Raw genomic sequence first — 144,179 nt, forward strand, 5'->3', positions numbered from 1 at the left:
GACCGCTAGTTTTAAATAAAAGTTTATGCATTAAACATAATATGTATACATAATAGTATGTAGACTTATTTTAAGACTTACGTATAGTTAATTTTTTATTGTCTGTCAAATCTATTCATTTGACTTAGCAGTTACCGTAGTAGTTTGTGGCCTTGACTGTTAGGTCAGGCTATCAGATTATATTTTAGTTATTTATACACATTAAAATAAGTATTACCTACTGCTCTTACCTCAACAGTACAAAGGCGGTACATAGTGTTTGAAAAAAAAACACCGTTTTATGAGCCCGTATCTTCTAATCAAAAACTACATTCCTTTATTATATACTAGATTTCCGCCCGCGGCTTCGCCCGCGTTTTCAAAGAAAAACCCGCATAGTTCCCGTTCCCGTGGGATTTCCGGGATAAAACCTATCCTATGTGTTAATCCAAGTTACCCTCTATATGTGTGCTAAATTTCATTGTAATCGGTTCAGTAGTTTTTACGTGAAAGAGTAACAAACATCCATACATCCATACATCCATACATCCATACATCCATACAAACTTTCGCCTTTATAATAGTAATAAGACTAGCGGTCCGCCCCGGCTTCGCCCGTGGTACATATTTCGCAATAAAAGGTAGCCTATGTTCTTTCTCAGGGTTCTTTCTCTGTGCCAAATTTCATCAAAATCGGTCCAGTAGTTTATGCGTGAAAACCATACATACATACATACAAACTTTTCCTCTTTATAATATTAGTATAGAAAAGAGCAGTTCCATATAAAATAATACTTGTCAGCAACAATTAAATGAGAATGCAAATGGATAAAAGGTCTCTGTCGTCTTCAAGTTGCTTTTTTAATTTTTCAGGTACGTTAATTTTTCTCGAAATCCTGTGCGACGGAATTAATAACTATAGTTACATATAACATGCTTTAAGAATTAAAGTCACTTAGTTACGACTTCCAAGACGCGAGTATTTCAAGATATTTATGTATTATTCATAAAACAGCAATTCTGATATCAATAGGCAAGTTTTTTTGCGATTTTGCTTCGTTGAATCATTACATAAATCCAATAAATGTATCATAGAATTATTGAATTAATTGAGTGTGGCTATGTAATGTATAGATAATGTATCATGTCGAAACGCATTAGCCCTCTTTAAATGCCTATGTATTTGTTAATTTCTTATGTTTACAATTTAAACACAATTCGCAACAAAGAAGTATATAAAGCATTCATTCTTGTGCACACAAACAAAAAATATTTGCTTTTGGTTATTTGTACTTTTATATACATTATATAATAACCTTAAACAATTTTGTTTGAGTGTGTATTGCTCTAAAAACAACAAAAATCAAATTAACAATGTAATTAGCATTTTTTTATAGAATAAATACATCACAATGCTAATACAATAATTAAAACAATATAACCAGCTTACTAGCCGTAAACTATTTTCACTACAACATTAAAGAGATTCATACTAGTTTCATAATGGCAGTGATGTCTCTATATTATTAATATAAACTTGTCACATAACTGGACACAGGCTACTTTCTCGTGACAAAAAACGTCACAGTACTCCATCATGACGAATGAAAGTGGAAAATCGTTGCTTATATATATTGATAATGATAAAAGAAGCACAAAACGGTCATAATGGATATATTTCATCATTATTCTTGACGGCGATAGTTTCTATTGAATTTCTACGTTCTTTTTTTCAAGCATAAGGAAGTTATTTCACGAAGATTCAATTTGAAACTGTTACGGCATTGAGGAAAATGCGCTGCGTAAATTTTTTCGTACATAAATTTATTACTTAATCTCAGCAGTACAAAGTGTTGAATAATGGCCGAAATATTGCTTAATTTACAAGAGACATCAGCGTAAATCGTATGCAAAATATTTATCATCAACAAGCAAAATAAAGTCTTGAAAGATGTGTAATAAATCTATATGTAAATCAACAGTAGTAAAGGTAACGCCTACGGGGTCACGCGATGTACGCACGTCTTTATTTAATTGTTATCATCCACGACAATCTGTGGTAATTGTTAACATAAATCTTGGACAGCTTTTTTACTTAAACATTTACTCTACACGAGATCTGCTTATTTAAGCTTGCGGTTTTAAGACCTCGACAGTGTTGTTGATTAACACCATTCTTGAAATTAATATAAGTCACGAAAGCTCGTATTGTATTATGTGTTAATATCATATTTAATTACGAATATATTAATATTAAAAAAATTGTTGGGTGTCAAAATGTATTTAATGGTGGCAGTACACATGTGGCCAACGTGTTGGGCCAACGGGTTGGGCCAACGTGTAGAGAGCTACTTGGCGGTATGTTGGCTTCATTAGCCTAGTTGGCGCCAATATTGGCAGGCCAACCGAATGTTGTCGGTTTTTTGTGCACACATCAAAGGATCTTGGCGCGCTCCGCAAACAGCGTTCACACGTTGGCGCCGATGTGGACAAGCAATGAGGTTTTACAATTCGTAGAATTGTATCCACATGAAGGAATAATTTGGAATCCACGGCATGAACTACTTACACAAAAATAAAAACCATATGACTCAATAAATTAGATGTTTTATTTTCTATTTATTATATTATTGTAGATGTTTTTCTTATCTCACTTTCATACAATGAGATAAAAAAATGAATATACATATTTATAAAATGAGTAAAATAGTATTAATAAGTTACTTGTTCTTAAAAATTAAATAACAATATACAATGAGTATGATGTTGATCAAATTGTGCTTTATTACATAAATAATATTATCATTTAATATAATAATATTATAATCTTTAAAGTTTCGTTTTATAGGTAGTTAATATTAAATTAAATGGTATCATCGTAGACGGGAGAGTACACTCATTATTATTGGTGCACATGTACGTAATAATTAAACGCACTGTATAAATAAATTGCCGCGGCTGCAAGAACTTCTACGGACTACGTCCATCTTTGAAGCGCCAATGCAGAATGATCAGTACGCCAATGTGTGAACAGGAACCTTGATATCCTTCATTTTTTCCCAACACGTTGGCCCAACGCCTTGGCCCCATGTGTACTGCCGCTAACATTTTGCAAACTTGTAGTAACAACTTTGTAATTATGTTATGTGTTGTAGACTGTAGTAAAGGCAAGCACGCTGCAGAAAGTATTTGTTCATGTTCGTAAGACGGAAATAAACCTTTCGTCAGGATGTTCATATCCTACTATTATTGTGTACGTGAAAGTTTGTGAGAACGGAAAGATGTAAGTATGACTCTATCATATTATACAAAAAATGGTGTATTCAACTAGAATTTGATATGGGCTGGATTTTTAAATATAAATATCTAAATCAGAAGGCATGTGCCTTCATCAGAAATGGGATCAGAACATAAAATGCTTATCAGAATATCTAGAAGACGTACAATAAATGTACGCCTTTTTCTATATCAATAGTTCACAGAAATAATGTAACCATCCACAATTGACAACATTTCATTTTTTATAAGGCCATGAAAGAAAAAAACTGTTTCTTTATTTTGCTCTTGCGATTACAGAAAAAAAATATTTCATTTTTTAATCGCATATTTTAAGAGAAATTAAATAAAAACGATAAATGTGATGATGACGTCATACATACGGAGGAATAAAAATGCGCCTTAGCCTAATTTAAAAAAAGTTAAAAAAAAAAAACTACCACTGACATTTACATGGTATGGCATGTGTCAAATTTCATATTAATGTCATTTTTGTGAATTATTCATGTAAACAAACTTTTAAATCGTGTTATTGTGTTTTGGTTTTCTATTTTAATCTCATTAGCGTGATGTTTGTTTGATTGGAGTTGGACTAATTCATTTATAGCATACAAATAGTGCCTATAGTGTTCATAATTTTCTTGAAATAAAAGACTTTGTTTACTTACTAAAAGTTGTATTTATTTAACACTTTCCAACAACGTTTTATATTTGTTTCCCAGAAATTTTCAGCATCAATTAACAAATCCTGCATAAAGTCATCATCATTAGTACTTGTGAATAAGTTTTTTTGTTTAAAATTTGGATCAACAAATAATAAATAACAATATTTACAAAGCTTGATGAATCAAAGTGACAAATGTACCAAAATGTAAACTGTCAAGATTTTTTTTTTAATTTAAACTAGGTATGTGGCAAAGGAAAAAATGTATTCCTCCGTATGTATGACGTCATTTGGCGCTTACGACATTTTAGAATGAGATGATTTTAAAACTCAAAAAGATGAATGAAAACTTCCATATTTAGAAAAAGCAAAAAATACGTGTATAATAATTTTTGATCTAGTTTTCATTAAAATAAAAAAATAAATAGCTTAAAATTTTGAAATGTTGTCAAATTACATCCTAACAGAACTCCACACAACTGTACCTACAATTTAAAACTGTACTCCATGAACCCACATTCACCAATATTGATATCCACACTTGAACTAGACCAGCACACGTACGAAGATCAGCGCATAGGGCTGCGAGATAATCAGTTTCATTACACGCTGACTCGTGACTAGCACGATGCTGCACGGTCGGTAGGCGCATATTTATGCAGCCAAACAGCATCAATCATCCTAATGAGCTAGCTAGTAGGCAGATACGAGCGGCCGCCGCGAGGCCATCGCGTGAGGAGGCTGTAGTGCTGCCACTGATACCCCAAATTATCGATAGCGATATTTGACGGAAACATAAATCATACCGCAATTGAACGTAAGTTATTGTGCCATTATTTTGTAACCGTAGCGAGAATTCTTTTTAGTACCGATATGGCAATGAATATAAATTGTTTTACAATGTTTAAGAATGATCGAAATGTAGTGTAATGAAAACTTTATCAAACTTTTAAAATCGCGCCAACATAATCTAACAACATAATATTCACAGACAGAAAATACCAAAAAAGTAATGTTGAGATATTAACTAATTTATTAGACTCATTACTTATTCAGTTATTTTATTTCATGTCCTTTTGCTAATTCAAGTAGAGCACTATTACTTATGTAAAAATTTAAACTGAACCATTTTGTATCAGAAAAATCGATATCGATAAACCATGCTATACGATATTCAAAACCCTATTCTAACACAGTGATATCGAAGTAACAAGTTTAGCAATGGAGGAAAGAAAGCTGCCCGAAGCGTCCGGCGCTATTCACAAATTGGCACGAGCTAGGCACGCGTTCTCTCCTCAAACCATCGCGTTATATGTATTCCATCGCTTTAAACGAACATCTTCCCTATTTCTATCACTATTAAGTATGCTATTGAATACCAACGACGTTCACTTATGCCCTCTACGCATATGAAATGAGGTACAGAGATTGAATGGCGCAGTGCAATGATACCACAGAGCCATTAGTAAAAGCAAAAAGGATAGGATTCTTCCGATTCAATCATGTTTGTTTAAATGTAACTTTTGAATTGGGAATACGAATCTATACTAATATTATAAAGCTGAAGAGTTTGTTTGTTTTAACGCACTAATCTCGGGTACTACTGGTCCGATTTGAAAAATTCTTTCGGTGTTAGATAGCCCATTTATCGAGGAAGATTATAGGCTATATTTCATCACGCTACGGGCAACAGTAGTGGAGCCACGGGTGAAACCGCGTGGAGCAGCTAGTCTTATATAAGTAACATCATGCTATCATAGATCTATTTAAGTTGCTCATTTATAAATTATATCGTACTAGTCATATAACCTATTAATATTTAATTTTCTTTTGAATCAACACAACTAATGGTTCTCAAACCAAAATATGACGATTAAAAATGATTGATCTGATTCTCAGAATGACATGACATAACTGAAATATTGGCCATGAATACATTCAATATCAAATTATAATGTTAGCACTTATGTTACGCTTCTGTATAATTACGTGTGACCCCCTCACCTATGTATTATATACCTTTATATATTCGTACGTCAACATTCAATTAGGTATAATCATCTCATCAAATGGGGCCGCGGGCACTACGCAACCGAGGTGCCGTCAAAACAGTGAACCACGATCATTTTTCTACTGCAATTATTGTACCGACAACAAAATAATGTTTTTTTTGTAAGCAATATACGAGAGCCAATATCAATTACTAGCAGTGATGAATGCGAAGCACGGATAAATAAAATTACATATTACTCTTACTTTAACTGCGTTTTATACACTACTAGCTGTGCCGCGCGGTTTCACCCGCATTGCTCAGCTTCTGTTGTCTTAGCGTGATGTTATATAGCCTATAGCCTTCCTCGATAGATGGGCTATCTAACACTGAAATAATTTTTCAAATCGGACTAGTAGTTCCCGAGATGAGCGCGTTCAAACAAACTCTTCAGCTTAGTATAGATTAAATGAATTATACAGCTATTATAATTTCAATTGTTAAATTATGGTATGTTAAGACATGCATACAATTTTTACATTTAAAATTAAATGTTTATTAATAAATACAAAATTATGGTTAGGACATAATTTATGTTTATGTAGAATTTATTTATGTGTATATAAATTTCTCATTAAACTTTTATGCATCGCTATTTTAATAAGCTCGTGATGGCTAAGATTAAATCAGGTAAATCGTGCAGCATTAAATCTACTTGTCAGTAAATTTAATCACTAATTTACATTTTAATACAAATACCATGAACCAGTCTTTCACACTTTTCCTTGTTAGCATAATTAGCTCTGAAAGAAAAGCAACAAAAAAGTTATAATGCATATCTTATAAGCTATAACATTGCATAAAAAATTATGAGTCTAATTCTAGTATTTAGAATACAAATACAATGGATGAACTGTCCTGAAAAACACAACATGTTTTTGTATTTCGTATAATAATTCGCACATAGATAATTCCGTAACACCACACACAAGTCATAATTCCGTATAATAAACACTATCATATTTTTTGCATTTTTTTCTCGGAAATATTGGATCAATCATATTTTTTCTCCTCGAAAGCTTCCTAGTACCTTATAAATAGGCCTCGCAACCAATTCAAACCTAACTCTATCTAACTATCATCTCGTAGAAAGCTCCGCTTTGTTTTCCACATCACAAATTGCCCCATACATTTTCCAAAGAAACTTTTTATAGATGTAATTATTGTAATCGTTCTATCATGATTACTATGTAAATTTATAATGGACTGATCATCGTCTTGTTATCATCGATACCATTATTCCTAGAACGGTAGTTTCATCCCATCAATCTTGGATTTAAATGTTACAAGCAAAAGCTCTCAACTTACCGTGCCGTAATAGACGATAAATTTTATAAAACAATTAAGATGCATCTATGTTTATGTTCATATAATAATTTTATGAGTATATTCGCTATTGTGTTTATATGCCGAATACTGTAGACTATAGGCCCATGTTCAAAAAGTTATACGGCACCTGTGTCATACTCTTTTAATACTTTTAATCCGGGACAAGGGGAAAAATCTCTACGTGTACTTTCGAATTCTCATCTGCACTCAGTTGGACAGCTTACAAGTGACGGCATAGTGCTGAATCTTATTATTTTATGCTCTTATATCGTTCTAGATAGGTCACCTGGTGGTTTAAATGACCCATAACTTTTTCAACATGGGCCTGTAGTCTACTGTTTTCGATATTTAACCTTAAAATAACTGTTACATATTTATTGTGAAACATAAATCAAAAACATAAATTATTTATTGCTTTGCACTAGCAAATGAGATCGAAGGTATATATTTTTTCATTTACATTTGGGCAAAAGCAATTAACCGTAGTGCAATACAATAATTACTCAAATTAAAAACAAGTAGGTAGACTTATTTTACCAAATCATAATGCAAACACGTATTTATCTGTAATTATAATGTTTGAAACACTTTACTCATATATTAAACCTTTGAAGTAAATTATCCCACGTAAAAAAATAAAAAGTAAAGTACTCCAGTGATTTATACACATAAAATGTCGAGCAGAATTTGTTCAATTAGCCCCTTTCTTTAATTGCTACGGACGACGGTCACGTCCCATGAGAAATAAAGTACGGCTTATTTGGTCAATTTATAACTTATCACGTTTCACGTCAGCTTCCGTAACATGGAGGATTATGCGTTTACTCGTTGCTTTAATGATGTCAAAAGGCAGAACATAATGCAATGTCCTTAAACGGCATCCGCGCTTCGTTACTGTCGCCCCGGCCGCTCTGACATCTCCGTCACACGTATTAACATCATCAGGGCGACTCTGAATAAAATATATCAACTCGTTAAGATATAAAAAATGGGCCGTTGGAACTTAATCCGCAATCTCGCTCCGTCGACTCGTAACTCGGTGGGTTCACGTAAATGCCCCAAAAATTTGATTGTCGATATAAAAGTGACGTTTACCAAACAGCTGATAAGTATTCATAATTCATCGTGTCCTCTTGCAACGCGCGGTAATAAAAGAAGTTTTTTATTATAGTCGATGGTGAGGATCGAGAGAGAGGGGTGACCTCGCACCGACAACCTCCAACCGTACAAAACGAAATTAATTTGTCCGTATTTAGAAGCAGAGCAGATTGGAAACGTGTTGGAGTATTTCAGAGATTTTGACATGACCACCGCAAGATAATATGACGGCCGAATAATATCCACTATGATTTAATATATTTTATCTTGATTTATAAGGCCGCTCTTTTTAGATTATGTCGATCGTATGACCTCGGGCGAGACAGTGTCGAAAAATTTTGCGTCGCATTATGCAAGGATACTCAAAGTCGCTTGCCACTACACATTAAATGTACTTTACATTAAATTGCTGATGTTTATCGGAAAAATTCTTACTGCAGAGCAACATGAATAATTATTTTTGATTTGTCGAAATAAAAAATAAAGTAAACAAGACCTTCTGGTGTTCAAATACCTTTCAAAAAAATTACGTATTATTGCATTAATTATAAGCGTAGGTACTATAAGTTTTAATATGTTCAAAATATATACTCAAAAATACAATACTAAGAATAATAATTTAATTTGCCTACAATTTAATACATCAACGCTTTTGCGTATCATTTACAAAAATAAATCAATTTATTTAACTTTCAAAGATAAGAAATAAGGAGGGGTTTATAGGTTAAATAGTTTCGGACAAAGAATCACGAGTAAATTGTGTCCAACGCAGTTGAAAAGGCCGAAAGCGCGAGCTATCCATTGTGCACACGCGTCCGTTACAACCATACCTTATAATTAGACGATATCAATTCGATGCGATAGCGTGGCGGTTCCTTGCGAAACTCGTCCAGTTTCTAAGGGACCATATCGATTCCTACCACGCAAATAAACGACGTTATTGAATTCCGCTGCGCAAGGAAAGCGACTCGTATTCCGACTGAAATAGAATCGCTTTTCCCCTATGCTCTACATAAGTATTGCCCTTTCTTTGATATCTTCAATAGCCACCTTTATCGAATTCTATCTCGAAAACTGTGGTTTCGCAGTGCTACAATGAGTGCTCTCTAGCCAGTGACGCAGGGTCCGTATTCGAAACGTCGATATTGCCACATACAACATTTGAGCACGCCTCATGAATGAAGTATGAGTTAGAATCAGGATGCTGTAACAGTCCGGACGCGGGTCTAATTACCGCCGCCACTCAATATTGCAAAATGAACGAAGCCTATTCTAGTACCCTTCGGCTATTTCACCCGGTCTATTGTTACACAAAACGCATTTAACCGCTGAATGGTGTCTTGTAATGACCTGGGTGTGCCGGTTCATGCTACCGATGTCGGCTAATGTGCAACACAATAAACAATATGACGCTTATCTCGATCATCGCTCCGAACAATTTCTAATTAATGTACAACACAATCCCAATCAATAAATAGTTGTTATGAAAGTCAATTTAATATTAATATGCACTGTGAGAGTACACGAGTTACGCAACGACTTTGATACGTGACAACTTCGCTAGAATAAATTAAAATCGAACTGTGTTTGAAATTAATGCAGCATTTTATCCTTCTATATTAAGGAGATATTAAAAATTAATTTTATTATAGCAGCTCGTATAATAATCATATAAAATTAGCACGTGCTGAGGAGGTGTGATGATCGTTGGGATAATTTATTGCCGTGTCAAATTATTATGCGTATATTATATCAATTTATATTCAAATAACGCCATAAATCACTAAATGTTTGGCACAGTTCGATCGCTATTTACAGATAGGTATATTAGATTTTTTATAAATAAATATTTAAGATTCGAAAGGTAGAGCCTTGTTGCATTATATGCTAATATTTTATGTATCTTAATGTAAAAATGGTAATTTATTTTAAAGTATTGCATTGTTATCCACATTTAAATAAATATAAAATTATATAATATAAATAAATATTAATTTACGACTTTCAATAAATGATAAGATTTACAAATAAAAGCCTAACTACCGAAAAACGTGTAGCTTTGTCGGGAGGGTATGTTGGATTTTTTGGCTAAGATTTTAACAGAAAAAAAAACCATACCCATAAAATATTTTTATTCAAACGCACATTCCAACCTAACCTAAATCGCAATTCGCAGTATAATAAAATCTCATCATAGTGCACCTTTAATAAGATAATAGCACAGTCCTTGCATAGTATAAAGTGTGTATGTATGCGCTATGCAGCAGAAATGAGTGGTTCTGCCGTTACAAGTGATACAATAATGACAGGAAACAGATACTCGCATAAAATCGATCTGTATTGGTAATACGCGTAGAAGGTCAGCCTCACTTCCTTTTTACCAACCCACTATTAGAGAATAATATATATGTAATGCATTTTTTCTGAACACTTTTGTTTCTATGAATATTTAGGAAGTTGAATGTTAAAATATTTAAATTGGATTGAATTGTATTTAAGTTTTGCATTCGAATTTGAATTAAGAAAATCTTGTTTGCAATTTTATAAGTATGACTACGTAGTTCAAATTAGGGTTGTAACGGAACTCCGCCTCCGCCTCCGTTACTGCGGAACTTCCGCAAAGAATTTAACCTCCGCCTCCGCAAAATTTATGCGGAGCCATATCGGAAGTTCATTTACGATCACAAACAACGCGCAAGGAGCGACACTAGGCGACGCGGCCGCTCGGCTGCGTGTTTTCAAGTGAAATGGTCGAGTTTGCTTAAGCCACGGGAACACGGCCAAGCGGGTGGTGGGAGTGTGAGTGAATGAATAACAGGAATCAACTTGTCAAAGCGTTCGGTACCGCGATTGAGCCGTGATTGTTTTAACTTTTAAGTAATTCTGTGCGTAATTATTAGTTACTAGCTGCTCCGCGCGGTTTCACCCCCGTGGCTCCACCCCTGTTGGCCGTAGCGTGATGTTATATAGCCTATAACCTTCCTCGATAAATGGGCTATCTAACACCGAAAGAATTTTTCAAATCGGACCAGTAGTTCCCGAGATTAGCGTGTTCAAACAAACAAACAAACTCTTCAGCTTTATAATATTAGTATAGATGTTATTTAAATAACGTGATGAAGCCGAAAACTAGTGAAATTTGGCAGTACTTTGTAGAAGTAGACGATAATTATAAATTTTCCGTACAAATTACACCTCCGCCTCCGCCTCCGTTAACCTCCGCATCCGCGGAGGCGAACCTCTTCACCTCCGCATCCGCCTCCGCCTCCGCTAAGTAGGCCTCCGTTACAACCCTAGTTCAAATACATATTTATGCACTAGCACATGCATTTTGTACCAGCGTATATTGAATTTATTCCTCGAATTCGATAAAAGAAAATTTAAGAGGTCAGATACTCAAAAGTTGTGTTTACAAACCATACAATCCTAATTAAATTTTATGACGAATTATCAAACAATTATCAAGGAAGAATACGGAACGAGAAGCGCGTGATTCAAAAGCACAAGCGAAATTCCGAAACTGACAAAAGCTCATTGGAATTAATAAATGACAATTACCCGAATAATTTTATTTACTGTCAATTACCAATATGGTTATGGCTTAATTTTGGCAAATATAATTCCGTCAATTTGCCGAAATTATCAATATGTTTGTTCTTACTTCCGAGATTCGACATCGAGTGCACAATTTTCGAGCAAAAAACGTATCATTTTCCCAGAATTAAAATGATGATGTACGCAAATTGCTTAAGCAGTATGGCAAATTATAGGATTTCGTATCGCGTATCAATTTTATGGAATCGCGAGAACTCAATACTCGTTGTGTCTTTCGGAGTCACTTGTATCTCAATATGTAGGCACTGTTGAAGTAAAATAAGTACTGATGCATATTTCTGTCAAGGTACTTTAAAAATAGACTAATTTTAACACTTATTCGTCTATTACATTTCAATCGAAATAATATTGTAATCGTCCTATTTCCAGTATTTTACGAGTGCATAAAAGTATTTCCAATAATGTATAATATATACTATATAGTTTTAATTTTATAAAAAAAAATCTTAACACGTTCATATAAACTGCTTAGATATATAAAACACCTATAGTGTAAACGATCCAAGTGCATATAATATTTCTCAGTAACCTTAAATCATTATACCATATTTATCATACCGAAATCGTTCCGCTAAAATTACTTATGGTTCTTTAACAGCGAAAAACCTGCAAAATATATTAACACTTTTTGGTACTTATTAAATTATGTTAAGGGCGCGTTATATTAAATGCTAGCGGCAATAATCAGCAGCATGTATGGGCACACACGGCGCGGGCGCACGAGCGCCCATCTCACAACCACCAAAAACGTAATTTATAACTACATTTAAGCGAAAATCCAGCTGGACGACTTCGTCCAATATTAATATCAGCGTCAGCATCATTAAGAAATTCCTTTTATTGCAACTTTAAATAAGTTCGTTCGATCGCCTTTAATATGAGGCTACCTTTCTCCGAGGTTTTGCAACATCGCCCTTCTTTTAAAACGGTTTAATGTATGACCGAGCGTGTAACAAAGAGAATTCTTATCAATTTTCTGCGGTAATTTCAGATACATTCGAGCATAATAATCACTTAATCCGTACTCCGATACAATGTTTAAAGCATTGCTCCTTGTTTCAATACAATCCTATACAGTGTATCGTCATCCGATGTTGAAATTTATTAAATTTAAAACAGATATTTTACTTTGTTTTGTTCTTCTTTCCTTCAAAAGTAATAGAGTTTGATGTGATTATATAATATGTATACTATTTATACCATATACATTGGCTCTTAGTAGATAATTGATTATTTTATAATAATCATTGATCGCTTGCAATTCTGTGTTGTATACCTATGTAAATTGATGCCTTCAGTCTAGTTTATCTGATCATCTATATCCATAATATTCGCTAATTATCCATACACATATAAAATTTAACGTTTTTATTTCCTTTAAACACAGCCTTGTACATAATAGAATCTGAGTCAAGCACTTGTATAAAAATTACCGCATCAAATACAAGGAAATCAACAGCCGTATTAAACCATTTATTTATTTTTAATTGCAATATCGAGTGTGTTCTCGATTTATGTTCGGAACATTGATGAGGTTCAAAAATGAATGCTACAAAAACTAGTTACTTTGACCACTCAACGCCCTTGAATCTTAAATCAAAGTGACACCTTACGACATATAACTCCCACAAAATACTTCATCTTATCGGACAAAAAACATCTCTCATAATTAATTACGTCAAAGCATTACGTGCAATGATGCATGAACTAACAGATTTTAATGTAACGTTACGTCGCACCACATAAAGCTCCAGCTCTCCGCATTATTACGTAAAACGGCCGAAATTTTATGAAAATTAAACGTCAATTATTCTTTTCTCCTCGCGAGAAACAAGTGCAACGACTCTAATAACCACGTCGTAAATGAAATCGGGCCACATTATATAAGCGAATGAAATAAGTCAGTCGCCACGCGGACGAAAAGCCTACCAAGGTCCGACGAAGATATTTTTGTGCGTCAATTTATCGGTTCATATAATTCGCACAGATTCGCGAGAGGTCATTTTGTTTAAAGTTAAAAATTTGTGAGCTGAAGTAAAATCCTTGGCACGCAATAATTAATTAAGGCCTCCCAAGTTAATAATTCGAGCAAATAAAGGTTTTTAATGTCTTCCCACAGCGGTAGCGAGGCTGTGATGCGAGCGATTCGCGGAATTTAAACCAATTTACTGTTTGTAAAACATCGCTACCGTTTTATGTTACCTTTATGGTCTAAAGTCTTGAGAACTCTTTTCTAATTTACGTATTGCTAGAAGCCTGCTCTTCCCTCATATTGCCACCAACACCTCAATACTCAAATTTGCAATTCTAATCTACACTAATTTTATAAAGAGGAAAACTTTGTTTGTTTGTTTGATTGTAATGAATAGGCTCATAAACTACTGGACCGATTTTAAAAATTCTTTCACCATTCGAAAGCTACGTTATCCACGAGTAATATAGGATAGGTTTTATTCCGGAAATTCCACGGGAACGGGAACTATGCGAGTTTTTCTTTGAAACTGCGGGCGGCGCCGCCGGCGGAAAGCTATTATGTATTTCATACAGAAATAATTCAGAAGAATAAGTTATTCGATTCATTGGTTTGTTATTTTTATGCAAATGCAAAACATAAAAGTTACATATTCAGTAGGAAATCATTATTTAAAAACAAACATCGCCTTTACAAGTGATATAACAAGAATAATGTGTTAACAAGAACAATTACTTAAATATAAACAAAACACAACGTTAAATATTATGACTTCCTTCATAAAGCAATAAGAAATTTTGACAAAATAATTATTCTTCATGGTGCATGACATAAACTTCAATCACCCACTGATGTTCTTTTCATACAGGTACAAAGATAAATTACTGCAAGCACCTCCATTTGAGCTGTCATGTTGAATACACACATTCTCTTAATATTGTGATTTTTTAAATAAAGTTCGTCTTGAAAAACTTTTAGAAGAGCTATTACAGCTACTACATTGCTATTTTTCAAATAGATCAATATGTAGATATTATTTTTCTAATGTAGGTCCCATTTTATTTTTACTTTAAACGTGTTATCTGAAAACACATAGGTAGGTACTTTGGTGCTTCAGGAGAGGAAAATTTATCATAATAAATTTTTCTATACTAATGTTGTAAACAAGCGCGGATATAAACCGTCCGTTAAATAAACACCAATCTGCGCATATCATAAATACTTCAATAGTCATTATTATAAGAGAAATTGATGACATTACCAATTAAGGTCTGTCCATCACCGGTTGGCGGATTATAAAATCCGCTTTGATATTGATTGATATCACCTCAAAACACACTTGTACGAAGACGCAGTTTAATCCCCCGCAAGATATTAAAATCAGAACGCAAAGGGATTATATGTGACGTGCGTGAATTGACTTTAAAACGACCAGTGATGCTTGCGATAAGCGAGAGGAATCGACAGATTTTTATTTAATAACGAATTAACTTGACAAATTAATATTTATTTTCAGTAAATACGTGCAACGGGATCTGCATACCACATTGTATAATAAATAATTCATGTTCGAATTTTTAATAGAGACGTTTGACAATGAATATTTAATTAGTATTATATACTGTCGCTTTTTTATCAGTAACGGTATCGCTTGTTAAAAGTAAATGAGGAATAGTTTCTAGACCTAATATTTATTAGGTATCTATGTACAAAATATTTTAAAAAAATAAACACAATATTTAGATAGTAGTTGATATTGGTACTCGTAGTACACAGATTTATTCAGACAAATGCTAGCGTAATGTTTGCAGTTGAAATAGTACCTCAAACTATGACAGATATAAGCTCATGAGCGCCGTGTGTTGGCTAATCATAATAGTCTCTTGAAATGTGGTAATGTAGTGCCCGTCACATTAGAGGCATGTCGAAGTTGGAGAAAAGAATATAGGCAATTCATCTCGATTTGTCGGCGAGGTCAGAAAGGGGTGCACCTTCGTGACTCCCAATCGTACACGCGCGCATAGACTAACGACTATTGTAGAATTGTCTTTGATAAGAGCTGTGCACTCTGGATGTTAAAGTTCTTACAGTTTTATGTGGAGTCGTGTTAGCTTAATTAATTGTTTACGTATCAACGTTTTGTGTTCTTCTTGTACTTATTTTGTTGCACAGCCGTGACTTTTACAAAACTATTGGTACACACAGCCCTGAATGTACATATTTTTGAGCTAATAAAGTATTCAGAAAATAGTGATGACGTGATTATTATCATTGTGTTGAAATTTTTCGTATAAATTGTGTTTGTTTACATTTTAACGATTAAATATAACAAGATCTTATAACGTCATGTGCTGTTCAACCAATTAACGCGAAAACGAAATATTCTACAGCTGCTCATTATAAATAATAAGGTCTTGGTGCACTTAATATTATTGATATTACAAGTCAATCTTTCCTCCAATTTTATCTCTTTTATGATTATTGCGTATCCCAAATTACAAAAAATAAAGCAACATATATATTTAATGAAAAAGTGAAATATTTATAGGTCCAGTCTTCATGATTTATGGTCTATCCATCAGAGCGGGAGACGACTCTTTTGCAAAATTACTTACATATTTCCGTGATATACCACCCAAGACAAATACTCCCGAGTACACCAGCAATGTGAACTCTATTATAAGTGCAGGAAGAGTGAATTTTGCATTTACATTGCAACAAAGAAAATAATAACATGATTTAGAGGTCCATTTCTGTCAAGTAGGTACGCTCGATTTTGTGAATCTGTACCTATATGCAAACAAATAGGTTTATTGGTTAACGGAGTAATAAAATTGTCTGATTAAGTAGCATTGCGGTAAGCAAATTTTATCGACATAATACAGTATCAGGCCGCATGAGTTAATATCAAGTTTTGAACATGACTGCCTGTTGAACGAAATTCACTTGCATTCATTATTATGGTTTTGTATTATTTTTTTCTCTCCCTTTTTAATCTTGTGATAATTAAACGCTTGTCAATTACTTTTTAATTTAAATGTAGCTACAATTTTGTTATCGATCGTTGGAAGTGAAATCGTAGTTAAATTATTGATATATAAATATGTAATGCTAATGACTAAGAATTAACATTATTTATATCGAATATTAGAATGCAAAATAATTGATTGTAATGCCTTTTCAATTGTTTTCTTTATATATGTGATAAGAAATTCTCAGTTACATTCGAATTTTAATGTATGCTCTGCTCACTATCATCGTCTCTATATTTATTAATTTTTAAATAAAATCTCTACTTATCTTATAATTGCGAAAATGCTTGGAACGGATTTTTGAATGTGGAATGGACAAGTAAAATAGGGGATGGGATATTACGAAATAGTACAGCTTTTACGCGACAACGTGAAAATGTACGCGAGGGAAGCCGCGGACGAAAAGCTTGTTTATATCACTACATAGTATAAAACAAAGTCGCTTTCTCTGTCCCTATGTCCCTAAGTATGCTTAAATCTTTAAAACTACGCAACGTATTTTGATGCGGTTTTTTTTAATAGATAGAGTGATTCAAGAGGAAGGTTTAAGTATATAATTTATTATGTTTTAGACAAAGTGGGCGAAGCCGCGGGCGGAAAGCTAGTCTTTAATGAAGAAAAGTATATACCAACTATTTTGTGCATATCTCATTAGTAATCTAAATTGAATAGTTATTAAATTGATTCAGTAATTGAAATCAATCGATAATAAAATGGAACAATCACAACACGACCCTTACAACGACCTAAAAGTATTCTTGTCATCTATCTAACCTTCCATTCACGCTACGTCTTTCAAGCATAATTATAACCAATTCGATTGTGAACTTTTTGCATCATTTGCTAGAATTTATGACTTAATTTTATCATTCGGAATTGTGCAAGTCACATCAGAACCCCGTCCGGGAGCCGTCGCCAAGGTTTTGCTCAGTCGTGCGTGGCGCTACGTGCATCGGTTGAACTAAATTCGAAACAAACTAAATCAGGTCGCCCATTGACGAGTTACATAAATTTAAATAGGCCCGATTTCTCGCAATTATAAATCATGAGACTCGTGGATCTCATTTTTTCACAATAATTGTATAACATGGTTTATGGTGACCGTTTTCACCTGGTTACTGTAATTTTTATTGAATGCGGACATGATTTCATACTTTTAAAGAAATGTTTTTTTTTTAGTTGAAAAGATGTTCTTTTTCAAATGTAGTACCTAAATGTTATTAATAATTTAAGGCCTAATTTGTAAAAAAGATGGACTAGCAAAGTTGCTGAAAAACGTTTTTCTCTCTTAGAGTGAAAAAGCTTAGTGGGAAAGCTTCTAAACAGCTGCAGCGTCATAGGAGGCGCGGAAAATTTACCTGTAAAGATAGGGGTCTCCCAACAGATTTGCGCATTTTTATATGATTATAAAATAAACAAACTTTCGAAGAAAATATTTAATGCCACGTTGTTATTACAAATCACAATATTGTTCAGTAACTCATGCGCATAGGAATTAATTTTGCGATCACAAATAGTAGCCAACTCTGTACGTACATATACAAGTAATCAATTATTAAGAAATAAAAAAACAGGTACGGTATCAAAGCAAACGTTTAATCAGTAATAATTATGTTATTATGTTGACTCATATCGTATAATCAATTTATGATTAAGAAAAGGACGGTGCGCCCTCGACCCAATTACTTGAAACAGAAATTATACTACCATAATGAGAAGTTTGCAACAACTATAGAGTCCTTTAAATCCTTGTTATATTGTAAAATTTGTCAATTAAATATCGTTAAAAATATAATTGAATGCAGTACTTTCAAAGCCCATAATGCGAATAAAATAGACCTTTTTGTATTGTTGAACTTTTATGTATAAATAAGTTTCCATATTTTGGATTTTTTTTTTCATGTTTCAGTAAGATGGGATCTTAGATGTCTTCATCACATGATGTAAAAGTAATTGTTGTTCCTGAAATTGAAAAAAATCATCATAAAAAACCATTTCACACGAAAGCAAGTACAGTTAAAAGATGAAATTGCCGTCTTTCGAAATTTCCTTGACAAAACTGTATTTTATTGGTGTAATACATAAATATACAGAGTCATATTACTAAGAAGTGAGTTTTGTGCAGTGACCACAAGGTCAGGGCGGGCCAGCAATGCAATCTTTTATTATTGAACGGAATATTTTTTGCGCTGTCATAACGTCTTTAGATCAAGTGAGACGTATATGAATCTGTTATGTTTTGTTCCAATAAGAAAGACCACACTAATTGATAAAATATGAACAAAAGTTGAGGCTTGTGTCTCCTTGTACGTCTGTTTCACTGATTGTTTATTTAAATAAGAAGATAGGTCACTTTAATGTTGTAAGTACTCTGTCAGATTGAGACTTTTACACGGTTTTCTTAGCGGGATCTAAATCTAGGACCTTTTTTTAACATTGGGCAATGCATTTACGCATTCCCCTTGTAAATTTTACCACGCAAGGAATATATGGGACTCGCACGAAGCCATACCCACTAAAACTCATCGGTGGCCATCATTTAAATCAGGTCCTGCTGCCAAAACAGTTATATGCTAACAATGAAGGATACGTTTATATTATTAGAATAAATAAGACAAACGTACCATGGCTTGTGTTTCAATTGCGGCTCTACAATTTACAATTTTAATTTATTTTAAAGATTTCCGTTATATAGTTCGAAGTAAGTGATCGTCTACAATTATAGACCTTATTACTTATTGTTGCAGGATGCAAGTACTCGTATTTCTCATTTGTTCTTACCACAAATTACTTTAGTGGAAAAGCTCTAATTTTACGCAAATTATAGCAATATTCCGGTCTTAATGGAGTTCCAGAGAAACTGGCCTACGTCGGTAGTTGATGTCCTTTCTTAAGATACAGTTAAATTTTATTAAAGCAGTCTAATGAGTAGCTGAATGAGTATCTTATAAATATTGCGACAATTATAAGTGGGTGTAGACGTAGTTTAACATATTATTCATTTTTATCTACTACTGAATTATTATTCGTAAGACTTCTATATTTATTGACTCCGCGATGCTATTTTAAAAAATGGTTACCTACTTTATATTGATACTAGCGGTCCGCCCCGGCTTCGCCCGTGGTACATATTTACGTTTTCTCTACATAAAAACCATCCTCGTACTTCAAGGAATATAATAAAAAAAGAATTATCGAAATCGGTTCAGCCGTTCTCGAGTTATGCGCTTACCAACACATTTTGCGATTCATTTTTATATATAAGAAAGAAGAAGAAGATGTCATGCAGAAGAGGCATTTGATTGTTTGTAATGTAGGACTCGAAAACTGAAAACCGCATCCCGGAGGAGCCTGATCGAGAGAAACGTTTGAAAATTTTAAAAATTATGCACGAATATAATTTAGATTTTATTATTTAGACAAGCTGGTGCTACCATATTAAAATGAGAAGAAATAAAAAAAACAAACAATTAATGTGTACCTATGAATTTTTCAAATGCAATGTTTTTTACAACGCAATTATCTCCAAATAATGTTGTCATTTTTCCTTGTTACAATTTTTTTGTGACTAACACTGACCTTGAAAACACGGAAGACTTTTCGAAGAATATTTTTGGCAACACTTGCCTCTTGCAACTTGACACCTACAGATAAATAAAAATAAGTCTCCAACACAACAACGTTCAATAAAAACACAAATGTAGTTACTTTCGTTAGTTGAACGTTCAATACAACTTCAAATTACATCAACTTGAAGAATTTTTGAAGAATACGATATATTATAAGTTAACGTATTGTTTCTTTATTGTTTTTAATAATTATTATTTATGATGCTTCATATTTGGTAGCACGTACGCTTGCTATAACATATTCCGATGTTAAAAATTATAAACTATGCAAATTAGTAATTATGAAGGTGTGGTTACCTACTAATGTTTACTATGATAAAATTCAAATAACAACAAAGCTTTTGCATAATATATTTATCCTTTCCCATTCTAACATGCAACAATTAGTACCATCACCTACCAGTCACTCGAGATCAATAAAAAAAACTCCAATTTCACGCGGCATAAACTTCGTGATCGTTTTTTGCCTGTTATGATGACAAATGCCAATTTCCTACTCAGTGAGGCTAATTGTGCGGAGGCATTGTATCGCTCAGTTCATCGTTTTTGCTATTTCTCATATCATTTCGGTCACCTTGCACTTTCCATTTCACATTATGCGTGTTGAATGGTATTCATTGATTGATTGTAATATGAATTGTAACGCTTTCAACTATGCTGTTGTTTTGTATCAGTATTAGAACAGTTATTTAATGAACTTTTTGATTCAATCGCAAATTATAAAATAGATTGTATTAATTGATATTAACAAAAGAAGCTTGCAATGCTTTGCTTCATAATTCAAAAGATAAACACCGTTTGACTAAGAAATTTTTGATATTTGATTTATCAAAAAAAATATATAAAAGAGGGTGTGTTCCGACCACACGTGTCACAAGTGAAACTTCTTTGGCAAGATTAAAAGATACCATAATCGTTGCTTTACTCCATGACGTGAGTCGTGACGGTTTTGCCATGACGCGACTTTGAAATTTTAATCTCATCGCCCTAAAGAAGTTTCACTTCAAAATTGATAAAAAATATATTTCAATGAAACAAAACAAGCAATCACGTACCTATTAAATTACATACAACCTTACAGTACATCATAAAACGTGTCACAAGGGGATAGTACGAAGTTAGCCTTGCTATGGAATTTAATAAAAACAACAAATACTTGAAACCATATCAGTACAGAAGCCGTTTTGAAAAACCACAGGCTCTTGGTTAATGGTGAGGGTGACACGGCATCAATTAATTGCTTCTGACCGCCCATGTCCTTGATGAGGAAACCTTATTGTGTCCTCGCTAATTACTTTCAATGGCCTTGCACCTCTCGAAACGGGTTTTTAAATCATTTGTAATCAATCAGATGACAAAAACAACTTTGCAATCTATTTACGATTCAAAGAAAATGAATCACCCTTCAATTTTCTAACTTAATATAATACGCAGATGGCTGATGGTCTTATATAATTATTATAGTAAAGTATCTTGGTAAATGTTATAACGTGATAGCTGAGTACACGTTTATGATATACCCATTCACACTTACCTCAGCTAATCATAACTTTACGAGGACCATAACGATACGCGTATCGAGCTGAAGATATTGAGCGAATCAAATTTTAATTATTACTTGGAAAATAATCACCGCAGCATTGTTTAGCTTTAATAAATTTGTCATAGAATTACAGATAGTGCGGGAATGCGATTCGCGGACAATGAGCCGATGCTGAATTATTGCCCAGATAGTCCATTAGTCTCTCGAAGCAGTAGAATAATGGCTCCGAGGTTGATAGTATCTCTTCAGCTGGACCTGACGCGCACTCTATTGATACACGTTAATTGTTGCCTCGCTATTTTTGATTTTATCGATTGCAATCAGATTAAGAATCCGAGATTCCGGGAATCTTTGCGATATTGGAATATTTGACGTTCATTTATCTAATCTAATAAGCGTTTCAGAGTTATAATATTTTTATTTATTTATTTATTTATTTATATTTACGATTGTAAATACTTCTTGTAAAGATATCTTGCTTTTTATCACTTGAATAATTCACTGCGTAATTATGTAGGTATACATAGATATAATTAGCACTGAATATCTAGAACTCTACATCAGTGTTGCTCAGAGCATTGAGCATTAAGTACCTAGTAGCTGAAAAAAACGAATCCAAAAGTATTATTTTTAATCAATTACAACAATAATAAGGTTATGATAGACTCTGGAAACTGAGACGAATTCTGAAAAAGAATAAAATAGAAACTTTGTTTTACTTTCAATTTTCAAATACTTTAAAGTCTAGTTACCTAAGGATTACCTTATTTGTAATTATATCATATTTAAATAAATAAAATAATAAGTCTACCTACATCATAATATATCGGGAACTTATTAACAAACACAAATATTCTCTATGCACTTAAAACTCTGAGTCACACACTAACCAAGACATTAATAAATATACCGTCTACAACAGACTTGAAATTTACCTTGACGATATTAATTATGCATGATACATTTATAATTATTCAATCACTCGCTTCCAACTTTAGAAATTCCGTCGTGCTGCTATCGACGGCGAAACCATATATTATCACCGCGAATCATTATTATAGACAGATCACCAAGTGCCAAGCCACGCGCGCCGCCGGCCAACTTCACCGAGGACAAAAGTATGAAAAGTTTAAAAAGTAATCTATCAATGTGTAACATAAGATAAATGTCAAGGATTTCCTGGTGACCCTTGTTAGCGTTTTGTTTGAACACATTAATTATCTCCCAGAGCTTTTAAGTGTTTAATGTGCTAGTGTGCCTAATGTAAAAAATACGTGGACGCAGCGCCAGTCCTTGTTATTATGAATGTTTAACATTATAATAATTAAACTATGGATTTCAAGATGGTTTTCAAAACGTTTTCAATTACATTAAATATATATAATATGTACTTACGTATAATGCTTTTCGCTCTACTAACACGTGGATAGAATAAGTTTTAATATTATAATAATATGGAGCCAGGAAATGTTACAAACGTACTTTACATCAATAATCTTTATTATAAATGAAAATTAATATTAATTACAAAACTGACAAGACCTGTTAACTCACATAATCCGTATTTTTCACAGCCACACAACATGGTAAATGTTAAACATCCAAGCGCAAGTAAAAACTCTCTTCATGGTTAATTGAATGAAGTAACAAAATTAATGGACGTATCTATTTCGGATGGTATTTTGTTCGAATCGAGTGAGATTCTTAATTACACAGTAACTCGTATAAATCATCGATAGGTATGTAGCGTAGGCGCAACATCTCATGTCTTAATTAACCCATCGGTTCTTACTCTAATTAATTAATTAAGACGCTGTAATCGAACATGTAATTGAGTTAGATCTCGGCAAAGGTCAGAGGTTCACAGTTTGGTACAGAGGAATTTAAGACTGAATTAATTTGCTAGATCGTGGTTCAATGTTGAGAATTGAATTATTCGCCGTGCGTTGTTTTGTTACAAAAGCTTCGTGCCTACTTATTTAATCAAAATTGATTGTGGGCAACTTTGCAGGAATTATTTAAACAAAGAGGTAAATACAGTTCTTTGCTTTATTTCTTAGATTATATTAGATTATTTTTAATAAAATAATTCTTAATTATTTGTGTTTATGATTTTAAATTACTGTTGCAAAGGTTGAAATTATGCAGTCTACCTCTTGACAAATTCTACCTTAACTTTTTGCCACAAAACTTTTTCTTTCGTTTTCAGAAACACGCAACAATTTTAATAGAGGTAACTGTGTGATATAATTTTAAAATGATTTAAACCTAGTCAGAATAAACAAGGCTTTAATAAAGTACGAGTATGATGAGCTTAAATACGTGAAAGATTTACATCATGCTCTTTTTCTGCAATACAGTAGCTGCTCAACATCTGAAGCTACGCGTTTCAAAGTTATGCCGTAATATTCAATAATATTACAAAACGACATTGCAAGATCTATCTCGCAGTGAGCTTAACAAAATTCTGTGTAAAGCGATCTAGTAGCGCCATGTCAGTCAATTGTTTGACCGCAAAACTCATTTCGTTCTGTAAACATGGAATGTGAAATTTTGATTGTTAGGAAATAATGTCAGCTACGCAATTCGGAGCTTACTATAGTCTATGGCTCTATGCTCTATTTCCAATCGAATACCGCAGTACAGTGCCACAAACTTATCTGACCCGGTGGCAAAAACTGGAACTACGTGCCGCCATTTTGAAATATCACATTTTCACAGACTTTTCATACGGAATATTTTGTTTATATAAAAAGAAAGCGACATCAGTGACACTGTCACCGGGTCAGATAAGTTTGTGGCACTATACGTGAATTTTGTAATCGATTGTGATAGGTTATTTTTTTTTTAATAAATTATATAATGTTGTATCGATGGATCATAGATTTCCAGTTTATAATGAACTTTGTCAATCATTATTAATATTAACTGGTTGTGTCATAGCACTGAAAATTTACGTAGCGCGTATACGTAGTATATTATTATTAGTCTGTGGTAGCGCGTGATCCATGTACATCATTTGAGTGTTTAGGTTTGAATACTGTTATCTATTATAATTATCAGCATGGGCTGAACGTATATGGATACGTTCCCACTGTTGGGACACGGGCATCCTATGAGGATACAGGCCATAATCAAGCGGCCAAGTGCGGGTTGGCAGATTTCACATGTTATCGAACTTGTGATTCTTCGACATATCGGTTTCCTCACGATGTTTTCCTTCACCATTCGAGCAGTGGTGATGTTATAACATGTGCAGATAAATTTAAAAACCAATTTATTTCCTGCACGCCGACCTGGTCTCGAACCCCGGCCTTATCGTATTGAAGTCCGAGGTACTCACCACTGAGCCACCACTGCATATCTATATTAGGTATATTCAGTACTAAAGCATTAAAAATATTATTTTAGTCTCCGTCAATTTAGTTTCCACGTTACTAAGAATAAAATAACTCTATATCGTCCGAGTTTTTATCAATGGTAAGTTGCTACTTCAGTAATTTTAAATGTAACGAACGATTACAAGATTTATTATTATTTATTTTTGTCTATTGACACTTGTTTCAAACCGCCCCTTTCTCTAAAATTATTCAAATTGTATTCAGTTTATTGAATCGAATTTCGAAGAGCCGCACCTTTCCTAGGTACTTCAATGTTGAGTCTAGCTGGTATTTGACAAGGGCTGCTATCGTCAGGTGTGGCCGCTAGCGTGAGTCACAGCGCCTGCGCGAACCGAATTCCGTAGATAACCGACAACTCCTTTATTCTCTCTGCTATATCGAGCATTAGTATAATTCATGATGCCCTTTACGACTGCGGTCACTAGATGTTGTCTGTGCTTTACGCTCAGAATATATTTGATGGTCATTATTTCAAATACAATTATTGGATTTAATATCGAACGTTATGACTGAACTTAATCCTGATTAGAGTGGTATTAAATATCATATATTATCTACGTTTATTTTAAAATTATTTACCAATACGGAGGTTTAAATTCAGTATGAAATAATTGCATTTTATGTATAAACATTTCGTTTGGAAAAAATTCCTTGAAAGTATTAAGTGGGTTTTCGGCGTTTCAAAAACGTAAGTGATAAATTACATAGGAGTGGTTTCCCACAGTGATTAATTTGCTTTAAATGTATGGGACGATTGACCGATAATACTTTAATTCGAAAAGTCTCTTGTAATTGCAAACTGGATACCAATTATCCAAGAACGGATATTAAAGCCGATTCGTTTACATCAGTAGGCAGATATTGTCTAGAAATAATCCATGTATGATATCAGAATACTACCAGAATAGCATATTCAAACTGCATATCTATACATATAGGTAATTTTTGATATACATATATATATATTATATGTTTGCTGCTAGTATTGTAGATAGATCTCCATAAAGCTGCAACTGCTGGGCCCTTTTAACATGCAGTTTCGTATGGAATGATATCTAAATTAAAATATCGTTTTCCTTTTTTACTGAAGATAACGAGAAATATTACGAGTATTGCACCATTTATAACAATATATCATAAACAATCCCCATATTGGTCGTATTAACATCGTACCATGTCTGTGGTAATGTCATATAACAGTAGTTCGAAATGAATACTCGATACTAATGGAATAAAATATCGTCGCCATTAATCATATGGTCCAATTTGGCCACAGCCGGCGAATGTAATGAAATGCATTTATTTAATACGCACCTCTTTTATTTATTGTCCTTAATATATCTTCGCTAATTGGTCATCGTTAATGTACTTTCACTTAGATGGCACTTAAGTTTAAAAATTAAATTATAGTAGATGGAAGCAGCGAGATTTTGCAATCAAAAGGCTTATAGAGCCACTATGGAGTTTCTTGCCGGTTCTTGTCCATAGTCCATACTGCTTTCCGAATGGGCGGTAAATGTTAAAAATATGTTATGAGGATTCAAAAGTGCTTCTAGAAGAAGTCTAATTGAATAAATAAATGTTTGAGTTTGTTCTACTTATTAAATGAAAACAACCATTGATCTTATCGCGAAGAGCTTTCATCTTATAACATTTTAACTGTAACTTTTTTTAAGCTTTTTTGTTTACTGTCACTAATGCCGTTTGCCCCGGCTTCGCCCAAATCTACATTGAGTTAAAATTGACCTTATCACTTTTGAATAGTATTAACGACGTTAGATACTTAACCTCTCAAAAGTATGTAATTTACGATTTGCAGACATGCGTACAACAACAGAGTATTATACATAGGTAGGTATATGTTAAAATTACAGAACATTATTCACTATAGACTACTCTAAGGGTGCCTTTCTACCAGAGATGTGCCACCAATTAAATTCATAATTCATTGATGCATATTAAAAATGGTTATATATGTTTTTATATGGAAGGATATATAAGACGTGCTATGGATTTGTACTATGAATGCTATAGATGCTTGCTATGAATTCATGCTGTGGATGATCACGAATAGTGTAGCTGTGCAGCCCCCCTAGTCAAGTGGCTTTCTGTTAGCGTAGCGTTCAATAGAATAGACTACGAATGTATGAGATTGACGTAGGCTGTAGATAAACGTATCTACAGGTTACGTTAATCTCATACATTCGTAGTCTATTCTATTGAACGCTACGCTAACAGAAAGCCACTTGACTAGGGGGGCAGAGCGGAGTCTACAAACGATACATCAGCTGCGCACCTTCCTTCCTCATCTTTTTCATCATCCTTCATCAGTGGAAACGGTCACATACTTAGAGTACCTATATTAAATTATATACCCACTCTAAGGTCACATAGTTCTAGAATCACTGGTGGAAAAGCACCCTAACTCTACATGTAATTAATATGTGTAGAAGTTTCATCCTTTATCACTTATTACACGATACTATATCTATATTGATAAAAAAAAATTATAGCATTATAATTAACTTTACTCCCTTCGATCTTCGGTATAGTTCAAACACCGTGTACTCGCATAAGTTTCAATATCATTCTTTAATTATTCATAATAACCGTAACTTCATCATCAATAGCAGCGCCATCTTAATGTTATACAACAAACGTTTCAATTTAGATTGCTTCTTGCCCGTATTTGTTGACGACGTAACATAAAATGTTAATTAACCCCAAATAAATGAAACGTATTGCGAAAATAAATTTACCGGAGGTGCACAGTCATTGCGAAGTAATTTAAATCGTCTGTCTTTGTCGGGACCCTGAGATCCCTATCAAGTATTACGTAAAATTTGATCGTGCATTACATTTGGGCTCGTGTTTGTTATGCTGTCATAACAATATGCATCAATGAATGGAGTCGGTTTTATTGAGATCAAACAAAATAATTGCATAAAAGAAAAGAACACTGAATCACCATTCGTGGTTAACAAAATGAAAAGGGGGGTGGAATTAGGTATATCAATGATGTATCAAAAGGTGTTGTCGTTAAAATGTGAATTTATTCATTATAATATAAGAAACAATCTTACAGTGGAAATAGGTAAACCAAATATATAATGTAGCTATTAAAACCATCTGGAATAAACTCTACACATGCACAAGAATTAGGGTGTAGCCCGAGGGTAGAGCTGAAAAAAAGTTGGCCAATTTGGCGAACTTTCAGTTTCTAAAAATTTATTCAAAAGTGCTGTATCAAGATCGAATTGAGTATAATAAATAAATATGTATTGCACACAAAGTATAAATAATAAATTTTATAATAATAACTTTTAACTTATCTATTGAATATAACTGTGTCACTGGGCATTGAATGGGCACATAAAGCATTATTAGTTATTACTCTTGTTTTGTTTACAATCATGCCAACTCATAATTATATGGCATTTTTATAAGATCTATTATATTGCTCTAGTTGTTACTTCAAGGTGGTTTTAAGGATACTAGGTTTTTACACCGAATTATGTGAGGTAATAAAATATTCTATTCATGAATGTACTCAGTATTGAATAATAAGAACAAAATATCATACAGAAATAAATAACACGATACACGATCAAAACAAAAAATTTCTAGTTACTTTTTATTTTAAATGTTTACGTCGAATAGTAAATATCTATTAAAATAAATTCAAACATCAGTAAGCGAACAATTTAATATACTTACCGAAACAACAATGCATTTTTTCTAGACCTAAACGCCACTAAATTCTCCGCAAAATCTAATTCACCAGTCCATAATCTCTTATATATAAAATTCTCGTGTCACAATGTTAGTCTGCATACTTACTCCTCCGAAACGGGTGGACCGATTCTCATGAAATTTTCTGTGCATATCGGGTAAGTCTGAGAATCGGCCAACATCTATTTTTCATATGTACCACGGGCGAAGCCGGGGCGGGCCGCTAGTTAATTTATAATATTGTATTCAGTTCCGTATTGTCAGTATTGTTCTTAACCTTGAGGATTGCTGTCATTTTCGTGTCAGATTAATGTATAATTGTTTAAAAACATTGATTGTCGATCATTAAAACAGATGTAGGTATTGGATCATTTTATTGTCCGTTTATCTCTTGTTTTTATTATATTTACAGTCACAAACCACAACATGGTATAATATGGAATTGTTTTAGCCACATATCTGTTGTTTGATTTTGTGGCTTAGTAACTAATTACCTACTTACTTACTTACTCAATAGTTTTAGATTTTAGAAGAAAGATTAATAATGAGATAGAGAGAATTGTAATAAAAAATCATTCTAATAATTAAATCATACTCTTTCTTGAACAATTACCTTTCGTTTCCCCAGGTAGCATCGGAAATCACAATGTAAGTTGTAATGTTGGTTTGTATAATATGTGTATTGATGTAATATGCGTGTTAAAAAAATCCATTCAACATAATAATTTTATTTTCGATTACTTCAATTCCATTATCAAATCGAATTATTTCAAATCCAAAATATTATTTGTATTAAAATTTCAATTTAAATCATCCTTGACACTCGCCTAAATCAGGCACGTGCGATGGTTCACTGATTGAGGTTATTCGTAGTTCAATGATTATTGTGTTATTCCCAAAACTATTACAATAAATCTGTACGTGATGGTTTCTACCTTGCTTGTTGCTACCAGTAATGAGTTTCAAGTGGCTTCCAAGTTTCCCAATAACAATATGTTAAAATTCCTTTACTTCAAATTTTTTCATGTTGTAATATGAAAATGCACCGTGCATTTACATCAAACGAACATAGAGCTAGAGCTAGAGCAATCTTTTTGAACGCATCAATAACAACGATAGGATTCTCTACGCCTGTTTACACTAAAATAATTTGACAGAGTGGAGTTAGAATGAGCATTCGCTCGTTCGATGTAGATGCACCGTAATACAAATTAAAGTAAGAGTTTTCACGAGTTAAATTTTCTTTCCGATGTAAATAAAGTTATAAATTGTAATGTACCTTATTTATTAATTTTGTGATTTTGAATACCTACACATTTAAAAATCGAGTGTTGTTACGAACAATGCGATGCTATGAAGCGATAGTTTATTGGAGCTATCTATACCAAACATAAAACATATAAACTCAAAACTCAAACTCAAACATTTATTTATTCAATTAGACTTCTTCTAGAAGCACCTTTGAAGTCATTAGGTACATATTTTTAACATTTACCACCGCTTCGGAAAGCAGATATAGGTACACAATACGTCCATTTCTAGAATAACTTCCTAGCAATGAAGTTTATTAGCAATGCAATGTGTTAATTGTTAAAGCAATTTCAGTAAGTGCAGTATATCTACGTAATTCGTATCTATTAGTTTACGATAGTATTATAATTTATATCAGATATGCTTATTAGCTTCATATTTTATGCCGTGTTTTATTTTAATCAAATAATGTTCAAATTATGTGATGGTGGCGAGTTATATTAGGTACGTAATTAAAATATGTAACTATACTAAAATATATAAATTGTTACAATTTCTGTTTTACCACAAAAAACTTTAGACAGAGTTTAACTTTAAGCGCGGGTTCTCTTTAATCTGGTTTTGTCGTATTTCACATAAATGTATTTGAGGTGCTTTTTTTACACCTTTGTTACCTGTTACCTGTCAAAGTAACTACTACCCAAACTACATAGTCGCTCATCGTTCTTACCTGTGTTGGTGACGTGCGCAGACAAACTTTCTGGTTTTATAAAATATTGTGCGCCTGGCTGAAGCGGGCTCTTGGACTAACAGATCCCTGGTTTAAAGTTAGACTATGTTTTAATTTTTTTGTGGTAAGGCCATTTATTAAAGTGAAACTTTTATTACATCGTCTCAAACTTTTTGGTCTGTGTAGCGCATGTCGCGTGACGGTCGGCTGCCGAGTAGGTATAAAGCAGTGTTCGGAAAGTTTCACTTTTAAACCGTGGTTTCATAAATTTTTATTTTTAAGGTTTCTAATTAAAGATAATTTTACACTTACAAAATATTGTAAACTAGATTTCCGCCCGCGGCTTCGCCCGCGTTTTCAAAGGAAAACCCGCATAGTTCCCGTTCCCGTGGGATTTCCGGGATAAAACCTATCCTATGTGTTAATCCAAGTTACCCTCTATATGTGTGCTAAATTTCATTGTAATCGGTTCAGTAGTTTTTACGTGAAAGAGTAACAAACATCCATACATCCATACATACATACATCCATACATCCATACAAACTTTCGCCTTTATAATAGTATTAAGATACATTTTAATTAAAGCTTAAAAATATTATACCTTTTGATATTGATAGACATCAGGCAGCAGCATATCATAGCAGGACCATTCGAATAATCTTACCATTCAACTTGCACAAAGAGGCAAAAAATTCCAAGTAAAACGAAGTGAAAATACTATCGCTGTTTTTGTACCCCATAAACTTCAACGTGCAGCTGCGATTACAATATTATATTATCTCAGACAACTTTTATCGATACTTTAAACAACGTTCCAATCAATTTTCATACCACCATTACTTATTTGCGCTTCCCGAATTCAATTTAACACGCTTCCTTTTTAGGGTTCCGTACCGAAAAGGTAAAACTGGACCCTATTACACGTAGTATATTATTATTAGTCTGTGCTATTACTGAGACTTCATTGTCTGTCTGTCTGTTTCCAGGCTGTATCTCATAAACCGTGATAGCTGAAAGCTGAAATTTTCACAAATGATGTATGAAAATATATATTAAGGAGGATAAGGACCCCCCCCCCCCCAAAGTACGGAACCCTTCGTGCGCGAATCCGACTCGCACTTGGCTTTTTTTATGGGACGTATCGTGTTTACAAAGTGAAATTATGTTTATTACATCACCATAGAAGGCAGTGGTAATTCTACTGATTTTGATAAACCAACAAGCTCCGTTAATTTCGTATAATCGAGTCGATAAATTGTCGATTGAACCATAACTGGAGTGTGATCGGATGGTCGGGTTCTTAGAGCCATTATAACTCCTCAATAAATATATCAGATTAATGACTGATAGAGTTCTCTGTGAGACTGTGACACAAACATTCACTTTATTATGATTTCTAAGTTATTTTTATTAGTTTAATGATATAAGCATAATCGTATCATTTCAATTAGGTACACCTACATATTATGTACTTCACATCGTTCTACATATTTTAAATTTAAAGTATTTTGTCAAAGCTAAAGAAATATATAGGTAGGTAAGTATATATCTTACATTTTATTATCTCAAATACAAACATCGACGAGTTCCATTTTTTTTAATCCATCTATGTATTTCCACAGTCCTGTATTGCACGCCTCATAAGCGAAGCGTTGAGGTGGGTACTACTGTCACTTCGCGCAAAACATCTGATTTTTCAAACTTAAAATGTCTTTATGTATCATACATTGCACTTGTAAGATAATACATACACACACATATTAAGAAAAAACACTATTTTTAACATTCATGATAGTTTTGATATCATTTTTGTTATTTAAACTAGTTAAAAAACAGTTTAAAAAAGTTCTGTCTTGGACGTCCGTGTATGTGCGGAGGATTTTCTTGTTAACACGATAGCGACCGAAATACTTTACTAATCGAGTCTTTTTTTTTCTCTTACGCTTGAGTATGCTCAGGAATAGAACCCTTTCATTTTTCAGGGTCTGATTCGATGTGGTTTAATTGTTATTAAATAAACAAAAATAATTATTAAAAAAAAATTATGAGGCGTGCACTTTTGGATTTTCCAAATTATTTCAATATATTCTCCTTAAAATAGCATAGAAATGCGTGTGAAAGCAAAATAAAAATTGTCATAAAGTAACGGACCAGACCTGAGGGCAGCGCGGACGTGCTCAGAAATATCTCACGCAATCCCTGTCCGTTCGCCGATCGCATCTTCGGGTTACTATGCCGGACATGTATTCCATCGAATTATTTTCTCTTTCTCTTTATTTTTACGAAAACTACTGTTAAGTTATTTAACAGAAGTTTTAGACCGTATTATTAAACAAAAACATTAATATCGCCAAACAAATTTGTAAGTTTTTCCTTCTCCCCAATAAAATAAAATTTAAATATTATTCCAAATTACAATTATCTGGATACTCCCTATCCCTATATTTGTTATATTTGTTATCCCTTATATTTGTTATGCAGTTATTATTCCTTTTAAAATCATGAATCAAACGTAAGGCTGTGAAAGAATTTAACTTGTTAGTATCAGCTAATATTCATAAAATACATCTTCATATCAATTTTGAATGATAAATGAGTTAAAGGAGCAAATTTTTAATTTAATCAAATTTTTACAAAGTAATGACATAATTTATCAAAAATGTATGCTTAAAAGGGTTTTAATTAAACTGAATTTTACTAAAGGAACACCAAAGACACCGCACCTCGTACCGCTAATCAAGGGCGGTAGCTCAATCAAATGACAGTCATAAATCTCCAAAAACCAGAAGATTCAATTACACGGCTACCGGAAGGCAACAAGAGTGGCAATAACAAATTATTCAAGATAAATAAAGCCTTTTTAATGTTCAGAAGAAGCAGCTAACTGGTTTTACTTATCAACTCTTATCACAAAGATTTTTAATAAATCGGACACTTAAGATGTTTAGCCGGTCTTTTTATGATAAGCCTGAAAGAGTCGTGCTACCACACTAATGCTTCTTAATTACTCTAAATACATGCTCATTAAAGGATGCCGGTAATAATATTGAAGTAAAAAAATGTATAAACAATTCTATTAATCAGAGCACGTACTCGCATTTGAACTAACGCAAAAGAAAGCTTCGAAAAAGCGTCATTTTTTTTCACCAGAGAAAGCGTCAATTCTATATAAGGTATCTGTTTAATAATTTGATAATCACGTGGGCTGAATATAATAAGTTCTAGCGAGACTACATCTTGAAATCTAATGTTATCAATTGAATACATCCAACGTGTCGCATGCCGACACGGCTGCGGCCCGGCGTCAAGCGTCTTTGCTCTGAAGCGCCGCTCTTATCTACGTCACTATTTTGCACTTAGCCCAAAATCTAATAAAATTATACCTTAACACTACAAAATTACGACTCACTTTTCAGTATCCCCTAATAAAGGGGTATTAAACGGTCAGTTTGAGATAGTTTTTGACTTGATCGATGAAACGTGCTTTTAATGCCATCAAAAATTTAAAAATTGAAACCTGAGATTGAAACGCGATTGCGTTAAGTGGGCCGCCTCAAGCGGAGAAGGTACCTACCAAAATCTTACAAATTTAAAATGACATGAAATGCTTATAAACCATAATAAGTATTTACAGCTGTAACATTAATTATTGTGGCCGCGCTCGGTGTTCTTGGAAAATAAATAATCTTCAAATATAGGTACAATTTTATTGTAAGTAGGTAGTTACTTACCTACTCATATTTGTATTCTTAATTGTATTGAATATGAAAAAAATACAGTAAGTACAGTTTAAAATGAATTATAGTTTTAGTATAATATGTACGCATAAAAAAGGAAAACTTAGCACACTATTTTTAATTCTACGTCTTATCAACATGTAGGGAACTATAATTTGCTCGATGGGTTGCAATAGGCGCTGTAAAATATTAAGATCAAAATGTTACCACACCAGCAAATACCAGCTCGGACATGGAACTAATTCAACATTGTATGCCCTCTAATGACTTTCATTTGACAATCATTAGATTTGAAAGATCTTTATCTTTATAATGGGGGTATAAAATGACCGTCTAGACTTAATAGACCTAATATTACTAGTAAGTAGGTACCTAATATATAAAGTAGCTATAAACCTACACATTGCTGTTTCTTTTACGAATTTTAATTATTATTCTTACATTTATTGAACGACTGGTCTTTATGTATGTGGATGACCTACAAGCTAACTTAAATGCCAGTTGTAAAAATATATAATATATCATCAATTTCGGCTTCTTTGAACCATCATTTGTGGTGAATACCGAAAATGTTTATGTAAATAGCTATTTGCTCCCTCAGCCCCCGGAATCACAGACACAATAGAAAATCTATTGTGTCGTGGCCCGATCGGGCCGCTCGGTGGTCAAGGGGATAAACCATCGAATGTCGACAGATATTTATAACTAATTTTTATTTTTTAATGAGCTTAAAGTTTAATAAAATGATCTCAATCATAGCTTAATGCAAACATGCCTGCCTTACATATAGATCTTGAGACTATGTTATCAATAGTTTAATTGTAATTTATATGATACTATGCAAAATAATATAATTAATTATTGTAAGATATAAAATATAAAATCATTTTAAGTTATTGTATTATAGGTACAACTGTGTAAGCTGAACCGACAAATTAATGTAAGACAAGTAACTAATGGCTCTATTATACATAGTTAAAAACGGTTTTCCGTGTGCTTTTCATGATTTTCTTTTAACATCAATAAGCATGTTGTTTTTAACAGCTCACTTTTTATACTTTACATTTTTGACGAAGATAAATCGATATTTCTTGCTTGCTTTTGAGTTACCTATTAATGTAAGTATTGATACTGGTAAAAAGAAGTTAAAAACTAAAGTAAGCATGTATATTACGGTGCTAATGATATTTACGAAAATTACTGAAAGAATTTGGGAACAAACAAAACCGGATTTACGATATGTTTACGCAAACGCAAATACGCGTGTGTAAATATCATCTGTTTATTTTCGTCTCCAATGTGCCTATTCATAGTAACCAAATGGCCACAAAAGATAGTTCGGTATCGGAAAATTCTGCTTTCAAATAAATGGAGCCAGCGAACTTTTTCCACTAGTTATGTCAAAATAATTTATTATACTGTGATAACGGCACATAGAAAAGATTACACCGTTTCGAGTGCAGATTAGTTCGATAAACGGTACGTGTATGACAACAGTGTGCTTCTAATTTGCCTCCATCGAAATAACGCAATTGCGCCTTGTCACTGCAATGTTGGGATTCGTTTTATGTATTGCTGGAATTATATCTGTTGGTAAGATCAATTTCTCATCATTCGTTCCTGTGTATGTAGACCTAGCTAACTTTTCTCTAATTCGTGCCTTGGTAATGTCGAAGAAGTAGTAGTCTCGAAGTACTGCGATTCGAAATTCAAAGTAGAACAATGTTAATGGTTGTGAAATGAATAGTTCGCAAAACAAAACGTTACATCATTGAATTTATGCCTGTTTGTCGTTATGAATGAAGTTGAGCGGTGTCCGGTTGCCGCCCAACGCTACCACACAATGGATCCCAGGCTCATCTCGCTTCGCAACTACCGCTTAATAAATATTTATTCGATCCACTGTTGACAATCGTATTTACATTGTCATAATATATCTAAGTACTTTGTGTCGACACGGCGTCGCGCGTGGGTTTCTTTTATGTTGATCATCACTTGTTTTAAATTTAGGTTAGTATGACTACAGATAAGCGATGATATCGTAACAGCGACAGATTTGTACGACAATAGTTTTTTCAATGAATGTATTGTCGGATATAACACGTACGAGATAGCTTTACCATAGGCAACACTTTTTATCATACATAAATCCATACTAATATTATAAATGCGAAAGTAACTCTGTCTGTCTGTCTGTTACTCAATCACGCCTGAACTACTGAACCAATTTGCATGAAATTTGGTATAGATATATTTTGATACCCGAGAAAGGACATAGGATAGGTTTTATCCCGGAAATCCTACGGGAACGGGTTTTTCTCTGAAAACGCGGGCGAAGCCGCGGGCGGAAAGCTAGTTTACATATAAATATAATAAGACAAATCTTTGCTTCTTGCTTATATTCCATGGCTGTTCTTTGTTTTGTTTACGTCCTCAAATCATTTTTATTATTGTGTGATAAAGAATTAAAATTATCAATAATGATTTTTCGAGACATGATAATTGATAAGATATGTACGCTTCATAATATTTATATGCGTTATTATTATAATTATACTAGACGTACCTATGCCACATGTTGCAGGTTGTTATCGATTACGATAAAAGAAACATTGAGTAAGATAACCCAATTTAAATGCGCTTTAAAAAAAAAAACTCAAACATTTATTTATTCAATTAGACTTCTTCTAGAAGCACTTTTGAAACGTCATTAAGTACATATTTTTAACATTTACCACCGATTCGGAAAGCAGTATCTACGGAGAAGAATCGGCAAGAAACTCCATAGTTGCTCTTTTTAATCATGTCAGATTTACAATTTTACAAATTACCTAAGTAATATCATAATATATTATCATAATATGCCAAAGATTATATTATCATAATATGCTTTAAATCTATGCATTTAGTAAAGTTTCGGATAACATACAATATACCTATTTATTAATCTTATAATGTCAGAAATAAACTGACCATCACATAATAATTATAGTATTGAAATTGTATTATACCATTGAAAGGTTATAAATTATATCTTTACTTTCATCGAAAATAGGAAAGCTTTATTAAACTGTCACTTGCCAGCATACCAAAACGTGAAAAACGGATCGCAGTCCAATAATTACAGTCCGATACGAACGTTCCGAACGTCGAATTGATGATCGGCAAAATTGCGCGAAACGCGGGAAAATCACATATGATTGCGGTGTTTAAACAAACGCGACGTGAAGCGAGCTCCAAAGTGGTCATTACCCGACGTATGTCGATCAGTTACGGCCGAGAAGCTGCTACTCAAAGCGCTACCATAATGTCATAAGTTCAGGTCGTGTGTAGCTAATCTGCCATTTTATTACCTAGCAAGATTAAAATTGATTTACCCTTTAACGTCGCTTGCGAGCGATCTGAAGATCATACTGTGATAACGTTTTACCAGATTATTACCTGTATTCATGATATGTAATTTGTATACCTTTTTTATTACCGTTTAAATAAATAAAGATTTTGCTCAGTGATCTACATGACTCTCTAGAAAAATTACTCTTCTTGGACTTAGACTTAATTAGAATTCTAATTTTTTGAGGCGCATATCTCGTAAGAAACTAAAAAGTAACTCACATCAAAAGCTAGTTATCTTCGCTTCTTAAACTCTTGCTCTAAAATGATTTGTCCTTGCAAAAACTTGCCCTACATAGACCATTATTTTAGTTACAGCAGAAAGCTGCTTCCACCAACGCTGTCTGGGTTGCCATCCCCAAGAGACCATTTGGCCAGGAACCTCACAAGAATGCACTCCCTCCAACTGGGTGACAGCTCAATGGCTACACAACTTAGGCCACCCACCACCGTCTACAGATTCAAAAATAAATATAGAAATGCGCTGTTTGAAAATGGTAGCAACACCGGATGATAAATCATGTAAGTAAAATAAATCAAATATTGCAGTTATGATCTAGAAAAAGTTTCCTAAATAAATATGGTTAGGGAGCCAGGTGCAAATTTGGTTAACTATTTCCTCTCAAGAGATAATTCGTCAGACGCATGAGAGTATAGTATTATAAAGCCTCGTGAACGTCAGCTGGCGCTTGGTTGGGGGGGTGAGCGGTTGTAGCCTCCCACGCACATAGGAAAAAAAATACATTCATTCATTCATTTCCTCTCAGCTAAAAATTTGTCAAATTGTAGCTAACCCAATATCTCAACGAAAAAAAATAGTCAGCTGGTTACAACATGGTGTATTATACGTCAGCTGGTGTCTCGAACATGAAAGTTAAATTTAAATAAAAATTTATTTTCCGTTATTTCCTCTCAAACAAAAATTTACCTGATGATAGCTTATATGTAACTGTGGATAAATATATATGTCAGCTGGCTGTATCTTGGTGGAAAAACCGTCAGCTGATACGGGAGGCTACAACCGCTCTTCCCCCCAACCGAGCTCCAGCTGACGTTCACGAGGCTTCATAATACTATACTTTGATGCATTTTACTAATTACCGCTTGAGAGGAACTTGGTCATAAAATGAATGTACGGTGAAAATACGGTCTGCGGTAGCCGCATCGCAGTGCGCATAGAAATGAATATTACGTACATAATTGTGCTTGCGGTCAGCCGGACGGCTACCCGCAATGCGGCTACCCGCATAGTGCGTATACGCTCTAAGATTGTTCTTTTAATGATTTGTTTTTCATGTATGAATCATATTCAGAGTTAATATTTACAAAATTAAATATACTTAATAGAGAATCTGTCACCTAAATAATTATAATAAAAATTTCCGAAAGTAAAACCAGGTATTTATTTCCGGAAATGAGGTAAATGTTTTATTAAATATGCCAATACATATGTGTATGTTTTATCAAATATACCAATACATAGTGTGAAAATAATTATTTAAGTTTAATAATTACATATTAAAAAATTTTTCAGTTGGCAACACTGTAGACGTTATACGAGGATGCGTCCCAAAGGTGCAAATAGACTCCGTCTGTCTTGGTTTAGAAGCAGTTGAACGTGCTCGGGGCCACAGCGACGCAAGATGTTTCATATGCAGAGGAAATGACTGCAACTCCGCTACAAGCACGCACGCTAGTTTTGTGTCTTTAGCTTTACTCACATTGTACCATGTATTGAGATGAGCAGTTACTGATTGTTCTAGAACTTTTATAAGATAATGTCTGCACATTACACACTGCACATTATATAACGTACAATAACAATATTATTATATTCGATTTTAAAATAAGATGGTAAAGAACTTAAGAATGTAACAATGACATTAGATATAAGTAATGCGTACCTCGTATTTGAAGCTCTAAGTACCTACTTAGAGCATACTACTACGTATGTGGATCCCTGTTCCCCTTGTGATGATAAAACAGCGCTACCTTTTTCATTTGTTAAGCAGGTTCACACCGCATTATAATATGTTAAACTAGTCTACTAGTTCACATAGAGCGAGCAGCCTCGCGAAGCATTTTCCTCATGAGGCTTTCTCGGTGTACGTGAACGCGACTCAGCGAGGAAAGCGTGTGCACTGTCATTTTCTTGGCGTAAATTTAGGGACTTTTATTTAGAAGCTTATTTTGTAGCTAATTGTAAGCTAGTCTAGTAGGAAATACAATGTGAATATTTGAAGCTCAAATTGTTATGTAAAACGTAAAATTGGGTTTTCAAAATAAATGGTTTTTACTTGAGTCAAATATCTATTTTATTACCTTTATAAAATTATAAAAGTGCACAAATATTTAACAACCTATGTACTATTCGAAGCACCGTGAAACATCAATATTATATCCCTGTTTATCTTTTAAAATACACAACCATCAGGATAAACATAAGCGCAATTAATATCAAATATAATTAAATTACTGAAGACTAGTAATAATAACATAAAATAAATGCATAGGTCAGTAAAAAAATATAAAAAAGTCATTTGAATAAAAGTTAATTAGAAATATGGGAAATTGCCGTAAATTATACTATAATCGAAATTATCCTAATATAAATGAATGTTGGAGTTTATCAAATTATCATATCATATCAGTTTATCAAATTTTAATTAAAAAAAGTATAAGTACTACGACATAATAAGTTTATCCACTGATAATCACAGACAAATTAGTAAATTCAGTATTAGTTGATTATTAATTTATTACATAATATCATCCAATAAGTGATGCAATTGTTATTTAAAATGTAAATATTTATAAATTACAGTACCTACAAAAATGATAACATCATATTATTATCAGATCAATTCATAGTAAAAATCTTAACTAGCTAATGGCAAATAATACATAAACATTTTTAATGATCTTTATGATCAATTTATCTCCATTTTCTATCCCAAAATGGAAACTAAATAGTAATTTAAAAGTTTGCACCCTTGTCGGTTTTCGGTCCAATGTTCGAATTAATAAAATATAAATCAAAATTAAAGCTTGTTATCAGATATCGAAATTTACGTATCCTAGCGAACATTTAATTACCTAAATCTATTGTACATTTCCAGTATAATTTTGTACCATAAATATTTATCACATTATCGCCAAGGCACTCGTTCAAAATGCCAAATCTGTCCATTGTCATTTACGCATCTTTTTGTTGTTAACGGATCAGTGACGCCATCTTTACTGTTACTTATTAGTTGCGTCAAACATAAACCTTCAGGTGTTTTCAATCGCGGTCCCTTTTGCTTCCATACTTGTTTATGACTATTATTACAACTCTTCCAAACCGCTCGACCATTACCCTCTTGTAAACATAGACCTTCATCGGCCATTATTCTACCGTCCATTGTGTATACAAGCAGTCTTTCCAAGTCGAGATCACTCCCGCAACTAATACCAGATGCCGGACCACCAAGACCTGGCGTGCCAGCAAGTATCCCCAAGCAACTACCTTTTTCGTTGCGTATCCGACCAAACCATCTATCATCAGTGGGGAAAAAATGTTGCGGCCATACATTCTCCAGATACCATTTAAAACTTTTACATTGTAAATTCTTTCTCAACGTCATTCTAGCTGCTACACTGTGATGATCACGAATGTCCGCATCGGAAGGGTTAAATTTGAAGAAAAAATCAGCCCATTCGTCCATCCACACGGATGCGGCTCTGGCGAGATTCGTGTTAAGTACTTTGGCCACACCACCGGGATATTTATATGGGCTGTGTCGTCTGAAAATATGTCCTACTCGAGAGCAGGGTGTTATTTCTACTCTCGCCCCGCATTGCCACGCTCGCCAGGATAGTTCGAGATTTTCTCCACCCCATATTAGCATACTTTCATCGTATCCACCTAGTCGCCAAAATAAACTTTTTCTCACGGCAAAAAGGCCGCCAGCCATCGCTGGAGTTGGATACGGTTTAGATGGATTATTAGTTTTAGTCATCATAACTTCGTCGCTCGGCATCAACCAGCGGAAATGCAGTCGCCAACTGAACGCGCCCCAATGCGCATCAATACTCTTTGTGTATGCTAATGTTTCGTCTGACAAAAGGTCTATGTGTGGGCATATGAATACATCATCACTTCCTGCTCTATCTAAAAGAGGCTCGAGCCAACCTTGTGTGACCTACAAACACATTGTATTTTTTTATATGATAAAACACAGGTGGCCTAAACACTAAAATTAATTTTAACATAAAAATACCATGTGACATCCTTATTGTTAAAAATGTGAACCATTGAAGAGTTTTAAAATATAGTCTATTTAAAAACTACATATTTCTGATATATATCAATCTTATTTTAAAAAACATAGTATATATTATATTATTTTTATGCTTAAAACTTGCATTCAATAAAAGATAAAAGATGATTGATCTTTATCCAACAGTATATTGTTGTCAGTCACTAACAAAACTAATAATTTCAATAGACAAAAAAGCCATTAGTATTCTGTACAGTATTCTGAAAAAATTCTTAGTAATTTATTCATACCTCACAATGGGCATCTAGAAAGACCAACACATCTCCTGTTGCCCTTTTTGCTCCCATGAGCCTAGCACCAACCAAACCTGTCCTGTTTGTACTTCTCAATATTTGTACTTTATTTAATTTAACTATAGCATCGTCTAATTCTTTACCCAAATACCTCCTTGTGCTTGCATCATCAACTAAAATAATCTGAAAAGTTAGGATATAGAATTAACTTCTTTTTTATACACTATTAGTCTTAGAATAAAAAGTACATATTGTTGGTTCTAAGTAACTAAAATATATAGACTTCCAACAAATATCATAAAATGTTTTTATACATAATATTATGGAGTATTCTGTGTTCTGAGTCTATTAAATTTTACACAAAATTTTTACAAATCCAAGTAGAAGCTTGTCATTCTTTGGCTTTACTAATGTAAAAACAAATTCTTAATACATATATCATTGACCATCCATTATTTTTTTATTTAAAAATACAGTGATAATACTTTTACAACATACAATTATTATTACCACTTACTTGTTTCAATAAACCTGCAGGAGATCGTAAAATCACAGACATCACAGTTCTCATAAGTGTAGACCAAGCCTCATTATGGAAGACTATAATAACGCTTGCGGTTGGCAAATTTTCTAAATTATATTGCACATTCCTGCAACTACAATAAAATTTTTATGAGTAAAACATATGTTTGTTTATCAATATCCAGAATTTACAATTTGTAAGCTAGAATTTGTATCCTTTTGATTGAATACTGATTATTATAAGCTATATAATATTAAGTAATTTTTTTTTATTGGGAAGAGGGAAGCGCTTGACCACAATCTAGCCTAATGTTAAGCTGAGATGTGGTCTAAGATAGAATGCGCTTTCCTAGAAGGTACCTATTCACTCTAAGCTTGAAGTAATTGTTTTTTTTAATCAGCTTTGAGTATTTCAAAGTAGTGAAACCCAATCCCTTATGAAAGGCCGGGTAGGCCTATAACATAAATGTTAATATACATATATGCATTGTAATTTGTTGACTTACGGTGTACTTTAATTATTTATAATTAAATCTTATTGTACTTGTTCAAAGAAACTACCACAAATTTAATATCAATACAAGCCTTTGTTAACTTTTGGATTTTTATTTAAACAGTTGTATAAGATCGCTCTCAAGGTTACTATTAAATTACATTACTTTACCTCTCACTTCTCATGTCTGGCAGGGTTCTGTTAATAAATATCTTATCACTAACAAGTATGTTATAGGAATGTAAAGCATATAATTCTCTGGCAGTAATGAGTTCCCTCTGAGTCATTTGTACGGGGCGACCACCCTCACCCACTCCATCCACAGGAGCATAGTTATTGCTATTTACCATTTCTGCAACAAAATGAAATCATATTATTAATAACTAACATTTATTATAAAATCAAAATAGTGTATAAATTAGAATAAAATATATACCCTCTGTTAAATTCCCTCCAGAGTTTCCGCCAACATAGTGACCAACAATTACCCTCATTCCTTTAGTGTCGACATAAGAATCTTGATCAAAATGAATTCTACAACATTAACATTTAAATACATTAAGCTTTTAATAAGATAATATAGAGTATGTATTCTAAATTGGTTTTTTGTGCTTACCTGTCATACCAATGTTTGTTATTTCTATTTTGTATTGTATTATATAAAAGTAAACTTGTATATAACATTACATATACCAAAACAATTAAAATTATAACGAGACTTGTGATTTTTTTTCTTCGTCCTCTACAGAAATAACTCCAGACCTGCTATTATAAAAAAATAATATTATTAGAATTTTAATTTATATCCATTGTCAAATTATTAAAACTTACAATTCTTCCGACTTACTTTTGGGAGCATCATTTTTATAATTTTACATGCTTAGCAGCACAAATTCAAGTAGCAAACTTACTATCAACATAAATAAAAAGTGTCTTTTCTATATATTTCCTTCATATTTATTACATTGGACGATTAAAATATATTGTTTACAGTCGTCTATTCCGATATCTTGTCAAACAAAAAAGTATCTCACAGGCGCCACTCGCCAGCCCTATAGCAAATGCAAATGACGTATCACGTAACTTGGACCTAGTTTAACTTGATAAGTGGCAGCAGACAGCAGTCATTACTTGCTCTGTGGTCAGAACCTGAGCACAGAGTTAGTACTTGTATTGTGGTTAGTACTTAGTAAATTACGTTCTATGTTTATATACAATTGTTATAGAATGTTTGTGGTGTAAATTTAATTAATAAATGATAATTAATCAATGGAATTAATCGAAATTTTCCATATTAAATCATCATTACTGTCGAGAAAACAATATAAAATATTTTTGAACTGAACCTTGAGATGTCAATTAAAGTGTCATTCTGAATGACGTATGTCAGATGTCTATCGATTATTAAATCGGCAATTCGGCAATCGGCTATTGAAAAAGTAAATAAAACTTATAAAGCTCTACGATAAAAGGTTACGGTATGTAATAATGTACTACTTTTTGATTTTATGTGTGAAATGGGAATTCATAAAATATTAAATTCATTCCAATTTAATAATAGATGTTGAATAATTAAATGAAAATTTTATTTAGAGATTTTTCCGTTATTTATTTCATATTCTTCATTTCCCTCCTGTGTGAAATTTCTTAAATTTTGTTAGAAAATTTTATTTTATACTGCTTTTATGCTTATACTTTTTGTTCACACTTCCAGGTTAAATAATTATATTTCGACTAATATTTGAAAATTCTACATTGAAATGTCGAAATCTCGAGGTAATGATAATTGGAAAAGAACACACAACCCAAGAGGCAGGGGATGGAGCGGAGACAGGCAATCTGGACATCGCAGACCTCCTGGATTAAGAGGAAAAGAGATTGGAATGTATTACAGAAATCTTTATAAAACTCAAAAGAAAAAAGACCCAAAAGTGGTAAATATGATAACTAATTAATATTATTATTTATAGGTTACTTCAATTTACTTTCTAAATATCAAACGATACACTCTTTTCATTAAAAAAACCGCATCAAAATCCGATGCATAGTTTTAAAGATTTAAGCAAATAACAGGACAGAGAAAGCGACTGTTTTATACTATGTGGTGATTATAATATTGATATTATGTTAAATTATAAATACCTCTCAATCAAATCCACATAAAATATAGTACATGTCAGTTATATGGTATAGCACATATTACATGTTAGTTACACTACATTACTCAAAAACAGTACTGTGAAGGGGTGGTTTCAATTATTTGTTGCATTGATTGACAGTATGTTAGATTTTTGCACTGTATGGATTAGCCAATGTCAGCAGCTGATCGTGGATTAGTAAATTTAAAAAGTAAATTTGTAATTATATTATTATTTTTTAGATGAATCTCAAAATTCCTGCAACTATACTAACAGAAGTTGATAACAATTTGGCAATTATAGAAGACATTGCATCAAAAGAAAATATATCAATAGCAAGCATGAATGATATATTATTTCAAAACTTTAAAATACCAAAGAGCGAAAAAATAAAAAGAAGTGAATCTGATTCAAATATGGACAGTGAAATTGATGGTGATGAAAGTGAGTGTAAGGACCAAAAACGAAATGATTCTGCTGAAAATTTAAACATATCTTTTAAGAATTATCAATCTGCTGATAAGGATAAAATTGTAAAAAATGAAGAATTAATAGAGGCTGAACATGGAAATAAAATGCCAGAAAAATCTCATCATGAAAGATCAGAAAATGTTAGCACATCAAATATTACAGATTCTCTCCCAATAAAAGAAGAGTCAAGTGAAGAAAAACCAGCATCTAAACCAACCAATGAGAAAGTTTTTGCATTAAGACAAGAAAAACATTTTAAATATGGATATGAAGATATTATAACAGGAACATTTCAGGAGAAATTAGATGAAAATCTATCGAAGGGTATCCAAATATTATCATCAGATGCAGATACAAATAATCATAATGAGTTAATGCTTAGAGAATATAATAATATGTTAACAATTTCTGCATATAAAAAGATGTTGGAGTTTCGTAAGATTTTACCCGCATATAAAAAAAGAGATCATATTTTAGATGTAATTGATAAAAATCAAGTTATTGTTATCAGTGGTGAAACTGGATGTGGAAAATCAACACAGGTATTATTTATTTGTGTCTAAAAGTAAATAATTACTACATTTTTGAGTAATAATAAAAAGTATATATTCATATCAAAAGATCCATAAAATTTATCATATTAAGTTTGCACTTACATTCATCTTTTTTCAAAATTCTTTCAGATACCTCAATTAATCCTCGATCAGGCTATAATAAATAAAAGGGGTGCCAATACAAAAATTCTAGTCACGCAACCAAGAAGGATTGCAGCTTCATCTCTTGCCATGAGAGTTGCTAATGAAAGAGCCGAAAAGCTCGGATCATCTGTAGGATATAGTGTAAGATTAGAAAGGTAAGTAGCACTATCACTACAGTCTACATAGTATAAAACAAAGTTGCTTTCTCTGTTCCTATCTATGCTTTAATCTTAAAAAGTAAGCGATGGATTTTGATGCGGCTTTAAGCGATTAAAAAGGAAGGCCTAAGTGTATAATTAATTAGGTTTTAGATTAAGCGTGCTAAGCCGCGGGCGGAAAGCTTGTATATTATAAAGCAAAGCCACTTGCTGCTGTCTGTCTGTAAGTTTACTGTCTTTATAACTATGCAACTGTTTTTGATGTGGGTTTCTTAACAGATAGTGATTCAAGAGCGAACAAAGGCATCTGTTATGTTTAAACAAATTACTTATTTGAAGCAAGGCTGACACATTTCTTTATATAAATAATTGCTCATAAAATTGACTTCCAGGGATATCAGGCATCAAAAAAAGAATAAAGTAATTTACTAACTTATTTCTCAAATTTTAAACTTCAGGGTGGAATCAAGGGCTAGAGGGAGTATCATGTATTGCACTACTGGTGTTCTCTTAGTAGAATTAGAAGTAAATCAAGCATTAACCAATTTCAGTCATATAATATTGGATGAAGTGCATGAAAGAGATTCCCACATTGATTTAGCTATGTGCATGTTAAAACAGGTAATTTATATCAATTTTTAATGTAGCTGAATGAACTATATACTTCTTACTTGTCTCTTCTATACAGAGGCGGCTCGCCCTAAGGAGCGCTGGTGCAGTGAACTCCCATAAATAATTATAATAAAATCATACTCCTTAATTTCATTATTAATATTAATTATTACTATTTAAAATCAATCGTAATCGTAAAAATCTACTGTCAATACCAATGAATATATCCATCATTCCATCATTCCATACACTTGAATAATACTGTATTTATACAGTAACGCGCGAAGGGGACCGCTCACGATTGCGCTCCAATGAAAAAATATTTAGTACATTTCCTAATACGAAATCCAATAGGAGTGAAAGAGATGGTTTGCCAGTGCCCTGCGCGCGTGAAACAGAAGATTTTCTATGGAAAGATAGCAAAATTCGGTGCGCCGCTCCCGCAAACGTTGCCGGTTCGTTTTTACCGCCGCGCGCGACATTGCCAGTTGCCACTCTCTATATTATAAACAAACACTCGACTCTCGAGTCAACTTCAATGCACGCGCGCGAATGCAAATTCGGGAATTTTCTAATTAAAATCATAAGATACGTGTTGAAATAGTCTGTAGTTATCAGTATTACTTGTGAGTGTGAAAATGAACAATTATAATGTGGCGTTCATTAAAAAGTGTGTTAAAACGTTACAAATTCGGCTTGAATTGAAAGCAGGGACTGCCACGGCCTGAACTTGACCTTACGCAAAAATGTACGACAAAAACGAAAACATATGTACGCGTGTGTTTAAATCCGAACAATATTAGGTATGTGAAAACACCGTGGTTGTATGGTTGTGATGAAAGCAACAACAGACATTTACGAATGACTTGTCGCTTTAAGTTATAGATATTTTTGCACACCAAAAAGAAAGACGTATGTATTTCCTTTATAAGTAATTTTTTTGATAAATGTACTGCTTTACACCACGTATTTTCAGTGTTTTATTTCAAGTGAACACCCATAAAATTTTGTCACGAGCCGCCTCTGCTTCTATAGAGATTAGGGCTTGGACTGGGCTTTTTTGCATTATGTAATTATCTTATGATCTATAAAATATTTAATATATATATTATACACAAAAATTGCATAAACTTTCAACTGAGAATTTTTCGACCATTAATATTTATATCAATCAATTTTAGATATTAAAAAAACGCGAAGATCTGAGACTTATTTTAATGAGTGCGACATTAGATGCCGACGTACTTTCAAACTACTTTGACGATTGTCCAGTCGTTCATATTGAGGGCCTCGCGTACCCTGTAGAAGATGTATATCTAGAAGATATAATAAAATTCACCAACTTTAAATTGGAAGAAGAACCACCAAAACCTAAAAAGCCTAGATGGATGAAACATAGAGACAAGGGTAAAGGTCATGTGGATCCAGATGAAATGGAGAAAGATATACAATATAAAGCAGAAATTGGTAAGATCCCATCCAAGAAAATGTTTCAATTTTCTTTTCAGTAAAATTATAATGTACTAATAATTATTTTGAAATTGTATTCAAAGCATTTTTAGAATGATTATTGATTTATTTAATAAATCTTTAACTTTTTTACAAATGCATATTATATAATTAATTTTTATTTTCAGCGCCATGGCTTGAGTCAGTTAAAAAAGATTTGACGCCTCATGTCTATAAAACGCTTCAAGATTCACGAATAGAAAAATTGAACATTAATCTTATACTTGAGCTGCTAATTTATATCTGTAAAGGAGATCCGGGCGCAATATTAGTATTTCTGCCAGGAATGGGTGAAATTGGCAAGCTGATTAGAAGTATGGAAACTAGCAACCAGTTTCCGAGTTCGAGATATGAAATATATCCGTTACATTCAAAATTAGCTACATTAGAACAACACAAAATATTTGATAGACCTCCAGATGGTATACGAAAAATAATTATCGCAACAAATATCGCTGAGACTTCTATTACCATTGATGACATTGTATATGTAATAGACTGTGGTAGATTGAAAATAAGTGGATTAAATGTTACTAAAAATATATCTACCTTAGACATACAATGGGTTGCGAAAGCTAATTTGCGGCAAAGGTAAAAACAATCATTTTCAAAGTTTGTATTTTGAATATATCTTATTTCTGCGTATTAAATTATAGTTAATTAATTGTATTCTATTAGAAACTAGGAATAAATTAGTGCCCTATTTATTTGTATATATGTACCCAAAAGAATTATTATTTAAAATATATTTCAGACGAGGTCGTGCCGGTCGCTGCCAGCCTGGTATTTGTTACCACTTATTAACTTCATACCGTGCAAATAAACTCCCTGACAGACTGTTACCGGAATTGCAGAGGAGTAATCTCTTAGAGCCAGTATTAATGGTGAAGAAACTGCGACTCGGTATGGCGGTTGAAGCCTTCCAAATGGTGCCTTCACAACCAGCTAAGAGCACTGTTGAATGGGCTGTGAGACATTTACAAAAGTGAGTTCGATAGACTTATGGTACGGGAGCTAGTAACGTTTAAAAAAAAGTCATTTTAGTATAGTTGGGTTTTTGATATACTGTTTCTCTTGCTATTTCGGTTAGAGTCCGGGCGGTCTGGCTGGCGGTAGTGGTTGCGTTTATTAGTGCGCACAGGAAAATATCCGTAATTTAAAGTCATTTATTTTATAGATATTTATTTAAAGATTAAAAATTACGCGTTAATAAATGACTTTAAATTACGGATATTTTCCTGTGCAAATAAGATGCGCACTAATAAACGCAACCACTGCGGCCAGCCAGACAGCCCGGACTCTAACCGAAATAGGAAGAGAAATAGTTTATCAAAGAACCAACTATACTAAAATTCTCTCTTGTCAACGTTGCTAGCTCCTATACGATTATTATGAATTACGAGTTTGATTTCTTGGAGTAATAGAGTATTTTTTTTTTGTTAATTAACTTTTTCTTTAATCTATTGTATGTATTTTAAAATATGCAGTATCAAGTAAGCACATTAAAATTCCAAAAGTTACCAGTGGATCTATCACGTCGTAATATCATCAGAATAAGTTTACTTTGAATTAATATTTTATGATTTTCTAACGAATAGATTGTATTAGTTTTGATGACTACCAAATATAAAAAGCGTGAATTACGCTTTTTATACGCGTCTTTTTGTCACAATATTTGTTTTTGTTGAATCTACAGATTCAACTATACTGCATGTTAAGACTAAATAAATATAGCTATAAGTAATAGGAAGTGTTACGACTTATTGAACATGACTATAAATAACAAGTTATCTTTCAGATGTGGAGCGTTAGACGACAAGGAAACATTAACTCCCCTTGGCTGGCACTTGGCCCGGCTGCCCATACACCCCGCGGCGGGAAAGTTATTGTTACTAGGCGCTCTGTTTGGATGCCTCGATAGAGCCGCTAGTGTTGCCGCTGTATGGAGTTTTAAAGACCCCTTCCAGCTTGTACTCGGTAAGTTATTTTTTTTAAGTAAAAAGTCAGCTTCCTACTCTTGTACTTTGCAAGTTTTACGATTTATTAGTAAAACGAAAAATAGTAAAAAAATTTTAGATGTAGGAAACTTTTGCATTTTTTCTTTTTTAGCACTTCTGATGTCATAGATAAACGCTTACATAATATATGGTGTTTATGTTACGCTCAAAGACTGAAAACGCTGCAAAAATAACTCAACGCAAATTTATAAAGCTTACTAGTCATACTCATCAATGTAATAAAGTTAATTAAATACAGAGCTTCATAAAAATAATAAACCACAACTCGTGTACGTAATATGTATTCAAATCTTTAAATTCAACTATTAACAAAAGTCAAATTCTAGGCAAGGAGTTCGAAACGAAACAGATAAAACGATCCTTGGCTTTGGGCGAACCTAGTGACCATGTAGCGATTTCTGAAGCAATAATGCAATGGGAAATGCAACCAAACAGGGAAAAGCGATCATTCGCATATGAAAACTTCTTATCAAGCAATACATTGGAATTACTCCGCGATATGAAAAGACAATTGGGAGATAATTTAAAGCAAATGGGATTCTTGGCGAACGGCGATATACAGTCAGAGTGGGAGAATCGTAATTGGAATAATATAAGCCTTTTCAAAGCGATAGTCGCTGCGGCATTGTATCCCAACTTGGCGCAAGTTCAGTAAGTTCTTTTATATTTTATAATTTTACTCACTCTCAGTAATAATGTAAATTAATTATTAAATAATGTCAACAATCGTCGATATTACAATTTTTTGCACTTTATCTTCTCAAAACATTATCCATCCATAAAGGCGTGTCATTTTTAACCGACTTCAAAAAAAGGAGGAGGTTCTCAATTCGACTGTATTTTTTTTTTACATAAAAAATGACATACATATATACAAGTAATAATTTATTTATTAATTCAGTTGGCGTAATTTGAGAAGTTACAAAAGGCCTGCAACAATAACTGCATACTGTCCAGAAGACGGTAAGGTGAAAGTACACCCAAGCAGTGTGATGACGCAACAAACGTCCAAAAAACACGTGCCTACTAGGGAACAACTTTGCAATAACCCTGGTGCAAACTGGCTTGTGTACTGGCTTAAACAGAAGTCCAGTGATTTATTCCTTATCGAAGTTACTCTTGTTTACACGCTACCACTGCTGTTCTTTGGAGAGTTTTTCGTTCAGGACGGTAAGATATAATTATTGAAGTAAAAATTTTCTTTGTTCATATTTTTTCACGTTTATTCAAGTATTTAAACATAATTATAATTAAAAGTTGTAAATTAATTTTATATATATACTTTATTAAGTACTTATAGGTTTTATGAACATCTTCTATTGTTTTTTATAGGTTACTATTTTATTTTTGAATATTTTTTTTAATATTTACAGATCCCGAAGATTCAAACAACTGTTTTATGACCATGTCAAGTATAAATGTGCGATGTGATAAAAATACCACAAACAGAATTCTCAAACTTCGTTATTTGCTCGACAAAGTTTTGGCTAACAAAGTTATGACGACGAGTACACGCCATTCCGTTAAGCATAGTGAATTTGAAGAACAAGTTTTAAAGTAAGGCTTATTATTATTGTTTTAATGTATAAACATTTACCCAAGTTTTGCTGGAAGCACTACTGTTTACATCAAACTTGTGTGGGCATGCACAATTGCATAAGTTTTATGTAAATATGAGTATTATTGACTAAGCTGACATAATATTATACTGAGAAATTTGAAAAGATAAATATTATAATAATACTTAAGTATACGGAAACGAAATTAAATTTTGAAATATTGCTACAATATAATCTCATATGCCAGCATTCATTCCAATAAGACTATTATGCTAGCATGCCTATAAGAACACGAAATCAATAGGAATTTCTTCTATTCTTTAAAAAAATATAATTTAAAAAGCATTTCAATGCTTTAAAACTATATAAAAAATTTACCAAATAATATAGCAAATTTTGTATGTTTCAGCGCTGTGATACAACTTATAACTGCTGAGGATGAACAAGCTGAATATTACGATGACGGCTCCTTGTCGGATACGTCGGACAAAGATACTGCGTATTAATATTTTTAAATATAAACTCTAACAAAAGAGCAGATATCACTTTCTTGAAGCTCGTCGTCGAACATGAGCGTTCTCATTGTAAATAAATAAATAAATATTTAAATGATAAGCCTTTTTTTCACTAATAACCTTCATCATCTGACTGAATCGGAATAATTATAGGTACCTATAATACAATACATTATAATTTTACTTTTACCAGATTCTTATTTTGATCTATAAATAAAAAATACGAAACGTGGCAACACTTCATAAAACAACACAGAACACAATCCACAACTTTATCAGTCATTCAGTCAATGGACTAATGACCTTGATTAAAATTAAAACAGTTGATAGCTAACCTCTCTACACAAAGTAAACAACGAAGTTATAGCAATGTTGCAAAGAAATATTCAAGCAAGTATTAACCTAAAATAAATAGGTAACTACTACAATATGTTATTTTAAAATATTGTCTAAAATGGAATTTCTATTACTTTTAGAGAATATTGTTTCGGCCTTTTGTCTTATCCAGACATATAAACACAAAAAACCAGTATCTCATAATAAATGAAGAAAATGGTACTAGAGAAATTACTCTTAATCATGAGAAAACTAAGTAAGTAACATAGAGTAAAGTAATACTGTGGGAAGTAATAACTGGTAGAATATTATTACTATTTACCTACTTTTTTACATTAATGATAAAATATTTTACTGCACAGAAATTCTCTTTCCCTTGATATGATGAGCAATCTTATTGAAGCACTTAACCACAATAATAATGAACAATCACTAAGAGCTATTGTGTTATCAGCAAACGGTAATGTATTTTCAGCGGGACATAACCTGAAGGAATTAGTAAGTTTTCATTTTAGATGATTTTTTAATGCTAAATCCATAATCAATATGAATTTGGTTGTAAAAATATTTATTTATTATGTACATTTTTTCCTCTAGTTTAGTTAGTTTTTATAATTATTATTAAAACTTTATTTTTATCAATAAGCAACAAACTACTGGAATTGACCAGCACAAGCTTGTATTTAATAAAGCCTCTGAATTGATGACATCAATAATTAAGAGTCCTGTGCCAGTAATAGCTAAGGTAATTATATGCCATAGTTTTCAATGTTTTTATATTTTTATTTTTATGCAGTAACAATAAATTTATAGGTGCATATTGTTAGGTAAATGGATTTGCAGCTGCAGCGGGATGCCAACTGGTAGCAACCTGTGATATGATTGTTTGCTCTCAAAATAGCAAATTTTCTACACCAGGGTATGAAATATACATTGAAAACAGAATCATATACTATCTTTAATCCATTATTGCTTTGTGGTGTATGTCTAATAAGAATTTGGTTGTAAATTTACTGATTTCCTAAGTTGTAGCACAGATAATATAATATAATACTAGGTTGTAGCAACCTATAATGAAAAAATACATTTCAGGGCAAATTTTGGAATATTTTGTTCTACACCTGGGATTGCTGTTGGAAGAAGCATACCTAAATCTCGTGCAATGTATATGTTACTAACTGGTTTGTAGCTAACCTTTGCCCTTTTTATAAATAAAATTTAGGTATATAGGTATTATCTCATGATATCTTTAACAGGTGAACCTTTAACTGCTCAAGAAGCATATGAAAGTGGACTTGTTACTAAAGTTGTACCAGTTGAAGAATTAGATGATGAAGTAAACAAAATCGTAGACAAAATTAAACACAAAAGCCGCAGTGTTATTGCTCTGGGTAAAGAATTCTATTACAAACAAATTGAACTAAACATTTTCGACGCTTATAAGTTGGGAGAGGAAATAATGGTAAAAAATATAAATTCAAGTGATGGACAAGAAGGAATAAGAAGCTTTGTTGAGAAAAGAAAGCCTGTGTGGAATCATGATATGTGAGGATTATAAATATGATTAAATAAAATACTTTTATATTTACACCTATCTTTATTTATAAGGTACTATAATAAACATTTAATGATATCCAAAGCGAACAAAAATGTAAGCAGACTACTTCACATTTCGCACATATATACAACACAAAATATAATATGTATGTAGCTTATTTTGTATCATTACATTCTTTGAATAACATACAAAATCAATGTGTGGAATATAAAACCATACTATGAATAAGTGCAGTGTGCATTTTATTAACTAATATTTATGGATATTATTGTCTGAGGATAAAAATGTTCATTCTCAATTAACAATGTATCAAATTCATAGAATTTTTTTACACAAAATTACAAAAAACTTGTGCAATTTTTTTCTTTACAACTAATGAATGATTTTTTTTTATATGAAAAAACTAAGAAGTCATCTATAATTTTTCATCTGTAAGTAACCTATGAAAAAGTATATTTAGCCAAAATTATACATACAATTTTTGATTATTAAAAGCTGTGTAAATAATTTTCAATTACATTTAAATGGAGACCTAATGGTTCTTACAATCTAGAAGTAGTAATTAAAAAGTATAAGATTTGGTATTTAATCATGACAGCCAGGAATATACTTCATACAATGAACCCAAATAACCATGGAACATTGTTCATTTTATTGAAGAACTTATTTTTATTTTTCTCTACCATGTAACAAAAGTTCATAGCTTTTTTAAAATTACTAGCATCAATGACACTCAATGTAAAAATGTGTTTCAATCCAATTTCTGTATGCTACAACAATATGAATTGGTAATTTGATAATGTAAAATACTGCATAATTATGGCAAAATTATAGCATACTTGAATAATATTATTAAAGTTACCCATTCACAAAAGCCACAAAATTTTATAGACATTGAATACATAATCATAGCTCTCGATATAAAATGCAATGGAAAGTAAGATAAATCTGACTCTTACATTACACAATAAATATATTGGTATATAATTAAATTACATACAAATTTTAGTCTTTCAATTCAAGTTAGTTTGACAGCATTTATAATATGTTGTCCAGCCTTTGGGAATGTGTGGTGAACTTTCCCAAGATCCCTGTTGGGTTTCACTTCTTTGCTAGTTCATTGGACAGCCAGTCCAACCCCTCATAAAGACCCTGGCCTTGAGTTGCACATGTTGCTTGGATATACCACTACAAGAAAAAAAATTGTATTAAGAACAGCTAGGATTATTGATTATTATAGAAAATCTATGACAATATACTCACACGACGGTTTCTTAAATTGTTAAGATTCAATGCACTTGTAAGTTCAGCTGCTGTCATAGCATTTGGCATATCTTGTTTGTTCGCAAACACCAGAATTACAGCATCCCTTAGTTCATCTTCTTTTAACTACAAAAAGGAAATTTTTTTATAAATTTCAATAAGTTACATATTATTGTTTATTGTATATTATTTTGAATGCACTGACTGACTTACCATATTGGCTAGTTCATTCTCAGCTTCTGCTATTCTTTTAGTATCACTGGAATCGACAACAAAAATAAGTCCTTGGGTGTTCTGGTAATAGTGACGCCATAAGGGTCGAATTTTATCTTGGCCACCGACATCCCAAACAGTGAAACTGATGTTCCTGTACTCGACTGTCTCTACATTGAAGCCAATGGTTGGGATTGTTGTCACAATCTCGCCCAACTTAAGTTTATAAAGTATGGTAGTTTTGCCAGCGGCATCAAGTCCAACTGAAAATAGATTTAATTGTAATTCAAATTACCACGATTCTTTCATAAATACAATTGTATACGGATTATAAGACAATAAAAAACGTTCTACGTATGTAATCTGAACATGGTGCTGTCATCACTCACCCATTAGAATACGCATTTGTTTTTTTCCAAAGAGCCTCGTAAAAACACTTGAAATAGTTAAACCCATTTTGACAATTTATCCAAAAGCTACTAAATATATATAGGTAAGAAAAGATGAATCACTTTTTTAGAAATTTCCTCACAATTTAGCAGTACAACACATAATCCACAACACCATACATTAGACGTCAATTTCTGATTCGTCGACGCATTTAACGTCACAGATTATAACAGATTACAGATCTCAAAATATATTCACGTTCGTAAGGCCGCCTAACCATCTGCATGAAAACTTCCGCAAGAAATGTCCGACAGCAACAGGCAACTTGCAAGTCTATAAAGGCTTTGTCAGATAGGACGCGTATTTTAGCGCTGCGTAGTAGCGCTGCAGCGTCCTGTTTTAATGTCGCGCGAGGCTTCGTCAAACAGAACGCTTTAGCGCGCGTTAGGACACAGCAATTGATATTATTAAAGCTGCATGTTGTTTACATAATTATTACTTACGAACAAAACAAGGTACAGCGATATTAACTCCGGAGTCGGAAGAATTTTTTACTTACCAGTTTCATTAATTTCTTCTCCGATTTTGCCTTCATTGATATATCTTTATAGTTTATATGAACTATCCTTCGTATATACATAAGCATGGATATTTTCTAACCAATTCTATAAAATTTTCGGTCATTATGCAGTATTTTATTATTATTTTACGCCTATTAACTCCGACGCTAAAGTAAAATTTGTAAAAAAATACAACACCCGACGTTAAAGCGTCCTAACGCCGCGACAGAACGTTGCGTACTGCTAGCGCCGGCGCTCTGTTTGACGGTATTCTACGATGGTAGTAGAACACATCTTAGCGTCATATCGCGGCGTCAACTTAACGCTCTGACGCGCGCTAAGTACGCGTCCTGTCTGACAAAGCCTTAATTCTGCGTTTCCAGCGTTTCACGAGAGAGTTCCCCTGCCGTTATGTTGGCTTACCTGACTGTCAAAAACGAAAATATTTTTTTTTAAACAAAAATGACAGAGAAAATATTCTCCTTTCTTCCTAGCCTTATCCCGTATCTTACGGGGTCGGCTGCCTAGATAAGCGACGAAGCGAAGCCGACAAGTTCCAACAAGTTTGTTGAAACTTGTTGGAACTTGTCGGCGCCGATCAGCGCTTATAAGCGCATGTTCATATATTTTCCTGCGCGGGTTACCAGCGCCTATAAGCGCCGATAAGCGCTTATAAGCGCTTATAAGTTTCAAGCTTTCTTTCTGAATACGCCCTTGCGCAAGTTTTCTTGCAGATGGAAAGGCGGCCTTATATATTGTTATCAATATTATAAATTATCATTATCGATTTTTGATGTTTTCAAATAAGAAAGATTCATATCTATTATTTTTCATAAAGTTATGACTACTGTTGGTAGGAAATTTATATCACCATAACGCTTAGAAACGTCCTCATATTGATTTCTTCTCTAAAAGTACTATAGAAATAGAGACATTCTGCCTTACTTTCTGCTAAATATGATGAATGTTTGTGGATATTTAAATGATAGAAATATACACGAATATAATTTTATTAAACAAAAGAGATTTATTAGACACCTTTTATGTTTCTAGAATTTAATGTTACTCTCAGTGATTTATTTTCAAATTAAAGTCATGCCTCACACGTCTTTTACATAAAGAATCTTTACCGACTTAATTTATTGTTCCCGATCACATTCCCGATGTATAATTAGGTATTATCAAGCATATTATTTTTGTGATACTTTAATGCATGTTTATTTTCTGTCATTTTTTATAGATAGTGTATAGAAACCCTAAAGTACTACCAACCAAAACAACTCAATAATCTTTAACCAATGAGATCGTAGTAGGCAGGCTGTCAATGTTATCATGGGTCGTCATAGAAACGTTTTGAAAAACTTTTGATTTTATTTGGCCGGAATAGGAATGGAGATTTACGAAGGTAAGATTTGATTATTTTTTAAATATTTGCTTTGACTGCTCTTTTTTATGAACGCCATAAATTACGTCGAACTGTAATAAATTATTATACTTATTCAGAACATATTTGTCTGGAGAATACAATGATCATATTATAATAATGTTTAGGTCTGCGTTTAATTAAAGCTGAAATAATTATTGAATTAATGGCATAGAGATAAATATTAAATAAAAAATCGTAAACATTAAAGTTGGTGCTTGAATGCTATATTTAATTTATTAAGTCAAAGATTAATTGAAAGTATCCAAGCTGCATGTGTAAATAATCTCATAAATAACGTTCTAATAAGAATTACAAATGATGACTACAATTATACAAATGTAATGAAAAAAAATAATTGACTTAAAAAATTTCTGTAAATTCTATAATTAGGTAGTAAAATTTTTCGATTAAGTACACACAAATAGTTTCATCATTAAATGTTATTATAAAGACTACAAAATATACTCTCAAAAAAAAATAATGAACTTAAAACATCAACAAAAAAAAAACAAAATTTAGTGCTACACTAAATTAAACTTAAACACCCAACTTAAAAGCAGCGACATTCACTTTATAGGATTATATATTTTCAAGTTTCCTAACTAAGAATGAAGTAGACCTAAATGGTATTAGTTGAGTTATCCAGTGTTTTATCGCAGTTTCTATGACTTGTAAATAAGAAGGTACCTATGCAATGGCGCGCAATTGGCGATATTACGTCATGCCTCAAGGCCCACACCTATTAAGTTATGAATGAATATAGATTTTTGGAGAACCTAAAGAACAACGCCTACAAACTACAATATAGTGAAGAGGCATAGAAATGTAGAGCAGTGCTATTCATTGACGATAAAAGTACCTAACATCTATAGAAGTCCGGATAGATCATAGAGCTCGATCAACAATTTCTTATCTCGTCTGGATTTTATTTCGATGACTTCGTGCTTTATAAAAATAAAATATAAAGGAATTATACGGTAATTAATCACCTTATACAAATGTTGTCTTCTTATATCAATATCAAATTTTATCAATGTTCTTTTCAATTAATATTTTGTATTTCAAAACGTGATGAGCACTTTTCCTTCCTGTATAGTGTATCTATTCGCGTTCATTTATAGAAATATCATGTAGTCTAGTTCGATTTCTATCACTTCTTATGAAACTGGATATCTTATGTACTAAAAAGACGTGTGCTCTAAATTTATTTTATTCTAAAATAAATTTCGCAAATCCACATGAGAATCATAGTTTCCGATTCATTCGATAGGTGTATCAATTACCTATGTACTGGAGAAAGTAGACATTCACATTTGTATTTTTCGTCAATAGTCCTGTGCTTTTACAGTTTACTTATTCTACGATTGTATATAGAAGTCTCTCTTTTGATTCCTTTTAGCTTTACTCTGCGATATTTACAAATAAAAATCTTCCTTTTTCCGTAGTCTTGGGTTTCCAGAGTGTTATAACAATCACGTTCCACAAAGGGTTTTGTATTATTACCACAGGTCAGCCTTTTGTTTTGGTTTCATTCGAAGCTGTGTTACACGTACCTTTGTAATGCAAGCCTACACTGATCGCCCACTTTGTATAAAAATTCATTTTTGTGGTCACGGAACTTTCTTGAAGGCTATTGAACGGAACATCAGACGCAAAGCAATTAAACCGTGTCGAATAACGATACCAATATGGAATTATAATGGGTAAAGTAAATCGATGATTTCGTTTATTCTCTGATACATTACTAAGTAATCATAAAATGGTCTATCAAACACATTTTAATCACTCAGCTTAAAAGTTTAATATTTATACTTCCTGAAAGATCTCCATTATCAATGTAATAGATGAAGCATAACAATTATTATTGTCTGTCGTCTGTCGACATGCGTGATGCGATTATCAGCAACAACGCAGAATATATTATAATAGCAGAGCTGAACGTGGCTCAGTAATCATTATTTATGTTTCTTACATTGGTCCTCGTCAAAAACCATAAAAAGCATTTAGATTTATCTCTACTGGTAATTGAGATTCGCGTGTCGTCTCCTGGCCTCGTTTTCTATTAAGACAGTTCATTGACTCACTCCATGACGTCAAGCTTTGCAAGAAACGCAATATTTGTTATAACACAAAGAGAAAGAGAAATTATATCTATTTTGAATTAAAATACCTTCAATGGTTTAAACTCATCCGATTTGCTTGACCCGTAAATTTGACATGAAATCGTTAAACGAGACATTGTGTCGCGTCTACACAGCGCGGCGGCTCCCAAAGAATAAATATACGCGCTAACTCATTGAGATCCGTTATAAAACTTTAAATAATACAAATCAAGATAAAAAAGGAAACATAAATAAGACAGTAAAGTTAACTTTAATTAAAAAGACATACTTACTTAGAAAAATAATTAGAGTTTAGACTATAAAACTATATTACATTTATCTGTTTTATAGGGCTGAGGAAAGTTTTCAAAGATCATACCACTAAGAAATTTATTAATAAAACCTCTTGAGTCTCGTGTACTGCAAATTGGAATGATCCATCAAGCTGCATATGCCAGACGTATATTTGAATTAGCCCTATAAATGACCTACATCAACTATGAATTCCTTTAATCATACGCTTGCAACATTTATTGATTACCTACCTACCTATATCTAATCCAAAAGCCGGCTTTTTTAAATTATTTCATCTTCTATTATATATAAATCTCGTGTCACAATGTTTGTCCTCAATGGACTCCTAAACCACTAACCGATTATAATAAAATTCGCACACCATATTGTGCAGTTCGATCCAACTTGAGAGATATAGGATAGTTTTTATGAAAAAAAAAAAAAAGTAAACATGTAGGTACCACGGGCGAAGCCGGGGCGGACCGCTAGTAATCATATAAAAATATCCAATTTTACCAGGAGATTTTTAATCTTCTTATATATATAAAAATGAATCGCAAAATGTGTTGGTAAGCGCATAACTCGAGAACGGCTGAACCGGTTTCGATAATTCTTTTTTTATTATATTCCTTGAAGTACGAGGATGGTTCTAAATAATCTTATGTAGAGAAAACGTAAACATGTACCACGGGCGAAGCCGGGGCGGACCGCTAGTTAATTATATAATCCGAAGCAAAATACCAATAAATCTTTTGTATAATATTACAGTTGTGTTGCAATTATTGTGCTCCAGTTAACACTAGAAGCTCGTGATGTGGGAGACAAAAACAACCTATTCCAATATAGTTACAGATTATAGTCACGGCGACGCTATTATTGTGTTATTACGGAATAAAACGTTCTATCGATAGGGAGAAAGGTGGCTTTGGAATACAGACATTTAAATATTATGTTCATAATAAATATTAAATACGTATATGTAATAAATATTAAATACGTATGTATATGTAATATTAATATGCTGTACCGCATTTTAAAAATTCACGTCCAGGGGCAGGAATCTACTCTATCTTCAATAAGATTTAGGATATTTTCGTCATAAATTAGGTAAAGGCAAAGGCAATTATTCCTAATGTCTAAAATAGTCCCACAAACATTTTCTTTTCTTGCTTCATTATGTCTGTCTATAATTTTACCGATTTCACTAAGTAAATTGTTATTTTTAAAGTTTGATTCGTTATTTTGACTTAAAAGTTTTACACAACAAAATATATTATATGATATAGAGTTTTCATTTTTTTTCATCATTTATAGAGTCCTCTTGCACTTGAAGCGTGAATGTATTCGTTTTAATTGCTGCTCCTATTTTTTGTTCCGTTTCTCAAATAAGTAAGATCACCGGTGATCTGAATTTGCTAACAACGTGTGTTACATAATTAAATAAGGTATTGTTTTACATATCTGGACGTTCGCAGACTTTCTGTCGTGAGATTTCAGTTGGCGTATCTTTAAATGACAAGAGGACAATGTGTAATTATGTAATGTAACAAGTAAATTAATATTGTAGTATTTTAATGCACCATTCAAGAGCTTTTTTTCCTCTATTTAACTAAATACTTGAATATTCCACGTTCGTAAGTTTCCACTTTTCGTAAGTTTTTTAGACGGTCTAGACCGTGTATACGATGTATGAATGAATTAAAATTTGGACAGACGGAAAGCAGTATTTAAATATTTAGCTCTCACATCATTACTGGGCCTTACATTTACAGTCTTTATAGGTGTCATCTGACAAAGACTGATCTGCGTCGACTTGCAAGTTAGAAAACTTTACTTTCTCCATAACGTCCTAATTCCAGAATGATTGCGCTAAAAATGAGGTGCGATCAATGGTTTTTCATTCATATAGAGATTATTATAATGGACGGGCGAGTTGAGGTTCAAAAAGATTGACGGACAGTGCCTGAATGCGAGTTTAAATTTCACAATTCATATCGAGTTCATCCATTCGATACGAAAGCCCAGCAGAGTGTAGCATCGAGCGGTACGACACGGTCTATTGCATTGATGTTGTATGAGGGTCTTTGTAAACTTATCGTTATGTAGAACCCGGTAGAAACAAATGTGCATAGCTAATTAAAATTGACTATGAAGCACATTGGGATTACGCAATTTAGTATAGGTTAACTTGCGCTAATCGTGACTTCCTAAATAAATTTCATACTGTTTCAAATTTTATCCAGGTTTTTGTATACTTTCAGTTTGCAGCGTTTGTTGTGTCATGGAACACCATCTTAAAAAGTCCCTTTTAATAATCAAGTAATGAATTTTTCTACATTCACATTTACAAAATGCATGGGCGTAGCTAGCCATGGGCACAGGGTGGGGCAAAAAAAAAACCGGCCAAGTGCGAGTCGGAGTCGCGCACCGAGGGCTCCGAATAAACCTACTTTTTATTGTGTTGTAACTCTAAAATGTATGTTTTAGCAATTTTTCCTTTATCTGTGCTATAAGACATTGCTTTTAACCAAATTTCAAGACTCTGTGTTCACGGGAAGTAGGTACAATGTAGGTTTTGATTCCCTTGCGAATGTCGAAATTTGCGATAATTTGCAGCATAAAATGGCTGTATCTTTTGATTGCGTTGGCTTATAAGTTTGATTTTTTCACAGCTTTAAGAGACCGTAGACTTGAGTATTCGATATAAATTTCAGTTTGATAACTCTACGTGTTCCTGAGAAAAATTGTGTTGACAGACAAACCGACAGGCAGACTTTGTTGTGCGTCTGTCTGTCTAAAAATACCTTTTTTTTTCAAGAACACGTGGCGGTATCAAGCTGAAATAATAATGAATAAATTAAAACAAACAAAAGATACCTACAGCCGTTTATGTTGCAAATTTCATCCCTATATTATATAGTTTATCTGTCTAATACAATAATATGATTCCTTTTTACCATAAAATAAAGGTCTATGTAAATAGAAAAATGAACCATTTTAAATAACTCAGTAAATAAAGCAAAACCTTGCACTTCCGATTTCATGTTTGTTTTAGGTTAATGGTCACTTATTGACCATAAAAACACAAAATGCAGACAGATCCAGGTGGAGCTTTGCTCGCAATCTTATAGTTTTTGACCGATATCTCGAAAAATATCCATTTTAAGGCAAAAAATATTGGGAATTATAAGTAGTAAAATTTTACACCTTTTATACTTTGTAAACTTTATGTAAAACTTTCCGTTTACGATTTATGGCCTATTTAATGAGCCGGTCAATCATCTTTGGCAAGTAACTCTTTAAATATTGGATTTATCAATGAAATACAAAGGCATTAATATATTATACATATGCATTATCCATTTATTAAGGTTACTTTATACCATGTAAATTTTTTTGTAAAACTTACTATTTACGGTTTATGGCCTATTTGATGAACCGGTTGATCGTTAAAATATTGGATTAATGAATAAAATGCATGTATGTACATAGTTTTTAGGTCACTTTATTCTCTACAAGTTTTGTTTGAAATTTTTTTTCTAGTGTCCATATTTTTTTAGTTGTTCCACGTATAATGTAGAAATACCGAGGCTCGGCGGGTGACGTGGCAGGCCAAAAGCTTTTTTACGGATGTAATAAAAACGAAGAAGAAATTTCCAATGCAAGTGGATTTTCACCGTTTCCGAAAAGGCAAAATTTTTGATTTTTTTTTTTACTTATAGAAAATTTTTAATACATTTTTTAAAATATTTTCCGTTATTTTATTCTTGCATCCGAATATAAAATAACTACTCAATATTATTTAGAATACATAGGAAACATATGTACGAAATATATACGAAACATACATGGTACCTTGAAATTTACTATTTATCGCCAAACGTTAAATAACTCAAAAAGGATTAGAAAAAAAAGTTTCAAATAAAGTAACCTTAATAAATGGATAATGCATATGTATAATATATTAATGCCTTTGTATTTCATTGATAAATCCAATATTTAAAGAGTTACTTGCCAAAGATGATTAACCGGCTCATTAAATAGGCCATAAATCGTAAACGGAAAGTTTTACATAAAGTTTACAAAGTATAAAAGGTGTAAAATTTTACTACTTATAATTCCCAATATTTTTGCCTTAAAATGGATAGTTTCCGAGATATCGGTCAAAAACTTTTATGTAAGATTGCGAGCGTAGCTCCACCTGGATCTGTCAGCATTATGTGCTTTTATGGTCAGTAACTTATCCTAAAACAAAAGTGAAATTGGATGGGAAATTTAGTGCGAATTTGGCTAAATAAAAACAGCTTTGATGGGGTAACAGTACTACACTAATTTTTCTGGCACCAAAAGTGGTTTAAATCATGTAACGTAGAAGCGCAAGCTTTTTGTTTAGATCGCATTTTTTTGTGTCGTCTGACAACAGCTTTCGAGTGAGAATTTTTTAACGTATATTAAGTTTTGTAGTCAGTACCTAGATCCAGATCAGAGCCAGGGTGGGGCAAGTGCCCCACCCTGCCCCACCGTGGCTACGCCCATGACAAAATGTGAACATTTAATGAAGACGCAAGTGTAGACTGCTCCAAACAGAATTTAATATTTAAACGTCACGGACCCTTTGTATTATGTAGAGAGAATAAACAAAATTATTTAGGAACTAGGAACAAGATCTCGTAGCCAGTGAAATGTTTATAGCAGGTTACTTATAAACGACTCTTGTTTTAAGTCGACCTACACTAAAAAGAAACACATTCTTGAAATAAGAGACAACATTGCTGTAATAATATGCAGAAAAATGTTTTAGTTTTATATTATTCAGGGTTGATATTTATTTTTTAATTTAGGATTGTAAAATAAGTGACCATAGATCACAATAAGATGCTCTACCTACAGATATCATATCTTGAGTTTTGCCATTATTGTATAATTAACCTTTCCTCTGAACTGGAATTCACAAATTTTGCTTATTATTTTATTGGTTACTAAAAAACCTAAACTTTGCCTTCCCGGGTCCCAACAAGAATTCAAAAGTGCTCTATAGAATTTTTTGCCTGCTTTGTCCCACTCACCCTTAAAGGCCACTCATGCATTCTTTTTTCTCACACCCCTGTGATTTATGCCCATCCCTCGTTCTCAACCGAATCGATTATTCCCGAAACTCTCGTTAATTCCATTTTTAAAAGAGCCGACGGATGTGTCGTCTCCGGTGTTGTCACCACTACACCAATGAGATAGCTTTAAGGTTGCTTCATAAGTTACGTTTAGTTATCACTTCGTTTCATCGTGTCACACAGTTAATACGGGAGAGGATTGATAGCGGAAGTTCTTCAAAAATTTAACAATTCGTTTGTGTGTTTATCGTTGACCGGTTATAATAGTGCGTGCGCCTGCGTCTGCCGCCGGCCGCCGCTTAGTTGTGATCGCAACACCACCAAGAATAGCCGCAGTGATTGTTCCCGCCTTAAATATTTACCATCTTGTTTGTGAAATCACATTAAACATATCTCATGGGATTTTAATATTTAATGATATTGATTTTTACAAGCACGTTAAATTATTATGCAATCCGCCGACTAAACTGAATATTAACATTAATTATCAAAGTTAGTGTTACCGCGAAAAATCGCGTTAAACTTATGTACCGAGGTTTTTATCGTGTACGTTAATAGTGATAAATGATAAGCGAAGTATTGCAGATAAACCAAAGGACAGTCAATAACGCGAGTGGGCTCTAGCAACCCGTTAGCACAGTTTCTGTGTCGTGCCGTGTGTTCGTACAAGTGATCCTTTTAGACGTTTAAATAGATATCATGTTGGAAAAGCAAATGAGTGATGCGCTTGCGTTGATGCAAGTAGCGATGGACCTATTTTTGTAGCACGGAAATAAGAGCGGCAACAGAAGCAAAAAGATTCAGCTGCCTAAAAACTTGAGGACGCCGTGTCTTGTGTATTTTGGTTAAATGTGAGCTGATGTGTGTTGTATCAATTTGTGCGTGGCAGTAAGGTCATCCGTTAAATATGAAGAAGAGCGCTATACTGAAGCTGAAATCAATATTTGGTTCAAAAAGAGGTATGTAGATAAAATTATTTTGCGGCCGCGTATTCGCAGTACCTAACTATTAATAAGTAGGCCATATAATGATATAAATATTATAAAACTAGGGTTTATTTTTTTATTTTTTTCTGCATTAACAATGTAAAAGATTAGGAAAATCTTTATGGCGTAATTAATTTAAGGATATTTTCTGAAAAAACGTAAAATATTTTTTAATCGGCCTTCTAATTTCCATCTTTATTTTAATTACAAATTGTGTTTATTTAGTCGATCGAGTTTATTTATTATAGTCAATTCCGGATTATTATCGTATCAATACATCCGAAATCAACTGTTAAAATATTTCATACAGTGACGTCATTATAAGTTTTACAGAAGATTTAATTAAGCATTTGGGTATTGGAAATTTGATTCGTAATGAACTAACTAAAGATACATTGAACTCCACGAACCTATCTATTTTGAACAAATAATTAACAAATGTTATTTATAATATAACGTTTTTAAAGAATTAATAGCTTCCTTCGTGTCTTTATCTAATCGTATTAACGGTAACAACTAACAATATAATATTAATATCCTAATTAATAAGCTCTTTGCACGCTTGCCGGCTTCAAAACCGGTCAAGCATTGGGAGTCGGAGCCTTTAATTAATACTACCGCTCTTTGCTACAATTATAACGTATTATTAATTATTATTACCCCTTAATGTAGCTGATTGTTATTATTATTCGTAAAATATTTTACGGTCTAACTTTAAAATGTCGTACTCCGGATACAACTCTCTAACTAACGATTAATTATATAATTACTTATTTCAGTTAATTGTAATAAAATATTAAATAATGAAAAACATGTTTAAATAATTAAATTAAATCCAGGCATATAGATTAAATTTAAAACTTAGGTTTGAACTTAAATTTAAAAATAGTATAGTTAGAACTCAGAACTTAGAACTCTGTATCATGATCGTTATTTGGCGGCAAAAAGAGCTCTACATATTATTTCCTTACACTGGGCACTTTTCACCAACATCACCAAGAGCATAGTAGACACAGTATAGCAAAATGGCCAGGTGTGCCAACTAACAACTTCCAAGTAATATATTTAAAAAATGTTTCACATAGTATTTGCAAATATTTGGAGAGCGCATCGCCATCCACATCTAGATGTATTGGAAATTATAATAGCTCGCATTGCTTCACGCCAATGCGCAGCTGGCTCTGATAAATTTTTTCTTTCACTTACTGCTCACCCCTGCTCAAGATGAAACAGCTGCTTTAAGATTTAATAATATCCAGACCGTTTTAAAGAACGATAAATTCTTTCAGTCACTTAAATGCGCCATTATTTATTGCGCCATCTTTATAATTGATTTTGTGTCTATTTGCTTATTACGGTAATTGATTTATAAGTGTTAGCATGTTCATTTGGCGTTGACATGCCATTTGGAATAGTTGTTATTTATTATTAAAAATTTCAAGTGTTTAAATTCCAACTTGCAAGTTTATTGACCGTTTGCATTACACCTACCTGAATTAACTATGTGATAACCCAGCTTGGATATGCACGTTAGCATAATATGTACTGATAAGCATATGTTTCAAGTGCTAAGGCACTGCGATATTGGAAACGCGGTGTTTACTCTTATTGTTTTGTGTTCAGTGTTGAAGATAGTGTGCTGAACGTTGCGTGTTTCAGTTGTAAAATTACGCTCTATATTTGATTTAAAATTATGCTCTCTTGCTTTTGTATTCAACGTAAACGTGGTGAGTTGAATTTCTTTTATTTTTTCTATTTTATGCGATTTCTAATTCGATAAATGGTTAAAAATCAAAGTTTTAATACATATATCCTAATATATTCTGATAGCATTATTCATCACTATTTACATTTTTTTAAATTCAGTTGGATAACATATTTGCGTATAAACCCTTTCATAATCGGTTATACAAATAATTAATGTACCGTTTAAAATTGTTTCGGTGTTTATTATAAAATGTACGTTTCGAAAGTTTATTATCATTAAAAGATTATTGTAATATCAATCATGGAATACCGCCGGACCTAAACTTGAGTTTGTATGTATTCTTTTGCATAACTATGGCTATTGTCTTGTCACTCGGAGATAATTTGACGAGTGGACACTTGAGGCTTCTATGTTGAGTTACGTGAGAATAAGACCTCGTGATGACTAGATAGTTAACATAATAGATATTATTATGCTCTGCGCTATTATTAAAGAAATTGTTTTTTTAAACGTTAGACATTAAATGAATCGTAAAATAGTGGTACGTGGACATAAATATAATCTTCCTTTAAGGTGATGAATTAATTTTTCTAACATTTACGGCCCTTTTCAAACCTTCGTAATTTTTATATTATTAAAGTTGTCATGATGAAAATTCTTGACAAGAAAGTTCAATAGTAACACAATACGTCTACCGTTTTAGAAACATGATTCCATGATATTTTCTCGATAGAAAAAAAATACAAAGTTATCATTGTTATTTTTTTTAATCTCTGGCATCTTCAAAATAACAAACGTAAAGTTACGACTTTTTGGATATTAACTATAAAATATACAACCTATACGTCTACCGTGTTAGAATTTTGAAATATGCGATGGTTTTGAAATAAACAAGAAATACTTGAAATTAGCGCGCGACCAGCCAATATAGCGAGAGCCGCCCTGTACCTTCCTACCCCGATCGCTGCACGAGTCATTCCCGCTACGGCCGTCACACGGGGAACTTGTGTCGCTCGCGCAATCGTAAAAAAGGGTGACAACACGATAAGACAAAATGAGACAAATGGGGACAATAAAGAAAATAAGAAGAAGAAACATAAAGGTTGGAGGAAAAAGAATGCTTACAATTGGAACAAATTAATGAAGTAAGTTGGTTTTATTTTAAATTTGATGATAATTGTATTATAGACGATGTTTGATATGTACCCCTGTTTTAAGTACATAACGAATGTGTAAGATTTTTTCATTTATAGCATAAATAATCTGTTCAGAAATCCGGAATCCAGAAGGAAAATAAACCCACTGATTGTTCACAATGTGAATCCACTCCTTCGTAAGTACCTTTATTCAGTCAAAAATGTATGTTATCAAAGCTCTACTGGTTTTATCGCATGATTCCATTTTTAGCAAAAAGCAACAAAGTGCAAAGAAATAAAAAATCATGGTGAACTTAGTGGAAGTATGGTGGACATAATATGGAACAGGAGCTCATTGGAGTAGTATTATATTTAAAAAAAATACGAAATAATTTCAAGAATTATATTTCTTAGAAGGTGGTAGATAAGTATGTTGTATAAAGAATTTGATGTTGATATTTATTTCATTTATACTTACTACACCTGTGTGGGAAATTGCTTAGTACTAAAACAGGTTTATTTTCATATTTACATAGAAATGTGAGTTTTCATTTCGAAAAATTTTGTGTAAGTATATTAAATTGAGTTCCTGGGTGATCTGGAAACACAATTGGGCCCGGAAGATGGCGCTGCAGTCACTCCTCCTAATGACATGAACCGATTTGGATGAATATTTGTGTGCACATTTCATTTTTGTGGGATGATTGGTTGATTCGTTTTCACATTAGCTAATATTATGTATTTTTGTTGTTAGAAAGTAAACTTAATTTAATGTTTATAATACATTATTATTGGTCTAAATAAGCCAGTGTTCGTCTCACATTGCTGTACCTGCCTACCTACCCTACCAGGGCCTAACTTTGTTCTGGCTATTTTATTTTGATTATTTGTAATGAATAATTACAATTATAATAGAGTGCAAAAAATAAATACATGCGTCAATATATTTTGTGTGTTTTTTTTAAACAATTTTTTTATTTAAAAAAATATCATTCCGACCGCGGCTTTGCCCGCGTGGAATAATTAGATTATATCGTGAATCCTGTCTTATCCCACAGAAGTGTTCAGTTCGGATAAAAAGTATCCTATGTGTAAATCCAGGCAATTAGCTATATTTTATCAAAATTGGTAATGTAGTCTTGACGTGATTAAGTAACAACTAACAAAAAAATATACAAATTAACATCCAAAGTTTCGCATCAGTTTTACTGTATTAGTGATATCTTCCACTCTTGACTTTGACTGAGAAGAATTAGGGTTTATTACTTCTTTCAGAAATATTACCTTTCATTCCTGGGCATGATGTAATATCTACGTCAGCATCAAATTCTATCTAAATCCATTCAGTAGTCCGCGTTATTGAGTACCATTTCATTTTTTCAGAGTAACAATATTTTTTGTTATTTTAAAGATTATTTATAACCTGTATTATTTTGTAATAAAGTAAACATTACGAAATAATAATAATTATTAATAATGTCTAAGTAGTTGTTAAAAAGAAGATTATTTGTTTATAAGCAAGAAAATAAAACCAATAAATCAACAATTAAATATATGCATAACAATATTATAACTGTATCACGACTCCATACATGTTTGTCCCGAGTCGGCCAGCGGCAGCGCGACGAGTTTGCAAGAATGACTTCGCGCACACCCGCGTTCGCGATAGCGAGCTATTAGACTCCGCCCGCCAAGCAGTGGATTTTTTTTTGTGTATCGTCTTAACATGCAAGTCAATGTGTCTTAAAATTCTGTTTCGTATAGTACGACATAAAAGAGATGAAATTAATTATTTTGGAACTAATTCGTTTTTCATTACCTGGCAACCCTGAATTGGCAATGTAGCTGTCAAGTTGAATAAAAATTTGTTGTTTTTTTCGTGAAGTGGAGAATTATTGAGATAAAATTGTTATTTAGAACAAGAAATTTAAATAAAAAAGGAGACATCATGAAAAAGGTTAAACGTAGCGGTGTCCGTGATGTGGTGTATAAAGTTTTTATTCGGTGTTTGTCCGAATTTCAAGCTGGAAATTTATTGACTGATTTGGAAAACGTTTACAAACGTACAGCAGAATATACCGGTGAGATTCCATTTATTTTTGCTCAGTACTACGTAAAATAGAATATTCCATTAGTGACGAGTGTTTAATGTATGTATGTATGGCGATTATTACGTTTTCGCAATTTAATTTGAGGTTATTTGTATGTAAACAAAAACTAGTTTTTATAGTGCGACCAGCACAATTTGAGTCAAGAAGTTATATCCAATCCAACCAGCCTCAAATAAAGTACCTAGTTTAGATTTTACTACATAGTATAGTGATAACTGTTTTCATACAGCTATCTATCTATTAATCAATCAAACCATAAGAAAAAAAATCATATTTACTGTATCATATTTACAGATACTGAAGATGCCCCGTACCCTCTTGCCAGTACTTCGAAACAGAGTGATGATCAGTCCTTTGAAGGAGTAGAATATTTAGATTTTGATGAATTACTTATATTAATGTACAAAATTTATCTACAAAAAAAATAAAAATATGTGGTTTTCAAATCGCCTTGTTTTTTCCTACCCGACGGACCCAGAAAGAGGGTAATGTGTTTGAGCTGCATGTATGCTTGTTTGTTTGTATGTTTGATTCTATGTGCGCCTCTGCAGTCTAAGCACTTGACCGATTTTTATAAAATAACTAATTCCAAATACATTTAAGTAAAATTTGACCTAGGTAGGTCAATTAAAATACTAATGTATTTTTGTCTTAAATTTACACTATTGCTACAATGAAACAATTATAACGGTTTAAATCGCGGTATTTATTTTAGATTATATATATAGATTTTTGGATTTTTATTCTATAGTATCAAGATCGCTTGCGTCGCAGTATCAGTGTTGCTATATGAGCGACGGTGGCGCCCTCATTTATTTTCATCTCTTTTGTGTCGCACTGTATGTACCTACCTATTTATAAAGAATTTATCTTAGCTCATATCTCATCCTTGAACCACTTACTAGATGATCTAAGTGTTGTCTTATCGTTTTAAATAAAAATGAAAGTGAGTACATACAACTTAGAAAGGTCTATAAATAGTATCGAGATACAAAGTTATTAATGAACTAATCGTGACTGAAATAAAATAAATATACGTTTAGTTATCTCTATTTAGTTGTCGTAATGCTTTGAACAATTTGAAGTAACGTTTCACTACGAACTTAATGCACCGTAAAATATTTCTGCAGTCGTGTGAAAACGCGAAGATGCTGCTAAAATGTGTTTAACGTCTCACAGCTCACTATAATAAAATACAATTATCGATATTAGAATAGAACGAGGCTGGATAATAAGTAATAGACTATTCAAATAGAGTATAGCCCGTACTTTACCACATATACCACTTACGTATACGATCTACAGTAGGTATACGTAAGTGGTAAATGTAGTAACGTACCTACCGCACTGACATAAAAATCACATTAATTATTTGACACCATCTCAAATGTCGCAGTGCTGCGGTTAGATGCAATACCACAACCCACAAGTGTATGACTATGAGCTACTCATATCCGGGTTAAATGCCAACTCTATGCACACGACGCTCCATTGTTTTCTTTATCTCCTTTCTATTCCTGGGAGAGGATTTTCGCTGTTACATCATTTTAGTGGAGTTTTATATATATAACGCAAGGTACTAAAGAAAGTGTGGGAGGTTTCATTTGACCATGATAGTTGCACATTTCGTACTGTCAACCGGTAAAATATACGGAATTTTATACGTAAATATTAAACAATGAGTAATTCAAAATGAGGTATTCAAAAATCGGATCAATAATATTGAAATGTAGTCCAGTTAACGTAAATTAAAGCCATTGTTTTTAAATGGAGCACTTGCGTAAAGATAATCATTGGTTGCGAGCGTTGATATGACGGCTACCCGCATCGAACACTAATGATCAGTAAATAAACAACATCAAACGAACAGATGCAAGTATTCAATTATGCTTCTATAATCAGGAAGAGATATTCGAGATAAAAATATTGATTTTCATAGTATGAAATTCCAATGCGCAATGAACGTGAACCGATTTCTTCTTTATACGAAGGTAATACGGTGATGTTACGTGATTAAATTACCTTTTACTTGTGTCAAATTATTGTATTATGTTTCACTTTTACTTTATTTGTTTAGGCCAAATATGTACGATAGTTCCGTTAGGTATCAAGATTGATTCGCTGGTTGACATTGAATCTTTTTGTTGCTTAAATTATTTTGCCTTCATTACAAAGGTTATCGGTACGAAAAGCGTTGTTTACACATCGTTTTTAAAGTTTTATAGAACGGGTTTATATTATTTGATTGGTTCACAACCGGCTGGAGTTTCCTTAGGTATAATCCTCAATACCTATTCTTTTTTTGACATTTTCAAAACTTTTGAAATTTATCCTTACAGTTTATGACTATGATTAATTATTTATTTCAAATTTCCTATCATAACTATTTTGTATTTCCTATCAAAGAAGAAGGTGTACTTAAATCATTTCAGACTTTATTCCAGGAATCAGGCTCTTATATATGTAATTAAATTGTTACACATGTAAGAGATGGTCCAATGCTCATAAGTTAATTTTTCAATAAAGATTAAATTCGTTACAAAGTACTAACACTAAAACCTTTGTTTTGGTTACGGCCACTTCCTTGGGCGTTGTTTACGCAAGACGTGCAAACAAACTAGTGTACATAACATAATATATGATGCTAACATGTTCTCACGCTAGCTCTTCACTCTCGTCGAGGTTAGGCGAGGCGAGGTTTAGCGAGGTTAAGCAAGGCGAGACAACACGAGGTTGTATCCATCTTCACTCTCGCCTTTGTTCAGTTCTCTCTGTGTCGCGAGCATAATGGACGTGCTTGAAGTGACAATAGCCGCAACTCTATGCGTCTTTGCGTATATTAATTTTATTTATTTATTTATTTATTTTAGAATTTCCGACAGAGGATACAGATTCCATTCGTTACATCTAATCCAAGTACATGATCTTCTGCACATCTAATTATAGGAAATTACAGCGTTCAAAATGTTAATTACGATTACAATTCGTCAATTTATTAATTTAAATATTAGTTTAAAAAAAAATTAAAGAAATTTAATAAAATTAATTATATAGGTAAACCAAAAAAGTATTACAATTACAAATTTAAAATTACAATTATATTCGTCAAATTATAAAAAATATGATATAATAAAAATTTAATGAGTAATTAATTATATACAGAATTCAAATAATTATTATTAAAATTGCAAATTTTATTCAATTACAATTATATTAAAATTTATTAAAATTAATCACTACAATAAAAGTATTTTTTTAAAGTATATCACACTTTATAAAGTTAGTTAGCATTGGAGAAGAAGGCGATGGTGGATAACGAAATATTGATTGATAACGAAAAGTCTTGTGGCATACTGATTGACTGAACGCGAGAATGTGGACGCCGCATCTCGCCTCGTCTGCTCTCGCGCCTCGCGTCCTTTGACTCGCGCCCAAAAAACCGACTCCAGGCGGAGACCAGACGAGGCGAGACGAGGCACGGCGATGTGACGCGAGGGCTCCGACTACACTCTCGTGCTCGCGTTCCCTCGCCTAGCCTCGACGAGAGTGAAGAGCTAGCATAACGGTCATAATACTGGATATCATCTTAGAACTAACCTTTCGAAGAAAGTCGCTGACATTGTCTAATGAAGTTAAAATGGCCCACTTAAAATATTCTCACGTCAGTAATTCCTGTGGTAATTCGGATCCAATGGAGTCCGACGTTCACAATTATGTATGTTATAATAACAAATTAAAGTAGAACAATCTTGAGCATTATATTATTATTGTTCTCAGACAAGATAATATTCAGACAAATAGATATAATTATAGGCAAAATTATACAGGTTCATCAATGAACGGTATATCTCGATGCTGTGTGAACTGTGAGTCTGTGAACGCAAACATTTTGTGTGAAGTTATATAATCTCAACAGTGTTAATGTTCGGTTTAAATCGTGGAAACGTGACGTATGATTCTAACAAAAAAGTGTGTAACTAATATACCTTCGTCGCTTATGATTAGTTTCAGATACATGCGCAGCTTATAGTGGAGTCTAAGCCATTTACATAAAGCTCAATTTCATTTGATCAAATGTGTCTCGTTTTTCCTCCAAAAACATCTGATGTAACCTCAAAATCCCCATAATACATACTCGTAGATGTTTTTGTTAAGAAAGCAAGGAAGTTATTTCGTGCTTTATTGCTTCTTGTGGATTTAAGTCAGATAACGTCTTACTACAAATCTAATGTTTTGGTTAATTTACTGTGGATTTGAGAGACGTAAAACCCTACTTGTTCAAAGCTTAGTTACCGGCTAATTTTAAATTACTTACAGAGATGCTAAGGTGTTACTTTAGCTTCGTCCCTTCCGCTTATTGTCATCCGTTTTGTCCTGCTTGTGGAATATTAATCACTCCTTTTAGGGCTACTAGGCTAGTCGCATTTCAATGTATTTATTGTTTGTTATTCTAAAGTTTTCCGTATAACGGTTGAAATATGTTTGCATCAAATGAGACAACAACGTTGATGTTTACACAAATTAATGGTCACCACAACACAAGAAAAGTATGTTTGAATATTTTAACGGTTAAAGATTGTTTTCTTCTTATGTTTTCGTTACAACAATGTAACTTTAGGAAAAAACCTTAGGAATCGAGGAAAAGAATTGACACGTGAGGTTAATATCCTATTCATGTCCTTTGTTAACATTTAACTTGTCGTAGATCTCACAATTGCCTTTCATAGCGAGAAAACGACTCGAACTAGGTATTGAGATTTTCCTGTGTGTGACCTTAACTTGTGCAAAACATGTTCACTTCCATTCAATAATAAATGAAGAGAATATATTTATCGACGGACTTAAGGCTTGGTGTAAACTTAGGGAGATTCTTACCCTTAATTCAGAACCCTAAGTCTAAATGTTGTACCAGGCGCAACCTGGTACTTAGTTGGTGTAAACCCTTAGATAGTTCTATCGCCTTCCCCCAATATACATAATTATTTAATTCCCTGTGTCTATATACACAATAACACATACATACCTTCTACTAAAATAAAATCAATAAACACGAATCTGTGAAAAGGTTCTCTTAACAACCTATTCTCTCCTTATTACACAGGAAGAATTACTATCGTGATGTTTATTATAAAGTTAGTCACGAAAGCAGTTACGTAATAAAAGTATCTTTATATCTCGTTTTTAACACAGAAGAGCTTAGATCCATCTCATTATACGATGACGGGACAGATAACGCGGTTAGGAGTTTATCGAAAAATCAGTAAAAATTCCAATAGCCGTTCTCTAAATACATTTCAAAGAAGCTATTCATATCTCGCTTCCCAGTAATTGTAAATTATGTCAAAAATCTTATGCCTTTGAATAAATGAATGAATGAATGAATGAATTCATATGCCTTTGTCTTGTGACGACGACATTTATTAAATGCTTTACCTTATGTATTGAAATGTTTATGTTGGTATGTCTTTGTTTCATACCCATACCATGTAGTGCTACTCTAAGCATAAATAGCATTAATTAACGCGTTCCAGTCCGTAAAAGATTTAATGACTCTTCAATGTCTGATTAATACTATATCTTCATTTAAGAGTCTATACTCTATAGGATCGTTAAAATTTATTTCATGTTTTTTATTCCACTTCAATGTAATGATTTAGCCTGATTCTTATCTCGATGGTCAGCAGTGAAAAATTAAAATTTCCTTAAAAGATCAACAAGCTCTGTTACATAATATGTAATACATTCCCCCTTCAAGTGCAAAGAAATACATATTATGTATTTGTTGAAAACAGGAGTCTACTTAATCATACAAGCTACTTTTTATACCGGTAATCAGTACGTTATAGAGAACTTACAGTTAGTTGTACCTCCGGATCAACTAGTCTAATCTTTATTTATGAAACATAAACCTTCTTTTTCTGATATACTTTTTTCTAAACTGTACGTAATCTTACAATCATATCTACTAATGTAAAGGACGAGCACACGCAGGCGGTAACGGGGCTCCCCGCGCAGCGGCTCCACGTGGAAGAGAGGCGCACCGCGGTTTCGACGAGGCGCACCGCGGTTTCGCCTATCGCGCTGTACTCAGTACGCCACGTGCATTGCGTTTACACGTGGAGGAGGCGTGGCCTAGGCGGCACATACAAGACAGCCGCCGCCGCTTTTGGATGCCGCCGCCGCTTTGAGTCTCGCCGCCTTTTGGATGCCGCCGCCGCTTTGTGCCTCGCCGCCGGGCGGCCGCTTTGAATCTCCCCGCCGGCGACGCATATAAATAGCACAAATTTTCAAATGGAGTTCAGTTCGAGCAAGTGCTTACTCCAGACCAGTAGCGAATAAGTACTAATAGTGATCAGTTAGAGCAAGTCCTTATTACAGACCAGTAGTTAATAAGTAATAGTAATTAAGTGTAATTAGTGGTATAAATTGTAATTGTAAAAGGAAAATATATGTATGTATGTCGAAGGGAGGGTTTTATTTCGACTACGAACCCCAAAATTATACAGTCCACAACAACGTGTGGTCCTTCGATCGCCGGATAACAACGTGTGGCCCTTCGATCGCCGGATAACAACGTGTGATCCAACGAGCGCCGGATACTTCAAGGAAGAAACGCTGCACGTGGAAGACCAGATCCTGCCGAAGAGAGGTACACATCGGCAACGAGCTCACCTTCGAGGGACGAATATCGGCAAACCGGTAACGTTGGTACTAGCCTGCTGGTGTTTTTGATCGTCACCAGGCGAGTCAGGTACCTACCGACGGGGCCGCGCTGTGGATACTAGTTCAATAAGGTGAGTCGTAAGGTTTTTTACGGGCAGACACGGGCCGCCAGTGGTGACCTAGTGGTACGCGCCGGGAATCAGGGGTGCTGGTCAGCGGAACGAGTCTGCCAGTATAAGCCTGCGGTGCGTCACCTCTTTAGGCATGGTGGTAACCCGCAGCCAGGGTGACGCTGTGGAAGTTGAAGACCGGAGCCAGGAGACAGAGCGTGTGCGGCAAGAACGAATGCGGCGGCTGGTGCTGGACCCGTTAGCATCGCCGTCTGACGCACGCTTGACGTCAGCCACAGAAACAATGGAGATCCCGCCGCAACCGCGACGGCATTCGCCAGCGAGATCCGCTAGATCGGTGCGGTCGTCGGCGAGTACGGCGCGGCGGATTAAGGCGGCGGAATTAGAAGCGGCAGAGCGACTCGCCGCTATCCAGAGAAAAGAACTACAAATTGAGAAAGAACTAATAAATAAACGCTTACAGTTCGAGGTGTCCGCCATACAGGAAGACGAGGACCTGCCGGAAGATATCGTCACCGCGACAGAAGAACGAAACAAGGTGGACGAGTGGCTCCAGTCACATCCTGTGCCGAAGGATGACAGACACCAGCGATCCGAACTAAGAAGAGGAAGATCGCCGACGCCGACCAGACGAACAGGAATAGAGCAGCTGGCGGCGTCCCTAGAGAAGATGGCGCGACCGCGCCTACGCCACGCGGACCTTCCTATATTTTCAGGTGCGATCGAAGAGTGGCTGCCGTTCCGAGCAGCCTACCGGGACACAAGCAGCATGTACCAAGTGTCCGACGCAGAAAACATCCAGCGGCTGCGTACATGCCTGAAGGGGGAAGCAAGGGACGCCGTGGCAGCGCTGCTTCACACTGCTTCATCGCCTGAAGCAGTCATGAAAACCTTGGAGCAGTGCTTCGGGAGGCCCGAGATAATTATCGACAGGGCCATGGAGGACCTGAGGAAGCTGCCGCGACCTGGAGCAGCGGCCAAGGACATCAACAGCTTCGCTGTGAAGGTACAGAACGTGGTATGCATACTTCAAACCATAGATAGGAAAGGGTATTTATACAATCCTATGCTTGCAAGGGAGATATTGGACAAACTAAGTCCGCACCTGCGGTCCAGATGGTGCGACTATGCATATTCACAGGAAGGTACGGCAGATCCGGAAATTGTGGTGCTGTCCCGCTTCCTGATGAGAGAGGCGGACCAGGCGCTCCGCTACACATACGCGCCGACGAGCAGCACTGCGCCAGCGCGCAGAGACACCACGGCAGCAGCGGCAGCAGCGGCAGCGCGACCTGCTCCACCAAGAAGGAAGTCGGCAGTATACGCCATAGTTTCCAGCAGTGGTGATGAAGAGGAGAAGAAAGAAGAGAAGAAAGAAGAGAAGAAAGAAGACTTCTGCCTGTGCTGCGGGCGCGACCACACCATGGTTGCCTGCCCGCGCTACGCCAAGCTGTCGGTGGATGAGCGGTGGGCGCTGGTGAGGGAAAAGGGCGCCTGCTTCAAGTGCGCCACGAAGAGACATCGGCGCATCTACTGTCGAGCGAAACCATGCGGCGTGAACCAGTGCCGCCGCCCGCATCATTCATCACTGCACGACGTAAGAAAAGAAGAGCCTGCTGCGTCGACCGAAGAAACCGTCATGGCGGTTGCTGACCGCGCAACCGCACCGCCCCGCGCCGTCCTGCTGAAGATGTGTCCAGTTACCGTCGTCGGCCCACGGGGGGAGGTATCGACGCACGCACTGCTCGATGAGGGCTCCACCATCACCCTCATTGATGAGGACCTGGCGCAACAGATCGGCGCCGAAGGTCCCGCCACGCCGCTCCGCATCCACGGGGCGAACATGGAGCAGATTGAAGAAGGAAGTCGACTGGTGACTGTGCAGCTGCGGGGGCAGAGCGACGAGACACTACACGACCTGCGCGCCCGCACGATGAAGAAGCTACAGTTGCATCAGCAGTCCATCCCGGGTTCCCTGCTTCGGTACAGACACCTGCGCGACATACCGGAACATGAGGTATGTTACGAACAAGCACGCGCGGGTGTCCTGGTGGGTACCGACCACTGGGAGCATATCGTGACAAGAGAACTTCGGACGGGCGGCGCCGACGAACCTGCAGCCTCCAAGACAAATCTCGGCTGGGTGATACATGGAACAACGCCGCGTCGAATGATCGTCGAAAGGGACTGCGTGCTTCACGTCCGAGAACAGCAGCAAGCGGACCTACGGCTGCACAACCTGGTGGAAGAACACTTCAAGATAGAATCATTGAACATAGCCAGTAGACCGCGCATAGGTGAAGCCGACCGACGAGCAACGTCAATCGTCGAGATGACTACGAAGAAGACGCCGGGCGGGTATGAAATCGGCCTGCCATGGAAGAGAGATAATGTCCGCATGCCGCCGAGCTACAATGCCGCGCTGCGGAGACTTCTGAAGATTGAAGCCAAGATGGACGCCGCGCCGGAATTCGCAGCCGAGTACACCAAGCAGATGAACAACTTATTTGAGAAAAGGTATGCGGTTCCATGCGACGGCAGTGAAGGCGAGAGCAGCGTGTGCTGGTACCTGCCGCATTTCGCTGTGACCAATCCCAACAAGCCAGGGAAGCAGCGATTGGTTTTCGATGCGGCAGCCAAAAGCCACGGGACTTGTTTAAATGACGAACTGCTTGAGGGCCCAGACTTGCTACTATCACTGCCGGGTATATTATTTCGATTCAGGGAAAAGGCAGTGGCAGTCACGGCAGATATAGAGGAGATGTTCCTACAAGTAAAAATAAGACCCGAAGACCAGCCAGCGCAGCAGTTTTTATGGAGAGGGAGCCGACGCGACACGCCGCCACAGCACTACAAGATGACGTCCATGATATTCGGTGCAGCGAGCTCTCCGTTCATGGCGCATTACATTCGTAATCATAATGCGCGGCAGCACGCAGAACAATATCCAATGGCGTTAGACGCGATAACTAAGAGCCACTACATGGACGATCTGGTGGTGAGCTACGCCGACGCGGAGGAAGCCAGACAAGCAATCGAAGAAATACGGACGGTGCACGCGGCGGCAGGCTTCAAGCTACGGGGATGGAACGCCAGCGACAGGAGCGTGCTGAGGGACGTGCCACGAGAACTGCACGCCAGCACACCAACGCAGCTGGGAGGAGCGCAGCCAGCCCCGAAGATCCTCGGGCTAATTTGGGACGCCGAGCAAGACGCGCTAGGATTCAACACAGCGATGAACAGGGTACCGGTGGAGGTGCGAGATCGCAAGCGCCCGCCAACCAAGCGCGAAGCATTAAGTGCGGTAATGTCAATTTATGACCCACTAGGCCTCTTAAGTTATTTCACCATCCGTGCTAAAATCATATTGCAGAGCCTGTGGCGCCTCCAAATTTCATGGGACGAACCAATACCTGAAGAAGAGGGCGAGCAGTTTGCGGGCTGGCTGGCGCAGCTGGAAGCGGTCGGCGCGCTACGTTTGCCGCGATGCTACACAACGGACAACGTCGAAGACATCGAGCTGCACGTGCTATGCGACGCCAGTGAACAAGCGTATGCAGCCGTGGCGTACTGGCGTATGCGGCGAACGGACGGCAGCGTACAAGTGAAACTCGTCTCGGCGAAAGCGAAGGTGGCACCACGGCGCGCGCAGACAATCCCGCGCCTAGAGCTGCAGGCGGCGGTGATCGGCGCCAGACTCGCTGATCAGATAAGAAGAGAGCACAGGTATGACATATCTCGTACTTGGTTTTGGACAGACTCATCGACGGTGGTGCACTGGGTGCGCAACGATGCAAAGAGATACACGCCGTTCGTCGCGCATCGCCTCGGTGAGATTGGAGAACTAACACAAAGGGAAGAGTGGCGGTGGCTGCCGACTCATGAAAACGTTGCCGACGACGCCACCCGCCTAAGTTTCACCACGGGACATGATCGATGGTTCCAGGGTCCAGAATTCCTGACAAAGACGGAGGACCAGTGGCCCACGGAGAAGGAACTACGACAAACTACGGACGAGGCTGATGTACTGCATGTAAGCGAGCTGCCACGGAAGATGGAATGGCTGCCGGATCCAGAGCGCTTCTCCAAATTCCGCACACTGGTGGGAGCAACAGCAAGGGTGCTCGCATTCATTGACATACGCATCAGACACACGGCGACGAGACTAGAATGTCGCCACCTGGAGCAAGCCGAACGACTGCTGGTACAGCGCGCACAGAACGACAGCTTTGGAGAAGACATAAAGCGAATCAAGGACGCGCGCCCCATCAGCAGATCCAGTAGACTGTACAAATTGGACCCGGTAATGGAAGACGGCGTGCTGAGAGTAAGGGGCCGCATAAACGCAGCCACGGCACCCGACACAATGAAGAAGCCGGTAATCCTCGACGGCCGGCACAGAATAACCAGACTAATAGTGTTACAGGAACATTGTGCCGCCGGACATGCCAACCGCGAGCGCGTCACCAACGACCTGAGGCAGCGCTACTGGGTCATCCACCTGCGGCCTACAGTGCGCGCCGTGGAGAAGAACTGCGCGCTGTGCCGAGTACGCCGAGCAATGCCGCAGGTCCCAGCCAAAGGGGACTTGCCGCGCGCTCGCCTCGACCCGTTCCACCGACCCTTCACCAACTGCGGGGTCGACTACTTCGGGCCAATGATGGTCAAGATCGGACGAAGAAGAGAGAAGAGATGGGGCGCGCTGTCACATGCCTGACATCGCGCGCCGTGCACCTGGAGCTCGTCGCATCTCTGTCAACGGACTCAGCCATCATGGCGCTGAGAAGGATGGCAGCTCGCAGAGGGTGGCCTCGTCTGATGTACTCAGACAACGGTACAAACTTCAGGGGCGCCGATCAAGAACTGAAGAAGGCGTACAACGAGTGGGCGCCGGCGCTACAAGAAGAAGCGCTGCGCCACCGGATGGAGTGGCGCTACATACCGCCGGGTGCGCCGCATCAAGGCGGTGCATGGGAGCGGCTGGTGCGGTCGGTGAAAACCGCGCTCGGCGCGACACTACGGGAGAAGGCGCCGCCAGAAGAGGTGCTGCGGACTCTACTCACCGAGGCGGAGTTCGCGGTGAACGCGAGGCCGCTGACTCACGTGAGCGTGAGCCCAGACGACCCCGAAGCCCTCACGCCCAACCACTTCCTGTTGGGCTCCTCAACGGGACTGCCGACGACGGGGCCGTGCGACGAAGCAGACCGACGGACCTGGCGCGCCAGCCAGGCGCTCGCCGACCACTTCTGGCGCAGATGGATCAAGGAGTACCTACCGACGCTCGTGCCACGGGGGGAGGCGCGAAAGGACACGCGACGCCTCGAGGAAGGTGACGTGGTCATCATCGTGGACCACGTCTTGCCACGCAACACATGGCCCATGGGGGTCGTGGTGCGCGTTCACGCCGGGCCGGACGACGCTGTGCGGGTAGCCGAAGTGAAGACAAAGAGCGGGATCTTCAGACGCCCCGTCAGCAAGCTCGTCGTGATGAAGGAGGCTACGCAAGCTACGCCGGGGGGAGGACTGTAAAGGACGAGCACACGCAGGCGGTAACGGGGCTCCCCGCGCAGCGGCTCCACGTGGAAGAGAGGCGCACCGCGGTTTCGACGAGGCGCACCGCGGTTTCGCCTATCGCGCTGTACTCAGTACGCCACGTGCATTGCGTTTACACGTGGAGGAGGCGTGGCCTAGGCGGCACATACAAGACAGCCGCCGCCGCTTTTGGATGCCGCCGCCGCTTTGAGTCTCGCCGCCTTTTGGATGCCGCCGCCGCTTTGTGCCTCGCCGCCGGGCGGCCGCTTTGAATCTCCCCGCCGGCGACGCATATAAATAGCACAAATTTTCAAATGGAGTTCAGTTCGAGCAAGTGCTTACTCCAGACCAGTAGCGAATAAGTACTAATAGTGATCAGTTAGAGCAAGTCCTTATTACAGACCAGTAGTTAATAAGTAATAGTAATTAAGTGTAATTAGTGGTATAAATTGTAATTGTAAAAGGAAAATATATGTATGTATGTCGAAGGGAGGGTTTTATTTCGACTACGAACCCCAAAATTATACAGTCCACAACAACTAAGGTACTTGTTATTAATGAGTAAAGTACGATAGAATTTTGTTCGTTAACAGTAAATACTTTTTTTTTTGTTTCCCCCTTTCCCGATTGAATATTTCATTCACAAAAATTCAATACTCACGTCACTCACCTTGAAATTTAAGATTTCAAGGGAAGTGGTCAAAATTAAAACATACGATAACAATCCGTGGCATCAGTCGCTTATTACTTGCACATCATTCTTGATGAATACGGTAGAGCTGACAGACAGCGGTTCGCTTGTTAACCCAGCCCATACATATATTCTGTACCCATATTCCGTGTCGAACAAAACCTGTAGCAATTTACGGTCGAGACACGAGCGACCGATGTACTCTGCATTAATATTTACATAAGGTTATTGGGAGTGGCAAATATATTCAAAGAACACGGACAAACGCCGCGTCACAGAATACCAAATGGGCTTTTGGGCATTTTTTGAATGCTATATAAGCGCTTTTACATTTTATTACACCTAAATTTTTTGATATTAACCTGCTTAAATGGGAAAAGGAGTAAATGTTTTAAAAAACATTTCAAAATAAATACTCTGTAGCGTATAAAGTGGTAGAGCGTATTTTTCAATTGATCTTTATTGCATTGATTTGTATCATTGAAGTTGAATATGTCATGCGTTATATTATTTAAAAGATCTTGCTCTTCCTAACTATGTACTATGTTCATAAAAATATAACACATAAAAATTCCGCATTACCAAGATACTATGTACTTAGATGGTCAATGAAGGCATTTTGCTTGAATTAACAGTTCAATCGTGTCTCGAGTCCCATCAACTGAGGAATACGTTTCGAATATAAATTTCTGAACTTAAAACCCACTAGCCTTAAATCAAAATGTATCACCTAAGTGTTATTCTTAGGAATTTCAATTTTATGTAAAGTTTGTTGTTTATCGCAGGAACACCGCACTCCGTATTAATTAATGATTTGAATAAATTATTGTCGACCGTGCGTTCAAGGTCAGAAAACCGGTTTTTAATAATGAAATTTACTGCGGTGGGTGCTGAAGTAACATACTGATATTAATATTACTCAAACAATCGTAACCTACCCAATAATTAGGCGTAATTACAAGTACAACTAATCGGAAGATGTATCTATAAATAATTAGAAATGATTTGCTTAAATAAAATAGACCTCACACTAAGAAGGTGTCCAGTGAAACTTGATTATTATGAAGAATTGGTTTCTTTGTAGATTTCTGAGAAAAAGTCATTGTTATTGTATGAATGTATATGTCACGGCTAAAGGTAGGTGAGAACATAAACTTAAGATTAGCCGGCTAAACTTAGGTTTATTTTCGACGAGGTGTTAATGTTAGTTTGTTCTATCTTTAGCCGGCTAAACTTAAGTGTAACCGCAGGCCCGTGGCTAAAAATGTCGGGGTGGGTAGATTTGGTTAGCGCCGGGCCGGTGGAGGGCTTGAGGGGCCCGCACAGTGCCAGAAAACACTCGCCCTGTTCCTTACATGTATTATAGTAACCAAATCTACCCACCCCGACTCAGGGCAGAAAGCTGGTGGCTAGGTTAGGTTAGGTTAGAACTCTTAAGACCCGCACGAGCCGAGCGAGCGCAGCGAGCGTGCTGCGGCAGCAGCCGGCGAAGTGCCAGAAAACACTCGCCCTGTTCCTTACATGTATTATAGTAACCAAATCTACCCACCCCGACATTTTTAGCCACGGGCCTGCGGTTACACTTAAGTTTAGCCGGCTAAAGATAGAACAAACTAACATTAACACCTCGTCGAAAATAAACCTAAGTTTAGCCGGCTAATCTTAAGTTTATGTTCTCACCTACCTTTAGCCGTAACATATATAAATACAAGTGAATGATAAAGCAATGTCAACATTTTAAGTGTTACACGGTACCTCTTTATATGTAGTAGATAAAATAAATACATGATCAAACATTTCTTAGTGTTTGTGAGTTGTGACATCAATTACGAGAGCACGAGACGTCCTCAAATATAAACAGTATTGCAAGTGTGGAAATGTGTAAAGTGTAAACAAATTAAATTCGTAGAGGACGAAATATTTACACTTACCAAACAAATGCTAATATGCATCAAGTTGTAGATATCTATTTATAGTACAAGTAATGTTTAAATGTTTGCTATTTTATTACTCGTAATAGAGCATATTAGCTCTATTACGTGTAATCGCTGTTATTTATAACAATTTTTATGTAATGTAATTCCGGTAGGTTCGTGCCATAACCCATAATGATATTTCGAGGCACAAATATTTGGATTGACCTCATGGCTTGACTCGTGACCTAGTGACTCTTTAGCGCTCACCTTAAAGCAAGTGCCGCCTCTGCAATAAATTTTCAGAGTAAAATGTTAATAAACCTGTCAGGAACGATCTCTCGCTAAAATTCAATATACCTATATTATATCAGAATTATTCAATGCGTTTTTGTAACTTTCTTTGCAAATTGGATGTAGAGGCGCATGTGGTATTTGTTATTACCTAATGATAATTATCGGTCATTTATTATTGTTCCAGGCAAACGGCATCAAGAACAGCAGAATTCACAAAAGTCCTCGCGGTCTGGTTCACCAGAACCCACAGATGGCCTGTCTCCGAGTAGTAGCGAGTCGTTCCGGCCTGTGGCAAGGACGCCTCCACCCAGCCGCGTGGGGCCCCCTCCGTCCCCGCCCGTGCCGACTAAACCTGTGGCCCCCGTAGCCCCAGAGCCTTCCGGACCACTACCCCTAGCGCCATGCCCCGTCTGCGGAAGGACATTCGTGCCGCAATCTCTAGCAAAACACGTAAAGATATGCGAAAAAATGACCATCAAGAAGAGGAAAACATTCGACTCTTCGAGACAGAGGCGCGAAGGTAAGACACATTTGTATGTAGGTACGATGTTTGAGTGCTAAAGCTTGAGTATGTACAGCGAATTTGAATGTAGGATTAGAACTTTTAAATATATTGCAGTTTAAATACACACATGTGAGATAGCTTTTGGCTTTTGGACATAGAATTTGTATTGGCATGAATTTGAAAAAATGCTGACATTTTGTATTATATTGTTATGGGTAAAGGGCAGATCCTAGCGAACAGTGATTCTGGTGAGTGTATGACTGTTTGGATGTTATTTGCCAATTTAACAGTTACTATATCGATGCAACTAATACTTAGCATTTGCATCACGCGTGAGGCTACATAAATAAACATTTAGAACAAATTACGGGACTATAATATTGATGGATGGAAAACGTTAGACCTCATAATTAATACTGTATTTACGCTACAACTACTTATTTTAAACTTTAATAATGAATAGAGGTAATACAAAAATTAAGATTAATTGAGTAAGCTGTGGCCTGTGATATTAACAAAATAACATGTTTAGAAATGATTTTAATTCGCGTGAATCTGAATAAGACACAATCTAATTGATAACATATGACTCTACCTACATTTCCTCAAGGCCGCATTAAGTCAACCACAATACGTCCGCAGTCCATTAAAGTATCGCACTCTAAGCTATTTGTGCTCTGAGTCCACAGTTGTATGTAAATATTTTGAAGAGGTGACACTCCATTATGACTTAGCGCTATCGTTATTGGGTCCATATTTGCATAATGTTTGTGGAGCCAAGTTTCGAAACGAACGCCTACAAGCGATGAACCCATTGGAAGATATAAAACAATGATTCATATTAACATAATGGCGCATAATAAATGCATGGTTTGATCAGTGTATCGTGGAGGTTTTGCACGAAATGTGGAATTATGCATTGTGATGTAAAAACAGACGCACGCGTATTTAGCATACAAATCACTAGCATGCTCACAAACTACCAAAATTACAGGCACGGACTTAGAACAATACTTGCCAAAGAATTTCGGTCTTCCAGAAAACAGCCCATTCCTTGAGAAGAGTCCGCCGAACACTGCCAAAGCAACGCCTAAGCCAAAAGTACAGTCAGTTCGCAGTGCTATCATGAAGGCAAGTATAATCTTATTTCTTAACTTCTTAATTTGTATAAAAATTTCGAGTTTTAAGTCGTTATCGCAGTTTCTAGACATTTTTTATTAAGAATTACATTTTCATAACCTATAATTATTAATCTAGTTATTTAAATCTAACCTCAAACTCTGCAATGCATTTTATGTAAAAATCAAGATTCTGCATCTCGTATACGAAGTAATCTTACAACAAGGAAACATAACAGAATATACAACTTGAGAAAAGATTTAATTACATATGTACCTATTAAAGCCTAACAGCTGGACTTTCAAATAGACTAGAGAAATGACACTCTCCATACATGGTGTTAATTATATTAAATTATAGGATTTACTTATTACTTGAAGTTGAATTCATGGCTTTCTATGCTAATACGATTATTTTTAACAAACAATTATTAAGATTAAAATAAACATAATTAACCAATATTGCACGCCTCATAAGCGAAGCGTTGAGGTGGGTTCTACTGTCACTTCGCGCAAAACATCTGATTTTTCAAACTTAAAATGTCTTTATGTATCATACATTGCACTTGTAAGATAATACATACACACACATATTAAGAAAAAACACTATTTTTAACATTCATGATATTTTTGATGTCATTTTTGTTATTTAAACTAGTTAAAAAACAGTTTAAAAAAGTTCTGTCTTGGACGTCCGTGTGTCTGTATGTGCGGAGGATTTTCTTGTTAACACGATAGCGACCGAAATACTTTACTAATCGAGTCTTTTTTTTTCTCTTACGCTTGAGTATGCTCAGGAATAGAACCCTTTCATTTTTCAGGGTCTGATTCGATGTGGTTTAATTGTTATTAAATAAACAAAAATAATAATTAATAAATAATTATTAAAAAAAAATTATGAGGCGTGCACTTTTGGATTTTCCAAATTTATTTTTTTGTTTATTGTTAATTTTCTTGTGCATCTATGATCTATCTATACAATACATATACAGGGTGTCCCACTATTGGTATACTAAGCGCGAAGGGACTTGTAGTTTTGCATACACTGATCACTACAAAATTACGCCAAAAAATTTTTGCTTAATTTTTCCTTAAAATCCATGTTTTCGTCTCTAGCTTCCCACAGCCGGCATATATATATACCGTTACCGCTTCGCTAATGTGAGCATTTTGTCTGTGATAACATAATCTTAAACGATAGCTCACAAAAAGTACTGAATGGATTTATGTACTTCAAATTTGGTACAGAGATAGCTTGAGACCTGAGGAAGGACAAAGGATAGGTTTTATCCTGGAAATCCCACAAATACCATCCCACTATAGCCGATATTATTTATTATAGCCGACAGCAGATCTCCAAAAGTGTCCGCACTGCAGCCGCGCGTTCGGCGTGCGCGCGTTCGAACGCCACGTGGAGTGGTGCGCGGACAAAGCGAAGATATTACCGGCCGCGCCCGCGCAACCGCCGCCGCACATAGCGGACGCGAAGCAGCGGCTCAATGCGCGCACGCAGTATAAAGCGCCGCCTGTACGGACACGACGGTAATTTTTTTGATGTTTAATATGTATAAGTTAGCAGTTTCAAAGATCTTAGATTAATAGATAATAAAAATAGTAAAAGTATTTAGTTGCATCTAGAATAATTTATAATAGTAGTAGCACAACTTTTGTAAACAATATGTATTTGCATTTTTATAATCTTCAATCCTGTTGACATTTATTTATTTAAATAAGAACCTACATTATAGCAACAAAAATACAAAAAGAAAACTTATGCTAAAAGAAAATTATTATCATTATATTACAGGTCATCTCAAACTCGTGAAAAGTCATCGAACAGTAGATCAGCTTCTGTGGAATCGAGTCGTGGTATTTCACCGCCGCGGGAATATGGCGACTATAAACACCCGCGGTCTAGGGCATCAGGTAAATACTTTAATACTGTATGATTCATTATTATGCCATCTTACCTTTATTCTTAATGAGCTGCTCAGAAAATTTCCTTGTAAATGTATGTACCTGAATTTAAATTGTACGAAGAACATTTAAAAGTAGCTTAGGCCGTTATAATACTACAAGAAAAGTGTCACTAAAATAATCCAATAAAATAATTTCCAAGAACTAAAATTTCTAATCGAGGTACGTCATATTTTATTTAATTGGTACAATTATTTATTACATTCTATTTCAGAATCGGTATCTAGTAACGATTGTCACGAGGAAAACTCTCCTCATGTTCCAGTAATAAGGAACTCACGCGCTTCACAAAATAAATCATCCGGAGATGCAAATATCAAAGCGAGACAAGCCAGGCTTGCTAGGGACTTGAGCAGTTCTAGGTAAAGTCCTTTTCACCATATTGACCTGATTATAGACAAACTTTATATAGAGAACAATATTGTATATGGTAATGTACTTAGCTAGCAAATAAGGGGAAAGGAAGGATTTTGCATATTCTTGTAATTTTAATATATTTTTTTATATAATTACTAACGTATTCCTATCTCCTTGTTTGTAATCTTCATTCAGAGTACTGAATTTTCCTTCCTTTCCCCTTCTTTAGAAATAATCAAGAACATAAAATTGCTCCTCTTCAACAATGCAATACTGACCCCGATGTTAATAAACAAGAAAAAGAGAATAAATATAAAGTACGAATGACTGTAAAAAAGAAGCAACAACTAAAAAAGCTTGAAGAACTTGCTGAAAAACACAAAGAAAAAAGTGAAAAAATATTAGCAAAAGTACAAAGAGCTTCCAAAGTCACAGAAAAAACTGAATGCCCTTCCAAAAGCCAAATTCCGCTGCCAAAAAAGGAAAAGATAGTGAAAAAAACAAATAAAGATATGATTAAAAAAGAAACGGTAATTACTGAGAAGAAATCTATCGACAGCAAAATCACAAAGCAGGCACATATAGCGATTAAAGAAATTAATATAAAACCTAAAATAAAGAAAGATGTCCCGAAGAGGCATAAAGAAAGCACTATGAGTTTAGATAGTCTGGAGGATTGTCCACCGAAATCAAGTAGGGAGAAAAATAGCCAATCTATAGGAATTAATACAGAACTTTTATGTCCATGCGTTCCTTGTGTAATACACGATACATCTCCTCCTAAGCAAAACAAGAAAAAAGAAAAATCCGCACAAATAAATAAAATTCAGGCAAACAAATGCGAGACAGAAATTTTTATAAACAACGAAATAATTGAAAATTCGTCTAGCGTTGAATTATTGTATAAAAATCCAAGTATGGTGAGTTCTTGTGACAATAGTAAAGAACTACGCGAACAAGCCGATTGTGATGAGGCAGTTACCGGTTTTAATCAAGCTGAAGTCCCATTCTATCAATCCTCTTCCGATGCAATAGACTTTACGGAAGACATAAAACGTTTAGAAATTCTAAATGAATATTCTGATACCAATTTTGAATCAAAAACAGATGTTTTCAAAAATAATCCAGCAGAAAATTTAATCAAGGAAGACGTCGAAGAATATATTGACTTGTCCAATGAACATTTTGATGAAAATTATGAACGCGATCTAAGTGAAGATAGTTTAGATTGTGATGAGAAAGAAAACGTAATGGATGACGAGGATCAAAACAATTTGGTCAGTCGTCATGGCAGCGGGGACACGTATACAAAGTTTACTGATAATCCCGCTGATTTGGAAGAATTTCTCACGTTGACAGATGATATGATATGTGATAGTAAAACTAAGAAGGAAATTACAGATGAAGACATAGAACACATCCATACCCCTAAAACTAGCTCTATTGAATCAGTATGTGCAAATAGTAATAAAGATATATTAACCAAACACAGTTTCTCAGATACGATTGAGGAACTAAAAAGCAATTTTAAAGAAATTTTACAAGAAACACGGGAGGATGATATAAATGCTGTAGATGATGTTAATAGAAAAGTTTCAGACATGGAACATATAACTGTTTATGAATTAAAATTTTACGATCAAAATAAGAATGCAGAAGAAGTAACTCCGAAGCAAGATTCCAATGTTAAATTACCCGCCATAGAAGAAAACAATAAATTAGTTCGAAAGGGCCCTAAAAGTAAAAACAATGTATCAAATGTATATAAAGACAATCGAAAATGCAAAATGCAGAACAAAACAAATAAAGAATATAGGACTTTTATAATAAAAGAAAATCGAGAAGAGAGTAGTGATGAAGCACCGCCTTTAAAGTTACCTCGCATTGATTTGAAAAGGTTGTTTTATGTTATCTATGTAAATCGTTATCAAGTTGGAAATTAAAAATATACATTTAAGTAGAACACTACACACATAAGTATTTAGGGTATTTTGAAGGCATTGTTGTTTCGTCATTACTTTAGTTGGTTACATCTACTGCATTTTACATATGATTATGTACATTAGTGTTCTTTATCATGCATCATGTAATTAGCTTACTTTGTGTTCTAGTTTACATCGTAGTGTTCAAATTAGAATTTGGTTTTTTACAGGCTTGACGACGACTATGACCCCTTTGCATCAGCTGCCAGACAGATGAAAGAGCTTATGTCCTCAGATACGAATATACCTAAAAAACAAAATTCTAAAGATTCCAACCGTACCCTTCCTACATTAAAGCAAACTCCTACCACTAAATCTTCCACTCTTCGCCCTGACAACACTAAAATAATGAAAGACTCTTTGAATAAAACATATCAGAAAACACCCACATTACATAGAATGAAATCTTTTGGAAGTACAAATAACGATAACACTCCTAACACCTTTGGTGGGAGATGTAGTTCATTCAGGTTGAATAGGAATGATAAAAGACCAAATCTCAACACGACCTTCACTAAGTCTAGCAAAGAAAATATTAGTTCAGTAGATAAGCCATATTTTAATCGTAATAGTAGTTTAAACAGATCTTTCTCAAGCTACAATAATTCAGTTTATAGTACACCGAAATTAAAAGACAAAATTCCTAAATTATCTACATCAATGCATCATGCTTTTCAACGAAATACAACGAAACAGCCTCTCAAACTTGATAAAATTAAAAAAGACGAAGAAAAGAAAGACTTCGTTAATCTGGATGCAATTTTTTCGTGCGATAATTCGTCAATGACTGACAGTAATTACATAGATCCTATGCTCATTAATGAAAATGACAATTTGCCCATTAATGTTAATACTATACTTAATAACCCCGACATAATTAGTAGTCTAGAGTCACTGTTAACGACAGAAAATTTACCTGCTAAGTTTGAATCTTTTAGTACCAACAATAACAATTCTAATGATGCCAAAAAACCTGCTAATTTAGAATATTATAATAATGAAAATAACAATAATTTCCATTCAAATAATACAACGACAACAATTATTAATGATTTAAGCTCTCAGTACCATAAATTAATGTCCTCTTTAGAACACAGCATAGCATCTAGAACTTCAGGTCGAGACGATGATTCTTTATGTGAAGATTTCGATCTTGAAGAGTTTATGACTTCCTTTGACGAGGAAGTTAATAAACAAAAATTAGAAAATAAACGCACATGTAGTTCCACAACCAGAGTCGTTAAGCAATCCGAATTATCAAACGATATAGTAGATTCTAAAGTCGAGGCAAAAAATACTTTGAATTGCAGTAACAACGGATTAATACCAGTTAATAAATCAATGTCACTTGTTTTTAGCAGTAACAATATTGTGGGTGAGAAACTGTTCCCTTCCTCCGTCAAACGTTCCACTTCCCTCCTCGATTCCATCCAAAAGAAACCTACGAGCAAAATAGATACTCCCAATAAGAGTCGGCAGAAGTCTGACCAGTTGGAGGACGACATAATGCAGTCGCTCAAAGAATTTGACAAATTTTATGAATCACAAAAACATGAAAAGAGTCAATCTCATAAAGATATCACAAAAATGTATATAGATACAGTGAAAAGAGACTCTCGGAAGAAATGTGAACAGAAGATTAATAAGAGCGATGCTGTAATGAATGCTGGAAACCATACACCGAGTGGGAAAATGAGCAATGATTCAGCATATAGCAGGTTAGTCAGGTAATTACCTAGGCAACTAGGTAAGCTGAACTGTAACATATAATACTTATACATAAAGTCCATTATTGAATTTGAAATATATTTATTTATTTGAATTTTAAAATGAACTCGAATTTATTTCAGCTTAAATCGAGTCTCACCTTCGAAACTCTCATTGTGCAATGTAAAAGAATCAAATGACTTGGTCTTGCTGGAACAAATCCCAGCTGGATCGGATACCAGTGATAGCCATAAAGAAGACAGACGCTCCATATCCAGTGAGGAATTCTTAGCTATGGAGAGATCGACTGAATTACAGGAGCCTTTAACAAGATCTGAAATACACTCATCTTATAATAGTGTAGCAAATCCGAATATAAATGGTAAGTTTAGAATATAGTTAAAAAAAATTACACGCTTTTGTTTGCCACCTCTATTTGTTTGAATGTAACCGACTTCTTGAGACTCGATTTTGATCCACTTTAAACGAACAGATTAAATTCAAGGTACAGTTATTAAGGATTGCTGCCAATGCCCAATACAATAATTTCATGAATTTTTACACATTTTTTTTGCTACAATGCATTTTATTTATTAACTTAAATAATTATTTCAGATAAACACACTAGTTCTCGTACGTCGACGCACCGGAGCGCTCCGCGGCGGCAGAACTCAAAAGAGGCTCTGAGCTCGAGTGGCTCGGAGACTTCTCTACACAGAAGTCGGCGGGAATCCGCGCCAACTTCTGCCCCCCGACTATCCCGCTTCTGCCACGAGTGTGGGAGCAAGTTCCCAGTCGACACTGCCAAATTTTGTATCGAGTGTGGTGTGAAAAGACTCTTAGTGTGAAGTGCTTGTGAACGTGTGGCCGATATATCTAGTCCTAATTTTCGAAGCGAACTTCTATGCTTGAAGTTTACGTACAAGTTGTCGGAATTGTAATTTCTTTTATTTGTAACCAATGTCAATTACTGTTATTTTTGCAATGAGTCTCAAATTATAATGATTTCATTAATTTTATTTATCCTATGTACCGCTCGTCATAAATGTTTTTCGTATTGACATTCTATCTTATTGTTATGCAATAGCATTGTTTATTTATTAATTACCTACCTATTTATTGCTAATTTTTGGTTAGCGTTATGACTAAAACATGTTTTCAAACTAACATTGTTATGATTTTTACAAAGGTAAAAAGATGAAATAACAGTGGCTTATTATCATGTTACTTTACACCATCTTATAGATTGGTAGTAATGTATTAATATATTATATGAGTGTGAATGGGTTTTATAACATTAATAAAATGATCAGATTTATATTAAATCCCCTTTTATACATACAAATGATTACTGATTCGTTTTATTAATGTAGAACAAAGATATTGTTTTGGGACAGTGTTACCAAATTCTTAAATGAGAGTATAAAAATGTGCCTTCCTAACTACATTGTATCAATTATTCACAAAATAAATTTTAAAGCTATTCCAAATCAAAATATCACATTGCCTTCAATAAAAAATATCTGTGATATTGGGAAATATGTAAAATTACAACAAATGAAGTGTTTTTCTCAAGACGGAATCTAAAATTAAGTGCCAATTTTATTTGTTTTGAAGGAAGTTTTGTGTTTTTATTTTTAATTTGTTTTGCCCTTGTTAATGGATGTATTTTATAATATTTTAACTTCATAGATTCCCATAGAGTTAGCATTTTTAACAAGACTGATTTTATTTCAAAGGTTTTGTAAACAAATGACCATAACTTAATGTAAATTGTTTTAATTAACAAACTATCATGTAATAAATTAACATTAATTAAAATTTTGTTTTATTTTTAAATCCTACTAAGTACTAATATTATAAATGCGAAAGTTTGTGAGGATGTGTGTATGTGTGTGTTACTCTTCCACGCAAATACTACTGAACCGATAACAATGAAATTTAGCACACATATAGAGGGTAACGTTTTTATTTCATAACGCGGGCGAAGCCGCGGGCGGAAAGCTAGTATCATATATTTCTATCCATTGTTTAAAACTAAGTCACATATTATTTAAAAACATTTTCTTTACCACTTCAACTATTTATTAGTAAGTACTATAGTTTATTTAGACATGAGTCTAGCAACATTTGCTAAATGTTTACTAGACTTGTGCTTAAATTTTTGGAACATTAATGAGAAAAATAAGTTGGAATCTTGGGTACAAACTTAAACAAAACTATAAGAGATAGATTCTTTATTATTAATAATTCAATTTAAAAATAGATTCATTACAAATACAATATTTACAGAACAAAAAAAAATAGGAGTGCCAGATTTTACAGTCTGACCATGTGTTTAAAAGCTTTTCTTGGAGGGATGGCGCCTCGCACCCTCAATCTCCGCAAAGCCTCCCGGAGATGTTTTGGCTGCAGAGGTCCCGCTTCACCAGAAGTTTCCAAGACTTCCAATGCTATAAAATAAGAAATTTTTATGAATTAATAAAATTATTATTACATTAATGAGGTCCTATTGAGATAGCTGATTTCTAGACAGCTTAAGAACTTGATTAATCGTATTTTTTTGTTTGATTGTGTGATGAAGATGTGGTTACTCTTTTAATTTTTGTTAAATATGTACATTTTGAATAAAAAAAAATTCCAGTTCGTATTTAAAGATTTTTAAATATTTATAAGCATTTTAATGCTATAATTTTTTTAACTTTAAATTAAAGTTCAATATACAAACCTTCTTCAACAACCTCCCCAACAAATACTTTAGCAATACCAGACATTGCGATAACAACATTCTGTCCAACTGAACAGCCTGTTATTGTTTGCATCAACCTCTTTACAGCTGCTTTTGGGAACGCTGCACGTCTGTACATTTCATAACGGTTTAACTGTTCTTCCGTAAAGTTTGATACCAATACTCTGGAAACAAATTTTTATACATAAAATTATATATAATAATGCCAAACAGCAAGTTAACCACATCCAATTATATATATTTCCTAGTGGTCCGCCCCGGCTTCGCCCGTGGTACCTACATGTTTAAACTATCCTATCTCTCAAGTTGGATCGAACTGTACATGGTGTGCTAATTTTATTGTGGTTTAGTTGTCCATTGAGGACAAACATTGTCACACGAGATTTATATATATTAAGATAATAATATCTGACTATATTTTATAATATAGATTAAAATTGTTCAAAAAATTACCACTCATTTAAAGATGTTTAGTTTAATTTTGATATATTACAAAGGACACAACATTTTATTGGTTGAGCAGTAATACAGTTAAATAGAATCCATTGAAATATTAAATAATAAATCTATAATATAAAAAAGAATCCCAAAATATGTTGGTAAGCGCATAACTTGAGAACGGCTGAACCGATTTCGTTAATTCTCTTTTTATTATATTCCTTGAAATACGAGGATAGTTCTTACGTAGAGGAAACGTAAATATGTACCACGGGCGAAGCCGGGGCGGACCGCTAGTTAAATATAAAAATAATATTAAATATTTACTTACTGCATCTTTTCCCTCTCTTCTTCTTCTAATTCCTTCTTACTCTTCTTTTCCCTTTCCCTTTCACTTATTAACATTTCATCTGTTGTTTGGTAATCAGCATTTGAGTCATTCTGATCAAATTCATTCAAATTATTCATTGAAGTGTCTCTGTTTAGTTCACTTGTTGTGCTTTGATCAATAATATTGTCAATTTGACTTTCTTCTATGGTCTGGTTTGTTTCAAACGAATAATCATTTATGTATGATTCATATTTGTCATTATCATCAACAAATGCATCCGTCCTAGTGTTTAGTATATCATCTGAACGCTCAGTGTATATGGGACCTAGTTCCACCTCCTTATCTTGTTTAAATAAATCATCTGAATATGTATCAACATTTTGTGTCTGAATAGTTTGAGTGCTCTCTCCATAATTTGTTAATGTGGCATCTAAAATTTGAAGTTTGTTAATTTATTATCATAACAAAATATAGATACCCAATATACGTTTTTAAAGAAAACCTTAACTTAAAACAACTTACATTCAGGTTCATCTTTGAGGAGACTTTCTTCAATTTCTAAAGACAAATCTTGAGAATCCCCTTCATTTGAATCACTGTGCTCCAATTCGCGAGCCAATTCTTCCTCTGCAAAGTGAAATTTAACAAGCATTCACATACATTCATGAAGATCAGTAAATGGTTAAAGACTGTTATAGAACTGTATCATTTTTTAGTATTTTATTAAGAACAATTGTCTCACGGCATACCTCTTAACCTTTCTGCCTCCGTTAAAGCGTCGCTGCTATGATTATCAGCCATTGAAATCTTTTATTTGTGCATCAAAATATGAATATAATATTAAGTTATATGTAATACTACGATTTACCGAATTAATATCGTATTTTATGACCCTGAATTTGGCAGACAGCAGACAAAATGTAATTTCAGATTGGGATATCTCTAAGCGAAATTAAGTTTTACATGTTTACCAAATTGGAAATTGTTTGTCGTTGATTTACCTACAGGTGATAATAAAGAAAATTTTATTTTATTCTTTAATTTTTTTTTTTAAATCAAAAATAAAATTTTGGGAAGCTCTCACCGTGTTCCCAATTGTTTTATAAATCTGAAACTTTCAAATTTAGTTTATTATTGGATTCTGAAAAGGTGATATCAGTTAGTTTTTTCATTTCGGCTTGGAATATTCTGGGACGTGTATCTACCAGAAAAATTAATTTTTAGTGGAAAAAGGAAAACTCATATTTTCGTCTTTAAAAAATCTAAAGGTGATATTTTTTTAATTTTAAATTTGTTAGTTGGATCATAAGATATCCTAATTTTTAAATTTTGATGCTGGATATCAAAGTGAAAATTAACCAAAAAAAAAAATCTAAAAAATGTCATGTCTTCATTTTTAGTAAATCTACAGATGATGTACCTATCTCGGATTTTATATATTCGTGTTTATTTGTTGTATATCCTCATCTTTCGATTTTTTATCCGAAATGGAATATCAGGCATGAATTATTCTTTTTTTTACTAAATAAAAAATAACATATTATCAAGGCAATGCAACTGTTAATATTCAGCCCATAATAAGAGAAAATTATGGAATAAAACATTTTCAGTCTTTATATCATAGCCCGGTCAAATGCAATAACAATAATTCCTACAGAGCTAAATTGTGGTAGGGGTGTACCAAAACAAATAAAGTTTTGAAAGTACAAGTTTTAAGATCCCATGTGTGCAACAAAAGTTATTCGGGATCAAAGGAAAAATGGACAGGACGGTAAATTTATAAAAAAATACCTAGGTCTAATTTGACCGGGCTATGATATAAACACTGAAAATATTTTATTCCATAATTTTCTCTTATTATGGGCTGAATATTAACAGTTGAATTGTCTTGATAATATGTTTTTCTTTATTTAATAAAAAAAAGAATAATCCATGCCTGATATTCCATTTCGGATAAAAAATCGAAAGATGAGGATATACAACAAATAAACAAGAATATATAAAATCCGAGATACATCATCTATAGATTTACTAAAAATGAAGACATGACATTTTTTAGATTTTTATTTTGATTAATTTTCACTTTGATATCCAGCATCAAAATTTAAAAATGAGGATATCTTATGATCCGACTGACAAATTTAAAATTAAAAAAATATCACCTTTAGATTTTTTAAAGACGAAAATATGAGTTTTCTTTTTTCCACTAAAAATTAATTTTTCTGGTAGATACACGTCCCAGAATATTCCAAGCCGAAATGAAAAAACTAACCGATATCACCTTTTCAGAATCCAATAATAAACTAAATTTGAAAGTTTCAGATTTATAAAACATTTGGGAACACGGTGAGAGCATCCCAAAATTTTATTTTTTATTTAAAAAAAAATTTAAAGAATAAAATAAAATTTTCTTTATTATCACCTGTAGGTAAATCAACGACAAACAATTTCCAATTTGGTAAACATGTAAAACTTAATTTCGCTTATAGATATCCCAATCTGAAATTACATTTTGTCTGCTGTCTGCCAAATTCAGGGTCATCGTATTTTATGTATTATAGTGTTATATTATGGTTACAAATATTGGTCAATGGGTATAAAGTATAAACTACAAACTGCGTTTATTTATAGACATAAGACATTTATTTAGAACAGTGCAGTCAGCACTTCAGCAGCAAAGAATACTTATACTCTAAAAAAGAGTTCAGCAGTGTGTAGAAATATTTGTAAAAATAAAATTGACAAAATATATTTGTGAGCTGTTTATTATGACAGTTGACAGTTGACACTTGGCATTATGTGTTTTTTTTTATTATGGTTTTCATAGCAAAAACATAATAAGGATAATGTAATGTATATAATTAATAACTAAACGTTTAAATAAATGAATAGTTCAGCTTGGAGCAGCCTTTTATATTAAAAAATATCTAAAACTACGTAGGAACTAGGATCTATGTTTACTCTTTTTATCTATGAGATCATTAAATTTTATCTATGAATGATCAATACCTTAGGCGCGGGACATATACAAGCGGCGCGGCGCGCCGCGGGCGCGCTGCTGGCGTGCATCGGGTGCGCTATTGGCATTTTGTATGAAATAATTTTGGAAAGGCGCAACCTTGGCGCAACCTTGGCACAACCGCGGCGTGCCGTCTCGACGCCTGTCCAAAATTCTTTCATACAAAATGTATAAGAAGGACGTGGTGCAAAACAGATTCAAGAGGTGCGCTTATGGCACGCCCGCGCCCGCGCCGCTTGTGTTTGACCCGCGCCTTACGAGCAATCAATACCTGTGTAAATGTCAGTTGGATTGGACAGGTGACAATGACAGCAAAGCAATTCATTTAACATTTATCTTTTATAGTGATTAGTCGGTACCAAAGTCGGTACTCGGTGATTAGTCGGCCAGCGAAGTGCGAACGCGATACGAAATATTCTAGAATAAAATAAAACTGTGTGCTCTGGGTGCGGACAGAGAGTTCCATCATGAGTGCATTAATGAAAGTAGCACTGTCGCGTAGCCCAGCGTCATTGGTACGTACTTCTCCAAATAATACGCCTATTATTTTTTGTTATGTAACACAAAAAAATAAAAAAAAGTTCCACTGTTGTATATTTCGATGGGCTGCCATTACAAATGATGTCGCAACTCTACTAAAAAGGTTTAAAATCGATAATTTTGGACTTTTCTGAACGATAACAGGTTACGGTGTGTTCTGATGAATGTGGAATATGGATGAAGCTTAGACCGAAAGCTCTCTTTAAAGTTAGCTCATTATTAATCATTAATTCGTAAATAACTCAATATATGCAAGCAAAATCAGTAGAAACAGTAACTCAACATTTTTTTAGGCTACGCATCTCTACCGAAATCTACACTTGTCTGTGGGGGGTGCTACGCCCCTTAAAGAGGCTTCATCAAATTCCAACGTTACAAAGGCGTATAATGTAATCGATCACCAACATGACGCCCTGGTTATCGGCGCTGGTGGTGCAGGTCTTCGGGCTGCTTTTGGTTTGGTCCAAGAGGGCTTCAAAACAGCTGTAGTCACCAAACTATTCCCTACAAGATCCCACACAGTTGCTGCTCAGGGTGGAATAAATGCTGCCTTAGGTATGGTATAAGCAAATACATATCTTCTTATATATATAAAAATGAATTGCAAAATGTGTTGGTAAGCGCATAACTCGAGAACGGCTGAACTGATTTCGATAATTCTTTTTTTATTATTTTCCTTGAAGTACGAGGATGGTTTTTATGTAGAGAAAACGTAAATATGTACCACGGGCGAAGCCGGGGCGGACCGCCCCGTGGATAATATTAATGAGACAGTCATATTCTCTCTGTCTCTATGTATAATATATTATAAGACCAGGTGATGATAATTACTATTAACTATGAATTACGAGAATTGTTGTGGAACAAATTTTTTATTTTTGTTATTTTTTCGACGCGATGGCGCCGCCCGGCGTCAGAGCGGCGACGATCATTACGTAATTAGACTCCTGCAGGTTTAAAAAATTAGTACAAATCACCGATTTTATTTATGTTATCATCTCCAGGTTTATTTGCAGTTTAATTTGTTGATGTAATATCGTATACAGGCGTATAGATATTGTATATTGTATACATGTAATATTGTATACAGGCATGTTTTCGCAAATCGTCGACAAGGTCCTAATTTGCATGTAGTGGTAAATGTATTAAAATTTGTTCTTTTCAGGTAACATGGAAGATGATACCTGGCTATATCATATGTTTGATACAGTCAAAGGTTCCGATTGGCTAGGAGATCAGGTTTGTAAACAATTTATTTATCACATATCACAACAAAGAAAAACAATAAAGAACTCATGAGTTTAATTTCTATAGAGAGATCATTAATATGCAATTAAAGTTGATACTTGCTGCAAATTGTTATAATATATTTTTGTGAATTGTGAAGCTTTATCATCCAAATTATTAAATAATGTTAATGTTCCACACATAATTCAAACAAGTACATAATAATCAACATACAATGAATAAGTTCTTTAAATTAAAGGCAATAATTTACAAATGAGATTATTTCTTACAGGATGCTATCCACTATATGACAAAGGAGGCGCCTCATGCTGTAATTGAATTGGACAACTATGGTATGCCATTCTCCAGAACACCTGAAGGCAAGATTTACCAGAGAGCTTTCGGTGGCCAGTCCCTTAAGTTCGGCAAGGGTGGGCAAGCCCATAGATGCTGTGCTGTAGCTGACAGGTATATAATATTCTTAACATAAAAAAAAAATTGGTTGCCAGTAAAGTCGGTATACGGGCGAAAGTTTTACGCGACAACGACTTTTTATGTCTGTCTCTCTCGCTCTTAGGCGGGCTAACCATGCCCGCGTGCCTCTCACTCGCTCTCATTGTGAGCGCATAACGTGAGCGAAGCGTAACGCAGTTTCATGAAGTGTCACCCGGCAAACTAATTTATAAAGGCGAGTATCGACTTCGCGCTCCAAGAGATCGAACATTGGCGCGCGCTCCAGCCGCGTGAAATGGATACCAGTTTGGAACGCGCGCCAAAATGTTCGTTGGAGCGGTCGAACGCGGAGCGGTCCGTTCCGTCGGGTGTCGGTTTTTTACCGCGCATCAAACGTGGCGCGCGCGCCAATGGAGACGGGTTTGTCGTATTTTTTGTGCTTGTTGCGCTCCGAGTAATAATTATGGATAACCAAAGTTGCCGTAAATTAACTCAGCTACCTATATGGTACGAAAGAAGTTTTGTGGAACAGTAAAATTTCTTCGTATCATAATAAATCGCTTAGAGATCTTCTCTAAGCGATTTATTGGTTGGAGAGAAATCAGTAGTGAAATGGGAGTCCCTGTGCCGGAGTTAAAGAAAAAAATGCTGCTGCTGCTCGTACACGACTAGCTTCCATGATGAACGGTCAAACACTGGAACAGTTGCCACGCGCGCCAGGCGCGCTTAGTTGATATACTTCAATTATTTGGAACGCGCTCCGCGGAACGCACTCTCGGCGCGGTCATTCATGGCGCGCGCGCCAGGAGCGCTAAGTCGATACCCAGCTTAAGACGTTGTCACGTTAAAATAGATACATTTTGCATTGTTTATTTAAATGTCTTGCTCACAAAGGTATTCATTTAAAAATTATATAACATCATGTTTATCTTGAATTTAAAAGCATAAAAGTGTTGTGCTAACTACTAGCAGACAAACAATATATGAAATTCTACATGCAATAGCAATTATGTTATATAATAATAATAAATACAAGTAAATAGCTTTAAAGCTTCAATTCACAGACTTATTGCATAACAGATTTCTTATACTATCTTATCACAATTAAAGTAATCTCCCATAATATATTAAGTTATGTTGTGATAGCAGTGATGACTGATATGCATAGGTTATTTGATTACATTACTGATATTGTCAGTCTGTCTATCTGAATGTCTTTGTCAATGACAGGTTTATCACAAAGTCTAGCTCATCGCCCGCAGCTTCACCCGCTTTGTCTCAAACCTAATAAATTATATACTAAAACCTTCCCATTGAATCACTCTATTAAAAAAACCGCATGAAGATCCGTTGCGTAGTTTTAAAGATTTAAGCATACAAAGGGACATAGGTGATTAAAGACATAATGAATTATGTGCATTCTTTCAAGATTAAAAATTGAATCTAACTTTAATTTCTACAGATAATATTTCTTTAGAGTAATATAAATTTTAGCAGTTTATTAATTACTCACACACTTTATAAAAATAAATATTTATATAACATATATGTATACTTTTTGTGTATCTGGAGCCTGCTACTTGAGTTGCATTGTGGCAGCATATGTTATTTATCTATCTATGTACCAAATTGCAAATTGTTCCAATCAACTGGTTTTTTGAAGTGAAAACTTCTTTAGCGGCGTTGAGCACTTTTTCTGTAATGGGTATAAAATCTTAAACTCGCGTCAGGACACGTGACCTGATCGGAAAAGCGTAAGACGGATACCATTCTAAAATATCAAACATGCTCAAAGTTAATAATCAAGTTTTCACTTCTGCCGGCACTCCCGGAGTGCAACCCGTCTTTTTTTTTTGACAAAGGACAGCAAACTCTCTTACAAACTTTTGCATTTATAATATTAATACGATAGGGACACATAATGAATGTATTAAAACTGACATTTTTTTTTTCTTTTTTAATCCAGAACTGGTCATTCCCTTCTCCACACATTGTACGGCCAATCTCTACGATATGACTGTGAATATTTCATTGAATACTTTGCCTTGGACCTTCTCATGGAGGATGGAGTGTGCAAAGGATGCATCGCTTTAAACCTCGAAGATGGAACCCTACATAGGTAATTAATTAATCTATGTATCTCAAAGGTGTCTGATATAGTGATCTATCAACGCACAGCCCAAACCACTGGATGTATCGGGCTGATATTTGGCATGCAGGTAGATGTTAGGACGTAGGCATCCGCTAAGAAAGGATTTCCCGAAATTCTTGCGGGAACGGGGAAAACGGGGATGCACGTACAAAGTCGTGGGCGGAAGCTAGTTATTTATATTTTACTAACAAATAACAAACATGACTTTGCAAGCATTGTCTAAAATTAACAAGTACTTTTTTTTAAACATCTTTGAAAATCATTAATTACATTAGAACAACAAAATCACAATCAGTACAGTCCTTTTTTGAGTTAATTGCGAACAGACAGACAGAGCACTAGACTTTGTTTTAAATGTAATATTTGCAAACTAATATGTAAATTAAGTTAAATGCATTTAATAGTTGTTTGTACAATTGCATTCAATTTCGTATTAATAAACTAGTTTTACAATTCCAACACCTGTGTTAATATTTTTGACAAATATTTATTTATTTATTTATTATTAGAAATACCAACGTTTGTTTACATTGTTTCATTAATTATTAATTACAGTCTTAATAAATTCTTCTAAATGTAACAAACAATTATAGGTATTCACAACATGCAAATATAAATTACACAAACTGACAATTTTAATTGTGTACTCTACAGCGAGAAGAGAAAAAACAACATTAAATTTATTTTAACTGCATGTCGAAACGTAAATTTTAAACTATTTTTATGATTTAAAAATTAAGCACTGATAAAACAATATGTTAACTTGTGAATCGTCAAAGAATAACCACCATATTGCACTATGGTGTGAATGAATACTGCAAATGATAAAAAAATACACTTAGGTAAATATTTAGTTACTAGCGGTCCGCCCCGGCTTCGTCCGTGGTACATATTTACGCTTTCTCTACATAAGAACCATCCTTGGACTTCCACAAACATTAAAAAAAAAGAATTATCGAAATCGGTTCAGCCGTTCACACGTGATGCCGTGACAACGCGAAACGGGTTTCATTTTTATATATATAGATTTGATGTACATGCAAATGAAATTGTTAACATATTAGTAATTCAGAAAACTATTGACATGATCTCTTTGTGGAACGCTAAATATCTTGTCATTATTATAATGAAAAGGAAGAAAGAAACTGTATATATTTATCTTTAATAAAGCAGTGATTCTGAATCCGAAATAATTTCATACTCTAATAACCAATAATTAACACAACAAAATCTACATTTTAATAAGACTCCCTCAGATAGAATTTTATAAAATTACAGGTGACATACATTTATGAAATTCTTTCTGAAGAATTTCCTATACAGGGTGTCCCACAATTGGTATACTAAGCGCGAAGGGACTTGCAAAACTTTGCATACACTGAACACGTAAAAAATACTTAAACAACAAAGTTACGTCAAAAATTTTATGCTAAATTTTTCCTGAAAATCCATGCTTTCTTCTCTAGCTTCGCGCAGCCGGCATATACCGCTTTGCTAATGTGAGCATTTTGTCTATGAAAACGTAATCTTAAACGATAGCTCACGTGCTGGTGGCAAAGTTGCACGGGTTGCTTGTTATGTGTGTAAACATAGAGTTTTAAGGATTCATCTGTTTGAAAAAAAAAATGCGTCTGGAATTTTATACTTAAGTATTTTTTATAAACTCAGCGTATGCAAAACTATAACCTCATTGGAGCTTAGTATACCAACAATGGGACACCCTGTATAAATAAAGATTAAATATATAAACAATATCGTCCTGTAGGTTCCAAGCGAAGAACACCATATTGGCCACAGGAGGTGCAGGCCGTACATACTTCAGCTGCACGTCCGCGCACACTTGCACCGGTGACGGTACAGCTATGGCCGCGAGGGCTGGGCTCCAGAACGAGGATATGGAGTTTGTGCAGTTCCATCCCTCTGGTTAGTATTAGTCAAGAAGCTTATCTATACTAATATTATAAAGCTGAAGAGTTTGTTTGTTTGTTTGTTTGAACGCGCTAATCTCGGGAACTACTGGTCCGATTAGAAAAATTCTTTCGGTGTTAGATAGCTCATTTATCGAGGAAGGCTATAGGCTATATACCATCACGCTACGACCAACAGGAGAGGAGCCATGGGGGTGAAACCGCGCGGAGCGGCTAGTATCTAATACACTGGAGTTTTCAGTATGAACATTAACATGTAACAAGGAAATATGACGTTGAATGACGTATGTTTTTTTATCCCTTTCACACCTAACTTGGCAAGTTGGTGTGAAACAGATAAAAAAACATACAGGCGTCATTCAACGTCATATTTTCTTGTTACAAGTTAATGGGCATAGTGCAATCTCCAGTGTATTAGATATAAGCTTCTTGGTATTAGTGTTTCTGAAGTGAAACTTTTTTAGCCGCGTTGAGAGTAAAATTTCAAAGTCGTGACATGGCAATACCACACGTCATGGAGTAAGGCGAAGATTTTGGTATCATTGAATCTTGTCAAAGAAGTTTCATTTCTGACACGTGTACCATTTGGGTACAGAAACATATACGATAGTATTATGTTGATTTTTGAGATCTACTGTCTTCATGGTTCGATAGATATTGAGACATTATTGGAAAAAAAAAACAACAATATCAATAGGAAAATTAGGTAAGTATGATTTGAGCAGACCGAAAACATATAGTTTGTGCACTTCTATCCTTCTGGTTAGTGAATACTCGATAGATGTATTTAGTGAAAACGACAGTACAAGAAAAGGTACACAAACAAAAAATTACGTAGGTATAATCTGTGAAAAATTCCACATTTTTTTATATATCACAATGAAGGTGCAGACATCAGAGATCATATATTTATGATAAGATAAGATAAGAGACACATTTATTTGTATAGTATTTATGTCGTATGTCTCGAATAACAGAGCTCTCATTTTGCTTAAGCAAAAAAAATTGATAATGAGTAATTTTAGTTGACTAAAGACTCGAAGGAAGCTCTTCTTGAAAGTCTTAATATAAATATATGCAAAATGTACTTATGTAAAGAACTTTACGTAAAAATTGATTTGGAAAACTTGGGAAAATATTTATTTACTTTAACAAACTATACTTTATTTGATTAATAAAACTTCAACACCCCTATGCATCTCTATAATATGTATGGTTATCAGAATTAAAACTTTAGAACTTATAATATTTCCTGTTTATACACAAAAATTTCAAGGTTTGTTTTTTAGGATTTCTCTTGCGAACAATGATTACATCTCCTTCTTTCTTGATACATAATAATGATATAACATTCTTGACTTACAAATTGAAAAGCAACAAATATGTGATGTGAAGTTGAAAAATATTTAATAATAATCAATAAACTCATTTCACCTTTAATCTTTCGAGTTATCGTTTTACCAATTTGTGTATAGTTTAATGTTCATTTTTGCGTCATTGTTAATTAGCAGTAATGACGCAAAATGGTTTCATTGTAAGCGTTGGAAAGTTATTCTATCATTTATGTTTATTAATTGAGTTTAGTCTACTGAGTATCCTATGGAAATTTATTTATCTATAATATCGTTAATGTAATAATGTTACGTGTTACCCATATACGACTGTATATTAACAACGTAAGAATCTTACGTTGTTAATATTACGGTAAGATTCCTAAAACAACAAACAACATTGACGTCATAAGATTGATAAAAATATTATTACATATTTCCTTTACATTATATACATTAAATAATTAATAATGCCATGGACTATATTGTTGCTTTTTATGAAATAAAAATGTCAGAAAAAAAGACGCTAAGTAAACGCTTGCATGTAATTCAATGAATATCATTTGTGTACATAATCAAGCCATATTAAAGAGGTCTAGTCATATTCAAACAAAAGTGACATTGAGATCATATGATATAACCGCTCTACGATTAGATAAACAGTATCAATGATTGATCAATTTTTTATCGTATTATGCATTAGCTCCATATACCAAACAGTATTATGTAGACTATGTCTGAAAAGCTTTAGACAAACACAGTTATGTCTAGACACACTGAAATTGTATGTTTATAGTGGAGCCAATTTAATAGGACACATATATAAATACAATTTTATCTTTGTAAGGAGGTAACCTGCCTAAAAACATCGATTAAAGTGAATTAATCGATGCGGACTTGAAACATATTTCAATCGGACTTGAAATATATGGCAATTTTAAAATTGATCAGGCAAATCCCTGTCCAAGTAATAAAATTTCTTTCGTAAATTCAAGGAGTAAAATAAAATAAGTATCTACATAATTAAAATAATTCTACATAAAAAAATGCGTTTATTCAGGTGTACTTAATAGTTAACTTTAAAGATAATTAAAAGAACAATAAATAAAATTCTGTTTTATTATAAACATTTATGCATTAATTTATGGTGATATTTATTCACAAGTAATCAATGCGTTCGATTCTAGATTTCGATTTTTAGCGTAACGTATTAGGTATTTAAAAAGAAAAAATGTTTATTGACACAATATTGTAGCAACGTCAGTTCTTTAAATCATAAATTGTTTATTATGTTGAGAATGGTTTATAAGTAAAATCAAATCTTAAAATTAATTGTATCGGTCATTATTCTATGGCGTCGTTACTAGGTTACGTTGCTGAATTTTGTTGAAGTGTCAAATGTTGCCTATTAAAATGGCTCTACTATAGCCTATTAATAGTGGACGTAATTAGTATAAACTATGTCACCGCTATAGTAGGTATATTTATACTGATACTTATAGTTTGGGAACCAGGGGCCCCTACAATAAATAAAAATTAAAACAATCAATACATATTTTATTCATTTACTTATTAATCCATATGTATAATATATTATCGTCTAAGATACAGGCTCGGCCTAGTTTAGACGATAATGTCCATAGTTTTAAGTATTGTGTTTATATAAATTGAGTGGCATACACAGTGTAATTGAAGGTATGAATAAATAAAGATTTTTATTATTTATTATTATAATTATTTTATATTCTATTTAGCGATAAGGCCGCCGTTTGTTACAATGTATCCTAGATTAAGTCTCAATTGCACGCCTCATAAGCGAAGCGTTGAGGTGGGTACTACTGTCACTTCGCGCAAAACATCTGATTTTTCAAACTTAAAATGTCTTTATGTATCATACATTGCACTTGTAAGATAATACATACACACACATATTAAGAAAAAACACTATTTTTAACGTTCATGATATTTTTGATGTCATTTTTGTTATTTAAACTAGTTAAAAAACAGTTTAAAAAAGTTCTGTCTTGGACGTCCGTGTGTCTGTATGTGCGGATCCTTTTTCTTGTTAACACGATAGCGACCGAAATACTTTACTAATCGAGTCTTTTTTTTTCTCTTACGCTTGAGTATGCTCAGGAATAGAACCCTTTCATTTTTCAGGGTCTGATTCGATGTGGTTTAATTGTTATTAAATAAACAAAAATAATAATTAATAAATATTTATTAAAAAAAAATTATGAGGCGTGCACTTTTGGATTTTCCAAATTATTTGTAATTTTTAAGAGCAATAAAGTAATAAATAAATAAATTCTTTAGGTATCTACGGCGCGGGTTGCCTGATGACCGAAGGTTGTCGTGGAGAAGGTGGTTTCCTGGTGAACTCCAAGGGTGAAAGGTTCATGGAGCGATATGCTCCTGTCGCCAAGGACCTGGCCGGCAGGGACGTTGTGTGCAGAGCCATGACCCTCGAGATTTTGGAAGGTAACAAAGAATTTTGTAGGATATTTTTTTTTTTCATAAATAAATAATAACATAGTTTAAAAAAACACGCTTGAACTTTTGAAGTTTGATAAGTGTAACAAGTTTGAATTAAATCTGTCCGTTTAAGTGGGTTGAAATCGAGTTTTAAGGACCTGGTAACAAACACAGGTGAAGCTAATTTAAGCGTATTCAAAATCCTTTTTTGGAAAAAAAATATACTCAACAATACAATACAGTGAACTTTAAAGATTAATGAATGCATGGATGAATGAAATAAAATTAAGTAGGTAATTGGCATATTAACAAGAAATTTAGTATGTATAAACAACGAAACTAAGACAAACAAAGTCTATATTCAAGCAGGTAGACTACAGCAAGCATTTTTAAATTATAATCTCCTTATCAGTTTTATCATTATAAAAATATTTGTCTATACTTCAAGATCTTTCATAAATCCTTTTATTATATTATCAATATTGTCAAAAAAAAATTTTAAAGTTATACCTACTAATTACTATCTCTGTTGGTAAAAAAAATATACCTTCGCATAATGTTAGTGACCTTTCATCTAAATGCTAATTTAAATCAAGTTTTTGGTCATAAAATCGGTATTTGTCATGTGATTTTTAACCTCTGACACGAGACAGGCCACGGTGTTGGAATTCACTGGCGATAACCTTCTTAGACAATCGGTATGAGATATTTCGTTTATCACTTTTGTTTAAATATTGATATTTCATTTATAACGAAAGGTATTGATCCAATTTCTTTCGCAATAATAAATCTGATTTCGTATATTAAAATTACCATATAACAAAAATATAAAAGTACCCTATTTTTTATTGGGTTCATGAGGGAGGAATTGTTTGTTTTTGGCAATAAATATGCGTATCAAATATCTGTCTAATCTATTTATGAATACCTTTTACAGAGCATTTCTCAATCTCCGAAACCTTTTTAATGATTTTTCTGCAAATTTATTCATTAATCGATGTAGCTCATAAATATTTAGAAAACCTAAAAAAAACCCCGCATAGCTAGATCTACGTACTATATTATAGTACTTTATAGTAGCTATGCGGGATGCTTTGTAGCTGTAGCGAGCGGTATCCTACTATGTACTATTATAAAGGCGAAAGTTTGTAAGTATGGATGTATGGATGTTTGTTACTCTTTCACGCAAATACTACTGAACCGATTACAATGAAATTTAGCACACATATAGAGGGTAACTTGGATTAACACATAGGATAGGTTTTATCCCGGAAATCCCACGGGAACGGGAACTATACGGGTTTTTCTTTGAAAACGAGGGCGGAAAGCTAGTAGGCATATAAATATATCGGTATAGGGATGAAAAATCGCGTTTAAAACCCGTTAAATTACAAAAAATGCTCTATCAGGTCGCGGTTGCGGTCCCGAAAAGGACCACGTGCACTTGCAACTGCACCACTTGCCCCAGGAACAGCTGCAACAGCGTCTGCCCGGTATCTCGGAGACCGCCATGATCTTCGCCGGTGTTGACGTCACCAAGGAGCCGATCCCGGTGTTGCCAACCGTGCACTACAACATGGGCGGTACTCCGACCAATTATAGGGGAGAGGTTTGTAAAAAAGTTTTTTTTTCTTTTTTTTTAGGTAAATAGGCTTTTGCTCTTGATGACAGGTTATTTTTTTTATAGATTAAGACTAATATTATAAATGCGAAAGTAACTCTGTCTGTCTGTCTGTTACTCAATCACGCCTAAACTACTGAACCAATTTTCATGAAATTTGGTATGGAGATATTTTGATACCCGAGAAAGGACATAGGCTATTTTTTATCCCGGGAAAATGACGCAATCCCGGAAATCCCACAGGAACGGGAACTATGCGGGTTTTTCTTTGCATGCGCGGGCGAAGCCGCGGGCGGAAACCTAGTTATCAATATACCTATTAGAAGTTACTAGATGAGAATATTTTCAAAACTTCACTTCAAATTTAGTTTAGGACGTCAGCGATGGTGACGTCGACAGTGACGTCGCGTCAAATAATGTTATAATCTGTGGTATTATGTTTATTTACCAAAAACATTTTTATCTCAAGGTTATTTTCCTCTAAGCAATACGGCGCAATTGACAAGATACAACGCGTCCTAGAGAAGGCGTATTTAAATAAACTGAAGGTCATTTTTCGGTTGTTTTACGCAGTAGCCTAAAGTTTCATGAATGTGTAAATGTAGCGTTATCAATTCATTAGATACACCATAGAAGTTTAGAATACTGTGTACTATAATTTTTCGAAGTAAATTTTACTTTTAAACAACAAATGTTCGTCGAAAAACTAATGTAAAGTACCTTTAGCTTTGTTCGGCGCTGACTCCACGAGCGAGAGAATCGCGGCGATATTATCGTCGTGCCACGCATTTCTATACACTCTCTATGGAACCGTCTCCACACGGCGATATTATCGCCGCGATGCGACGAGTGGCAATGAGCGTGCGAAACGTCATTACATCGTCACTAGCCCGCCGCGACTAGCAACGGGCCCGCCGCGCACTCGCGACGATCGCGCAGCGGGCGCGCTGTCAAACGCAGTGTCATTTCAGCGTTGCCTCTGGTCTTCTCGTAGTTCTCTTCAAGGAAACGTGGCGATACCGTTACGAGTCGCCGCGGAAACGCTGCGATTCCGTTACGACTCGCGACGATACGCGGCGGAATTATCGCTCGTTCGTGGAGATTATCCGACGATATAAGGGCGGACTCGTCGCGATTCTCTCGCTCGTGGAGTCAGCGCCTTCGTATTTAGTAACTAGTTTACACCAAGGAGTCAGTTTATGAAAGCGCATTATTATTTCAACGTATAATAAGTTGTAAAAATAACGAAAAAAAATTCGAGTTCACTATACAAGATGCTATTATGAAAAAGATATTTACATCTTTATTTATACCACATGCGAATGTCTTAACGTTGGCTCAATAATACTAAATGAAAGAACAATAAACGCTTGTTCACGTTAAAAACGTTAACAATAGTTTATATTTGCATTGTTTTGGCGAATACAAAGATAAATTGTGTCTGGTCTTTGTGTTATCTTCTCTTTAGAACCTCGTTCGTATGCAATGCGACCCAGATGTCCGTATTAGAGAATATAATATAACTTTATTTTTCATTCGGGATAAAGTACAGACATTACAGATAAGATATTAGTCGAATTTATAATAAAGGGGAGGAGAAAAGGGCAAAAGTATATCTTTAAATGTCCATTCTATCATTGTTGTCATAGAAAGTTAACCTTGTCTTTTTGTAAGGACAGTTATAGCACAAAGATATTATTTTCCATTACGTGGATAATAGTAAATTTTTAGAGCTTTTCATCACTAGTTGCTTGATGACCTGTTTAAACAAATGTTTATCAATATATTCATACTAAGGCCCAACATAATGTAATTGTCAAAATTTTATTGGAAAATTCAATTATTGTTCTAGTATCTATATTTTGGAGACCAAAAATTATGTCCCATATTTATAAAATGGAAATTGTATAAACTGTATATGCATAAAAAAAAATATCATAATTATGTTGATGTTTATTACAACATTACAACGGTGTAGATATTAGATAGGTACGTGCGCCAGTGCACGGAGCTTCGCCGATCAAAATCTGTATGCGCAGTTTATCTCAACGTTGTGATATGATATACATATTTATTTTACAAGTCTCTTAACACTGCTGTAAATACAGGCCAAATCGCATTTTTCCAGCGCTAAAAATCACTTGAACAGGTGTTACAAAATTGCGACAAATATGAAAACAAACAACAAGAAAGCCGCTTGTTAAGCGTCCTACACCACCTTAGTGCACGGCGCTTTCCCTCCTCATTTATGCTGTAGTTTTACATAACTAAATTATTACGTAGAATAATATTTTAGTACCAAAATCTTCAACTATATATTTACGAAATTAGAAGTATGATATATTTTACATCAACAATAATTTCCCACAAAAATGATATAGCCGTCATGGCGTGAACAGCATCGTGCCCGGGCCTCTAGCGGCTAGCGAAGCGTCCTGCATCTTGCAGTGACCGTTCTTCCCCTTCCTAATTAATGCTGTACTTTTACAGAACTATTTAATATCGCAGAAATAATATTTTATAACCAAAATCTTCAACACATTAAGTATCTAAATCGTGATAATATATCAATTATGTATTACATTTTACATCAACAATTTTCCCATAAGCTGTATTCATTACGTCAATAATGTTTTATTTCCCATAAAGGTGATCGTCCACCGCGACGGCGCGGACCGCATCGTGCCCGGTCTCCTGGCCGCGGGCGAAGCGTCCTGCGCCTCGGTGCACGGCGCGAACAGGCTCGGCGCGAACTCGCTGCTCGACATCGTGGTGTTCGGGCGGGCGTGCGCGCTCACTGTGGCCGACACCAGCCGCCCGGGCGATAGCCAGGAGCCGCTCAAGGATGTTAGTGTGCCAATGCCTTTACAGGGTGTCCCACTATTGGTATACTAAGCGCGAAGGGCCTTGTAGTTTTGCATATACTGATCACGTAAAAAATACTTAAACAACAAAATTACGTCAAAAATTTTTTGCTAAATTTTTCCTGAAAATCCATGTTTTCTTCTCTAGCTTCATGCAACCGGCATATACCGCTTCTCTAATGTGAGCATTTTGTCTATGAAAACATAATCTTAAACGAGAGCTCACGTGCTGGTGGCAAAATTGGGCGGGTTGCTTGTTATGGGTGTAAATTTAAAGAATTCATCGATTTGAAAAAAAATGCGTCTGGAATTTTATAAGTATTTTTTACGCACTCAGCGTATGCAAAACTATAACCTCCATTGAGCTTAGTATACCAACAGTGGGACACCCTGTATATTTAACTTGATGATTTTTGTACGGGGGTGATTTGGGTGTGTTGGAGTGATGGATGTAGTGGTAATGCCTTTATTTTGGAACTTGATGATTTTTATAAGATGGTAATTTAAATGTGTGTGAGTGATTTTATAGTTTTTATAGGGTGGTTATTTGGGTGTGCGTTTGACTGACCTATGTGATTTTTTAAAGGAACCCAGTATTAATATTAACATTATATAATCCTATTAATAATGATAACTGTAATAAGATAGAGATAAGTGTAATAAGATTAATAACAAATACAATAAAAAAAATGATAAAATGTCTAATCAGTAGTGACGACAGTAAGCTCCCGAGAAATTCCACTTATCTTATAAATCAGCGCCCAAACATTTCATTATTTTTCATAATATTGATGATATTATATATTTTTTATTTTATTTTTTTATTATTATTATATATTTCAGAGCACCGGCCAAGACAGTATCGGTAACCTGGACACCGTCAGACACGCGAATGGATCTATCTCCACGGCATCGTTGCGTCTGCGCATGCAGAAGAACATGCAAAAAAACGCCGCTGTCTTCAGGCAAAAGAGCACACTCGAAGAAGGTAAAATCTATATATGTATATATATAAAAGAAAGTCGTGTTAGTTACTCCACTTATAACTCAATAACGGCTGAACCGATTTAGCTGAAAATTGGCAGGGAGGTAGTTTAGAGCCAGGAGAAGGACATAAGTTACTAAATATGTACCACGGGCGAAGCCGGGGCGGACCACTAGTATTAACTACAAAAAAGAGCGTGTGTGCCGAGCACACGTGTCAGAAGTGAAACTTCTATGGATTCATAGATATCAAAATCGTCGCCTTACTCCATGTCGTGACGGTATTGCCATGACGCGACCTTGCAATTGTACTCTCAACGCGCTTACGCGCCTTAAGAAATTTCACTTCAAAAAAGAAACGTAAATAATAATCGTAAAATAGGGAAAATATTTCATGTGCAAATGCAATTAATACTATAATAATCACATGTTGTCAGATGAATAGTTGCCAAATTTTACTTTTGGCATGTTTCGAGAGGTATGCGTCCAATATACATATCTGTAAATAAAACTACTACATATTTACATACTGTTGCACAATTTTTTGTGAGTGTTAATGTCCCAGGTTTCTATTCTTATGCACTCGGTAATTAGCAATACAATATTTAAAGTCACGAGGAGGAGAATGGTTTTATAAATATCGTTATGCTGTTTGTACTCCTAATATACATACAAATTATTTGATTAACATTTTTTTTCTAATATTGATTAGAAATATAGCATTTTTAGACTTTTTGATATTTATAATATGTCATGCAATATTCCTTCTACCTACCTATTTTTGTCAATTGATAAAGAATCATACAATATATTTACCGTAAAAACATCTTCTTATATATAAAAATGAATCGCAAAATGTGTTGGTAAGCGCATAACTCGAGAACGGCTGAACCGATTTCGATAATTATTTTTTTATTATATTCCTTGAAGTACGAGGATGGTTCTTATGTAGAGAAAAAATAAATATTATGTACCACGGGCGAAGCCGGGGCGGACCGCTAGTACTATAATAAAAAAACATATAACAGTCGGTGTGCAGCAAAACATAATACGGTAAATTTGCTGCAACATCAAACATTATTCACCACAAGCAAATTTATATTAATCTATCTAGTATTTGTTTTACGTCTAGAATGCATGTGCACCACGATCAAATCGTGTCGATTTATGTGGTGTTTCTTCTGTATGCTTAATGTATGTTTATTTTTCTATCAATAAATGGTTAAAAAAAAAGACGGGTTGCACTCCGGGAGTGCCGGCAGAAGTGAAAACTTGATTATTAACGTTCAGCATGTTTGATATTTTGGAATGGTATCCGTCTTGCGCATGGAATATAAGGGCTAAAAAAAAACATCCGTCTTACGCTTTTTCGATCAGGCCACGTGTCCTGACGCGAGTTTAAGATTTTATACCCAACGCCGCTAAAGAAGTTTTCACTTCAAAAATTAAAACATTCCATTCCACCCTCAGGCAAGCGCCAGATCCACGACATCTACAACCAGTTAAACGACGTGAAGGTGGCTGACCGTTCGCTGATCTGGAACAGCGACCTGGTGGAAACCTTGGAGCTGCAGAACCTGCTCATCAATTCGGTGCAGATCGTGGAAGGAGCCCTAGCGAGGGAGGAGTCCCGCGGGGCACACGCCCGGGAGGACTTCAAGACGAGACGCGATGAATACGACTACACCAAGCCGTTGGAAGGACAGGTTTGTACTGACACTAACACTAATACACTCATACTATAGTTCACGTTCGTACTCACACTAACACATAAATAGTCATATGAATAGGTACACTAAGGTGCGTTTACATTTGCACTCACGCTAACACTAACAATTGCGTTTACATTTGCACTAACACTAACAGTCGTGTTTACATTTGCACTCTACACATTATCTACTTCTCAATAATTTATTGCAATATTTACTTTTTATACTTTTGCATAATTATCTGCTCATAAACACGGTGGTTTGCAGACGAAGCTGCCATTCGAGCAGCACTGGCGCAAGCACACGCTGGCGGAGACGGACGCGCGCTCGGGCCGCACCACGCTCAGCTACCGGCCCGTCATCGACGAGACGCTCGACCAGGCCGAGTGCAAGACCGTGCCGCCCGCCGTGCGCACCTACTAGTGCAGCAGGTACGTGTGCTCTGTGTGACATGCGGCACTGCACTGTACGTGCTGTGTGCTCTGTGTGACGTGACGCAAGCACACGCTGGCGGAGACGGACGCGCGCTCGGGCCGCACCACGCTCAGCTACCGGCCCGTCATCGACGAGACGCTCGACCAGGCCGAGTGCAAGACCGTGCCGCCCGCCGTGCGCACCTACTAGTGCAGCAGGTACGTGTGCTCTGTGTGACATGCGGCACTGCACTGTACGTGCTGTGTGCTCTGTGTGACGTGACGCAAGCACACGCTGGCGGAGACGGACGCGCGCTCGGGCCGCACCACGCTCAGCTACCGGCCCGTCATCGACGAGACGCTCGACCAGGCCGAGTGCAAGACCGTGCCGCCCGCCGTGCGCACCTACTAGTGCAGCAGGTACGTGTGCTCTGTGTGACATGCGGCACTGCACTGTACGTGCTGTGTGCTCTGTGTGACGTGACGCAAGCACACGCTGGCGGAGACGGACGCGCGCTCGGGCCGCACCACGCTCAGCTACCGGCCCGTCATCGACGAGACGCTCGACCAGGCCGAGTGCAAGACCGTGCCGCCCGCCGTGCGCACCTACTAGTGCAGCAGGTACGTGTGCTCTGTGTGACATGCGGCACTGCACTGTACGTGCTGTGTGCTCTGTGTGACGTGACGCAAGCACACGCTGGCGGAGACGGACGCGCGCTCGGGCCGCACCACGCTCAGCTACCGGCCCGTCATCGACGAGACGCTCGACCAGGCCGAGTGCAAGACCGTGCCGCCCGCCGTGCGCACCTACTAGTGCAGCAGGTACGTGTGCTCTGTGTGACATGCGGCACTGCACTGTACGTGCTGTGTGCTCTGTGTGACGTGACGCAAGCACACGCTGGCGGAGACGGACGCGCGCTCGGGCCGCACCACGCTCAGCTACCGGCCCGTCATCGACGAGACGCTCGACCAGGCCGAGTGCAAGACCGTGCCGCCCGCCGTGCGCACCTACTAGTGCAGCAGGTACGTGTGCTCTGTGTGACATGCGGCACTGCACTGTGTGTGCTCTGTGTGACATGCGGCACTGCACTGTACGTGCTGTGTGCTGTGTGTGACATGCGGCACTGCACTGGATACGATTCAAGCGACAGCCCAAGCCGAGGTTCTTGCGCATGTCGCTACCAGGGTGAACCTTCAGTTCACCCCCGCGTCCGCGTTAAAATGTAGAAGCCCTTCTGGCTAACATTGAGAAACACCACACAAAAAAAAACTGGATACGACACGATCTATCACTTGTTGTTGTTCTCAGCTAGTGTCAGAGGGATAAAATGATTCCAATATGTATCGTCGCGACACGGTGGAGCGAGCATCATGCTTTACTCAGTGAGCGTCAGATCGTTTTCGCTCTGTTTGACGTTATATTACCTACCCCGGTGTTGAACACGATTCGGTTGCAAAAAAAATCATTTTTTAAAAATAGATAGATACCATAAAAAGATATACATATTTATTTATACTATGTATATAAGTGAAAAGTAACAATATGTTATCTATACTTATTTCTTATTGTACGATTGTTACATTGGTTTCTTTTTTTTGTTTCTAGATAACAACGAGAGTGCTGACTGAAGTAAAGCAGTATTTTTTCGACGTGCATCTCGACTCAAAGTAATCGGTTCATCTTAAGCCATTATTTATTTTATAATTTATTGTTTTTTCGGCAATGTATAGTATTATTCTACACAATTATTAAATCAATAAATGATAAAGTTTTTTCAAACGAGTACAATGTAAGTTTATGAAATCATATTGTTGTGAACTATTTATATTAATATACAGTTTGTTTTATATACAGCATTTAATTTTATACACTTTTTTTTTTGTAAAAAATTGTGACATAATCAGCAGCACCGCAGTACTTATTAAATTGCTAAAATTGTTGTTTCGCTTAAACTTTTAGACTACCTCAACTTAGGTTACTATTTCTATCACAAATAATGTACACTTTCTGTCGTGATTTGTGAATTTTATTAGAAATATATTTTAAATACAATACAATGTTTGTGCGATATATGCCTAATTAAATTGAGGTAAAATACAATACACGTTATAGAAACTTAAGTAAAAATGATTATTAAATGTTTTGTGTAAGGAATTGTTGTGCTTTTATTTACTATTTACCCCATTACCTTTATTTAGCTCTATTGCTATTTACCGTATTTCATAAAATATATAACGAAGAACAAAATTTTGTAATAACTACCAATAGTTATTACAAAATTAAATTTATATACGTAAAAGTAAATTTATATACACCCAAGTGTGTATATACCTATTTCATGTAACTTCGTGGCTCATAGTAACTTTATTTATAGAAGAGGTTAACCAATAGGTGAAGTTTTCAACTTCAATTTAGAAGTCGAATCTAGCAGACCGTACAATATTTAATGGAAATATTAAGTAATATAATGACACAATAATAACATCACCATCCACCACTATTGCAAATAATAAAACTGCGAGACAACCAAAATAGTTCATCGACGTCTATTATATGAAATTGACTAGACGTATGCGACGTCTCCCAGCGTGATGTAATATGGAGTCATTCCGTATAAATCCTACGGCGCTATACTGAGACCAAATAAATAAAGATAAAAACATCGCTATAATAAGTGCATAGTTTGAATTAAATTTGTTCATTTAAAGTGGGTTAAAATCGAGTCTAAAAGTCTACATATGTATACAGGTGAAGCTAAGCGTGTTAATAAAAAAGAAATCATGTTACAAGAAGTAAGATAAAACAACGAGGACGCAACGAACGTCTCCACGCAAAAATCTGATAGATGCATTATTAATTTATATTCCAAATTTTCTTTCAACTTTATCACAATAAATTCATCTTTAATATGTATCTATAATATTTTATATTTATATTATAGGGTAAAAGTTCAGCTTAATTCGTGATGTTACAGAAATGGATTTCTATTATATTCATCAAAGCAAGGATTTCTTTCTAAATAAAAATCACGAGTATGTCACAAGATTTAAGAAATAGCCAAAGCAGATACTAAATAATTTTTTCTCTCTTATTATTTGGCAATCATGTTCCTCTCATTATCACTTAGTTTATTTTTCGGTCAGCGAATTTATCATTAAATTGTGACCAATTTAGATCAGGGACCTACAGGTCATGATAATGTTGTATAAAGGAACACAGCATTAATAATAATTATGATATCACCCCTAATTCCCCTAAACAACACATTAAAAAAATCAAACAACTCCACTCACGAGCTGGTCATTCATAAATCAACATAGGAATTAGGAACCGCATTTGTATGAGGAAATACATTTTTTTAAACTAGTCAGTTAAGCTGTTCGGAATCAGTTTCGCGCAACAAGAACATGTAAATTGAATACTACTACTATCTGAACTACTGTTGAGAATAAAACAATAAATAATTTTATGCGCGCGCTGAAATGATTTTAATATTAGTTATGATATTATATATATATATATATATATAAACAGATCTTTATTCGTAGCATGTTTAATGTTTCTTTTATTACGTCTATACACAAGTTGTTTTAGTGGTCTTTATCTTGAAGTGACCCATCAAGCTGCTAGAAACTGATAAGAACCACAAGGGTCAGTGGGTGTTCCGCAGCCATTTTGTTCAGTGACATCTTGGTCGCCATCTCCTTTAGTCGTCTTTGTGGTCACTTTCTCTGTTAATTCTTTTTTAGTACTTAGATTTTTTGCGATTTCATGGTGCTGCCTAGTGCATTGAATTTGGATATCAGTTCCATTTTCTCTAACGGCCCAAGTATTCGGAGCCATAAACTTCAAGCTTTCAATACTCGATCGCTACAAGATTTCATCCTTACCGTGTGTAAAGGTATGATATGATTCAAGTTAAGGAAAATTAGAATTTGCTTCACCTACCTAGTCAGCTACTGTTATATAGTTTATAATAAATAAATAAAAAATTTATCCTTTTATTCGTTCAAAGCAAATACGCATTGATGTGTTATATTTGTTCATTTTTACTACAATTCTTGAGTGGTGTGATAAGTACCTAAATTTTAGACATTCACATTCACATACCTACTATATCCATATTAAAGTGTATTTATCTAAGGTTATTAACCTTATTTAGGTCGTAATGAGCTAGGTACTCCAGAATTAACAAACAATAATTTATATTATCATGTACAATTTCAGCTTGTGAAGAGAAAATGGCAGCCATACCACCATCCGCTTTCTCAGCCGCTCGTATTCGAGAAACGCAGCGAGACATGAAAGTTTCCAACATTAAAAAAGGAGTGGAACCTATAAAGTTTTTCAATACTAAATGTAAGATAAATCTTATGAACTTTAGACGAACATCATAAATTAAATTACCTTTAAACATAATCTTATATGTATTAAATTCCTCAATATCCACATAACTACTACTCGTAAATATAATTTAAGAATCGCATTTTATAAATATTGTGTTTATTCAATGTTTCAGTAATGGAGCTGACGCCACTCAAATACAACAGCAAGTTGATGAATAGCATTTGGGGGTTTTATAACCGCTATTCACCGCACAATGTTAAGAAAGTCAATGATGCCTTTACTTTCAATCCGGAATTACAGCAGTAAGTTATTTTGTGATAGTTTTTGAAGTGAAACTTCTTAATCGGGGTTGGAAAAAAATTTAGTGAAACATTTTTTCGTTACGCGTGACATTTTTCCGTTACGCGCCATCTTTTTCTTATCCCTACCACGCGTCATTCGACGTATTTCTGTAAAGTTGCATATAGTAAATTATTTTTTGAAAAATAAGGTCATAAAGAAGTTTGTGGAAGTGCTTCTTACGTGTGTACACTACTAGTGTATACACGTAAGAAGCACTTCCACAAACTTCTTACGTGTGTACACTACTAGTGTACACACGTAAGAAGCACACAGGTACACAACTACACACACACACATTATTTTTTTTTATTCTTGAAGATCCATTATTTAAACCTGAATTTGAATCTGAAGGGACGCAATCACGCCAAACTTCATTTTATCAGTTGGTAGAGTCCAATATGTATTAAAATTTAAAACCACTCAAACTTATATTCATAACCAGTATTAATAAGTAGCAGACTATGACATTACCTTGACTGGCACTAAAATTATTGAAAGTTACATTACATCAAAGCGATTCATCCAACCTTTTGTTAATATTTATCCGATATGTAGTACGTACTAATACATACCTAAACCAATTTCGAAAATCAAACATTTTTACTCTTTTCTCTTTGTATAGATTTTTGTAGAGTACTTACCTAGGTAAGCTAGCTATAATGCGTGTCATCGGCCAGCTAAAAATGTCATTATGTACTTGATTGAGGACATAAGATTAAATTCCCACCAATTAATATTCAACGGTACTTACATTTTTAGATAGGAACTACCTTTTTAGACACTAGGTACTACTAGAACGCACCTATTTTAAAATTATAACCAGTATTAATAAGTAGCAGACTATGACATTACCTTGACTGGCACTAAAATTATTGAAAGTTACATTACATCAAAGCGATTCATCCAACCTTTTGTTAATATTTATCCGATATGTAGTACGTACTAATACATACCTAAACCAATTTCGAAAATCAAACATTTTTACTCTTTTCTCTTTGTATAGATTTTTGTAGAGTACTTAGCCTACCTAGCTATAATGCACCTATAATGCGTGTCATTGGCCAGCTAAAAATGTCATTATGTACTTGATTGAGGACATAAGATTAAATTCCCACCAATTAATATTCAACGGTACTTACATTTTTAGATAGGAACTACCTTTTTAGACACTAGGTACTACTAGAACGCACCTTTTTTAAAATCTTTATTAAAATAGGTGCGTTCTAGTAGCTGTAACAGATCAACTTATTATCTGGAATAAATTTTATAAACGCTTATATTTTATAAATACTTAAGTAAGTATATAAAAAAAACTTACTAGCAATAACCTTTTTATGTTATAAGGTTGTTCATGTACATCGATACCAAGTATCATGTTGCAGTCAGATGTAATTATAGTATGCGCATAGTTTGTATCATGACAAACGCGAACCTAGGTATGTCTTACTTTTAAAACAACCGTTTACCGGTATTTGTAAACTGCACAAAAATGTCTGGTAGTGCCAAGTGCTAACAATTTTTTCAATCGAATAGAAAATAATAAATTGTTATCTCGTATTTTTCTATTGGTAAATGGTAGGTAATTAGCTGCTTTCAAGCTTAATAAACTTTACATTCCAAAAAATAGTACCTACTACCTAGTTACTTTAATAATTATCCTGCTTAATAATCCTACTAATATTATAAATGCGAGTTTTTGAGGATGGATGGATGGATGTTTGTTACTCTTTCACGCAAATACTACTATGAAATTTGGTATACCCACTACAATGAAATTTGGTATGTAGGTAGCTGAAGAATAAGAATAAAAGTTAAAACATAGGCTACCTACTACTTTTATCCCGGAAATCCCACAAGAACGGGAAATATAGGGGTTTTGCTTTGAAAACGCGACCGAAACATTAAGTCTCTTTGTTTTCTTTTTTCAGATCTGCTGCTAATTCCACTAACAAGAACGAAGCTAAGATTACATTGCCACCTTCAAAGCTGGATAATGTATGGCCTACTATTAATGTTTCTCAATCTCATTAATATAACATTTTGTATTTTCAATGTATGTTAATACCTAATAATTGTACAATAAAAGCTTTATACCTTAAAGAGCGTTCAATGGAGTTTGATTTCGACTACCTACCCTACCCTAAAATATTATAATAAAAAAGATGGTGCTGAACTAAAAATTACAAAAAAATAATAATATATTTGCGATACCTACTGCTTAATTTTCATAATTCAGTGTGCTTCAAACTTTCCTTTTTACTTTCTGAATCTCATTATTTTCGCTGAAAATTTACGGTTCGGTTACACGGTGTCGAGGTTTTCTCTACCGGATCGGTTTGTTAATTTTTGCAGGATTTGGTTTAGTGGTAACAGTTTTGTGTCACACATGCATTCGGTTTCAAGACACGGCAAAAAAAACGGATCTTGCTGAAGTTGAGTTCCGATTTTGCGACTACAAACCGATCCAGCCGTACTGCAAAATTTCAGATCCGGTGCAGTGGTATTGTGCATTCAATACATGTGTTCATATACAATGTGTCTGTGCATCGGTGTCGGAGACTTTAGGGGGGTGAAATATGGGGATTTTTATCAAAAAATCACTATCCTAATTTTCTCTTGGCCCCTCCATACTAAAATGGCAGCCATTTTGTTTTTTTTTACTTCGCAGCTCAGGCGCCTGCACTGTTTTAATCATTGCTATCGATGTAGACGTCTTAGGAAGACAAAAGAGGTGTCATTTGAAAGCTAACAATGTAGACAATCAATTTATGATCCATTAAATTCAATATAATTTTCAAAAAATAAGAAACACGAAATAATAAAAAAAATACCTAATTTTATATTGCATTTTTTTTAGTTTTTTATCTTTATCTTGAAAACGAATCTGTCAAGCAATATTTTTTTTAACGTTTTCTAAAAGTATAAGATATTTTCTTTAAAATAAATCTTACGTCAAAGCCCTAAGTAAGATAGTTCAAAAGTTGTGTTGGTTTAAATATGACCCATAAAAACGTTAGTAAAAAACACATGTCAAACAATAGACTCCAGGCCCCAGATTACAAGTATTATTTTAATGGGCGTGTCTTAAGACAGCTCTGCTTTGTGACAACATGTTAGAAAGAGACGTGTATAGGGTTTGAGTGAGACAAAATTTCGGTTCTACTCAGAATAGGACGCACTGACAGGCAGTCGCTGAGTCGTCCCTCGCCCAGCGTTGTGATTATAGTCTTATCTGTTAATTTAGATACTGTGCATTGTTATTTTTTTCGCTATCTAATGGAAGAGCGTCGTTTTTCAAGCCACGACGTGGCCAACATCCATTTTGTCTATGGATTTTGCAACGGGAATGCGAATGCTGCTGTGAGAGAGTATACGAGAAGATTCCCCAATAAACCTACGCCGAATGCTCGCACGTTCATCAGATTACACTCGAATCTCTCCGAATATGGAATTAGAAGACCCGCTAATGAACGTACTCGTTTGGTATCTCCGCGAGAGGAAGAAGAGGTGTTGGAGTTAACGCAAGATCCACAACTGAGTGTTCATCGCATTGCGATTAGACTCAATTTAACGAAATGGACTAAAAACATGTGTCGATTAGGGCAACTGCTTGTCTGCAACATAATGGAGGACATTTTGAATCGTGGTTGTAATAGTTTAAGTAAGATTACATCAATAAATGATTAATGGTTTTAATTTGTTTTGTCTTTACCCATAGTATAGTTAGAAACACTACCTTTTTTCAATCATCATAGCTTCAAAACTATTTAACTTAGGACCTTGATGTAAAAATTATTTTAATGAAAATGTCCTGTATTATAAAAAAACAATAAAAAAAATATTGCTTGACAGATTCGTTTTCAAGATAAAGATAAAAAACTAAAAAAAAATGCAATATAAAATTAGGTTTTTTTTTATTAGTTCGTGTTTCTTATTTTTTGAAAATTATATTGAATTTAATGGATCATAAATTGATTGTCTACATTTTTAGCTTTCAAATGACACCTCTTTTGTCTTCCTAAGACGTCTACATCGATAGCAATGATTAAAACAGTGCAGGCGCCTGAGCTGCGAAGTAAAAAAAACAAAATGGCTGCCATTTTAGTATGGAGGGGCCAAGAGAAAATTGGGATAGTGATTTGTCGATAAAAATCCCCATATTTCACCCCTCTAAAGTCTCCGACACCGATACACAGACACATTGTATACATACGCGCTCTTGCTAAAAAAGAACCGGATGGTGTTTATGTACCTAACTAACAGATGTGAGAAAATAAACTCTTTTTTTTTTCTTTCTTAGTCTTAGAATCATCATTTGGAATTCCATAAGGAAGCGTGTTAGGTCCCACACTGTTTTTAATAATTTATATTAACTAATAGTTTGTTAAATAAACATTTTAAAGGAGGTCATGTCTTCTCTTATGCGACGACGATAGACGACTGTCATCATTTTAACAGGTTCATGTCGTGAGATCGTTATGTTTTGAAAACTCACTCAAACTCAAACATTTATTTATTCAACTAGCTTCCGCCCGCGACTCCGTCCGCGGGGATATCGCGTCTTCGAGTGGATGATTTATTTATATATTTTCAATGTACAGAATTGACCCTTCTACAGATTTATTATAATATGTAGGTATAGATTAGACTTCTTTTAGAAGCACTTTCGAATCGACATTAGGTACTTATTTTTAACATTTACCAACGATTCGGAAAGCAGTATCTATGGAGAACTTCTCCAGGAGAAGAACCGGCAAGAAACTCCATAGTTGCTCTTTTAAAATCATGTCAATATTACATTTACATACAATTCAATTTTACATAATATGTAACTTATATCTAACTAAGTACATAGTTAATACTTATAAGTTATATCATAATTTGCCAAAAAACTGTCCTGTGGTTCTCACGCGACATTAATCCATGAATTTTCATCTTCAATATACTTATTCCTTAACGCTGTAGTAGGCTCTCTGAACTAATACATTTTTTACATAATTTTTTAATTTAGCACTAAGTACTAAACTCTTTATTACAATGAGGAATTCAGTTGTACCTACCCATAAATTAATTTTTAACTTTAGCTAACCGATAAAATGGCATTTCAATTTTATTTCTGTTCCTTGTGCCATAACAGTGTCTATCTCCTACTCTTGTGTGGAAGTCAGCGTTTTTTTGTACATGCAAAATATTATTAAATAATATATTCTGTGATGGTACCTACAGTAAGGATACCAGTTTTCTTAAAGAGATCTCTTAGTGAGTCCCGAGCACGTAAATTATATATAGGTATGTATAGAGCGAATGGCTCTTTCTGTAAGATACCTAAATATAGTTTCTATATCTGCAGCCCTGCCCTTATCTTCTACTGTGTAGAATTCCATAAGACATAATGCTATGAAAGTAGCTGAAATTAACCAATCTAGCCGTATCTTCATCTGCTGATCTGAGCTTTAGCTCGCAGCAGTGTTGACATTGGCTCCCCACTGTAGTTTCTCGTCCAATGTTAACCCTAGAAATACAGTAGACTCTGCAGGATGCAATACCTCCCCGTTCAAGGTAATATCTCTGTTCAACTTTTTTACATTAGGAAGCAAAAAATTCAACACAATTTGTTTTTTTGGCATTTAATAATAAATTATTAGCAGTAAACCATTCAGATATGTGTAAAAGAGCACTGTTCACTTCGTCAACATTTGGGTTATGCTTAACCACATTAAATATTAATGAGGTATCAATTCAAAAAAGAACTATTTCACACCTATCCTGCAAATAATAGGGTAGATCATTGATATAAACCAAAAACAAGTAGGGACCTAAAATAGACCCCTGTGGAACACCAATGTTAATTGACGCACCGCTAGAACGTTCTCCATTAACAACTACAGTCTGTATCCTATCATGCAGGTATGAGGCTGTGAGGTTCTGAGATTTTCCTTTAATTCCATAGTGATTAAGTTTACGCAATAAAGTACAATGGTCAACGCAGTCAAATGCCTTGGAGAGGTCACAAAAATCCTCAGAGCATTTTTTGAGATTTCCCATGCCTTATGTGTTAGAAGCGCAGGTCCAGCATCTGCGCCCCTTTGTGAAATTAAACTGTGTGCAGTAAAGTATTAGATGTAAAGTGACTAGTCAATTGGTTTAATATTAACTTTTCGAAAACCTTACTTAATGTTTGTAAAATCGAGATAGGTCTATAATTGTTACAGTCTTCTTAATCGCCCTTCATAAATAGAGGTATAACTTTACTAAGCTTTAGTTAATTAGGAAATGTACCATAGTCACAACACTTATTGAATACTAGCTTCCGCCCGCGACTCCGTCCGCGCGGCGTATTTACAAACTATACATAGCCAGAACGCAACCATAGGAAACTGCTCGTGTATACTTTGTAATGCTGTTTTTAAGTTTGTTATTACAAAATATACACGAAGTTTGCGTACTGATCGTGTATACTTTGTAACACGGATGCTTGCTTCTTCGTTCCAAACTATACACGATCGGTACGCAAAATAATTATAACTAAATATACCTACTACACCACTTACGCTTGAGCGAAATAATAAATAGGCGTAGGCAATCAAAGACTTGTAAAGCTATATCTATCTACTTTTATTCTTCTTGATTGATTCAGTAAAATATGGAATAAAAATATTATTAGATGAGCTTAGAAAAATAAATAGGTAACAGATAGGTATATAAGGGTTACCTATGGATTAGGTTAGGTTCGTGTTTTTTTTTAACTTCACAAAAATTGCCGTCGCCTCGCAACCGTCTTTTTCTGGACTTATTAGATTCTTACATTTTAGCACTATTGTCAATTGTAAGTCGTGCAGTATAGTCGGGAACGAAGACACAAGCATCCTCGATACAAAAAAAATACGATCAGTACGCAACATTACATACACAATACACCTGCATTTTAATAATAGATTTCAAAACAGCAATACAATAATATAAGCGCGAGCGCGATAAATTTAAAGACGCCGCGCTTACTCCGAAACATACACGATTAGTCCGCATGCGTACTGGCGCTGTATATTTTGGAGCGCTATTCTTACTTACTTCACTACAAAGTATACGCGAGTACTTGCGTACCTACTGCTGTTGTATAGATTGGAAGAACTTTGTGAAAAAGTTATTTCCAAACTATACGTGATTAGTTTCACACCGTTGCGTACTGGCCTTGTATAGTTTGGAAAGACGCGTCCGCGCGGATGTCGGTCTTCGCGTGGATGGTTTATTTCTCCATTTTGAGTAACTCTGACAATGACATCTTATAAATATCTATAGGACCCAAATACGGCTAGGCCTATATAGGTATTATTATACGCAACGTGTGTTCGCGGTTCTACAGAACAACGTCTATGGATAAAACTGAAAAATTAAGATTAATTTTTTTCTACGTATTTTTCCAGGATAAAAAGTATCCTATTTTCGCCCAGGATAATAAGGTATAATAAGGTATAATAATTATACCAAGTTTCATCGAAATCGAACCGTTAGTTTTCACGTGATGTCTTCACATACAGACAGACAGACAAAAAAATTTTTAATCACATATTTGGGTTTGGTATCGATCCAGTAACACCCCCTGCTAGTTGTTTTTTCAATATTTTCAATGTACAGAATTGACCCTTCTACAGATTTATTATATGTATTATAAATTAAAGCTAAATTTTTCGCAATATTTTCTATTATTTATTATTAACTAAATTTACGGACATTGCCCAAAAATCACAAGTATTTTTTAAATTAAGCGTCTTAAAAGCTGTAACAATATATCATTAGCAGTTACGTGTCGTAATTCAGATATTGTACTGCACCCCACAACATTGTCCCTCAAAAAGGTATTTGCAAGTACTAAAGATGAATATAAATTATTAGTAATGCTAGCAGGGATACTACTTAAGAAATCTTCAAAAGAAAGCGCAACATCAGCACTTTTGTCAATAACTGCCATTATTTTACAAGTTTTATGGTATATATTACTTGATTTACTTTTACCCATTTCACCATTATTAATAGACCAAACTGTTTTAAATTAATAAACTTAAAACAGTTTGGTCTAATATTATAATATATATTAGTCTATTATTATAATAAAGTTAAAACAGTTTGGTCTATCTGATAATAATCAGAGTCACATATTTTATCACTGATATACAAACGCTTCGCAGTAAAACAAACTATTTTAAAAGTTTTTGAGAAATTTCTAACATAACTAAGACAATATGGGTCTTTATTATATTGCTTCATACCATGTAACTCCTATAGAACGTTCCTACACCTATGTGTAGTAGGTGTCACTCAAAACTATTGTTTAATATTTCGTTGGAATTTGACAGAAGAAAAATCATAATTAAAATTCTGTATATTAACACCTTAAAAAATATATGGACTGACTCCACTGGCTGGCTGGCTGGCTGGCTGGCTGGCTTGGCTGCCCGACTGACTTACACACACTCATTTTCCTCTTTGGGTATGAAACCATAAATTTCACTTATGAAAAAATTGTCCTTTACTTGACTTCTACTAGCTTCTTGCCTCCAGCACTGCCTGGCTAGTCAATTTTTCAATATTTATCCTAATCCGACCGGAAACAAATCTTACAAAACAACTATCATTAAAATCCTATTCAGCCATTATTGGTCAGCTATTTATGGTTGATTCTATATTTATAAAAAGGGATATTTAAAATTGGATAACATTATATCAGTCATTTAATCAGAAATATGAAGGATTGAATTATGGTTGAAATCCATAATATCCATAATCCATAATAATATTATAAATGCGAAAGTAACTCTGTCTGTCTGTCTGTTACTCAATCACGCCTAAACTACTGAACCAATTTTCATGAAATTTGGTATGGATATATTTTGATACCCGAGAAAGAACAGCTACTTTTTATCCCGGGAAAATGACGCAATCCCGGAAACCCCACGGGAACGGGAACTATGCTGGTTTTTCTTTGACTGCGCGGGCGAAGCCGCGGGCGGAAACCTAGTAGAAAATAAAAGTCCTGAACATTTTCTATAATTTACTTAATATAACCTAAACACTACATTTGTACAAGTTTATTGCCTTACTCATAAATAATTACCTAATCAATTTTAATTGAAAAACTAGCTCCACAGGAACAACCTACGTCGGCATTTGGATTTTGTACAACCCGGAACGCAGATCGTATTAGCTCTGTGTGGTAGTCTATGGTAGATCCTTTTATATAATCTAATGAAGTTTCATCAATAACAACCTTCACCCCATCTCTTTCAATAATTCTGAAAAAAGTAATTAAATATTATAATTTTTGTTACAAGTTTAAATAAATAAAATTTTATGAAGCATTATTTCCAAATGATAAAAATACTACATAAATACATACTTGTCGTCATTTGAAAGATTGTTATCTAAACTGAATTTATACTGAAATCCAGAACATCCTCCACTCTCTACACAAAGTCTCAAAAAGAAATTATCATGGCACAGCTCCTTCAGCCTTTTCACACAGGTTTCACTGAGCATAACTGCGTCACTTGAAGCAGGACTCGGTATTTGCTGGTTAGCATATGATCTCATCGTTTGGACATATCGGTAATTTTTCAACGATTTTAAGACTTTAAAAAACATTTTATATGATATACTAATTTATTCAATTTAAAGAGAAACCATACATAGGCAACTTTTTGAAATGGTAGCTAGAGCAGTCTCACTAGGTACGTATAATGAAAAACATTTTATTTTTTCAATAATATCACAATGCAACACGATAAATTATTATTATTTTTTTTTAATATAGTTAGCCGTGCGAAAGATTAATAAATATTATAAAGTAATACTAATATTATAATCTCTAACTAATTCTTTATTACTTTTTGGGAGATTTGAAGACCAATTTATAATTTATTAAAAATAATCAACTTGACAGACGACTGGCCTTGACTTATGTCACAATTGACTTATGTCAACATTCAACTGTCGTCTGTAATCTGTCTGTGTCTGTCAATATGTTTCAATCCCCGTTTTCCAATTACAGCACTAGAGCGCATTATGCGGCATAATGCTTAACGTTGAATGTTCCAACTACAGCAACGTTGCGCACAATCGAGCACTAGAAAAAGTAATGCGCGTGAATTGATGCGTGCAATCGATTTATCGTTAGTAATTATTAATTGTTGGAAAAAAATTTAAAGCTTTCGTTTCATTGTAGTTTTTTCGAAATAATCAAAGTTAATTCAAATTGTGTTAAAAAAATAAATATAAGTATGGATGAAGGTACAAACGTTGAAAAAAATGTTAATGAAATAATCAAAATCCAAATTACTTAAAATAACCGTAAATATTTTTCAACCAATTATTATGTATACCACTTTATTTACACATTAGTGAGGTTATTGCTAACTCTAAGAATATTTTTTTTTCAACACTGAACTTAGCGCAACCTGCTGGTGCGTTTCATGTTCCAATTAAGCATCAGCATAATTCGGCATTGTGCGGCACTGAGTCGCATTATGCTCTGTAATTGGAAAACAGCAAGTGTTTCAAGCTCGGAGCAATTAACAAGCCTGGAGAAGTAACAATTAATTGAACGCTTCTTATATAGTGGCTCTCTTTTATTCAATAGCTTAATGCTATAGAAAGAGACAACACACTGTTATCGGCTTGGCATTCAAATCCACATGTAGCCACTTTTTGTTCTAAAAAGGTAGTGCTTGCCACTTTATCGAATACTAAAATATCGATAAATAAAAAAATTAAGTTATAAAATTGCTTGAAGATAATTAAAGATTCTTTTAATTTTGAATTATGGATAGGTAATTCCAAATCTTAAAGATTCGTTTAATTTGGAATTATTCATTTACGATGCGTATTGACTGCCTTGCATTGTATGGTAGTGGTATTTATAAAAAAAATTTATAAGGTATTTCGGTTTAGGTTGTTTTTTATGGTTTCGTAAAAAGGTACGTTTTTTTTCCTGTTTTCATAGATTCATTCATAGAATTATACGGAACCATTCGTGCGCGAATCTGACTTCCACCTGGTTGATATTTTTACAAATCAATAATCGTATCCTACTAATATTATAAAAGCAAAAATATATAAGAATGGACATTTGATATTCTTTCACGAAAAAACTACTGAATGAGTTTTTATAGAACTTTACAATTATACATATTATAGATTAAACATCAGAATAACATATAGGCTACAATTTACCGCGGGAAAATAACTCATTCCCACAGGAAAAAATTGGTAAAAGTTTAAAATAAATTGCTTCAAATAAAACAAATAAAATTTAAAATTTTTTTTACAACATTTTATTTCGATACTTAATTTTCAAATTACAATATTTATTATTTAAAATAGATGCCACCTTAAACTTGTGGCACAGCATCTCTGCAAAGCACTATACTTTTCTTCCCGTCTGATTCGAAATGATTTGAACAAGGCCGAGAATGTTTTGAAAGCTTCCAATTTTCCCTGTGCTATAGCTTTAACCCAAACATCTTTTAATTTTTCTCAAGCCAGAAACCTGCAAATAACAATAAAATCCATACTGAAATACCTTTTTTTTTTCTCCTAACCTAAAGCAGTCATTATCAATGAAGTAAGTACTTCGTATCTACTCAAGTATCGATAATTGCACAACACTATGGAAGTTATATTTTGCATTTATTCTAAACAATAATTAAAATCACCATGCGTTAGTTAGTTAGTGACCACATTGGTCACAAAAACCTTAGATCATTATATCTGTCCTCTTTTTTCGCATGACATTTTGCCATAAGCCAAAAAGGCCAAACTAGTGCTATATTGTTCAATTAATTGTTAGGTACCTCTCCAGGCTTGATAATTGCTCCGAGGTTTCAAGCAATGTTTCAAGATGTGTCGAAACTTTTTGAACAAGAAATTGTCATATTAAATAACGGGGAATAATAAATCGACTAGTTAATCTTATTTTTTTTTATTTTTTTTTTGTGTGGTGTCTCTCAATGTTAGCCAGAAGGGCTTCTACATTTTAACGCGGACGCGGGGGTGAACTGAAGGTTCACCCTGGTAGCGACATGCACAAGGGCGTCCCCCCTTGACGGGGACCACGAACCTCGGCTTGAGCTGTCGCTTGAGTGGAGGAGGCTAGAAGGGCCCTAATCGGACGGGGACTAATCTTACCTTAGATCATTAAGTTAAAGAATCTAAGAACTCATGATGAGATACTGTTATAATAACTTTAGCAATAAGAATTCGAGTAAGCGACAAAATAATTTTTACAAGGAACCAATATTATAAAAAAAATATCATAAACCCGAATTTATATTAAAATTAAAATGAAACTTGACTGCTAATTTATGTAGCCTACGTCATTACTCACTACCACCACTACCATAATAATTCAGATGATTGCAATGACACCTCACAACTCAAAATTGGTCCGACGGTTTATACTACAGGGCGTGTTATAAATACCGGTCATTGCACATCTCTATTCATTTTATAACGCATGAATTGAGTTCAAACTCAAACTCAAACTCAAACATTCATTTATTCAATTAGACTACTATTTAGTAGCACTTTCGAATCGTCATTACATAGTATTTTTAACATTTACCACCGATTCGGAAAGCAGTATCTATGGAGAAGAATCGGCAAGAAACTCCATAGTTGCTCTTTTAAATAATGTCAATAAATTTACATAGTATGTAACTTATATCTACCTAACTACATAATATGCCAAAGAACTGTCCTGTGGTTTTTACGCGACAACCCTCCAGGGGTCTTTATCGTCCATATATTCCTGAATACTGTAGTACGCTCTCTGAACTAGTACATTTTTTATGTAAGTCTTAAATTTAGAACTACTAAACTCTTTAATATTGTGAGGAATTCTATTGTATAAGCGTATACCTTGACCCATAAATGAATTTTTAACTTTAGCTAAACGGAAAAATGGCATTTCAATTCTATTCTTGTTCCTTGTGCCATAATCGTGTCTATCTCCTACTCTTGTGTGTAAGTCAGAGCTTTTGTGTACATGCAAAATATTATTAAATATATACTGTGATGGTACAGTAAGGATACCAGTATTCTTAAAATGATCTCTTAGTGAGTCCCGAGCACGTAAATTATATATAGAGCGAATGGCTCTTTTCTGTAAGATAAATATAGTTTCTATATCTGCAGCCCTGCCCCACAGTAGAATTCCATAGGACATAATGCTATGAAAGTAGCTGAAATAAACCAATCTAGCCGTATCTTCATCGGTGAGATGCCTTATTTTTCGGACTGCATATGCAGCAGAACTGAGCTTACCTGCAGCGGTGTTGACATGGGCTCCCCACTGTAGTTTCTCGTCCAATGTTAACCCTAGAAATACAGTAGACTCAGTAGGATGCAATACCTCCCCGTTCAAGGTAATATCTCTGTTCAACTTTTTTACATTAGGAAGTAAAAATTCAACACAATTGGTTTTTTTGGCATTTAATAATAAATTATTGGCAGTAAACCATTCAGATATGTGTAAAAGAGCACTGTTCACTTCGTCAACATTTGGGTCATGCCTATCCACATTAAAAATTAATGAGGTATCATCTGCAAACAGAACTATTTCACACCTATCCTGCAAATAATAGGGAAGATCATTGATATATACCAAGAACAAGAAGGGACCTAAAATTGACCCCTGTGGAACACCAATGTTAATTGACGCACCGCTAGAACGTTCTCCATTAACAACTACAGTCTGTATCCTATCATGCAGGTATGACGCTATGAGGTTCTGGGCTTTTCCTTTAATTCCATAGTGATTAAGTTTACGTAACAAAGTACAATGTTCAACGCAGTCAAATGCCTTGGAGAGGTCACAAAATATCCCTAGAGCATTTTTTGAGTTTTCCCATGCCTTATATATATGTGTTAGAAGTGCAACTCCAGCATCTGTGGTTGAGCGCCCCTTTGTGAAACCAAACTGTTTGGTGTGCAGTAAATTATTAGATGCAAAATGACTACTCAATTGGTTTAATATTAACTTCTCGAATACCTTACTTAATGTTGGTAAAATAGAAATAGGTCTATAATTGTTACAGTCTTCTTGGTCGCCCTTCTTAAATAAAGGTATAACTTTACTAAGCTTTAGTAAATTAGGAAATGTACCATAGTCACAACACTTATTAAATATAGAAGCTAAATTTTTCGCAATATTTTCTATTATATTATTAACTAAATTTACGGACATTCCCCAAAGATCACAAGTATTTTTAAGATTAAGCGTCTTAAAGGCAGTAACAATATCATTAGCAGTTACGTGTCGTAATTCAAATAATGTACTGCACTCCGCAACATGGTCCCTCAAAAAGGTCTCTGCAAGTGCTGAAGACGAATTTAAACTATTAGTAATAGTAGCAGGGACACTACTGAAGAATTCTTCAAAAGCAAGCGCAACATCAGCACTTTTGTCAATAACCCTGTCATTATTTACAAGTTTTATGGTATTACTTGATTTGCTTTTACCCATTTCACCATTAATAATTGACCAAACTGTTTTAACTTTATTATCAGAGTCGCGTATTTTTTCTTTGATATACAAACGCTTTGCAGTGAAACAAACTTTTTTAAAAATTTTTGAGTAATTTCTAACATAACTAAGAAAAGATGGGTCTTTATTATATTGCTTCATACCATATAATTCATAAAGAATGTTCCTGCACCTATGTATACTAGCTGTCGCCCATTTACTAAATGGTAAATCCTTGGTAATATTTAAAGATTTAACTTTAAATATTTTTTCAAATTCTTTATGTACTAAATTAAAAAGATTTTTAAACGTTTCACACGGACTATTAGGATAGGATTGATCATTTAGTACGGGCAGGTTTTTATTAATATTATTCCTAAATTTATTAATGCCTTTTTTAGTTATAGGCCTAACATTAATCCTTTTAAATGTAGGTATGCAATCCCATTCAAAAACTACTTTCTGGCCACAGTGATCCGAAGTCAATGTATTGAGAATATTTTTCTCTAAACAGATGCAGTCACAGTATATATTATCAATACAAGTTGCAGAAGTAGGTGTAATTCGTGTGGGTTCGTTAAAAAGTTTATATAGATTAAATGACTGAAACAAATTAACAATTCGTGTAGCCGTTTGTGTTTGTAAAAGTAAATCAATATTAAAATCACCACATACTATAACTTTTTTTTTACTCCTGGTTAGACGCTTTAATATTTCTTCCATGACTGTCTCAAACATATTATAGTCACTGGAAGGGGGTCTATAAACGCAAACAATAACATAACGCTCCAGCTCCACACAGGACAGTTCAATGGTCCGTTCTACAGAAAGACTAACAATGTCAGTTCGTTCTTTACATTTTACACTATCATGTACACACATCAACAAAGTCTAGGAATATTTTCTTAAAAATCTATGAAGAATTTTGTGATATTGTATAACGAAGAGTTAAAGATGATTTTATCATTTTATGGTTAAATAATAAATTTACATAATAAAAACAGTTCCATGTTTTTTTTTTTTCACAAAAAATGTTAATTATTATTCTCACCAATGTGGAATCTTGGATGTTAAGGTCTTCATTTCTTTTTATGGAACCTTTACACATAGGCCAGCGCATTCGCCAACGCGCTGGTGGTGCGCGTTGTCAAGCGCACCACCAGCGCGTTGGCAAAATTTTTGGTCATTTGTAAGAGTATGGCGATTCTACAGGAGTCTTAGTACCCAATGACAAAAAAAAATGATGGTCAGGACGCTGGTAGCGGCGGCCCAGTCGCAGTGGCGTAACTATACCATCTGGGGCCCGTAGGAAATTCTTTTTATGGGGCCCTATCAGTAAAAATCGTCACGTTGTACTCAGTTTATTTTTAATAAACTGGCCCCTTCTCTTAGGCGAGAGGGAATGGTATGTAGGTCTCATGCTAGCCTAATGCGTATTGAAAATCAGAATGAGTCGCAAAATCTGATCTTAACTGATCTTAATTAATCTGATTTTTTGCCGTTTTTTTTGACGTGACAACTGACAACATCTTATAATTAGATTGAGCCGGCTGCACGCACGAAAAAACATGACTCATGCGGCGTTACCTCGCTTGGAGGCGTTCCATTTGAAGTGCAAGCAAGATCGCGGAACGAGCGACAAAGAAGCACAATCGGACGTTGTCACGTTCAACTATCGTCAGTAAACCGACTTTACAGACAACCAATTTTTTTGTCCCGAATACATGTGTGAACTCATTCATTGAAATACTGGTACCAAACCCTTAGGGCGTATTCAGAAAGAAAGCTTGAAACTTATAAGCGCTTATAAGCGCTTATCGGCGCTTATAAGCGCTGGTAACCCGCGCAGGAAAATATATGAACATGCGCTTATAAGCGCTGATCGGCGCCGACAAGTTTGTTGAAACTTGTTGGAACTTGTCGGCGCCGATCAGCGCTTATAAGCGCATGTTCATATATTTTCCTGCGCGGGTTACCAGCGCTTATAAGCGCCGATAAGCGCTTATAAGCGCTTATAAGTTTCAAGCTTTCTTTCTGAATACGCCCTTATACCAAATCCTTCAAAAATCCGATTTGGTGGAGCAGCGACACTGACACATCCGCATTCCGCACTGGTGGTAAAAAATGAGCGAGGAAAATAATTCTGTAATTTGATGCGAAATGAAAGCGAAGCGGCGCAAATTATAATAAAGTGCTACCGTCATATCCTCCAACATTGCCTTTCCAGCCTATCTTTGCCCAAATAGAAATTTTAACTTTCCCGAGTGTTTATGTGGAGTAGCATGACATTTAAGACTTGTTTTGTTTTTTGGTAGAAAATTAAAGTCTTTTCTCGCAATACTGAATATATAGCACATGTATAACCTCAATCAGTCTGCTGCTACATGTCGACAAAGAAGGAGATGTTTTGGTGGTGCCAAATTTTTCTAAAAAAACTTGTCTCTGATCACTGGGAATCAATTAGAATACGTGAATATTTCATATTATTTATTAAACTAGAATATAAAAAAGGAGGTTATTTGTTATTTCCAAGCAAAAATACGTAGTATTATAGGAGTTTTGTCGCTGGGCAATGTTAGGTTAATAAACGTAGTATGACCTATCCCAACATTGCCCAACCGTTTTGAGGTGCTAGGGCTGACACATTTTTAACAGACTTCTCAAATAGGTAGCAAGGTAATTTTTTTTAGGTGTAAATTAAGTACACAGCATGTTTTTTCTTTTAGGTACCTAGGTAGGATTGTACGAGTATGTATGCCTAGCTAGGTACTTTTTAAATGTTTAGTAGAAGTTACGTATAGGTACATAAATATTCATAATTTCAGTTTCATTTTAAAGATATATACCTAAAAACAGTACGAACGCAATATTATTGCATGTGTACCTACCTATTACTTGTTACCCACCTACATATTTTATTAAACTTAATTTTTTCATCCTTTACCTAGTTTATTTTTTTGTGACAACCCTAAACCCAAAAGATTTTTGTATGAAGATTGTGAGAAAATTACACCTAACTTTGCCCATACAATTTAATGAAGATCTACTTATTTTGGATCATATTTTGTAAGAGATTCGGCATCTTTGCCTTGTCTTGTACTTTGTCTCTTAAAAACAGCTACGTAAGTCTTAAAATGGCTGAAATATTAAAGGTGGGCAAAGTTGTATACTTTTCCACCTTATTTCGCCCACCTCTTTCTTCCTTATTTTTAGAGAAACTATTAAGAATATAATTATTTCAAGTATATCTATTCATTCTAAATTCAATTCCCTACTCAAATAACAGTCCATATTTTGTTTTTTCTTGTATATGATCAAAACACTGTGAAAAGCGGGCAATGTTGGAGGATATGACGGTAATAATTATTATAAAAAAATTTTTTTGTGTAATATGAAGTAACATATGACTATGAGTTATGACTTATGATCGACTGGAAAAATCGCTTGTTTTGCTCCGTCGCGCGTCGTGCAACGACACTTTTGAGAAGATCCATTCATTTTTTTTATTACCGTACTCCAAAAGTAATAATGCGCATAGAAATCTTCGTCACTGCTCGGTATTCGGTAACTGTCATATTCCCGGAGCTTCCGAAGACGATATGTATACAGGGTGTAATCGTTAAGTGTGCACAGGCGATTATTCTGTAACTATTGCAGATATCAAAAAACTTTAAACTGATATCGAAAGTACTTAACCTAATGAGTAAAATGGCTATAATAAATTTTTGAAAATAAAACGAGTAATATCCAAAAATGTTACATTAAATGCTCCCATACATTTTATTTCCCATACATTTTGTATTCATAGCAGATTATCAACGTGACGTCCTCATTGTGCAATACAATGAGGAGCTCTATTTGCAGTTTCGAAATGAACTTCCCTTCAAATTTGCGAAGTAATTTAAGCAGAAAACCAAAAAAAGAAAGGAAAAGCTAAAATTTTTCATATTAAATGTACTAGGTTGATCCAAAAGTAATGATAATTGGGTATTTCCTGTGTACATAAAAATATAAAATAACTGTTTATTGCTTGCTCATATACTCGCTAAGTTATCACAAAAAAATCATATCAATAGGCCACGTTTCCAAGTATTTACATTAATTTGAATGTGAACCGTGCGTGCCAGAATTTTTGCCGACAAAAAGAAGAAACAACAATTCGACATTTAGAGGGTGAATTTCTAAATTCTTAATGAGATCAGGATAATTTTTTGGCACGATTTGTGACCATGGACGTTACCCGGGTTCACCATGTTTATGCTGAAACCAAGAAACAATTAATGGCCTGGATGCGAGCTTCCAAAGTGACGATGAAGAAATTCAAAGTGAAAATTAGTGGGATAGATTAAAGCGGCAGTTTTTTGGGGCGCCGAAGGAATAATTTTGGTGGAATATTTTAAGAAGGTAGCCACTATGTTGGGCTCTTACTACACAGACCATATTAAAAGATTGCGGGTAGGTTAGTAAGGAAAAGAGACATGGCAAACTGCGGGCTTGAATGTTATTTCACCAAGACCACGCACCAGATCACAAAGCGTCAGTTGCAATGGCTGCCATTCAAAAATCGGCATTCCAAATGCTTAAACACCCACCCTGTTTGTTAGATCTAGCTCCTAGTTATTTCTATCTCTTTCCTGGGCACAAAAAACACCGTCTTAGCAAAAAATTTTAAGACGATAGCGAATAGATGGCCGCGTTGAGGGGTTTTTACGGATGAAGTCAAAGTTTTTTTTTCTAAGTTTTGGAAAAAAAATATCGAAGTATATTATCTAGTTAGAAGACTATCTAGCGAAATATTTTAACTGTAATGACCTGGTTTAATATTGATTATAATTACTTTTGGATCAACTCATGTACATGGGATAGTCATATCTCATACTAAATGTATGGGAGGGTTTCAAGTGAATTTTTTAAATATTTATCGTTTTATTTTTAAAAATTTATTATGGCCATTTTACTCATTGGGTTAAGTACTTTCAATATCAGTTTAAAGTTT

At 34.7% G+C, this 144,179-nt stretch overlaps 9 protein-coding genes and 1 long non-coding RNA gene across 19 annotated transcripts; 6 read left to right on the forward strand and 4 right to left on the reverse strand.

Annotated features, from left to right (window-relative positions):
- Positions 1-38,799: 38,799 nt before the first annotated feature.
- On the forward strand, positions 38,800-40,660 carry LOC149901169 (uncharacterized). The gene is made up of 2 exons (XR_016457656.1): positions 38,800-38,954; positions 39,967-40,660. It is a non-coding gene; the product is annotated as an uncharacterized LOC149901169 (long non-coding RNA).
- A 594-nt stretch (positions 40,661-41,254) lies between these two features.
- On the reverse strand, positions 41,255-44,791 carry LOC149901170 (polypeptide N-acetylgalactosaminyltransferase 3-like). The gene is made up of 6 exons (XM_090111415.1): positions 44,619-44,791; positions 44,439-44,536; positions 44,174-44,354; positions 43,505-43,643; positions 42,985-43,170; positions 41,255-42,616 (listed from the first exon to the last, which is right to left on the reverse strand). Exons 1-6 carry the CDS (start codon positions 44,684-44,686, stop codon positions 41,582-41,584), a joined length of 1,707 nt encoding a protein of 568 aa, XP_089967541.1. The 5' UTR covers positions 44,687-44,791; the 3' UTR covers positions 41,255-41,581.
- Positions 44,792-45,393: 602 nt separating this feature from the next.
- Rhau (ATP-dependent RNA helicase Rhau) lies at positions 45,394-53,753 on the forward strand. Its single transcript, XM_090111440.1, has 13 exons — positions 45,394-45,480; positions 45,717-45,936; positions 46,383-47,153; positions 47,295-47,464; positions 47,926-48,088; positions 49,261-49,546; positions 49,717-50,179; positions 50,343-50,573; positions 51,387-51,565; positions 51,933-52,257; positions 52,508-52,776; positions 52,980-53,163; positions 53,575-53,753. The coding sequence occupies exons 2-13, from the start codon at positions 45,763-45,765 to the stop codon at positions 53,669-53,671; spliced, it is 3,312 nt and encodes a 1,103-aa protein (XP_089967566.1). The 5' UTR covers positions 45,394-45,480; positions 45,717-45,762; the 3' UTR covers positions 53,672-53,753.
- Positions 53,754-54,162: 409 nt separating this feature from the next.
- On the forward strand, positions 54,163-55,604 carry LOC149901172 (enoyl-CoA hydratase domain-containing protein 3, mitochondrial). The gene is made up of 6 exons (XM_090111429.1): positions 54,163-54,272; positions 54,379-54,514; positions 54,663-54,761; positions 54,844-54,935; positions 55,109-55,197; positions 55,273-55,604. The coding sequence occupies exons 2-6, from the start codon at positions 54,398-54,400 to the stop codon at positions 55,563-55,565; spliced, it is 690 nt and encodes a 229-aa protein (XP_089967555.1). The 5' UTR covers positions 54,163-54,272; positions 54,379-54,397; the 3' UTR covers positions 55,566-55,604.
- On the reverse strand, positions 55,594-57,646 carry Arf4 (ADP-ribosylation factor 2). The gene is made up of 4 exons (XM_090111432.1): positions 57,440-57,646; positions 57,051-57,313; positions 56,838-56,963; positions 55,594-56,762 (listed from the first exon to the last, which is right to left on the reverse strand). Exons 1-4 carry the CDS (start codon positions 57,504-57,506, stop codon positions 56,676-56,678), a joined length of 543 nt encoding a protein of 180 aa, XP_089967558.1. The 5' UTR covers positions 57,507-57,646; the 3' UTR covers positions 55,594-56,675.
- Positions 57,647-59,288: 1,642 nt separating this feature from the next.
- On the forward strand, positions 59,289-97,559 carry LOC149901174 (uncharacterized). Of its 9 annotated transcripts, XM_090111397.1 has the most exons (11): positions 67,209-67,648; positions 67,696-67,889; positions 88,283-88,618; positions 88,825-88,851; positions 89,598-89,734; positions 91,064-91,263; positions 91,529-91,647; positions 91,913-92,060; positions 94,208-95,764; positions 95,888-96,126; positions 96,360-97,559. In XM_090111397.1, the coding sequence occupies exons 2-11, from the start codon at positions 67,838-67,840 to the stop codon at positions 96,590-96,592; spliced, it is 3,048 nt and encodes a 1,015-aa protein (XP_089967523.1). In that variant the 5' UTR covers positions 67,209-67,648; positions 67,696-67,837; the 3' UTR covers positions 96,593-97,559. The 9 variants fall into 9 exon arrangements, with proteins under 9 accessions (XP_089967528.1, XP_089967530.1, XP_089967523.1 ...); XM_090111402.1 differs by lacking the exons at positions 67,209-67,648; positions 67,696-67,889 and adding an exon at positions 59,289-59,405; XM_090111404.1 differs by lacking the exon at positions 88,825-88,851 and adding an exon at positions 92,285-93,952 and having other exon boundaries at positions 66,988-67,889; positions 89,571-89,734; positions 95,396-95,764.
- A 407-nt stretch (positions 97,560-97,966) lies between these two features.
- On the reverse strand, positions 97,967-101,897 carry Taf11 (TATA-box binding protein associated factor 11). Its single transcript, XM_090111423.1, has 6 exons — positions 101,803-101,897; positions 100,012-100,139; positions 99,785-99,889; positions 99,263-99,692; positions 98,473-98,657; positions 97,967-98,197 (listed from the first exon to the last, which is right to left on the reverse strand). Exons 2-6 carry the CDS (start codon positions 100,061-100,063, stop codon positions 98,064-98,066), a joined length of 906 nt encoding a protein of 301 aa, XP_089967549.1. The 5' UTR covers positions 100,064-100,139; positions 101,803-101,897; the 3' UTR covers positions 97,967-98,063.
- Positions 101,898-102,649: 752 nt separating this feature from the next.
- On the forward strand, positions 102,650-120,057 carry SdhA (succinate dehydrogenase, subunit A (flavoprotein)). The gene is made up of 12 exons (XM_090111412.1): positions 102,650-102,796; positions 103,115-103,376; positions 103,987-104,060; positions 104,341-104,516; positions 106,468-106,620; positions 108,419-108,576; positions 112,229-112,393; positions 113,797-113,996; positions 116,658-116,855; positions 117,716-117,860; positions 119,327-119,562; positions 119,833-120,057. Exons 1-12 carry the CDS (start codon positions 102,749-102,751, stop codon positions 119,986-119,988), a joined length of 1,971 nt encoding a protein of 656 aa, XP_089967538.1. The 5' UTR covers positions 102,650-102,748; the 3' UTR covers positions 119,989-120,057.
- A 3,595-nt stretch (positions 120,058-123,652) lies between these two features.
- Positions 123,653-126,778, forward strand: LOC149901177 (uncharacterized). The gene is made up of 4 exons (XM_090111435.1): positions 123,653-123,880; positions 124,207-124,338; positions 124,499-124,628; positions 126,597-126,778. Exons 1-4 carry the CDS (start codon positions 123,751-123,753, stop codon positions 126,697-126,699), a joined length of 495 nt encoding a protein of 164 aa, XP_089967561.1. The 5' UTR covers positions 123,653-123,750; the 3' UTR covers positions 126,700-126,778.
- A 6,634-nt stretch (positions 126,779-133,412) lies between these two features.
- LOC149901178 (uncharacterized) lies at positions 133,413-134,620 on the reverse strand. Of its 2 annotated transcripts, XM_090111437.1 has the most exons (3): positions 134,060-134,620; positions 133,778-133,955; positions 133,413-133,677 (listed from the first exon to the last, which is right to left on the reverse strand). In XM_090111437.1, the coding sequence occupies exons 1-2, from the start codon at positions 134,302-134,304 to the stop codon at positions 133,778-133,780; spliced, it is 423 nt and encodes a 140-aa protein (XP_089967563.1). In that variant the 5' UTR covers positions 134,305-134,620; the 3' UTR covers positions 133,413-133,677. The 2 variants fall into 2 exon arrangements, with proteins under 2 accessions (XP_089967563.1, XP_089967562.1); XM_090111436.1 differs by lacking the exon at positions 133,413-133,677 and having other exon boundaries at positions 133,702-133,955.
- Positions 134,621-144,179: the final 9,559 nt, after the last annotated feature.

This window comes from Colias eurytheme, chromosome 17 (assembly GCF_061535395.1).
Source record: "Colias eurytheme isolate Ceu_HAF_F1 chromosome 17, ilColEury1 Martin Lab GWU primary, whole genome shotgun sequence".
In the NCBI taxonomy this organism is placed as follows: domain Eukaryota; kingdom Metazoa; phylum Arthropoda; class Insecta; order Lepidoptera; family Pieridae; genus Colias; species Colias eurytheme.

Coding starts and splice junctions, on each gene's coding strand:
- LOC149901170 (XM_090111415.1), bottom strand. CDS start 44,686: ATGTTATATACAAGTTTACTTTTATATAATACAATACAAAATAGAAAT. Junction 44,355..44,438: donor TGGAGGGAATTTAACAGAGG/GTATATATTTTA, acceptor ATTTTGTTGCAG/AAATGGTAAATAGCAATAAC. Junction 42,617..42,984: donor TTCTAGATGCCCATTGTGAG/GTATGAATAAAT, acceptor ATGTGTTTGTAG/GTCACACAAGGTTGGCTCGA.
- Rhau (XM_090111440.1), top strand. CDS start 45,763: ATGTCGAAATCTCGAGGTAATGATAATTGGAAAAGAACACACAACCCA. Junction 47,154..47,294: donor GATGTGGAAAATCAACACAG/GTATTATTTATT, acceptor AAATTCTTTCAG/ATACCTCAATTAATCCTCGA. Junction 50,180..50,342: donor AAAGCTAATTTGCGGCAAAG/GTAAAAACAATC, acceptor AATATATTTCAG/ACGAGGTCGTGCCGGTCGCT.
- LOC149901172 (XM_090111429.1), top strand. CDS start 54,398: ATGATGAGCAATCTTATTGAAGCACTTAACCACAATAATAATGAACAA. Junction 54,762..54,843: donor CTGTGCCAGTAATAGCTAAG/GTAATTATATGC, acceptor GCATATTGTTAG/GTAAATGGATTTGCAGCTGC. Junction 55,198..55,272: donor AATGTATATGTTACTAACTG/GTTTGTAGCTAA, acceptor TATCTTTAACAG/GTGAACCTTTAACTGCTCAA.
- Arf4 (XM_090111432.1), bottom strand. CDS start 57,506: ATGGGTTTAACTATTTCAAGTGTTTTTACGAGGCTCTTTGGAAAAAAA. Junction 57,314..57,439: donor ACAAATGCGTATTCTAATGG/GTGAGTGATGAC, acceptor ATCTATTTTCAG/TTGGACTTGATGCCGCTGGC. Junction 56,763..56,837: donor ACAATTTAAGAAACCGTCGT/GTGAGTATATTG, acceptor TTTTTCTTGTAG/TGGTATATCCAAGCAACATG.
- LOC149901174 (XM_090111404.1), top strand. CDS start 67,838: ATGAAGAAGAGCGCTATACTGAAGCTGAAATCAATATTTGGTTCAAAA. Junction 91,264..91,528: donor CCGCCTGTACGGACACGACG/GTAATTTTTTTG, acceptor ATTATATTACAG/GTCATCTCAAACTCGTGAAA. Junction 93,953..95,395: donor CCTCGCATTGATTTGAAAAG/GTTGTTTTATGT, acceptor ACTTGTTTTTAG/CAGTAACAATATTGTGGGTG.
- Taf11 (XM_090111423.1), bottom strand. CDS start 100,063: ATGGCTGATAATCATAGCAGCGACGCTTTAACGGAGGCAGAAAGGTTA. Junction 99,890..100,011: donor GGAGGCAGAAAGGTTAAGAG/GTATGCCGTGAG, acceptor TTCACTTTGCAG/AGGAAGAATTGGCTCGCGAA. Junction 99,693..99,784: donor CCTCAAAGATGAACCTGAAT/GTAAGTTGTTTT, acceptor TTCAAATTTTAG/ATGCCACATTAACAAATTAT.
- SdhA (XM_090111412.1), top strand. CDS start 102,749: ATGAGTGCATTAATGAAAGTAGCACTGTCGCGTAGCCCAGCGTCATTG. Junction 102,797..103,114: donor CGCGTAGCCCAGCGTCATTG/GTACGTACTTCT, acceptor ACATTTTTTTAG/GCTACGCATCTCTACCGAAA. Junction 108,577..112,228: donor TGTGCAGTTCCATCCCTCTG/GTTAGTATTAGT, acceptor TAAATTCTTTAG/GTATCTACGGCGCGGGTTGC.
- LOC149901177 (XM_090111435.1), top strand. CDS start 123,751: ATGGTGCTGCCTAGTGCATTGAATTTGGATATCAGTTCCATTTTCTCT. Junction 124,339..124,498: donor AAAGTTTTTCAATACTAAAT/GTAAGATAAATC, acceptor TCAATGTTTCAG/TAATGGAGCTGACGCCACTC. Junction 124,629..126,596: donor TTCAATCCGGAATTACAGCA/GTAAGTTATTTT, acceptor TTCTTTTTTCAG/ATCTGCTGCTAATTCCACTA.
- LOC149901178 (XM_090111437.1), bottom strand. CDS start 134,304: ATGTTTTTTAAAGTCTTAAAATCGTTGAAAAATTACCGATATGTCCAA. Junction 133,956..134,059: donor AATCTTTCAAATGACGACAA/GTATGTATTTAT, acceptor TACTTTTTTCAG/AATTATTGAAAGAGATGGGG.